A 121,896-nucleotide genomic window follows, 5' to 3' on the forward strand; every position below is an offset into this window, starting at 1 on the left:
TCCCGCAGGGAGGCAAAACCAAAGGCCACGTCCCAGTGCCACCGAAGCACCCGGGATCAATCCCTATCTCCATCCCATTCCCTCCGTTCTCCCTCAGCAATCCCATCTCACGTGCCACGGGTCCAATGGCACGCAGCAATCTCACATGGCACGCTTGGCTGTAGGAACGAGAACGGGAGCAGGGAACGGGGATGGGGACAGAGATGGGATGGGTTGTGCCTCTCCCTCGCTGCAGGCCAGCTGCAGCCCAGCCAGCGCTTTCTGGTTTTGTTTGTGCTGTTAGATAACTTCGAAAGCAGAAGCTGGAAGGGCTGACGGCTGAACAGTTTGTTCTTTCTGGTTTGTGCGCGCCGCTGCCTGCAAACCGCAACGCCTGAGCGCCGCGATGCTGCAACCACAGCCCTGTGGTGTGAGCCAGTGCACGGCCCGTGCCCCACAGCGATCCCTGCCCAAAGCATCCCGCTGCTGGGGGATCCACCAGGATGCAGGCACAGGATGCTGGGACCCCTCTCCCAGAGGATGAGATCCGACCAGGGATGGAATAACCCCGTGCTGGGACGTGTTTGCAGGGGGGATGTGGGAGATGAAGGGCAGGGGCTCACTGTCACCAGCACAGGGTGTCCTGGGAGCTGCAGGAGGCAGAGGCAGGAGAAAAGCTGCAGGCTCCGTGCTTTCACTCTGCCTGGGACGAGGGCATGCTCAGACTCCAGCTCTGCTTGTGCATCTTCTCACCCAGCAGTGCCCTCCATCCCTTCTGCTCCGGCTGCTCACAGCAGCGCCTTGGGAGCCCTAGGTAAGGAGACCAGAGGAACTGGGGAAAAAAAAACAAAACAAAACAAACCGCACATAGGATTTCAAAGCAGGGAGGTGTCTTCAGAAAGGTTTCCCAACCTCGAGTGCCCTTTGGCTCCCAGCTGTGGGGTCGCAGGGTTGTGGCCGTCCTTGCACAGGGATAAGGAGCGCAGCCCAAGGCGCTGATTCACCGCCAAGCATGGCTGTGCTCGCAGGGAGGAGCGAGGCAGTGGCATGCAGGGTGAGATAAGGCAGGGTGCTGCAGCACGGCTCACTGCAAGCCCTGTCCTCTGCTCCAGACCCGCGGGTGCATTTAAGGGCAGGCACAGGAGAGGCTGCATGGATGTGCTGCTCCCAGCCGCCTCCCGCACAGCAGGACGGAGGGCTCGGGTACCCAGGGGACTGCAGTTCTCACAGGCACGCTGTGAACAGGCGGCTGGGAACAGGGGGATGGCTCCCTGTGAGCAATGTTATTTTTAACTCCCAGTTCCTCTCTCGGTTTTGCTGGTTGCCAAGCCTATAGGTTTTTTGTCCCCGCTGTTTCGAGGCTGTGCCGGGCCTTTTCCCCATGGCTCAAAGGGATGCAGCACATGTGGCCAGAGGGAGAGGAGGGCTGCACAGGACGGGTGGTGCTGGGAAGGCTCCCCAAAGCAAACAGAGAGAAGCACGTGCTCTATAGCATCAGCTGCATGCCCACATCCCCCCCAAGCATGCCAGCAACACGAGATCCCACACGTGGTGTGACAGCACATCCTGCACCCCTTGCCATGGGGAAGTGCTCTGCCGGGGAAAGGAACGCCCTGAGACTGGGGTCCTGCAGCCCCAAAAATGTCCAGGCATTGCTCTGCAGAGATGCATGGAGCCCTGGGACACGCCTCTCTGCACAGATCCCAAAGCTCTGAAAGATCCAGAAGCTGCTGTGGGACAGACGCCCACCGGGACCTCGGCCAGCTCGAACCTTCCAGACTGTCACGCCGAGCCCTGTCCCACAGCACTGCAAGGACTTGGCTTGCACAAGCATCAACCTTTCCCCCTCCCGGGTCACGAGACACAAACAGCCCCAATTGGAAGCTGTTTTTTCCTCTTTTTTTTTTTTTGCTTTATCAGGATCTTGCTGAGATAGACGGTGTTCTTGGTGAGTGGGTCATGTTTGCACAGCGGTTTGTAAACGCAATTCCTTATGTAAGAGCACAGGGTTGCTCCAGGGACTTGCCTGGGCAGCACGCATGTGCACTGCCATCTGCAATACGAGCGCCGCGTGCATCCAGAGAGCGTCAGCTCCCATCTCTCAAGGTGCACTGAATGAGCGTGAGGATTCACAGCCTCTGCTCAGGGTGTGAAGGGCTGCACGCTCGCCGTCCCCGCTGCCAAGAGCCTGGGCTTGCTCCAATAACCCAGCTCCTGAAGGTCGCTGGCTCAAGGCTGGGCTTGCGTCCCGGCTGCCTGTTTTTATTATTGACTGTCCTTATCGTCGTGTGGTGAGAACAGCCCGTCCCAAGCACGCCTGCTGTCTCTTCCGCTGCCTTTTGCCCAAGCTCTGCTTCTCCCCAGCACCCTGCCTTGTGCCGGTGACCAGCCTGGCGTCATCGAATGTCACTGCACTGTCGCTGCACTGTCACCAGTGCTGGAGCCCTGGGGGAAACCTGTGCGTCAGGAATTGCTGATCTGGCTTTGGGGGATTGACAGGGAATGGGCAAAGGGACTGCAGGGTGGCAAAGGCTCTCTGCAAGGAAGGGGCAAGGCCAGGGAGGAGTGGAAGGGAGGAAGAAAGGGAGGTAAGAGAGAGAGAAACAGGTGGAGAAGAGAAAGAGAAACAGAAACAGAAAGAATAACTGAAAGAGATGGAGAGAGTGAAACCAAGAGGGAAAGTGGGAAAGGAAGGGAAGGGAAGGGAAGGGAAGGGAAGGGAAGGGAAGGGAAGGGAAGGGAAGGGAAGGGAAGGGAAGGGAAGGGAAGGGAAGGGAAGGGAAGGGAAGGGAAGGGAAGGGAAGGGAAGGGAAGGGAAGGGAAGGGAAGGGAAGGGAAGGGAAGGGAAGGAAAGGGAAGGGAAGTGTCCTTTAACTCCCTGCCCAACTTCTGCAACAAACCAAGTGCTGATGGAGCCCCTCAGCAAACCTGAGAGCTGGACATCAGGGCCTGAAATGATTCCTCAAAAGAATGGTTGGGATCTCTGCCCTTCAGGCTCCTTTAAACCAAGCAGGAATGTCCCAGTGGGCCCCATGCCACTCCATGTTTTGGGAGCACAAGGCACCATCTACATGAGCATCCCCATGCCAGGGGCTTTCCCATGCAGACCTGAGGAGGAAGGCTCTCAGAAAGGACCGTCTTGTGCACCATGTGGTGTGAATGCAAAGAGGAACACCGAAGAGATCCCCATGCCAAGGACAAAGCAAGTCCTGGGAACATGGAGTACACCCTGAGGACAAGGTCCTTATTCTTGGAAAGCAATAACATCTTTGGAAAGGGAAAGCTAAGGACACAACGTCTCCATGGGGATGGCTGGATTGCCTTGAGCTTAGTGGCAACCCATCCCAGCCCTACTGCTGTGCCACCCCCTGCCTTGACTAGTGCCAGGACAGGGTTGTACAGCAGGACTGATAGGGTCAGACAGAGGCAGCTGGGACACCAACAGACAAGTCTTCACCTCACTGGGTCAATACCCGGCCGGGCGAGACGTACTGTGCCGAGAGTGGAAAATTCCTGTTGCCTCGCCGGGCACTCCCTGCAGCCCAGCACACAGCTGCGTCCCACAGGACTTGGCATGCCCTGCAGTGTTTATCAACACCGTTGTGCAAGGGCCGTGGCACGCAGCTTGGCAGGGCCATGGGGCTGCTTGGGCAACCAGCTCTGCCGAAAGCCAGCACTCTTGGGAAAGTCCCCCAGCCTGCACGGGCCGCCAGGCACACCTGCGTGTCCAATGGCACGATGTCACCAACACGAAGGCCATTGGCACCTGGTGGCCACCGGGTTTTTTTTTTTGGCATCCCAAATTCAAGGCAGCGAGCCCTGAGGTTTGCTGCAGATCTCTTCTTCTCCCTTGCAAACACGCTGGGCTGGTCTCTCTTACAAGGCACACAAAGATCACCAGTTGAGCACTGGTCCCACTGGTTTGTTGCAGCCTCGCTGTGCTATTGAGATGCTCCATCTCACGTGACCCTCAAAAACATAAGACAGAGTCATTCCTTGAGGCACTGTTCAACTGTGGGATCCACAGCACAGACCCCAGCTCATGTGCCCGTGGATGCACCCATCTAAGACCTATCCTCATCACGCATTGGTGTCCTGAGGTCCCCACCAGCTTCACAACACCTTTCCATGGCTCTGGATTCATCCGCAGGGCTGTATGAGACCTCAGAGTGCAACCACATTGCCCAAGGCGTGCAGCTCCCTTCTCTGTGGGGAGCATGGACACGGCAGCAGCACATCGGGATGATGTGCCAGGAGGCTGCTGAGGAGGAACAATGCCAGGAATGCTGTTCCGCACTGCCAGAGACATGCTGGAGCCCAGGTACCAGCTGTTTTTGGAACCCCCAGATGCACCCCAAAGCCCTGCTAAAGTGGAAAGGGTTGGAAGGTTTGTGGGGTGGGTGCCAAAGCCTAGCCCCCCGTAGCCCCTCAGAGAGGCCAGCAGTAACCCTGGGGCATCAAGGGCTTGCAGCAGGTTGAGGGCATAGAGACCAAGGTAGGGGCTGCCCACCATGGGGACGCATCCAGCAGAAGAATCCTAAATTTAGGGTCCCCCTGACCCTTCCTCGGGCCCGCCGGCAGCTGGAGGCGCAGCGCAGAGCAGGCTTTGCGTGAGCCAGCCAAGATGTTCATCGGAGCAGAGGCATGCATAAACATTTTGCTTAATAAAGGACTCTGGGTGAACACAGTGTACTCTGGCTCCGTGCAGTGGGAACAGCTGTGGCCCTGCGGGGCCAGCGCAGGGATGTCGAGGCGCGGTGGCAGAGCGACCTCGTATGGCAACAGCACCGTCAGCGGGCACCCCAAACCACGGGACACCCCAAAGCATCCCAACCCTGCACCCATCCGGCACCTCAGCCCGATTTTGGGATGCACATCGGGATGCTCTGTCTGAGAGCTGCTAGCAGAGCTTGAGCCAAGGATGTGGCACATAAAGCAAATCTCGCTTTCCATCACTTGTGGCTTGCTGCAAATCTGATTTCCAAGAACGAAAGCAGCCCGGTGCACACTGCTTTTCTGAGAACGCAGCCCCTCCTTGGGGTGATGGGCTGAATCCAGCCTGTGCTCCCTCAGATGGGGTCTTCGGGGGAAAAAGTTCCACTCTGTAGCTCTGGATACGCGCTCAGCTCGGGTGCGGGGATCTGGAGCAATTCCAGGGGATTCCTCCCCGCACTCGATGTGCTGCACCGCGGTTATTCAACGGGCACGGAGCACAGCAGGCAGCCCGGCTCCTGGCGAGCAAACAAGGAGACATGACAGAAATGCAGGGCACAGCATCGCTCAGCGGCGGTAAGGCTCACAGCAGGCACGAAGGGACCCGCGAACTCGGTGGGTTTGTATTTATTTTAATGGGAAATAAAGTGTCCGAGGTGCCGTGTTTCAGCCCCTTCTCTCTTCCCCCACCTCTGCACTGTTCTATATAAAGTGTTTCTCCTCATTTTATGGATAAATATTAAGCGACTCACTTTGCAAAAGGAAGAATGACTCTGCTGGACTTCTTTCAATTTCCTGAAAGCTTTTTTCTTTTTCTGCACCAGGGAACAGACCAGCACAGCTCGGGGGAGGCAAACAGGACACGGTGCCATCCACCAGCACACGCCTCTCTGCTTCCCACCATCCACCCCACAGCTCCTTGGCCAATCGGCGTTACCACACCATACACACAACGAGCAGAACCACTCCACCTTTCCACACGTTCTTGCTAATCTCTCGTGTTGATTTAAGCCGTTGCTAATAACAAAACGTCTGGGGATAATGACAGGCAGAAGTACCAGGGAAGTCAGAACCTGAATCACGCTTTTCTTCCACCTCGCTGGGTGACACATAGGGATGTGTGAGCTCCACTGTATGTTCCCAAGTTCCTTGCTCTTTGCTGCTTGATTTTTAATCAGACTGCAATTAACCAGCTTCTCAGCGTGCGTATGGGGCATCAAGTGCCTGTTGGGTTAATTTTAGTCATTGAAATACAGTCTTCATTTTGATCTGAGACCTCCTGGTACGTTATTCCTAGAGCATCTTCTATCTCACTCCTCTGTTTTTCATGGAAACGGAGCTCTGCTGGAATGCCATGAATTATGGTAGCTGCTCTTTTGGCTTAGCTCCCAGAAAGCTCAGAAGCAGCTCGAGCTGCCACCCGGGGCAGCGCTGGCACACAGTGTGATTGGTGCCAAGTGCACTGGTGTGCATTGCACAGCTGCTCTGATGAAGACAAAGATGAAGGGAGACACATTCCACAGCGAAGGATGCTGCCTGGGGGAGGTCTCTGCTGTGGTGGCAAAGGGAGCAGAGATCTCAAGAAGAAGTAAGTTTGCTCATACCTCTCTCTGCCAACACTTGGGCAGGATTGGAGGGGGAAACAAGGGCAAACCTGCAATAAAAAAAATGCCAAGAGCAGCACTGGGCTGTGGATGCTCTGTCTGTGCCTCCTTCCACAGGACAGACCTCACTGTTCTGGCTTGGGCAGAAGCCTGGGGGCCATTTGCCTTACCCAGGTGCTCAGCTCTCGGGAGCTCTCCCCACTGCTAGCTTCTGCTGTGGCAACACGAAGGCTGCCAGGAGATTGCACAACCCAAGTTTTAACACGCCCTGGCTCACCGTTTCCTCCAAGCAGGTAACTCTGGTGCTGCACGTGATGCAGGTAGGAGAACACCTTCCTAACCCTGCCCTGTTGTAATCTGAGGGTGTGTGGGCGCGTCGATACTGCAGGGGAAAGTGCAAAGGCCACCTGAGGGCTGAGATAAGGCACCTACACAGCGATCCCAGCCACGGCAGGCAACAGCCAGCAGTCATCACCCTGCTTCGTGCTGCTGGAGCAGCGCTGGGAAAGGGAGAAAAAGGGTCAAAAAGAGAGAGTGGCTTAATGAAATCAGCAGGGGACAGGTATTCCCCTGCTCTGGGAGGGACTGCTTTGCTTTTTCGCAGGAAAAGCAATCTGTTTGATAACAGCTGGTCAAAAATATCTCTGTGTTATTATTATGGCTTTGTTTTCTCGTTCAGCTCTGATGGGACAGAGGTCACCCAGCATCCCCACTGGCAGTGCGTGCTGTGGGCTGGTGCTGTAAACACCGACATAACAGCCATAAAAGGTTTTCCTCTGAAGGGTTTATCACCAAGGGCGGGTGGGGAGAAGGAGCTGCAATATCACAGAGTGACAGAATAGCCCGGGTTGGAAGAGACCTCAAGGATCACGAAGCTCCAACCCCTCTGACGCACGCAGGGCCACCAACCTCCCCATCTTACAGCAGCCCAGGCTGCCCAGGGCCCCATCCAACCTGGCTTTGAACACCTCCAGGGATGGACGGGGATCCACAGCCTCTCTGGGCAGCTGTTCCAGCACCTCACCGCTCTCATAGCAAACAACTTCCCCTGACATCCAACCTCAATCTGCCCTCCCTCAACTTCAAACCATTTCCCTTGTCCTGCTGTTATCTACCCTTTCCAAGAGTTGATTCGCCTCCCTTTAGGTACTGAAAGGCTGCAATAAGGTCACCCACAGCCTTCTTTTCTCCATGCAGCAGGAGTGCTGCTTAAACACTCTGCTTTAGACACCACGGTTTGCGCTGTTTTGTTTTGTTTTGTTTGCTAACTCCCAGCACCCAGGAGCTGAAAAACCCCTGCTTTGCTCAGGGGCGGTGAGGCCTCGCCCCGCTGCCCTGAGCTGCGGGTGCCCCAGGCCACGGGTGGGCCCTGAGCCGTTGGGGGGCACCGGCTTAAGGCTGTGGATGGACATGAAGGCGATCCATTCCGCCATGTTACCACCAACATCGGTCACCAAGACGACGCCCCCCCCAACATGGCGTCGGCGCCGCGCCTCGTGACGTCACTTCCGCCGGCATCCAGGCTCCGCCCCCTGCCGCGCGGGGGGCGCGTCCGAGTAGCGATGGCGTTGTCGCGCGTAGAGCGGTTCGTGGTGCTGCTGCTGCGCCTCGTGTCCCGCGCCTGCCTGGCGCTGCTGGGATTGCTGCCCGCTCCCGCGCCGCCACGCGCCGCCAGTCCCGCGCCAGCGCGCGCCGTCCCGCCACCCCGCAGCGCGCTGCTCCTGCTGCCCGCCCGGGAGTTGGCGCGCCGCTTGCGGCTCCGGCAGGTGCGCTGGAGGGGGAGGTCCAGGTTATGCGTGGTGTTGGGGTCACGTCTGGTGGTCCGAGCCCCGCACGGCCTCCCGCCGACCGCCCCGCACCTCGTCGTTGCTTGCAGGTGAAGTGCATCGAGGTGGTGGAGGCGTACGTCGAGAGGATCAGGGAGGTGAATCCGCTGATCAATGCCGTCGTCAAGGACAGGTAGGGCACGGAGGGCTCTGAGCACTCGGTGCTGGGCTGTGCGGGCGAGCGGGCGTGCAGACGGCCCCGGGAACTCGTGGGGAAGCCTCTCCCCATGCTGCTCTCGCTGGTTCGTCGCAGGTTTGAGGAGGCCCTGCAGGAAGCACGCCAGGTGGACCAGCTCCTGGCAGAGGGCCGCACTGATGACGACCTGGAGAAGTACCCCTTCCTGGGGGTTCCCTTCACCGTTAAGGAGGCCTTCTCCTTGCATGGTGGGTTTGCTTCTGCTCCTTTTGCAGCCAGCTTGTGGCTGTTGCGAGGAGCCCGGCAGAGCAGTGATCCCATCCCCTTTGCAGGGATGCCCAACACATCCGGCCTGGTGAAACGCCGCTGTGTCATCTCTGCCACGGATGCCGTCGTGGTGGGGCGGATGAAGCAGGCGGGCGCCATCCCGCTGGGGGTGACCAACTGCAGCGAGCTGTGCATGTGGTTTGAATCCAGCAACAAGGTGTATGGGCGCACCAACAACCCCTACAACCTGCAGCACATCGCGGGCGGCAGCTCAGGTGTGAGCAAAATCCCTTTGCTCTGTTTCTCAGCCATTGCAAACGTGTGGGTGCGAGGGGAATGTCCGCCGTGGGGTGCTGTGCACTGGAAGCCACTGTTTTTGCTCTATTTTCTGCCCCACAGGTGGGGAGGGCAGCGTTCTTGCAGCCGCCTGCTCTGTGATAGGAGTGGGCTCCGACATTGGAGGCAGCATCCGGATGCCGGCGTTCTTCAATGGTGTCTTTGGCCACAAACCTACCACAGGTGACACATGGAGGAGGAGAGTTGCGAGAGAACAAGCAGCTTCTTGCACGGGGCAGACTTGCTGTATGAGCACAGTAATGGGAAACCGCCCGATGGCAGAGCCTCAAGTGCAGGGGAGGTGGGAGGTGCCCCAGCCTCAGCGTGGGATGTGTTCCCAGGGCAGGGCTGTGCTGCGTGGGTATTTTCCTGGCAGCAGGGATGCAATGCACATTCTGCTGGGGTTAGGGGTGCTCGGCTCTGCCAGCCAGCTGCTTGCCCTCCTTGCTGCATGTTGGTGTGGGTTGCAAATACCCTGGTGAGCGCCACTGCAAGCACCTGGAGTGGCACTCGACACCCAGGGTACCGTTGTTGTCCTGAGGGCACCATTGGAAACACTGCAGTGTCATTGCAAAAGGCTGGAGGAGCGTTGCAAGCACCCCCAGGAGCACCACTGCAAACGCTTGCAGTGGCATTGCAAAACCCCAGAACACCGTTGCAAACCCAGGGGCACCATTGTAAATCCCCAGAGTGGCATTGGGGACATCACCACAAACAATTGGAGCAGCATTGCAAACCCCGGGGCAGCTCTGCAGACCTGTTGCATGCAAGCCCTGAGCTGCAGCGGGGCGGCAGGAGACCACAATCCCGCACTTCTTGCCCTATCTTGCAGCAGTAGCACTGGGACGTGGCATGCAGTGACCGACCCCTCTCCCCCTGCTTGCAGGAGTGGTCCCCAATGATGGGCAGTTCCCCATTGCTCAGGGGGTGCGGAGAAGCTTCCTGTGCACCGGGCCCATGTGCCGCTACGCTGAGGACCTGGAGCCGATGCTGCGGGTCATGGCTGGCCCTGAGGTGCACAAGTAGGTTGCTGGCAGTGCTTCCAGCTGCACTTCCCGTTTGGAACCGGCTGTCCTTTTGTTTTCTGCTTGCTTTCTTCCTGTTGTTGCATAATGTTTTTCCATTCCGACCACCGTTTGGTCGCCACGCAGCCGAGCAATGCTCAGTGTGCATGCATGTGCCAGCAGGAGCAACGTGCAGGCAGGGCAGGTCCTGCTGCTTGCCGCAGTGCTGCTGCCTCAGCATTTCATCCCTCCTGTTGCAATACAGAGCTGCAGTGCTGTCCTTAGCCGTGGTGTCCCTGCAGGGTGCATTGCAAAGGATGAGGCATTGCAGCAGGGCTGTATTTGCAGAGCTATGGTGGGAAAAGTGGGGTGAGCGGGTGGATGGGGAATGGGCAGCACCATAACGTCCTCAGGGCATTTCCATGCCTGTGAGCAGCTCCAAAGCATGGAGTTGCAGGGTGTCCCGTTCCCTTTGCAGGCTGAAGCTGGATGAAAATGTGTCACTGGAGAAAATCAAGTTCTTCTGCATGGACCACGATGGTGGCTCCATGTTTGTGTACCCCGTAGAAAAAGAGATCCTGCAAGCCCAGAAGAAGGTAGGAAGGAAAATTTGCAAGGACAACTTTCTGCATTGCAGCAGGAGCACAACACCCTTGCAAGCAGCACTTCTAAGTGTGTCCAAAGCATCAGGTGCAGTTTCTGTTGCAACAGAGAGGAGGTGCAGAGTGCTTTCTGGCCCACTGACCTCCCCCCTGCCGATCTCCGTGGGTTTCAGCTGTGTGTTGTGTCCTGATAGATGCACACCCCTCCCTCTGTCCCCGCCAGGTGGTGGAGCACCTCGAGAGCGATCTGGGGGTGCAGGTGCAGCGGGTATCCATCCACAAGATGAAGTACTCCTTCCAGATCTGGTCAGCCATGATGTCCTCGCAGGACAGCGACGGGACGGTGGGTGAGACGTGGGGGCACAGGGGGACACTGCAGTGTTTTTTTACCTCCTTGCGAAGCCACGTGGGTGCCAACCCCCTGCTGTGCATCTCAGGGCACGCTGCAAAGTGAGATCCGTGTGCAATAGCATCCCAGCACTGCTGGGTGAGCGGCACTGGGTTAGCAGCATCGCATCACCTCCCCAAGCATCACCTGCTGCTTTGCAGCTGGAAGAAGTCGCGGTGCCTGCAAAGGGAAAGGCGTGCAGGGCTGCTGCTGCAGGAGGTGTGCATGTGGTTGCAGGAGGCACAGTGCTTCACGGAGCTGCTGGGGGACCACGGGAAGCCGGTGTGGCCGTTGTGGGAGCTGCTGAAGTGGCTGGTGGGGATGTCCTCACACACACTGCCGGCCATCGGTAAGCGTGGGGAGCCCTGCAATTAACGGGGAGCTCTCGTTAGCGGTGCAGTGCTGCTGGTTAATGAATGTTCTGCTCCGTCCTTCAAACTGTGGGTGGGCTGAAAGCCCTTCCCAGAGCGGTGCCTGTAAGTGCTGCAGGGCGCTGTGCCCTGGTGTAACCCTCAGCCCTGTTCTGCTCTCACCCTGCAGCCCTGGGGCTGACAGAGAAGGTGATGAAACTCAGCCCTAGCCTCAACGCCAAGCTGGTCAGCATGGGGAAGAGCCTGCAGGCCGAGATGGAGAAGCTGCTGGGCCCAGATGGTGTGCTGCTCTACCCACCCCACCCCACCGTGGCCCCTCGGCACCACTACCCCATCTGCATGCCCTTCAACTTTGCCTACACAGGTAAGTAGCTCTACATGGGGGTCTCTGTCCCCAGTGACAGGCTTAGCGGAGGGGTTCTCTGCTAAGGACGTGTGGAGGTGGGCATTTATTTCCATGTGCCCTTGTCCAGAGGGATGCAGTGTGTTCTGACAGCCGCTCCATGTCTTGGGGTGCAGCGTGGAGCTCCCTATGTGGTTCTGCTGCATCTGGAGCTCCTCCATACCAGCACTGTGCTGTAAAGCTGTCTGGCTTTGGGGTGATGTGGGGATGGTGCCTACAGCTGGGATTCCCCATCCCTAGAGGTGCTTGGGACCAGCTGGGATGGAGCCTGAGCTGCTGGCTGGGCTTTAAACTCCCTTCCAACCTTCCAACCCAAGCTCGGAAGCCAGCAGCCCGGCTCGGGGGCGGGGAGGGATCTCTGATGCCATCTCCTTTCTTCCAGCCATCTTCAACGTCCTGGGGCTGCCCGTCACGCAGTGCCCGCTGGGGCTGAGCAGTGAGGGTTTGCCGCTGGGCATCCAGCTGGTGGCAGCCTCCTACAACGACCGCCTGACGCTGGCAGTGGCCCGCTACCTGGAGAAGGCGTTCGGAGGATGGGTACCGCCCGGCAAAGCTTAGCACAGCCTCCGGGAGGCGGGGACGGAGGTGGCCGCGTTGCGGAAGTCGAGGGCAGGTGCCGACGTCCCGTAGCATCGTCGTGCTGCGTCCTGCCCACGTCCATCCCGACATCCAAGGAGGTGCCCAGCTCTGTGATTCCTGCTGCTTTGAAGACGTGAGGGGGAGGAGCAGGCTGGCCGGAGCCCTGGCTGCTGCTGAGCTGGATGTCTCCAGCTTCTCTCGTCTCTCCGTGCCTCTGGTTTGGGTTCCCCGGTGGTGCCCAGATCTGTTCAGGGGTGTTCCCAGCCTTGCAAACAAAGCGGGGGGTGCTGGAGGTGATGTCAGAAGTGGAAACGTGCAGAAGGGACGAGCGTTTGCTCCTGTGAGCCTTTGACAGCACTGAAGAGCTCTCGGAATGCTCTTTTCCCCGTGCTGGGATGGCTGAAACATCCCCTGCCCCATCCCTGTGGGGTCACCCGGTCCCATCGGCGTCCTGGGCACCGCCTGCCTCGCTGTCATCCCCCCATGAGTGACACACGTGGCCATTTGGGCTGATGGCCGTGTCCGTCCGGGGTTGGGGTGGCAATAAGCGTGAGCTGTTCTCAATGAGGATGCCATTAAAGTCCATCCGTCCAGTGGCCGTGTGTCCTCGTAGCAGTGCTGTGCCCGAGGGCTGCTCACCTTGCAAGGGGTCTGGAGGAGCATCAGCCTCGGTGCTGCTCTCACCGTGCTGCGTGCTGCGCACCCAACGCTGCTCAGAGGCGATGCGCTGGGGAGCAGAGGGCACTGCTGAGCTGGCAGCGAGGTGAGACGGGCAATGAGGAAGAAAAAGAGAAGAAACCTGACCCGGGAGTGGAATTAAAAAAAAAAAAAAAAAAAAAAGCCACCAAAGCACATCACCTCAGCACCGTCACAGGACTCATCCGGGCGCAGTGGGGCGGGCACGGAGCGCATTGGTGGAGGTGGGCCGTGCCTGCGGGCGGGCGGCCCGGGAGGTGGGGGAATGGTTGAGAGGGGAGCGACGTGGGGTGCGGGGGGCGGTGGGGCTGAAGGGGCTGAGGCTCGCAACCCTCCCCCCCTCCACGCTGTGATTGCGGGTAGAGTGGAGCGGCGGCACGGGGTGGCAAAGGGGGTTGGGGGACAACGGGGCAACGGAGCTGCCGTTGTACGCGGTGGGTAAGAGCGCGGTTTAAGGGAGAAGCCATCCCGTCGGATTCGGGTGTTGCGCGGCTCGATGGGCTGCGGGGCTTTGGGGTGGTTGGGGAACCCCGTTTCGCCGACGGGACGCTCGTCCCTTGGTATCCGGTCACAGCAGGGCGGCACTGAGGTGCGACCGCTTCCTGAGACGCGCCCGCGTCGGGTGGCACTGCCCAGCGGCACCGAGCACCGCGCGGGCACAGCCGGGCGGCCGCCGCACGGCTCCCGTGGCAGCCGCGTGTCCCTTTGTCGCGGCAGCCCCGTGGGGGTTTGTCCCCACCTCACCGCAGTGCACACTCCGAGCTCGCAGCCTCCGTGGGAAAGGCACAGCGCTGCAGCTTTGGGGACGAATAACGGCGTTGGGTTTTATTTCCCGCATCCAGGTTTTGGCTGCCCATGGTGGTCGCTGGTGGCCCAAGTGCTCGGGCACGCCGTGGGACCCAGCGCGGCCATGTAGAGCAGATGGGGACGGGATGAGCCCTGCGCTGCGCCTGCTGCTGTCCCTGGCCAGCTGCGCCCTGCTGCGAGGTGAGCCCCAAAACGTGCCGGGGAGGGCGGGTGGTTGGGCAGAGCTTTGGGATGGGCGCAGCGTGGCCAAGGAGGGAAGGGGCGTGCTGTTAATAGGGTGCTGCCGGGGGGAGCGCGCGGCCTGACGTCCTTCTGCTCCCCCCAGGAACACCGCTGCCTCCCCGGGGGGTGCGGCTGTGGGCTCAGAACTTCCACGTGTGGCTGCGGTGGGAGCCCGACCCGCACGCACCGAACGGGACCGCGTACCAGGTGGAGTGGAGGAAGAGGTAGGTGGAGCCCAAGGATTGCTTCCCTGCAACAAACATCCCATAATAACGCAGTGGCAGGATCGGCTCAGGGGGTGGCCTCCTGGGTTCTGACCTCCTTCAAGGATGGAGGCCCCACAACCCATGTGGGCACCCCTTTCTGTCTGCTGTTGGTCACCCCGTTCCCTCTATTGGTCCCCATTGGTAAAATCAAGAAAAAGGGGTTTAGGTTTCTTTTGGGTTTAGGCTTCTTTGGGGTTTAGGCTTGCTGGTTTTTTTTTCCCCTTATGCTTAAATGGAAATTCTTCAATTCATTCAATCCATCTTCATTTCAAATCATGCTTGCTGCCCTTCCACTGGGCATCACCAAGGAGATCATCGCTCCTCTCCATGTGGATTGGGTCCCTCTGCTCCAAGCCCTCAGCCCCATCCCACAGATGCCCCGACTATCAGAAGCTCTCCACTAGAAGCTCATCCCCTTGGACCTTCTCTGGGCTCTCCAGCACACAATAAGCCACTGCTGCTGCACAGGCGGTGCTTGGTGCCGCCCAGCCCCACACTTCACTCCCCAACCCACCTGGCCAGGCACAGCAGATGGGTGATGGATTTTCCTATCCTGTCGTTGTCTCCATGGGCAGAACCTCTCGCTGGACCAGGGCAGACACCTGTGGGGGGAACAGCACCAGCTCATCCTGGGCGTGTGAGCTGCATTGCGATGACATCCATGGTATCTACTGGGCGAGGGTGAAAGCAGTGCAGGATGGCGAGCCATCGCCGTGGGTCAGTTCCAACGAGCTGCTGCCATACAGAGACAGTAAGGAGCCTTCATCTGCATTCCTGCTGCTCTTAGGAGGGGTCCTACAAGAGGTGGGAAAAGCATCATTCCCAGAGAATGATCGCTCCTGAAGAAATAAGACACCTGTCTGCTGCTTTATGACACCCACCTCATGCCGTGAAGGGTTTAGTGCTTCCTCCTCTTTCTTTTTTCCCTCTCCCTACAGCAACTGTGGGCCCTCCCACCTTGTCCTGGCAGCTCCAGGGCCAGGACCTTAGCATCAACCTCAGTGCACCGCTCACCCCATACCAGAGCAGGCATGGATCCTACAAACCGCTCAGCAGAGTGCTGCGGAAGCTGCGGTACCACCTGCGCCTGTACCATGGGGATGTGCTCCAGCAGGAGGTGCGTGGTGGGGCAGGGGTCCAGGGGAGGGGGCACAGGGGTGCTCTGGAGCCCATATCCCGTTGTGTTGGGATGATAGCATGAGGGCTTGGAATTGGTGGTACCCATTATGTTGTCCCACATGCAAACGAGTGGGTAGGAGATAGGGATGGTCTGCATCCCAAAGATGGGTCTTCTGGTCTGGGGACCCCTTCCTTCTTCCAGATCGTGTGCATCATAAAAAATGAATGGTTATGGGATGAAAGCATCCCTTTGCCATTGTGTAACAGTCACTGGGACCTTGGCCTTCTGCTTGCAGGTGCCCTGCAGGTGGACCACCAGGAAAGCATCGTGTACCTTCAGGTTCCTGATGCCCAGCACACAGTACTGCATCCGCACGGTGGCAGTGGGCATAGCCCCACAGCAGAGCCTGGAGGCTGAGCAGTGCCTGGTGACACCGGCAGGTCCTGCAGGTGAAAATTCAGTGTCACTGAGGACACATGACAGGATGTGGGTCACACAGCCCACGTGGATCCCTCTGGTTGGGGCTGGACCCAGCTAGTGGGATGCTATTATAGGGGCTGAGGGGGACTTTTCCTGCAGGCTTCTCCTGGGTGCTTCTGGCTGCGCTGGTCGTTGCCCTGACACTGCTGAGTGTGCCTGCTGTCTGCCTGACCTGTGTGTACATCTTCCCGAAGTCCTCTGAAATGCACCTCCCAAAAATGCTGGTGAGTGACCACCATGCATGCAGGGCTCTTGGGGTCTGCAGCCCTCTGCATGCCATGCTGCTTTTGGCTTTGCTGCGAGAGGTGCAGCCCCACCGGGGTGCCGTGGTTCTGTGGGAGCAGAGAATGTGAGCTCTACCCTTGGAGCAGCACCAGTGCGAAGCTGACCTGAAGTGTTCCCAGCTGTGTATCCCTGTTCCCCTATGGCACTCAGCAGGGACAGCCCAGCTCCCCACATCCCACTGCCCCTTGCATTCCCACATCCCGATGCTGAGGGTGACCTGCCAGGCTAAGCAGCTCCCCATGCACCACAGGGGGAGACATCCAGCTGGTCAGCCTACCCTGCTGCTATCAGTGCCAAGGATTGGTTTCTGCCCTAGGTTTGCTTTTGTGTGTAAGGGGTGCTTGCCAGCACCAGCACCCAGCAGCGCTGTGCTTGTAGCACACCAGCACTGATCGCTTTGCTGTCTGCTTCCCTCCAGGCTCTGCTGCCCAGCAGCACTGCGGTGCCCACCCTGGAGCTGCAGGAGGATGCCCCAGCCCCACTGCTGCCAGCCCCCAGTGAGCACCCAGCACCCACAGCCCCACTGCTGCTGGGGGAGTGGTGTTTCCAGGAGAGGAGCGGTTACTGCCCCAATGGGTTTGGGATGGAGTGGCACGAGGGTAGGATTGCACCCAGCTCCCAGCCAAACTCCTGGGCACCAGCACTGGAGGAGGATGAGGAGGATGAAAGCGATGGAGATGCTGCGGCGGTGTCTCCAGCCAGCAGCGTGATGGATGGGGACTATGGGACATCAGAGACGTGGCTCTCCCCGCACCTCCAGCTTTATTCCACAGCTCTGGGAGCGGGCAGCAGCCTTCTTCCTGCCGTGCACACCATCAGCTTCAGCCCTGGTGAGCTGCAGGAGGACGCAGCTGGGTCCTGGGTACCACTCAGCTCTGTGAGGTTACCGGGGACCGAGCTGGGGCTGGATGACAGCAGTATGCAGCAGCGGGGCTGTCCCTGCACGCTGCCCATCTGGCACATGGGCACACCTCACGAGCAGGAGGCAGCAGCACCCCCAGAGCATCCCTTTGCCTTGCTGGGTGCTCCTGAAGCAGAGTGCGAGGAGTAAGAGCCACCACCCAACCCCCACATCTTTATTTATCCCCCTGTGGCTGTGTATGTGTGTGTGAATAGGGCTGATGCAGATCTGTACATATGCACACACAGACATCTCTTTGTTGGAGATTTTTTTTTTTTTTTTAATTTGTCAGGACTGTACAGTTATTATTACTTTTTCAATAACACTAATTTATTGCTGAAAGGTCTTTGCTGTGCCTGGAGCCTCTCTGTCACAGGGCACTGCTGCAACGAGAAGGTTCTCCATCCATCCCTTCGTGCTTTGTGGCCCCGCTGTGCCGCCCACCCTGAGGGGTGAAGCAGCAGAAGAGTGCGAAAAAGGAAAGATGAGAGTGGAAAAAGGCGAAGCTTTGTGACATTTTGGCAGCTCGGCTCGGCGAGGTTTTGGTTTTGCATTGGCTGGGAGGTGTGAGGCATCGCGGAGCGCAGCGATGTTTGGGTGGTGGTGGTTTGAGCTTCTGACGATGCTGCTTCAAAGCAACGAGGGGAATGCAGCTGGCAACGGCTCTGTGTGAGAAACAGCCCGGCGGGGGATAGCAAAAGGGTGTTTGTATTGCTCACTGTCAGAGAGCTGAGCTGCCAGATCATCCAGATAGTGGAGAGGGGGGCAGGGATCTGCGGGGAGGAGCGGTCCTTGAGAGCAGCCCTGCAGAGAGGGACCTTGGGGGTCCTGGTGGGTGAAAAACCGAACACGAGCCAGCAGTGTGTGATTACAGCTCGGAAAGCAAATGGGATCCTGGGCTCCATCAGCAGAGGGGTGGCCAGCAGGGACAGGGAGATGATCGTCCCCCTCTGCTCTGCTCTTGTGAGGCCCCATCTGCAGCACTGCGTCCAAGAGTGGAGCCCCCAGTACAAGAAGGACAGGGAGCTGTTGGAGAGGGTCCAGGGGAGCCACAAAGATGATCAGGGGGCTGCAGCACCTCCCTACAAAGACAGGCTGAGGGAACTGGGCTTGTTCAGCCTGGAGAAAAAAAGCTGCGGGGTGACCTCAGTGCTGCCTTCAGTACCTAAAGGGAGCCTAGACAGGAGGGGAGTCAGCTCTTGGAAAGGGGCGATAACTGCAGGACAAGGGGAAATGGTTTGAAGTTGAGGGAGGGCAGATTGAGGTTGGATGTCAGGGGAAGTTGTTCGCTATGAGAGCGGTGAGGTGCTGGAACAGCTGCCCAGAGAGGCTGTGGATCCCCGTCCATCCCTGGAGGTGTTCAAGGCCAGGTCGGATGGGGCCCTGGGCAGCCTGGGCTGGTGTTAAATGTGGAGGTTGGTGGCCCTGCGTGCGTCAGAGGGGTTGGAGCTTCGTGATCCGTGAGGTCCCTCCCAGCCCAGGCCATTCTGTGATTTCCCATCACACGTGCTGGGCTGGCAGTGCCTTCCCCTGGGGACGCGTGGCAAGTGCCGGCAGGCGGCAGGCGGCAGCAGGAGGGCTGAGCGTGCCTTTGGGATCCGCACCTGGAGTCTGATGGACGGAAACGGGATCGAGGTGGCTCTGGCAGGAGGACGGTGCTCCTCGACCCCATCCCATCCACGTCCCGCTGCAGACTGCAGTGTTGATGTCTCAAGGCGCCTTCAGGTCGCTCAGTTTGCATTACTTGAAGGCCTGGATGCGTGGTTCCACGAGCTTTGTCTAAACGTTGGTCCCAGTCCCGCCAGAAGTGGGGCTCATCTCTGCAGCACTGCTCCCACCTACCCCAAAAGCAATGGGACGAGCTCTGCCCGTGCAGCACGCAGCCCCATCATGGCACACTGCTGTTGTTTCTGGGAAACGAGCGGCCTCCCCTCTCCTCTCACTGCCTGGCTGACTCACGGGGACTTCCAGAGGTTTAGCAACTCCATCACATGTCTGACACAGGGAAAATACCCAAGCTGAGTGCTTGGGAATGCTTTGGAGCCAGCAGAGCTTGGTGGGAGCTTGCTGGGGCTGTGCACAGACTGGCGCTGGAGGAGCAATGGGTGAAAGAGATCTGGAAAGCACCGCGGCCAGCTGGATTCTGAGGCAGCCGGATCCCTCAAGCTGCACTTAACCCTTTGCAGCTGCACCAGCGTGGGCCGGCAGGACACAGAGCTGACTTTCACGGCAGGGAGAATCTCGGTATGGGAACTCTCCCCACCTGTCCTGAAGGCTGCAGATGCTGTTTGACTCCTCACCACTTTCCATAGCATCCTTATCAGGGTCAGTAAGTGAGCAGTGGGTGAGCTGGATCTCCAGGGTGGTGATGACAATGTCCAGCTGCAGGCTGGTCAGTGGAAGCACATCTTATGTGAGGACCGATGTCCAGCAGCTCTGTTGGTGACCTGGATGGTGGGACAGAGCGTGTCCTCAGGCAGCGTGGTGACAACAAGCTGGGACGAGTGGCCCCACGGGCTGGTGCTGACATCTAGGGGGACCTGTGTGGGCTGCAGATGAGGTCTGAAGGGTTCTGTAGTGCTCAGCAATGAGAAATGCAATGTGCTGCCCCTGGGGATGGACACCCCAGCAGGACACACTGAGGGCACCCCAGGAGGGTTCCCCTCCCCTTTGTGCAGCACTGGACCCAGACCCGAGGCCAACAGGTGACCTGGCTGGTGGGCAGCTGTTCTTGTGGCTGACAGCAGCCTCCAGCAGGACTCCAGCCATCCCAGAGCCTGGAGCAGGCTCTGATTGTGCCAAATGGAGAGAGCCGAGCTCATGGGGTGCCAGGGCTCGAGGGCAGCTGAGCATGAAGGTGGGGCTGGTGTGGGGCCAGTCATGGAGGGAGAGAGGTGCTGAGGATGCTCTTGAGAGCAGGAGAGACAGAGCAGGACCCTCAGCAACTAAACACGAGGAGTGTGCGCCCATCTCCCAGTGGGTTTTGGGACCCTTCCCACTGAGGGGCCACAGAAATCAAGGTTGGCTTTGGGGTGGATCACGGATTGAGCTGAAGGGATCAGAGATTGGGATGGAGGTTGGCCATACCTTGGGATGGAGAGGGACGGATGTCTTGGGCTGGAGGGTGACCATGGTGTGGGACAGAGGTTGCCCACTGTGTGGACAAAGGCATCCAGATCTCTAATTGTGCTGCCAGAAATGACTTGAAAGGCTGGGGGGATGGGTGGGCATCACCCTTCCTTTAAGTGTTTTGTCCACAGCCAAGCAGTGCTGCAACCCCCCACATCAGCAGCTTCACCTTTCTCTTCCTGCTTGCTTCTGGCAGTACTGCATCACAATATGCAGGCTGTGAGAGAAGCCCTGCATGCATGGGAGATTCCTCCTTCTCTCTGCCCAGCTGTGCCCAGATGCCACGTGCTGACAGTACGCAAGCAAGGCGTATTAAAATAGAGTTTATTGCTGTCTTCAGTTACAAAAAAAAAAGAAAAAAAAAAAAAGAAAGAAAAATCAAACAAAACCAAACAACCCAAAACACAACAATACCAAAACAACAGTCGCAAAACCCGGTGTTATCAGAAGCAGGCATGCAGTGAACCGCGTTTGTCTGCAACGAGGGTGCTGGCAGTGAGAGCTGGCGGGTGGCTCTGCCAGAGGGGGTCTGTGTGGGACCCTCACGCTCACTGTACAGTATTTGTTGCTGGCCTTGGGGGATGGAGGGGGTTGACTGTGTTGGTGGGAACCCTGGGAGGAGCTTGGAGGCATGTAAAGGGAGGGTGGGAGGTGCCGGGTTTGACTTCTATGGCACTGGAATGGGATGAACAATGCTAACCAGGGAGCACGGGTAGGACCAAAGCTGCCCGGGTATCTCCTATGGCCATTGCAGGTTCTGCCTGGGGCTGCATTGCAGAAGGATGCTCTGCCCTGTACCTCTCTCCAGGTCGGGTAGGGAGGGGCTGATGCAGAGCAGGGAGGTGAGGCTGCATCTCCCCTGGGCCCACCAAGGTCTCAGAGCCAGGTGGAACCTCGTAGCCAGGTGCTGGAATACCCTGGAGCTGCAGATCTCTTAGGAGAACCCACAAAGCCCTCCACCAGAAGATCCCTGGTGCTGTCCCCAGCATCTCCCTGCCCTGCTGTCCAATTGAGGAGATGGATGCACATTGTCAATTGTTGCCACAGATAAATCGTAGGGGAAGAGCTTGTTGGAGCCTGGATGCCTCAGGGGAAGAGACAGCCCAAGCACAGGTGGTGGTGGGACCTTGTAGGGACGTGCCATCTCTTCCATCTCTTCCAGCAGTGGTGGGACACGCTGGGAGATCTCAGCTCTTCCACAATGGGCTGGTGCTCGGCTTTTCCCATCATGTGCCATGTGATGAATTGTAGGGGTGGGGACACGGTTGCCCCCACAGCCACACGGTGACCAGTCCATAGGTACGGTCCACGCTGGTGGCACGTGGGGGCTGCAAAGCAAGGCTTTCTTTCCAAAAACTGGGGTGCAGGGATGCCATAACCCCCCTCCCCCAGCCCCTCTGTTGGCCAGGGTTTGGTGGGAGGTGAGGGACCGATGTCCTGCAGGGGGCTAGGTCATCTTCCTGGCCACGCTGGCATAGGTGTGCACGATCTCCTCGTCTGCAGGACACGTGTGGCTGAACTCATCGCAGGCGTAGGCGTTGTTGAGGTAGCGCCAGACACCCGTCATGTCAGCTGGGATCTCGAAGTCGCGGTACTTTTTGGCTGCAATCTGGAGGGAAGAAGGAAGCTGAGGCCTCACCAGCACCGCTCGGTGTGGAGAGGACACCAGACTTGGCTCTGGGTGCCCTTACCTTGATGATGTGCAGCTTGGGCAGCAGGTTGCAGTCAGCCAGCGTCAGGTGGTCCCCATCCAGGAATTTCCTCTTGGAGACGGTGATGTCCTCCATGCTGTCCTGGTCGATCTCCTCAGGCAGTGGGGTGGTGAGGTACTGATCCAGACGCTGAAACTCCCGCAGCAGAGCCTTCTCCAGGTCTGGGTGGGTAGGGAAAAGCGTGGCATCATGCAGGGGCCCGATCCGCATCGCCCCCCCTGAGCCTCTACCAGGCTGTGCTGAAGGGAGCAGAGCCCTGGCATTCCTTACTGCTATTTGCTTCCTTGCGTGAGTTCTTGATGTACGCCGAGAACTTGGCAAAGATGTCACTGCCCACGTCGAAGGACTCCTTATATTTGGGGCTCAGATGCGGGTACCTGGAAGGAGATGCTGGGGTCAGCTGAGGACATCTCATGGATGGTGGTACTCACAGGTGGCACAGGAGGGGGCTGAGCAGCTGCAGAGCCTTAAATAACTGCAGCTGCTTCATTAGCACGGCTGTTTGCCATAGGGAATAAACTGTGGGGCTTAGAGACGCTATCCCAGGGTGCTGCTCAAGGCTGACACGTGCAAGGAGGATGACGATGAACGCACTCAGCATTTCCTCTTTTGTGTAGGGCGTTTGCTTTGGCAATGAGCAGCAGAGGTGGAGGCACCTCCTGTCCCCATCCCAACAGCAATTGCAATCACCAGCTGCAAAACCACCATCTTATCCCCACCCCACCTCTGCTGCTCATCTTCCCGTTGTTCCCTGTCCCATGCTGTCCCCCACCCCTCAGTACGCTCTCCTGCCTCAGCCCTGCGCAACGCGGGTTTGCAATTACGTGGGTGGGCACAGGGTCTGCTCCAGGAACTCCTCAATCTTGATGAAGTCGGTTTTCAGCTCCCGGTTGAACAGCAGGAAGGGCGGGTTGGTGCCTGGTGCTAAATCTTTCAGCTCTTCGGGTTTCCTGGGGCAGAGAAAGGAAGGGGGAAAAGCTGGGGTGAGCGCACCGGGAGCGCCCTGCTCGCATGCTGGGCTGGGTTTGGGCTCTGGGAGATGCTCCCCCAACTTTTTGGTGTCTCAAACCCATGTATGAGTGATGCACATGGCTGGAGGGCAGGGACTGACCCCGCCACGGTGTTGGCACCTCACCTGGTCATGTCCACCGTGGTGACGTTGAACTTCACCCCTTTGAGCCACAGCACCATGAAGAGGCGCTGGCAGAAGGGGCAGTTCCCAATGTTCTCTCCATCCAGCCCAGCCTGCGGAGAGAGCAGAGAGGTCAAAGCCTGCCCTGAGATGAAGCCAGGAGGAGAGGAGGAGGAGGTGGAGGAGGATGGACAGCGCATGGGAGAGGAAGGGAGGGTCAGCTTGGCTGGGACGCCAGGCTCAGAGGGGAAATGTGCTCATGTTTGCCAGGAAAAGCACAGCTTGTTTTTGTCTGCTGCACTGCACAGCCTTAAAGCAGCCAAGCGAGAGGAGTGAGCATCACCCACCCCAGGGAGGAGAAGGGGTTGGGGAGCACAGCCACCACCACCACCTGGAGGAGAGTTTGGGATAACATTGGGCTGCAGGTGTCCTGAGAGGAGTTGGCAGGTTCGAAAACAGCCTCAAATCCACCCCACTCTTATGCCATCAAACATCTCTGCTCCCTTTCCCCTCTCCACAATCCCTAGCAAGCCAACACCAGTGTCATCCCTTGGAGCACCTCCAGCACTGGCAGCTCAGTGAGGCTGTCCTGAAAGGAAAATCAGGATGGCCTCTGCAGGAAGCAGAAAATAAACCTTAGCCAAACCCCTCTGAGGATGCTCGGAGCCAAATGTTATCAGGAGGAAGCTCCACTAGCACTCATGGCACCAAACAGCAGGGAGGGGAAGTCATTGCTCTTTGCTTCCCCCTCCAGTAAGAGCCTCTTCCTCTGCTCAGCAAGAGCTCCTGTGGCTCCCCAGTGACTGTGCCCACTGTTTTCCCCTCCAGATGATGCAGAAACCCCTGCAGATGATGACAGAAGCCATCTAGATGGTGGAGAAACCCTTGAGATTATAAAGAAATCCATCCAGATGATGAAGAAAACCCAGATGATGGAAAAATTCTTCTTGATGATGGAAGAACCCCTGCAGATGATGGAGAACCCATCCAGATGCTGGAGAATCCCTCTAGATGATGGAAGAGCCCCTGCAGATGATAGAGAACCCCTCCAGATGATGGAAGAACCCCTCCAGACAATGGCAAAGCCCTGAAGGTGATGGAGAACCCATGGAGATGATGGAGAATCCCTCCAGATGATGTAATAACCCTTCCTGATGATTAAGAACCCTTCCAGATGCTGGAGAAACCCTGCAGATGATGGAAAAGCCCCCAAGCCAATGGACGAAGGCAGCCTGGGAGGTGCAGGCTGTCAGCCCCCACCCGAGGCCCCACGCCTGCACAAGACATCAAAACCCCAAAGTTGCTCACAAGTTCCGGTGGTTTAACGCAGAATGAAGCAGCACGAGGAAGAGGGAGCACTCTGTGAGCTGCATCACCCCAACATCCCCCAGACCCACCCGAAATGTCTCCCTAAAAGAGCTGGGGGGCACCTTGGGGTGGGCTGCGCAGTGACGCCATGCACGGAGCACATGGAGGGTGATGCGTACATCAGTCTGCTAACGGATGTGCAAGAGGGGGTTTTTGGTGCTAAATTAAGATTTAGGGGAAGTCCTGAGCCGCCAATTTGTTTTCTGTTTCCCTTCCCTCCAAAACCCCCCTCAATGTGCTGCCGCCATCACAGCAGCCGTGCACACGTCTTCCTCTTCCCAAAGCCATCCTGGGGCAAAAAGAGGTGCAGAAGAGGGAATGTGAGACCTGAATCCTTATCCTCAAGCGGATGCATTGCTCTGGGCTCAGCCTGGGCTGAGTGTCTGGGGAGCACAGCTTTGGGGAGAGGGGATGGGGTGAAGCCCGTGGTAACACTTCCCAGTGCTGATATCCAAAGAGGGGAGCAGAGATGGCGCGTGTGGCTGCAGATGTTTGTTTGGAGCAGGAGTGTCGGAATGTTCCCGAGGAAACACTCGAAAAATTGCTCAACAGAAGGAAGGGAAGGAAAGAAAAGGAAAGAGAAGAAAAAAAAAAAAACAGCCCATTTTCTAGTGAATAATCCTCAAGGCTGACAGAAGGAGCTGCCCCATCCCGCCCACGCTGGGGCACCCGCTCCATTTCCCAGCCCCACTGCGTTGTGCTTCCACCCTCCTGTTGCTTTCCCAGCTGGGTTGCTTGTTGCACTTCTGGAGCTGCTCACCCCTCTGCTTCACTGCAATTGCAGTTTCCAAGGGATGCACGACCACCTCTGGAGCAGAGCATCCTCTGGGGCTCCCCACGCCACCCAGCTGGCTGCCAATCCACAGAGACACCCCAAATCCCCACCACCCACATGCAACAGACCCGGCCAAACCCACCTTGACAAAGAGCTCAATCTCGGGCTCCTTCACCGGCCGGCTCTCCATAGCAGGGATTGCAGCGGGGGGAGCTGCTCACTGCTGTGCTGAGTTTCGTCTGCGCTCTGCGGCGCGCGGCTGCTGCACCTCGGGGTGGGCTGGGACTGGGGCTCGCCCTTTCCTTCCCGTCCGAGGCGGGGAGGAGCGATGGGGTGCAAGGAGGGGGAAGCTGCGGGGCCTCCCAGCTGTGACTCAGCACGCATCTATCAGGGAGGCACTGACGGGTCCCCAGCCAGGCTATCGCGCCCTCCCAGGCGTCTCAATCACCTCTCCGATGGGAATAGGGTTATTTTTTGGTACAGGAAGTATTTCACCACCCTCCAGCCCTCTTTTTCCCCTCTCCCCTAGTTTCGTGCTGCCGTCCAGCCGGATCCCACAGATACAGGACACGAGCACGATGCCACGATGCCCACCCCGCTGCATGGGGATGTGGGGCTGAGGGTTTGGGGAAGCGTGGAGGGCAAACCTGGCCGCTTGCCACCACCTCCTCACAGACAGCCTGACACAGGAAGGCATTGCAAAACAGCCATTCCACAGCCCTGTTCCCGGAATTTGGGCTGTTTCATGGGAAAGATGCCCCCCTGCTTTCCTCCCCAGGATGCCTTTGGGTGGAGCTGGCTGCTGGGGTGAGCCCAGCAACGTGCCATGGTGCCGTGCAGCCAGCACCAGCTTTGCACAAAATGGGGTTTTTATTACACCCCGCTTGCCCCATTCACCCCAGCTTGGATAAGCTCAGAACTTTTCGCAAACAATCTGTGAATGAAGAGAGCTTCCTGCTGCTGCTAAGCACAAGGCAGCCCTTCCCTTCCTCCCCAGCACTCAATGACCGGACATGTGCTGGGACACAGCCTGCAGCACGCGTGTATCCTTGCCATAAGCAGAAAGCGGGGTGCAGGCTGGGGACCCCACTGCCCTCCTCCATCTGCTGCACAGCCCTCAAAAACACATCCTCTGCTCCCAGTGGCACTTGTCCCCATGCTGTCCCAGCTGCCCAAAGCGGCCCCAGTTGCTCTGCAGTGCACAGAAGGACCCATTGTCACTGCTGTGCCAGCCCCCGCCCCGGCGCCAGCTGCTGCAGGGACCGGGCAGAGAGCACTGGTGGCACCATGGTGGCCACGCTGGTGGTGGCCCTGCTGCTCCTCTGCTTGGCTGCAGGGACAGAGGCCAGCCCGGAGCTCAGTGGTAAGTGGGGCACAGGGGATTTGGGGACCATGAGGGGTGGGTTGTAAGCCAGGCTTGGCTGGGTGGCTTGTGGAGTTTGGGGGATCCCATGGGAGATGCGCTGGCTCTGGCCCAGCACCTAAAAAGCTGTCCTGGGGCAGGTGGGGAGGATGTGATTTCATCTGGGCAGAGCTGAGGGCACAACTCTGGGTCTGAGTCAACCACGAGGACAATTGCTCACAGCCTCCCTGCTGGTGCTTCACCCCAAAAACCAGCGTCTGAGCGAGAGTGTGTCAGTGCTGGGCGGAGGCACCGCGATGCCTCTGCCACTGGAGGAACCTCAGCTCTAAAGCACAAACCCCGTCCACATCTCTGCTGTCCCCTTGGATGCTGCTGGCCCCTGGGAGCAGCGCTGGCTGTGGCTGATGAGGGGTTGGTGGCCATAGGGGAATTGAAAGGGGCTCTTTGTGCAGTTGAGCCTGGCACTGGTTTGTGGATGGATGGACAGAAGGACATGCATGGGGCTGGGAGCCAGCACTCCCACCTGCTTGTGTTCATTTGGGGGCTCGGGGGCTGCTGGCTGTGCCTTGCCTTCCCAGCACCCTCCATCCTGCATCCCACAGCAACCTGCATCCTTCACTGTCCTTCATCCCTCAGCATCCTACATCCAGCACCCTGCATCCTCCAGAGCCCTGAATCCTGCCTGGCAGGAAGGCTCACTGCCCTCTCCCCAACCCCAAGCCTCCAAACAGAGGGAACGCACCAAGAAAAGTGCTTTGGGACACAAACTACACGGGATTAAAGGAGAGAAATATCCTATGCTGGGAATTCAGGATGAGAACCGGGACCTCTGCCCACCCAAAAGGATGTGGGCTGGGAATTTCTCATGCCTTGGGTTCTTCCCATTTCTGGCGATCATCTCCTGGCGATCTTTTCTTAGTGATTGACAACCTCTTGGTGACCATTCTGGCCATCATCTGCGGTCCCCCCCTGCTCATCACTGTGTCCCCCTGCAGGCTACCTACGCAAGGTGCTGCGGAACCACACGGTGCACACGTGTGATGGGGAGCAGCTCCTCATCCTGTGCCCTCGCAAGACCACCATCAGCATCCTGGGCGCCTTCTATGGACGCCGCGTGCCCAGCCCCAACCTGTGCCCCAGCCCCGGCAACGTGTCCCAGGAGAGCACCGAGTGCATGTCACCCACAGCCCACCTGGTAAGGGCAGCGTCCCGGGACGTCTGGGGTCGCGAGTCGTTTGTGGCTGCGCTCTTGGGGCGCTTCTAGGAGAGCAGCGTGCGTGGGATCCCCTGTGCTGAGTCCCAGCAAGAGCAGCCCGGGAGGTGGCACTGCTGCAGCCCAGCCAGCACTAAAAGCCAGCGTCCCCTCAATGTCCCCTCAACGGGGCCGGTATCAGAGCGAGGTGTGGCGTGAAGCCTCGTCCCCATCTTGTGGCCGTGGGTGTGCATTGCACGGGGCCGTCCTGCAGGGAGGCTGGGGCTGCGAGGCCGTTGCGCGGAGCTGCACGACTGCGCACGCATGCAGGGGTGTTGCACAGAGCCCCGTGAGCACGTCTCAAGTGCTGCACGGAGCCGTGGCACATTTGCACCCGCAAAGGTGTTGCACGGAGCTATGTCAGTGTGCATGAGTATTACATGAAGCTATCTGAATGCGCATGCCTGCACAGGCGTTGCATGGATCTTTGTGCATGCTTACCAGGGTGTTGCTCGGAGCCGTGTGAGTGTGCCTGCCTGCCTGCATGCGTGGATCTTGCAGGAAGCTGTGTGAGTGTGCACGCCTGCATGCTTGCAGCACGGACATTGCACGGAGCAGTGGCTGTGCACACATTCTGTGCTGCAGTGCAGGTACCATGCACAGTCTGCACGGGCGCAGGGCAGCACCCGATTTGGGATTTGGCCACCAAAGTTGCCCACAAGACCACGTGGCCACCGTGGGATGACAACAGCCGCAGGACAGAGGTGACAGCACAGAGGTGACAACGGCCCGGGGTCCTTCTGCCAGTCTCACGCCCACCCTGTTTTGCCCTGCAGAAGCTTCTAGCTGAGTGTCAGGACCAGCAGTGGTGCCAGTTCTCGGTGCACAGCCAGGTGTTCGGGCCGGATCCATGCCCCGGCACACACAAGTACCTCATTGCATCCTACAAGTGCCGGCCAGGTGGGCAGCACCCACGGGAACCCAGGGCTGGGGAAGAGGAGAAGGCTTGGGGTGTCACACTGGGTCACCTTAGGGTGTCTCACCCTCTCCGCACCTCCTCCCTCCCCAGATAACCATCGGGTGAAGACAGTGTGTGAGAACAACGAGCTGAGGCTGCACTGCAGGCCAAAATCCGTCCTGGCCATTTACTCTGCACACTACGGACGATTCCTGCGGGGCAAACCTGAGTGCGATGCCCCCAACGCCGGGGGACCCCATATTGGTACGAGGGGGACAGGGTTGCAGCCCGTATCGTGGCTGGGAGCTGTGCTTAGCGCTGCGCCGATGGCCAGAGGTCCCGTGTCCCTGCAGAGTGCCTGGCCCCGGATGCACTGCGGAGGGTTTCCAAGAAGTGCCACCGCAAAGGGAACTGCACAGTGACCGCCGACCAGGCCAACTTTGGGGACCCGTGCCTGCCCGGCACGAGGAAGCAGCTGCGGGTGTCCTACACCTGTGGTGAGAGTGGGACTGCGGGGCTGGGGAGGCTGCGTGTCCCCCACCCCTGGGGACAAGCGGGGTGGTGACGCTTGGGACGGCGTATCTCATTGCAGTGCCCAAGCAGCTGCTGGAGGAGGTGGGCCCAGACACCTCGGATCCCTTCCTGCTCTCAAACTACATGCACGGTAATTTGGGGAGCAGAGGGGAAACCGTGCCCCATAGGGATGAAGAACCTCATAGCAATCCACCCCTGAGCGAACAAGGGTGTTTTCTGCTGGGGAAAAGAGGGGGTCTGGCACATAGACGCCCCGAGGGGAGGCGGCCCTTCACGTCCCCTTGTTCACTGCAGGTGGCTGGTACAAAGGGCCCAGGTTCTCCAGCCTCCGGGAAGACCGGATGATTTTTACTAGCTCCCTGGCAGCTTTTGCCCACCTCTGGGGTACGTGGCCCCAAAGTATTGGGTTGGTGGGGGGTCTCCAGGCCCAGGCGCCCTGTGTGTTGCAGCAGGGCGCGCACCCCGATGCCTCTCTTTGCTCTTCTCCCCCACCAGACGTCCCTGAAAAAGTCGCTCTCTACTTTCTCTGCGGGGTGTCGGCGGGCCTCGCTCTGCTGCTGTGCGTCGTCAGCCCCAAGGCTGCCTTCCTGCGGGAGGCCAAGGAGGCTCTGCTGGGCCCAGGTGGCCGCTCGGAGGCAAGCAGGACCAAAGTGCGGGATGAGCAGGATGAAGACCTGCCTGACGACAGCTCCTCCGACTCCTCCTTCCGCCGCCTCACCCGCGCCTACCGTGCCACTGAGAGCATCTTCAGCCCCGAGCTGACAGCAGCCATGGAGGGAGCGGCCGAGCAGCAGGGCCGTGGTGGGGAGGAGATCTGGATGCCCAAGGAATCCAGTCCCTACACCATCCAGAAGATCAAATCGGCCACCAAGTGAGGAGGTGAAGGACGAGGCGCGGCGTTGGCTCTGTGCCTCCCTGGCTGGATGGTGAGCCCTGCTTTCTGGAGAACGGGATTGCTTTTTTTAGCAAATAAAAGCAGAAGCTCAGAGTTCAGGAAATGAAGCTGTCACACCCAAGCTCCTGCCAGCCCATCCCCAATGGGCTCCATGTCCTGGGGAGGGGGGATTCCCATGACCCTGAAAGGGCAGTGGGGGACGCACGGCCTGCAGCCACCAGACTCCATCACCACCAGCTCTTATCCCCCTTTGGTCTCTCCTCTGCCATTAACAGTGGAAAGGGGAGGAGGAACAAAGTGTTGAGCTCCAGTCCCGCTCATGTTGCTCAGCTCTGTGCTGCTGGCACTGGGCCGCAGGGAGCAACAAGTCAGGCCTGTTTGAGCCTGGGAAAGGGAAAGGATTTAGCTTGGGAAAGGAAGGAAAACCCATCTCTATTCATCCCATAGACGATAATTCTCGCTCCTCCTCTCAACCCTGAGGCTGTGCCAGGGCAGCCGTGCCAGAGCAAACACCTCACAGCAGATGCTTCTCATCCCCCCCATCACCTCCAAAGCACCCGAGAGCCTCCTGAGGGCGGTGCTGCAGGGACTAGAAATTCCTGCTTCCCCCCATCGAGCCGGGCAGACACCGACCCGGCCCGGGCAGCTCACTGCTGCACAGCTGCAGGTTGTTGGCTGGGGATGGAACCCCGCAGGTGGCTGCACCCGTTTCCCAGGTGTGGGTGTGGTGTGGGCCAGAGGATTTCTGTGGGGGGAGCACAGCCCTCAGGGGTTCTCCTCAGAGCAGAGCCGAGCTCGCCTTCGCTCGGGCCTCAGAGCTGTTGGAACTATCCAAATAATTTTCTAGGATGGTATCTCTGATAAAGCAGATTTGATTTGCAATTGCAATGTTGGGCCTCCTGCAAGCAGGAGAGCCCCCAGAAAACAGAGTTACCTCTTTTATTCCCTATCCCCCAAAGCTGATCTCTTTCTCCCTAGTTCCTCGTTGGCTGAGTACTTTAGGTTCGCAATCTTCTCAACGCTTCACCAGACATGGCAACACTGGACAAGCATAAATTTTTGCTGCAAAGCATAAATCTGTAGTTAATTAATTAGCTTATTCCACACCTGATCATTATTTTGCGGATATCTGCTTATCCCTCTTTCCACAACGATGAGCTCGGGAGAAAGACGGGAGGATGTTGGTGCCTGCCTGTCACATCCCAGCCTTCTCAGGGAGCGAGGCAGTCCAGCCTCGTGCAGAGGCCCTGGCTGCTTTGATGTTTGCTAAATCTGTTTTTCTTTTGCTGGGAGTTTCTTATCCTAACAGAACAACTCTACAATATGTTCGCTAATCCCTAACACTATACTCGCATTGTTTGGAACATTTAACAACTAGTACAGTTTTGCAAGAAAGAATTAATCACATAGTTCACTAATAATGTTTCTAAAACATGCCACTAACATATACAGTATTTTACTTCTCAGATCAACTATTTCTAAGGATAAGTTACAGAATACAAACGCATGATGTTCTACTCCTTCCAATTGCTCTTTTTAATATCAAATGCAGAACCAACATTCCATTCCCACAGAGCCTCGGGGCCAACGGTGGGGAAAGCTATTTGGTCAATAAAGGAACCTTGAAAACAAGATAGAGAGCGACTTTTCACATAACCTAAGAGCGATAGGACAAGGGGGAGGTTTTCAGTCGGGTTTTAGGGAAGCCGCAGTCTCAGGCAGCTCCCAGCAGTGGGTGGGAGAAGCAAAGAGATACGGGGAGGGGGGTGCGGTGGGACCTCCCCACCCCTCCTTCCTTCCACGAGGTCTCGGTGCCTATAGGGTAGGGGCGCAGCTCTGCACCCAGCGCGCCCTGTGTTCACCACAGACACAAAGCCTCGCTTGGCCCAAGCCCTGCAGCCCCCTGATGGGGACACAGCCCCCAGAGCTCCCAGGAACTCGGGCCGTGCGTCAGAAGAGATCTATGCAGGTCATGCAGGGCGCTGCGGACACCGCAACGCCGCCATGACACCGCCAGGCCGCCATGATACCGCCAGGCCGCCATGACACCGCCCCCAACCGCCCCGGCTCCGCCCCCAACCGCCATAACCCCGCCCCCCTCCCCTCCGCCGCTCCTCATTGGTCGGCGAGGCAGAATTTTAAACTCTTTTCCCCACCCCATAGCAACTTCAGCCATCCCGGCATTCCTATTGGCTCTCGTGCGGAGCGGCGCGCTCGCTGATTGGCCGCGCGGCTCGACCAGTGCCGGCAGCCGCCGCAACGCTGCTACTTTCAAAAGAGCCGGGGCCGGCGGCGGCGGCTGCGTGCAGGTGAGCGGAGGTGGGATGCTTTAGCCTGGATTTCCCGTTTGTGACCCCCTAGTTTTATTCCTACCTACGTGTGGGGCTCCCTCCCGTGTCACTGGGTGCTGAGCTGGGTCCCTACCCTATAGGCACCGAGACCTCGTGGAAGGAAGGAGGGGTGGGGAGGTCCTGCTGCACCCCCCTCCCCGTATCTCTTTGCTTCTCCCACCCCTGGTGCTCCCCTCTGTCTGGGGCTGTCTGCGGGGCCGGGAGGGCGCCTCCGAGCCTCTGAGCGGTGCTTCTGGTTGCGTTGGGCCCCGCAGCCCTTTCACTGCGGGTGTGCAGTGAGATTGGACCCCCTCCCCCACAGCTGTGCCCACCCCCCTCTTTGCTCGCAGAGGCCGAGGAGGAGGATGCCGGTGGCACGAAGCAGCAAGGCACAGAGCAGCAAGCAGCCCCAAGTCAGCAAGGCGCCCTCTGTTACCGAGAATGTCCCCCAAGAGAAGGTATGGCTGGGGGCTATGGGCAGCTTAGGCTCCCAATGGGCAGTTCGGGCTCCCTATGGGGTGCCCCCAGCCCCACGTCACTGGCTGTGTTGCAGGAGGAGGGCTGCCAGGCCAAGCGCTCCCCATCCTCGCCCCAGGGAGGGCCCAAGAAGAGGTCAGCGTTTGGGGACCTCACCAATGTGAGTGCGTTGCTGTGCTCCCAGCCCCCTCCCCCACCCCTCCTCCAGGAGCATTGATGAGCCTCACCTTACCTCTTTGCTATGTTTTCCTCTCTTATCTCCCCAAAACCAGGCTCACAAGAACCAGACATTGACAGGGAAGAAGGAGGGGGTCAAAGCTCCCACCCGCAAAGCAACCAGGGCCCCTCCTGCCCCGATAGTGGCCAAGAACAATGAGATCAACCTGAAAAAGTGAGTACCCAGGTGAGATGGGAACAGGGTGTGGGGCCCAGCACCCACTCACAGCCATCCCTGTGGTACTGGGGCTTCCCTGGGGTGCCGGAGTACGTGAGCAGGATGGGGGTGGGCAGTAGATGGACGGGGCTTTTTGGAGACACAGGAGATGTCTCCCTTCTGATGATTTGGTCCTATCTAGGTCATTGAGGAGACCCCCTCCAACAGATGTTCCTGTGGAGCCTGAGAAAGATTCTGTGTCTGAGGAGCCTGTGCAGGTATGAAGCTGTCCCAGGTGATGGACCACAGGGTGTAACCTGGCCCCCAGCCCTATTCTAGGGGTACTGGGGCATCTCTGGAAGCTGCTCAGTGTGGTGGGATGGGAGCTGGAGGTTAAACCTGCTCCTAGGAGCCTCTCCGATGGGAAAGAAAGGAGTGAAGGCTGTGGGTCAGCTTGGAGAGAGGGTGTGCTACCCCATAGAGCTCTGCAAGCTTTGTCCTCACTGCTGCCTTCTCCACACAGCAGGTCCTAGTGGTGGAGGACATAGACAAGGAGCAGCTGGGAGACCCCTATGCCAATGCTGAGTATGCCAAGGAGATCTTTGACTACATGCGAGAGAGGGAGGTGGGTGATGAGTGATGTCTGCCTGGGGAGCCCCGCGTGGGGTGGGAGGGCCTCGTTTTGGGAGGGAGTCCCTGACTTCTGCTGCCTTGACAGGAAAAGTTCCTGCTCCCTGATTACATGGAGAATCAACCAGATATCAGTAGGGACATGCGTGCCATCCTAGTGGACTGGATGGTGGAGGTGCAGGTAGGCAGGCATGGGGAGAGGGCTTGGACTTGTCCCATGCTTTATATAGGGTGGGAGTCACTCTGGACCTATGAACATCCCCAGTTCAGAGCTCCTCCTCATCCCCCTCCCCTTGCTGATGGTGAGACTGTGAATGCCCCCAGGAACTCAGGCTTTTGCCCAACACCTCATATCTTTGCAGGAAAACTTTGAGCTGAACCATGAGACACTGTACCTGGCAGTGAAGCTGGTGGACCACTACCTGGTGGAGGTGGTGAGCATGAGGGACAAGCTGCAGCTCATTGGCTCCACTGCTGTCCTCATCGCCTCCAAATTCGAGGTGACTCTTGGTGGGGTTTGGAGAACGCTGGGACTCCAAAGCTCTGGGATGGCACACTCATCCTTGTGCTGCCCCTTTCTATGCTGAGGGCTGAATCCTGCCTACTGGAGACCTGGCTCTTCTCCGCTGTTTGGGGACTGCCAGGATACCAGGGTGTCACGATATGATGCTCCTGGCAGGAGATGTACCCTGAGAAGGCCTGAAAAATCACGTAGGCTCCCCCAAATGTTGTCAGGATGAGTTCTGAGCAGTTCCTCCCTGCAGGAGCGCTGCCCTCCATGCGTGGATGACTTCCTGTACATCTGTGACGATGCCTACAAGAGGGAAGAGCTCATTGCCATGGAGATGAGCATCCTCCGCACCCTCAACTTCGACATCAACATCCCCATCCCCTACCGCTTCCTGCGGCGCTTTGCCAAGGTGGGGCTTTGCCACCTCCCATGGGCTGACATGAAGGGAGGGAGGGAGGGGTTAGGGGTGATGGCGTTGACCTGAGGGCTTGGAATCTGCATCCAGTGCCCCAGAAAGAAGGATGCTGGTGTGGTGCTGCTTAAATCTGAGCCTTCTGCCCACAGTGTGCCCGTGCCTCGATGGAGACGCTGACTCTGGCCCGTTTCCTGTGCGAGATGACCCTGCAGGAGTACGACTACGCACGGGAGCGTCCCTCCAAGCTGGCTGCCAGTAGCTTGCTGCTGGCGCTCACCATGAAGAACCTGGGTGGCTGGGTGAGCACGGGAACGTGGGAAGGGAGGGAGGGACGCTGTGACGTCGCAGGGATGACTGTGGCTCACCCCTCGTCGCTTTGCAGACCCCCACTCTGGAGTATTACAGCGGGTACTGTGCTCAGGATCTGCATCCCTTGGTGAAAAGGTTGAATTTTCTGCTCACCTATCAGCCCTGTGACAAGCTGAAGACTGTGCGCACCAAGTACTCCCACAGGTGAGTATCCCACCAGCCCCTGGGGGCTCTCCTGGGGGTGCCAGGGCTGCTGCTGAGCTCTGTAACCCCACGCAACTCCTTGCAGGATCTTCTTTGAGGTCGCCAAAACAACCCCCATGGACATGATGAAGCTGGAGGAGAAGTTGAAAAGCTAGCCCTGCCTCTATACATAGCCTGTAAATAGCGGGGTGGGAGCACTGTGTACATAAAAGGGGGGGAAAAAAAACAAAAACACTGTTTTTACTGAATGGGGGAAAAAAAGTGATGTAGAGCTGTCAATAAAACATTGTGTATATCTTAATGTGGTTGTGGTAGGGGCTGCTCACGGAGGGGATGCAGGAATAGAGGAGGGTCTGGAAGGGTCCCTGGGTCCCATCCTCTTTCTTGTCCCCAAGCAGTGATTTGACACCAGCAGCAGCAATAAATATCTTTTCTCCAAATATTTACACAGCTTAAATACCGACAGAGAAAGGGGGAGATCTTTTTTGCTTTGGCCCCACACTGCAGCCCAGCTCCCTGGCTCCTGTAGTGACCCTGCACCCGATGGCACCTTCAGCCCCCGAGGCTCAGGGAGAAGCAGCAGCTCCAGGGATGCTGGGGGACAAACAGACAAAGCAAGGCAAGCGGGAGAGGGTTCCACACACACGCACAGGGGGCAGCAGGGACCCAGGCCCCCCAGCTCCTGGCAGCCTAGGGGGGGTTGCTGAGCTCCTTGATGGCTTGCAGGATTCTCTTCATGTGGCCGACTTTGGTGATGCCCAGGTCCTGTGGTGGGGGAGAGAGGAGCTGCAAAGCCTTGCTCCCCTGGCTGGAGCACAGGCATGATGCTGGTGAACCAGGGGCTGGGGTCAGCTCCCTCCCCACCATTGTGTCCCCACTGATAAGAGGCAGTGAGGTTGAAGGAGGGAGGGGGACGCAGTGCTCTCTTGTGCTGAGATCTAGGAGGTGGGAACGAGGGCCGTGGTACCTTCAGGTCTCTCCTCTCCAGCAGGATCAGCTCTGAGCCCTGGATGTCGTGTCGGATAAAGATCTCTCTGTACTCCCCTAACCCAAGTGTTTCCAGCCAGGCAGCCACCTCCTCTGCACCCCACTTGTCCGCTAGAAGGGAGAAAAACCCCAGAAGTGGAGCAGGGCACCAGCACACAAGTGTGGCAGATGCTGTCCCTTGTTCCTCCACCTCTTTATGGGGCTTTTTCACTTCTCTGTGGAGTATCCAACCATCTCCCTTTGCCCAATCAGCCTCCCCTGGGGCTGAGCTCTACTGCAGCTCCTTCTCTCATCCCTTGTACTTGCAGCTCCTTTACCTGGGAGCGCACTGTTGCTCTTTTGCTTCTGTGCCTTGTCCTTCCTGGGCTTGGGGATGTTGAGGCGAAGCTTGAAGCTGCCCTTATTGGCACTGCTGGCACCCTCCTGGAAGAAACAGGGCTGAGCCCACCCTTACATCCAACGCAACCCCCCCCCACCGATATGCACCCACCTCCTCGCTGGGGTGGGCGATGGGTCCCAGCCAGTGGATGTCCAGCAGCCGCTGCAGCTCCTGGCCCAATGCGCTTAGGGGGCCTTGCAGTGCTTCCTCCTCCAGGGCTGAGTCCAGCTGTGGGGGACAGGGACCGTCCCCAGCCCCAGTGCCACCTGTTGGCGGGGGGGACACCTGGGCTGGAGGGCTCGGGGGGGTCCCCAGCCCCACACTCACCGCCTTCCCCTCCAGGAACGCTCTGGTCTCGGTATAGAGAGCTTTGATGCTCAGCACCACCTCCACGGCTGCGTTCCTGCTGAGAAACTGTGGGGACGCAAGGGGTGAGCACAAAGCCAAGGGTCTGCTAGGATGGGGATTTGACCCCCCCCCAACCCCGCTCACCTCGGGGGTGCCGGCAGCTTTGTTGCAAAGCGCATCGCTCAGCGCCGAGGTGCTGGTATTGACGGCGTGTGCCAGCTCCTGCTCCACGCCTTTGTGTGCCTTGGCGGCCTCGCGGATCCTGCAGCAGGGATGGGATGGAGCCAGAGTGTCCCCGTGCCCCCCCGTGTCCCCTCGCAGCCCCTCGCCCACATCCTGACCTGGCAATGAGGGTCTCAGCCACGCGTGACAGCTGCTGCAGCAGGCTGCTCTCCTCCTCGGTCAGGTACTCCATGGACTGCTGTGAGCTGAGCCGTGGCCGTGCGGCCGTACGGTAGCTCTCCCCCTTCTGCTTGTCCTCCCATGACTTCAAGGTGCTTTCAAATGCCTGCGGGGGCACAGAGGTCCCACCCTGCTCACCCCGCAGCCCCACAGCCCATCCCGCACGGCTCACCCGGTCCCTGGTCAGCATCTGCGCCCGGTTCTTGTGCTGGATCCGGATGACGCCGGGCGGTTGGATCCACGCTTCCCCATCCACCTGCACCGGGACGCCCTCATCCCCACGGATGGTGATCTTCACCACTCGGCACTGCGGGGCAGACAGGGCTGGCACCGGAGCTGGCAGAGAGCGGCACCCTGCGGGGCTCCCCCCGGCCCTACCTGGGCGATGCGGTGGTGCTGCAGGTTGATGACCCGTGACACGGCCATCTGGATGCTGCCAAACACAGCCACCACCTCCAGCTTCTTGTCGTCGAAGGACGGCGCTCCAAAGTTCTGCACGGGAACGGCCCCACCACGCTGGGCTCAGTGCCCCCTCCCCCAGTGCTAGAGAGGGGTTCTGCTCCCCCCCCAACCCCGCAGCTCGCACTCACGTTGTCCTCCTTGGTGCCACCCCAAAAATTGATGCCCCCTGCGTAGCTGGGGATGTTGAGCACGGCGATGCCCTGCAGGCTGGGCAGCGAGATGGGTACCCCGTCGCACTGCAAGAGAGGGCTGAGCCTGGGGGCCACCTCGCTGCCCCCACCCAGCCCTGATCCCAACCCTGACCCCATACCTCCAGCTGCACCCGCTGCTCCAGGTTCTTGTAGGTGCGCTGCAGCAGCTCCTTGGTGCCCAGCACCCCGTACCACATCATGTTCTTGGTGCGGCTGCTGCAGGGTGCAGGGGAGGTGAATGGCCACCGGCCCCACAGCATCCCAGTGATCCCACCCAATATCCCAGCAGTCTATCTCAGTACCCAGTGGTCCTTCCCATCATCCCGCTATCCTGGCATCCCAGTAATTTCTTCCAGCAACTCAGCGGTCCTTCCTAGCATCCTAATGGTCCCTTTCAGCAACCTTTTGGTCCATCCTGGCATCCCCATATTCCCTTCCAGCGTCGTGGTGGCCCTTCCCAGCATCCCAGTGGTCCTTCCCAGTGTCCCTACATCCTGGCATCCCAGTGGCCCTTCCCAGCATCCTGCTATCCCTGTGATCCTTCCTGGCATCTAGACAGTCCCTCACAGCAGTCTCTTCCCAGCATCCTGGCAACCCAGTAGTCCTTTCCAGCATCCCGGTGATCCATCCCAGCAATCCCTCCCAGCATGGGCACCATGGAGCTGGGCTGGGGGGTACCCACGCATCCCACATTTTTCCCGGGGGGGGTCTCAGCCAACCTGCACTTCTTAGGGTGCTCATCCCTCTTGTTGTTGAACTCCAGTGAGATCTTGGCATCCAGGCCAATGCCAAAGTAGTTGTTCATGACACATTTTTCCGAGAAGTGCCTGAAAGCAGCAGGGCTGGCACCAGGGTACGAAGCAAAAACCCAACAGAGCCCTGGGGTGACCCCAAACTCACAGCACACCGGGATCCTCAGGGAATTGTAAGCTGCCAAAAGTGTCTGGCCGCTCCAGGAGGATGGATGAGGTGGCCGAGGTCACCGTCTCCCGCCGAGAGCCTGCAGGGTGGGTTGGAGGTGGCTGCTGAGTGAGCCCACCCTGCTGCTCCCCTAAGCAGCCCTCCCTAAAAGATGCTGCGTGCCAAATGGGCGCCTTACAGAGCCGTTCCTCCTCCTTGTTGAGCTCCTCTGAGCTGTCCTTCTTGCTGGGAACCGCGGTGGCCTGATATGCTTGGGTCTGCTTGTTCTGCTCATCCACAGCTGGGGGGCAAACACAGCATGGCGGTGGGGCCAGAGCATCCCAACAGCTGCCCCCAGCCCCGGGGCACTGCACCAGCCTGCCCCAGCCTTTGGATCACCCTGGAGATGGGATGGTGCTCCTTTGGGATTGCACAGTGATGAACATTCAGAGGGGAAACTGAGGCACGGCCCCTCCCCGTGCCACCCCCTCACCTCTCTCAGCCTGCTCGATGATCTGCCGCAGGGCTTTCTTCAGGCTGTTGGCCCGCAGCATCAGCTGCTCCTTGGATTTGAAGATGCGGGGCACAGGGCTGGGGACGAAGCCGCCTTTCTCCAGCTCCTTGGCATCGGTCGGGGTGCCCTGCGGGGTCCCCTCGGGGACCACGATGGCCTGAGCCTCCTCGGTCAGCTCCCTCACCAGCGAGTCCAGCTTCTCATTCAGCATGGCGCACTGTGGGGTGGCCAGGAGCTCAGCCCTCTGCCTGGCACCCCAAGGCATGGGAACCCCAAGGGATGGGCACCCCAAATCCCATGCTGTTCTGGACACCCAATTGTTCGAGCATCCCATGCTTGCCCAAGTACCCCAAATGCCTGGATGCCACGTGCTTACCTAGGTAGCCCAAGTGCCTGGGCATCTCATAGCTACCTGGGTGCCCCAAGTGCCTGGAAATCCTGAATATTTGGGCACCCCATGCTTCCCCGAGTGCCCCAAGTGCTTGGGCACCCTTGAACACCCTGAGTGCCTGGGCACCATGTGCTTACCTGGAAATCCTGTGTATTTGGGTTGCAACCTAAGTGCCTGGGACCCTAAGAACTTGAGCACCCAGCTTCCTGGGTACTCTGGGCACCCAAAGTGCCTCACTATCTCATACTTTCCTGAGCACTCCAGGAGCTTGGGCACCCCTATGGCATGCACACACCCACTCCCCCCAGACCCACCTTTCTGGCCATCAGCTCTGCCTCCTGTTTGTTCTCAGTTGCCCTCTTGTAGGCACGGCCAACTTCAGCCACGAAGTCATTGACGGTGCCGCAGAGGAACCTGACAAGGGAAGCAGTCAGGGAGTCATGGGACCAGTGGTGCCCTGGGTGGACCCATCCCCAGCAGCCCATCCCCAGCAACCCCGTACTTTGCAGATGAAATCACCACCGAATGCTTGTCTGACTCCAGGATCTTGGCCAGGTGGAAGGCAACGGAGTCGGCGTAGTGGGAGATGTGGGCCTGGGGAGAGGACAGCTGGATGGGTGTCCCAAGCCAGGATTGGGACATGCCACTGTGTCCATCCCCTCAGTACAGGGACACACAGCAGTCTGAGCCCCGCCATGCTCATCCCATGCCATGCTGTCCCCTTCCCATAACATCCCCCATTCAGCATCAGTTTCAGGGTGGCAGGGACCCGTCCCCAGAAGTGCCCACCTGGATGTTGGAGTCTCCGTCCTCCTCCTCCTTCAGGGCGGGTGGGGACTGCTTGGGGGCTTCGTAGGTCAGCACGCTCCACCTGCCAAGCAGAGAGCAGGGATGCCACAATCCCCTGGCCCCATCTGTCATGCAGGGATGCCCAGGTCTCCCCAGAGCTCACCGGTCCAGCATCTTGGTGGTGGCCCTCTCCAGCTTCTCCAGGATTTGCAGCAGCTGCGTATCATCATCACAGAGGCTGCCCCAGCCCAGCACCCGTGCCAGGTCATTACCAGTGCCCAGGGGCAGGACGCCCAGCTGACACTGCAGAACAGGAACGGGATTCAACCCTGCCCCCACCCTGCGGGTACCCCACACCTCAGTGCTGCAGGGGACGTCACCATGGGCACATCCCTGTTGTCCCCATGGGGTGAGGATGGGGAGGTGGATGTCCCTCAGCCCAGTTGTCCCCACGAGACGAAGATGGGAGGTGGCAGCCCGTTGTCCCCATCATTCCCATTGTCCCCATTGTCCCCGTCGTCCCCCTGCCACCACTCACTTGCTTGTGCAGCCCCAGAGCATCGATCTCAGACAGCACCCACCCCACGCTGCCATCGCCACCGCACACCAGGATGCGGAAAGTGGAGAACTTCTGGAAGAGGCGCAGCCTGGAACAGGGGGCAGAGGGGGCTGTGGGGTCCTGCTGGGCTCCTGCAGGTGACACCCCCGTGCCAGCACTCACCCCAGGTGTGGGCCTCCGTTCATGAGGTCAAAGACCTGGGCAGGGTTGAGGAACTGCTTGAACTTGCGCAGGAACTTGACGCCCTGGTTGTCCCCACTCTTGGAGTTGACAAAAGCCAGGAGGGGGCTGGAGCAGGAGGAGGGACAGGTGGCCTTCCAGAACCCTGTGAGGACACACGGACATGAGCGCTGTCCCCAGCCCTGAAGGCATTGAAGGAGGCACCTCTGGAGGTCAGAAGATGCCCTGACTGCATCCAGCCCTACAGGCAGGAAGGAGAGTAAGCAGGGGGCTATGGGAATGGAGAGGGGTTGCAAAAGGAGTAGGAGACAGAGGTGGGATGAGATGGAGATGGGGATGGGACAGAGATAAGGATGGGGAAGGTGACAGGAACAGGGATGGGGATGGGAAAAGAAAAGGGGATGGAATGTTGATTGGATGGGATGGGATGGGATGGGATGGGATGGGATGGGATGGAAGGGGATGGGATGGGATGTGATTGGATGGGATGGGATGGGATGGTAAAAGGCAGAGAGATGGGGTTGGAGATGGAATGAAGATGGGGTGGGATAGGATGGAGATGGGGACTGAGGATAGAATGGAGATGGGAAAGGAGACGTGATGGGATTGGGAATGGAGAAGGAGAGGAGGATGAGATATAGATGGAATGGGATCAGATGGGGATGGGAAAAAGCATGGGCATGGAGATGGGGTTGGGGATGGAAGGGAGATGGTATGGGATAGAGACAGAGATGGGAGCGAGGATAGGAGTGGAGATGAGAGGAAGATGGGAATGAGGATGAAACGGAGATGGGGAAGGAGATGGGATGGGATGGGAAAAGGAATGGGGCCAGGGCAGGCGAGGCTGTGCCAGGGCAGCACACAGGCCAAGTTTGGTTCTTCCAGCACTGCCCCTGCAGGCACAGTGAGTCAGCGGGCTGGCTCCTGTCCCCAAGCTGCAACCACAGCAACGGGCACAGAGGGGTCCGTCCCTCACTGCAGGGACTGACCCAGCAGATCCAGGTGGGAATCCCCACCCAGATTTAGTGGCATTTGGTGGCCCTGGGGAACAGCCACTGCCAAAGGCTGCCGTGTCCCCCCCCAGCTCTGCAGATGACTCAGGGAGGCTGGCAGCCAGCAGCATGCTTTTAAAGAAATGAGATGGGGAATGCGATGTGCCCACAGCACAGGATGGAAGGGGCTGGCCCGCAGCCGGCTCAGGGACACCTCGGCCGCCCCATTCCCAGTCCCCGGGTTGGATGGAGCAGACACAGCTCTGAGGAGGGAGGAGAACCGCGTGACGGTTGCCCTGACAGCATCTCGATGAGTAACGAGCAGCAGATGAGCCACCGGCTGAGCGGAGCGGTGGAAATCATTAAAGAACACGAGAAGGAATATCCGGAGGAGAGGAACAGATTTTGCTCGGCTGAGGCCAGCTGGACCCCTCCGGATAGAGAAGCAGATAGGGCGAGGGAAGCGGTGTGGGAACATCCCTGGGCGGCATTCATTCTGGAACCTACTGATGGCACGGCCACGGTGCGTCCCCTCCCGACTCACCATCCGAGTCGATGCTGTTCAGGGCGGTGGGTGGGATGATGGACACTTTGTACTGCCCCAGGGGGCACCTCCTGCCGAACTGCTCCTTGCAGGCACTGTGCACCTGGGGGCATTTGTGTCAGCTGAGGGACAACCCGCAGCCTCGCCGTCCCCAGGGGATGCAGGGGGCACACGTCCTTACAATGGCTTTGCACCAGAGGCACCTCCAGTCCTGCAGCCTCCGCACGCTGCCACAGGTCCGGTCGCAGACGGCACAGCGTGCGCTCACAGGCAGGTTCCCCTCCAGCCACTGGTGGGGCATGGCCACCTGCGGGCAGGGACAACTGTCGGTCACCACGTCACGCCCTGTGACGATGGCCCCGCAGTGGGGATGCTCACCCCATCCTCATCCTCGATGATCTCGCTGCCGATGGACGCCAGCGTGGTCCACTTGCAGTTGTTGGTGGCTCTGACGGCGCAGCGCTTGTGCGCTTTGAACTTGCACACTTGTGGGGTTTGGAAGAGCAGGTGAGGGGCGAGGACGGCCCCTGGCCCCACCTTTCCACCACCCCCTTGGCCCAGGGAACCCCTGGGTGCCCACCTTCACAGGAGAGGCCGTGGGAGGTGACCCCTGAGAGCGCCTCGCGGCACACGTTGCAGAAGGTGGGTCTGGCATGGGAGCAGGCGTACCAGTTGTGCATGCCCGAGAAGTGCTCCATGTTGAACTGCGTGGCCTGTGGGGCACAGCCCAGCTGCAGCCACGGCCCTGTGACTCCCTGGGCCCCCCCACATCCCAGTGGCCCTTCCCAGCATCCTGCTATCCCAGCGGTCCTTCCCGACAACACAACATCCCTGCAGTCCTTCCCAGCATCCCGCTATTTCAGCGTCCCAGCATCTCACAGTCCCTTTGGTCCACCCAAGCATCCCGATATCCCAACAGACCCTCCCAGTACCCCATCATCCTGGCACTGCCAGCCCCGGGGACCCACTCCCTGACCCCACACAGCCATCCCACCTCGTGGATCTCCCACTTCTGCACTGACTTCAGGGCCCCGATCCAGTCCTCCATCTCTTTACGGTTCTCGGCACATAGGATGAGCTTGCGGAACGGCGTGATCACCTGCCACGAGCCACAGTGCCACAGCCCATTGCAAGGCCACCCCACAGAGAGCCAAACCCCAAGGCGACCCACCTCAACCCCACGGCAGCCCGCCCAAACCCCACGGCAGCCCACCCAAACCCCACAACAGCCAGCCCAAACCCCACAGAAAGCCTCCGCCTCACTGTGAAGCTGTTGTTAATGTTCTTGGTGCTGGTCTCAGCCACGCTGGCGTCAGACAGATCCACCTCATCAAAGATCAGGGACTGTGGGAACAAAGTAGGGCTCAATACTGCTGCAAACCCAAATCCAGCTCAGCGGGGGCTCAGAACCCCCCCCAGCCCACCTTAGCATCCTTGGCATAATAGAGAGTCCGGCCCCGCAGCTTGAAGTATCTTCGCTTCCACCTCTGGAAGGAGCTCGTCTGTTTCAGCAGAAGCCCCTCCTTCACACTCTTCTGTGGGGACATGGGGACATCAGCTCCCAGGAGCCCCCACCAAGTGATATAGGATGGCAATAATGATCATGGGGACAGGAGGATGATGATGAGGGAACATTGGAGAATCCTGATGGTGACGGATGTGGGGGTGCAGGGGGCTTGGGGTGGTGATGGAGGGACACGGGGGGTCACGGTGATGAGAGGAGAGGGGCATGGGGGGATCCTGGTGGTGAGCAGGGAGACATGGGGGGCTTTATGATGGGAAGGAACGTTGGGGCGTGGGAAGTTGTAATGGTGAGGAGTGGGGGATGCAGGGAGATGGTGGGGGGCTCCCGGTGGGGGGAGAAGTAAGGGGACACGGTGAGCTCCTAATAATGAGGAGCATGGTACACGGGGACCTCCTGGTGGTGATGCGCAGGAGGATGCAGGGGTGTCCAGGTGGGAAGGAGCAGGGGGGGAACGGGGGGATCCTGATGCTCAGGAGCAGGGGTTGCAGCATGGTGCAGGCACAGCGGGGTCGGAGCCAGCACTGCAGCCCAGCTCGGCGTGGCCGGGGGCCAGGCGGGCAGCACGATCCTGCAGGGCGGGTGCCAGCACCGCAGCGGGAGCAGCTCTGAGCGATGCGAGGCTCGGGCAGGATGTGACCCGGCTGCTCAACCCGAAAAGCAGAGCCCTTTTCGTCCCCACCCCCACGTCAGAACACCCCGAATCGGAGCAAAAAGCCCCAAAAGAAAGAGGAGGAGAGGGGGCTCGGCACGCATCACAGCACCAACCTGCATCTCACCAGCATCACCCCATGGGCACGCAGAGGGATCCGCTGGGTCTGACCCCGCACCACCAGAGCGCCAGTAGGGCTGGGGCTGCGGGAGGCTGCAAACCTTATCAGCTGTGCAACACGACGGGCCCTTCCGGGCTCAGCCCCAGCCCTGCAGCCCAACGACATGCCCTGCAACCCTGCAGCCCTGCAGCCCCCAAACCCCGGCGCTGTGGGAACCCCTGCAAGGTTTCAGTGCCGAGTTCATGAAAAGGGGCTGCAGAATTAATGGGGGATGGCGACGCAGTGTGTGCAGAACGGAAAATGCGTCGGGGTGAGGCACCCCGCAGACATCCGGCTGCTGGCACCGGGCTATCTTGGTGGCCCAGGCACAGCCACTCTGTCCTCTGCACGTCCCTACAGGCTGGGAGCAGTGTGGGGAGCTGGGGCACGGCTGGGCTCTGGTGCTGGTGGTATCCCGTGAACCTGAGATGATGTCCCTGTGAGCTGACCAACGGAGTTCCCAGTGGGGGATCAGGATGTCTCCATGGGGGGAACTCACAGCACGCAGGGGACCCCAAAGTGTACAGGAGGACTGCAAAGCATACAGGGGATGCCACGATCCCAAAGAACACTGGGGAACCCAAAGCATGTGGGGCAGCCCCAAAGAACACAAGGGACCTCATGGCATGCAGAAGGACCCCAAAGCACACAGTGGCACCCCAAAGCACATAGGAGGACCCCGAAGCACACAAGGGGGTCCCAAGGTATCTAGGTGACCTCAGAGCATGCAGGGGGTCTCCAAAGCATGCAGAAGACCCCAAGGCATGAAGGGGACTGCAAATCATATAGAGGGTCCCCAAAGCATGCAGCTGACTTAAGAGCATGCAGAGGACCCCAAAGGGCACAGGGAACCTAAGGGCCTGCAAGCGACCCCCTAAAGAACACAGGGGACCCCAAAGCACAAAGAAGGACCCCCAAAATGAGCAGGGGCACATAGGACTGCCTCAAGCACACAGGGAGACCCCAAAGCACATGGGCAGCTGCCAGCGGCTCTCAGAGACGATTTGCAGCCCAGCATCTCTGCGGTGACACTTCTCAGCCCAGCGCCACCAGTGTTGTCCCCCGGGTTACTCCAGCAGGTGACACCCCAGGACTGCCCTGCCAGGGGTGGGGGACGTTCCCATCCCCAGTTTCCCATTGATGCCCACAGCTCTCCAGGGAACCGGCAGCCCTCAGCCCCAGTGAGGAGGAGGAGGAGGGGGTGGCAGCAACCCCCCTCCTGCACTGGGGCCATTCAGCCCTGCAGGGGCACCTGCGCCTGGCAGCTGTCATTGTCACTGAGCACAATGGCCTCAACGCCTCCGCGCCAGGGCCGGCACAAAGCGCCCCACGGGGAGCCCCGCAATTACAGCCCACGAGTTGGGGTGTGGGGGACGGGGGGCTGGGATGGATGGGGGTGGGGTTGGGGCTTTGGCATTTGGGGTGCACGCTGATGGGGATGGACGCAGCACGGATGGGGATGGGATGTCTGCCCTGTCCTGTCCCCAGGAGAGACATCAGCACCATATGGGGGCACGACGAACCCCAAGAGGTGGGGTGGGGACCCTAAAACCTCAGTAGCCCCCTGTTACCAGCAGCAGGGATGGCTGAGGACGCCCAAAAATAGCTCTCCCCTCCTCGCTGCTAAACCAGGCATCTCTCGGGAACCACTGGTTTCTCCCTTATTAACTCTGTGCTAATTAGGACTGTGGGGTGCTGCCCCCCCATTTGGCTGCATGGGGGCCACGCTGGATGCCATACGTGCTCCCTTTCCAGCACTGCCTCCTGCATGGTGAAGTGCTGGATGCTGCCACCCAGCCTGGGGGATAAGGGGACCCCACAGCACAACCACGCACAGCACAGCACAGATCCAGCGATCCCAAACAGCACTGGGGGCTCTGCCACCCCCAGACCTACACCGGCCTCCTGTCCCCACAGCAGCACCCCATATTTCTATAGGACCTACCAAACCGTCACGCCGCACGCAAGCTGCCAACCCGTAACCACGGCGGGGAGGAAATAAAACGAAGATTTGGGGTCGGGGCCGACAGGAGGTGGGGGTCCCCTCACCTTGCTCCGCATCTGCCCCGAGGTGGACACCTTCCGGATGAGTTTGTGGGTGCTGCCCTCCTGCTCGCCCTCGCTGTCTGACGACTCCTCACCACCCGCCTCGGGGGACACAGGGGACAGCTTGTCCGAGTCCAGGGATGACACGGATTCCCGTGCCTGCCGCAGGAACAGGTCGCCGGCCACCAGCTTCTCGGCCATCTTCAGGGGGGAGGGGGGGGACAGCCCTGAGGTGGGGAGATGGAGCCCTGAAATGGGGCACAGAGCCCCCGCGAGGTGGGAATCCGTGGGGACGGTGCCATTGGGGTGCACAACTTCTCCTGTAACGTTTTTCCTTGTTTTGGTGCCCCACTGCTTGGTCCCCCCGCTGCCACCCGGTGCCGTTGGGGTGCTGCCCCCCCCCCCCTCCGCAGCCCCCACCCGTGGGTGCCTGTCCCTGGGGTGTGATGGGGGGGAAGGGGAGGCTCTCCTGCCTCAGGAAGGGATGAGGAGCTTCCAGGGTGGGATGGGGGCTCCCCATATGGAGTGTGTGTGTGGGGGGGGCACCCACCTGGCTGCATCACGGGGCACCCACTGCAGCCCCCCACCTCCCCTACAAGCTCTGCCTCCTCCCCTGCGAGCACCAAGCGTGGGCTGCCGATTTATGACGGGATGGGGGGACGGGGGAGGGGGGGGGCAAAGCAGCAGCACCGCAGTGCAGCCCCCCCACCGCTCTCCCCCCTCTCAATCCGACCGCAGATCCGCGCACCCGAACCACCCCCCCACCCCCCCACCTCCCCCCCATTTAAAAACCCACGGCACGCACCTTTGCAGCCCGCAGCCGCCGCCGATGCCGATGCCGGTGCAAGGACGCCGTGCACCCCCCGGCCCCCCCCAGCACGACGCCTCTGCACGGCAGCCCCGGCCCTGCCCCTGCGCCGCAAGCCCCAGCCTGCACCGGCTGCCGCTCCGCCGCTCTGCCGCTCTGCTGCGCTGCGCTGCGCCGCGCGCGGGCGGCCCACGCGCGGCCCCGAGCACGCGCGCACACGCAGCGCCGCGCACATGCGTGTGCACCGCCCACGTGGAGCGGGGCGCGTGGAGTTGGGGAGGCGGAGGGGGACGCGCGTGGGAACGCGGCCCGCGGGTGCGCGAGGGGAGCAGGTGGGAGCGCGGGGATCCGCATCCACCCACGCGTGCACGGGAGTGGGGAGCACGGAGAGGTGCCGGGCACGTGCGTGTGCATCCGTTCACCTGCGCGTGCATGCTCGTGCATGCGTTTTTCATGTGTGAGCGCGCACACGTATGTGCATCCGTTCACCTGGGTCTGTGCGCACGCGTGTGCATCCGTCCACTTTTCTCCTCGCGCGTGCCCCCACGCGATCGGCCGTATGTCCGTGCTGATGCTCACACGCGTGTCCGCGCAGCCAGCCGCGTGTGCTCACTCACACGTACGGCCGTGCATTGTGTTCGGCTGCGCTCTGAGCCCCCGCTCACCTCCGCTCCCCCACGCGAGCCCAGCCGCCCACCCCCCGTGTTTCCGCCCCACGCACCGCCCCACGCGTGACATCTCCCCGCGGGTGCCACCCAGCGGTCGGCGCTGCCCTCGCAACGTGGGGACGCCGCGACCCCCCGAGCCCACCCCGACTCCTCCTCCCCCCCCCCGGGGCCGCTGTCCCCAGCTCGGCCCGGCAGCGTTGGGGACATCTGGGGACGCGGTGACAAAACACGCAGGACACCGTGGGACAGTTGTGCAGCAGCTGCTGCTCCTTTAGTGTGTGACAGGCACCAGGGCACCGTGTCCCCTCTCTGGAGGGGCAGCACTCTTTGGTCCTAGCAGTGACCCTGTGCATGGCACCCCAAAATGTCCCTGCATCCCCCCTCCTGCAGAACCCCTGTGCAAAATGAGCGTGGAGGGGACAGACGGACAGTAGGGACGGATGGAGGCAGAGGGACTAAGTGCTGTTTGGGGACACTGCGGGACAGGCACATTTGGGGACGGGAGCCCCGGTTTGTCCTTGAGGGGATTTTTTCCCCATGTTCTTTCCCTTCCGGTGCGGGTGACATTGCTGCTCAGTGTCCCCATGGGCAACGGGGACACAGAACCGAGGGACCGGGGCCATTGTTCCCAACACAATGGGGAGGAAGAGGAGGCCGCATTCCTCTGCCTCCGGACAGACCAGACGGACTCACGGAACCGGACAGAACAGATGGACGGGAGGACAGAGGGTTTAACCCTTTGAGGCACAGAGTTGAAGGCACACGGCGGGATGGGGGACACGGTGACACCCATCCCATGTGTCAAATGGTCGGCCTGGAGAATAAATATGTGAAAAAATAAACGAGATGGATGGGTGGATGGATGGATGGGTGGATGGATGGATGGATGGATGGATGGATGGATGGATGGATGGATGGATGGAGGAGCGGATGGATGGACAGGGCTAGCAGCTGGTAGGCGCCTGGCCGAGGCTCTCCCGCAGGCAGCGCAGCTGCTCCTGCCCCAGCTTGATCTTCTCGTCCAGCTCGCGCTGCTCGGCCGTCAGCGCCGACTTCATCTTGACGAAGTGCCGGTAGTCCTGCAGCTGCTCGGGGGGCAGATAGCGGGCCACCATGGCACCCACCGCCTCCTCCCGCCGCCCCACGTGCTCCCGCAGCTCCTTGGCGTCCTCCAGCTGCGCCGCCAGCAGCCGCTGCTTCTCCCGCAGGGCCACCTGCAGACGACACCCGAAACGTGAATCCCACAGCCCCGCTGCAGCCCGACCCCATACGTCACCGCCGTTCCCATTGCACACCTTATCCTCGGAGGAAGCGTGCGGCCCCAGAGCGCTCAGCGCGTTCTCCACCCGCGCCAGGCGGCCCGAAAGGGACAGCAGCAGGTTGACCACCTTGTCCAGGTCCCCCACAAAGAGGCGGTACTTGTCGAACTCGCCCGGCGTGCAGAGCGCCTGCAGGCGGGCTGCCACCTCCTCGCCCAGCGCCCCGTTGGCGCTGATGTCCTCCTGCAGTCCCCGCTGCGCCTCCCGCAGCACCGCCAGCTTGCGGCTCAGGCTCTCCACCAGCTGCAGCTGTCAGGGGGACGGGGACAGATGGGTTTGGGGACCAACGTTGGGGAGCAGGGATGCCGGCACGTGGATGGAGTCGTGCAGTCAGCACTCTTGCACAGATCAGGGATGCAGCAAGCATTATTGCGTGGGTGGAAGCATGCAGCCAGCATCTTTGTACAGATGGAGACATGCAGCTGGCATCGCTGCATGGGTGAAGGCATGCAGCTCGCATCCTTGCATGGACGGAGGCATGCAGCCAGAATCCGTGCATAGATGAAGAGCAGCCTTGCAGGGTGAAGGGATGCAACCAACATCCTTGCACAGATCTTTGCAGCTGCAGCCAGATTCCTGCACGAATGGAGCGGTGCAGCCCGCATCCTCCACCAAGAAACCCCCATCCCCGTTACCTTTTTCTCCACCAGCTCCCGCTCCAACTCCTCCTCCTCCTCTGAGCTCCCCTCCGCCACCTCCGGCAGCTCCTTCACCTTGCCCAGCAGCTCAGCTTTGCCATAATATGCTGCGTAGGAGGGGGGGCTGCCGGCGGCCCCGGGGGGAGGCGAGATGGGCTCAAAGCCCTGCCTGCGGGCACAGGGACTCAGTGATGGGGACACCACCATCCCCATACACCCAGGAGACACGGGCTGCCATCCCTACCTGTCCTGTGGCTCCTGGTGCCAATCCTGTTGGATCCGCTCCCTCCACGCCTGGCGATCCCCTGCTGCCAGCAGCTCGCCCATAACGGTGGCAGTGGTGACCGGAGGCGACACCAAGATGCCGGCCAAGGAGCAGTCCCTGCCCGCCACGTCCCACAGCAACTCCTCCGAATTCATGCGGCGGGGTTGGGGCCGCCCTCCCCGGGCATTGGACCCCTCAGGGCTGCGGGAATGGGGTCCCCCCGGGGTGCCCATGGGGCTGGGGGTGGGCAGGGGGCACTCGCTGGACCAGCCCCGCTCCCGGCCCCGGCCGAGCCTTTGGGGGGGATCCTCCTGCTCCCAGGGGTCCTTCGATATTGAGCACTCCTCCCTGACCCTGTGGACACAGTGGTGGGAACATCACCGCATGGGGACATGCAAGGAGGGGACGAAGAGATCAGGGACCCCCTCCCCATCTGCAAACTCCCCCAAAGGAAACCCCTCGCGTCCCACCCAACCCAAGTGACGGAGATGCTGACACCATCCTCCAAAGGACAGTGTGGTCCCCAATCCCCAAAAGTGAGGAGGTGGCCCTGGGGTCCCCACAGCGCCCACCTGCAGAGCTCAGCTTCGGGTTCCGGCGTCCCACGGGGGCGGCCAGGGGGGGTCTCAGCAGCGAGGCTGCGCGTCCGCTGCCGCACGGCTTCGGCAATGCTACGGGATGGTGGGGGGGCCGTGCCGGATCCGGAGCCGTTTTTGGGATGCTGTGATGCTCGGCGCAACCTGTACTGCTCCCAATTGGGTGGAGGCGGGCGGGGGGGTGGGGGACCCTTTTTTTTGGGTAAACCCGGAGCCTCTGACTGCACCCGGAGGAAGTCCTTGCGGGCATGGGGGCTGGAGGGCTCCAGGTTGAGGTGGCTCTCAGAGAAGGCTCGGCCCCGCAGCGGGCGGTGTAGAGGCTCTGGGGGGGGCTCGGGGGAGCGGGGCGGCCGCTCGCCATCCCAGGACAGGTCGTGCGTGGACGTGGTGCGGTAGCAGGGCGGCCACTCGGGCTCAGAGCTCTCAAAGCAGGGCCGGAAGGGGCCGAGACGCTGGAAGCCCGGTTTGTAGTGGGTGAGCTCGCTGGGGAGAAAAGCACCAAGAAGTCAGCTCTCGATCGTGTCCACCCCTTTGCGTGCGTGGTGGTGTGTGCAGCCCCCCAAACCCCGCACCGGCTCACCCAATGGACTGGCTGGTTTTCCTGCTTATCGCTGGTGGTTCCCACTCCTCCAGGGGAAATTCCTGCGTGGGGATGGAGAGACCGCAGGAATCAAGTAGGGTTCAGCAAGCCAGGACCCGATGCTCAACCCCAAATCCCCAAAGCACGGCTCACTCACCGGCATAAAGGCCTTTCGGGGTGCCCAGGTGCTGCTCTCATCCCGTGGCATGCAGCAGCAGTCGGGGCAGCGTGCCCATGGGTGGCAGCGGTAGGCATGGCCGCGGGGCAGCAGCGCCGGGCACAGCTCCCCGGTGCAGTAGCGGCAAGGTTCGTGCATCCCAGGGGGAGCCCCATAGGGATAGGGGCAGCCCCGCAGATACTCCAGCTCTCCGTGCCTCGGCAGCACTTTGTAGTAGGGCTGCTGCTCCCGGCAGCACTCGCTGTAGGGTCCAGGTACGCGGCGAGCATCACGGTGCTCAGCGGTTGGGAAAGGGTCAGGCTCGGCCGCTTTTTGGGGTTTTCCATGCCAGGCGGGTGTGGGGCGGCTGCTCTCCTCGAAGAATCTGCGGCGGTCGGCAAAGGGCAGGAGGACGGCTTCCTCTGCACCCTGGTGCTCACGGGGACTGGGCGAGCGCTGCGGCTGCAGCTTGCGCTCCGGAGACCAACGCCAGCGGCCCCGGCTGGGTGCCACTCGTTCAACTTCGGAACCTGGCAGCGTGTCCCCCACGCAGCTCCTGCCGTCCTCGCTGGGTGCAGGGCTCGGTGAGCCCTCTGTGGGTTCCTCCGCCTCCTCCACCGGCTCTTCGCCCCGGGGTTGAGCTCCGGGTCCCCAGCTCTTTTGCAGCTGCGCTTTGCGCCGCTGGATCTCATTACGCAGGTTGGTGGCGAAGCGTTCGCTGCGGCGCCGAAAGTGAGCGGAGCGGTTTGGGGGACCCCCACCACGCCGACCCCCCGCCCGCTGCTCCTCGGCCAGGCCCTCGGTGCTGGGTGCGGGGCTGAGCCCGCCTGGCCCACGGGGCTCGGCGTGCAGCGGGGACGTGGTCCAGCGGTGGTTATCAGGTGCTGGGGACGCAGGCGATGCCCGCCCGCTGCCGGCGCTCACATGGAGGGCGCGGAGCTGGGAGGCCAGCAGCTGCTCGGGCGCGCTGTGACGATGGCCTTGCAGAGGGGACAGCAGCACGGTGTCCCCCGCTGTCTCCATCCCTGCATCCGGCACGCGGTGCGTGCTGCTCTCTGGGTAGGACCGATCCCCGCCGTCCCCAGCACAGCGGTCAGGGTGGGAGCTCAGCATGTAGTACTGATCGGCGGAGAGGTGCTCCCTGGGGGGACACGTTGCCGGCATCCTCCCGCTGCTCTCCTCGCCGTCCTTGTCCCGCTGGCACAGGAAAGTGTCCGAGATCCACCTCCCCTGGGCGTGCAGCGGGGCGGCGGGCACCGACACGCGGCGGCTGTCCGTGCTGCTGGCTGGGGACGCCCGCAGGCTGTCTCTGCGCACCGGGGGCTGCGGGGGCACGGGGTGCCGAGCGGTGTGCCGCGTTTCCGCTCCTTCAGCACCTGTCTGCAGGTAGCGTGGGTCTGGGGGCTTGCAGGGACCCTCAGGGCCAGCGGCGTCCTCAGGGCGCAGGGATAAGGCGCAGTCTGAGGTGTTGGAGCTGGCTGAGAAGGAGCTGTAGGCTGAGTCCCGCTTGCTGTGGTGCTCAACAGGTGACGGGGTGCCCTCGTAGTAAGCGTGGCCAGGCTGATCCAGGCTCTCCATGCTCCCAATGGAGCTGCTCCGGTCCGTGCTGCAGTGCCGGGACAGCGGGTTCCACTGCAGGGACAGCTCGCTGCCGGCAGCGTCACAGTGCCGTCAGTGTCCCCGAAAGGGAGCATACAACCCCCAGGTTCAGGTCAGCACAACAGCTGCCCAGGGGACATGGGGAATGCGTGGCACCGGGACTCGTCACCTCCTGGCTGCCTCCGGCACAGCCACCACCCCTTCCTGCCAGCAGTAAACAGGGCAGTGGCAAACCCGCGTTGTGGGGCAGCCTGGGGACCCCCTCCCCATTCTCCCACTAGTCGGGACCCCTCCGTGTTTTCTCACCTGACATCACAACCCGAGGGCCAGGAGAGGCTGAAGGCATCGGGGGGGCAGTGCATGGCTGGGGCGTCGGGGCGGATTTCGGCGAGCTTGGCCATGTGCCAGGAATGGGGCCGGAGGACGGGCACGCTCCTCCTTGCCAAGAGCAACAGCGGGAGAGGACAAGAATGGGGAGGAAGCCGGGCCGAGGAACCGGGGCTGAAGTCACTTCCTATGGGGTTTCCTGCCCACCCCCCCACTCCCAGGCCAGCGCCCATCTAAGGGGGACAGCAGTGATGGGGGGGACCACAGGGGTCCCAGGTATGGCACACAGGGTTCCGGCACAGGGCAGGGCTGAGCATTCTCCTCCTATGCCCAGAACAAGCTCAGCCCTCTTGGCTTCAGCTGCTGGACTCTGTTGAAGGGACAACGGGGACACCTCTGTGCCCCCCATCCCACTCCCTCCTAAGTGTTCCCATATGGATAGAAGGGGTGATGCCACTCCCTGCACTCCACAAATGCCATCTGCCAGCCCCAGCATCCATAGGGCTGTCCCACTCCCCAGGGCTCAGCATGAAGGGAATGGGGTCTGAGGGGAGGGCACAGGGGTCCCTTACCCCACCCCCTGGCACCCTTAAACTCACCATGGATGAGGCTGCGCCCCAGCGGCGGGACGGCCCAGGACCCTCTGTGCCCCCCAGCACTGCAGCCCGGCTGGGAGCAGCCGGCAGAGTGGCTGCAGGGGGGCTGGGGGGACCGGCACTGCCTCTCCTTCCTTCCCCAGGCAAGCAGGAAGGGAGAGCTCAGAGATACCGCCCAGAGAGGGGGCGGTGAGCAAGGGAGACCAGGCTGGAATCTGCCCACCTCACTGCAGGGACCAGGAGTGATGCTAGGGGTGACCCCACACCCAGACCCCCCTCCCCATCCCCGTGCCAACCTGCGGACGATCATCTTGAGGGTGCGGTAAGAGCCCTTGATGAGGATGAGGGCTTCCTGGCGGGAGCCGTACAGGGGGGTCCCGCTGATGTTCACCAGCTCATCGCCGGGCTGCAGCCTCCGGGACAGTGCTGCCTTCCCCCCGTCCTCCACCTGGGTGAGAGACAGGCATCAGGGCAGCACCATCCCAAAAGCTGCCCCCCACACCCCGATGGTGCCTTCAGCCCGAGCACCCTGCTGTGAATGCAAGGGATCCGCGGTGTCCGCCCCAGTCACATGAAATTCTGAGCTAAGAAAGGGCAGAGAGAAAGGAGGAGGGGGAAGAAAAATGTCCCGTCCCAGCAGATTCCCCTGCGGGCGCGGGCAGCACAAGGGCTCTTTGTGCCCATCACCCATAGGGGCTTCATTCCCAGCCCCGTAAGGATGCTGCTCTGCCGGGTTTAAGGGGGAAACAGCCAGCACCGGAGGGCTCCAAGGGACCCCAAAGCCACCTATGGGGTGACACGCCACCGCCAGCCGCCCACCCTGCCCGCGGGCTCCCCACCCTGCCCGGCAGAGGAACGGGCTCTGCGCACAGCGCCCTCAGCGCCCGCCTGGGTGGCTGCCAGCCCCACTGCCGGGGGCCCCCTGCCGCTCCCCGGCACCCCCAGGGGCAGAGCTGGGGGACCAACAGGCAGCGCAGCGCCCGCAGAGCTGGGCAGCCGAACCGCAGCGTTCACTCTGGTCCCTAATGGTGGCACCAAGTCGGCCGGTGGGAATACCTGCAGGAACCCATGCCGAGCCCACCGCAGGATAGGACCCACACAGCCGGACCCCCTCCATCCTTCCTCCAGCATGGGGGCCCGGGGCCCCGCATTCCGCCGGCACGCACGCCCCTCGGCCGGCTGCGGGCGCCCCGGGGGACCCTCACTGAATGCACAGAGCGCTGGAACAAGCCCCCTTTGTCTGCACTGCACACGCGGCGGTGGCGGGGGCCGGCACGGCGAGGACCCCCCCTCTCGATTCCCGCAGCAGCAGCAGGACGCGTCCCCGGGGTTCCCATCCCAGACTCGGGGCACAGTGGCTCTCAGCCCCGCGGTGACGCCCCTGGGGCACAGGGCAGGGACAGGAGCCACTTTTCCAGCTCCCCCGGCCAGACCACGCTGCAGCGGGGCGGGATGGCCCTGGGTACATTGGGAGGGACAAACTGGGGGGGCAGGAGTGAAGGGGACGGGGCTGACCCCCTGCCATGCATTTGGGGTGTCCCATGGGTGCTGCACGACTCCCGCGGGAGCAATGCCAACCGATCCCAAAAAAGTGGGGACAGCAACAGAGCGGGGGACAATTGCAGGGCGGGGGGGGTCAGGAGGGGAGCGCAGCTGCCACCGCCCCCGCGACAAACCCCGATCTCCAGCGCGGACCCTTGGCGGATGAGCCAGGAGCGGGGTCGGAGGGACCCCAACTTCCCCCAAAGTCCCATCTCGAGGATATGGAGGCAGCATAGCGGGGACACGGGTGCCCCCCCGTTCCGGCAGCGCCTTCCTTTGGGGTGGAGGGGTGCGGGGGCGGCCGCCCCCCCGCCAGCCCAACGGATGTGCCGGAGGAATTTCCTCCCGCTCCCTGCGCTCCGCCCTCCCTGCCCCCGGGGGGAGCCCTGGGAAGCGGGGAAAGGGAATCGTAGGGGGGGACGCGGGACCCCCGATCTTACCTTGGAGACGATGAGGGGCTCGCCGTGCTCCAGCCCCCCCCGCAGCGTGAAGCCCCAGGGCGCGCCGCCCTGAAGCTGCACATGCACCAACTGCACGGCCCCGGGCCGGCCCTCGGCCCGCTCCATGGCCGCTACCGCCCCATCCCGGCACGGCTCGGCACGGCTCGGCACGGCGGAGGAAATGACCCCCCTCGCCCCCCCCCACGGCCCGCCTGGCTGGGGCGGAGCGCAGCCAGCCCCGCCCGGCACGGCTCGGCACGGCTCGGAGCCGTTCTCTGCGCTGGGATAGGAGCCGTGCGACTCGGAGCGTCCCGGTACAACAAGAAGGGCTGGCACGGCACGGCTCGGCTCAGACGTGCACATGGCACATCGCGCTTGGCACACTTTGGTTTGGCACAACGTGGCACAGCTTAGCCCTCCGTGGCACGGTTCAGCCCCGCGTGGCACAGTTTGGCGCAGCTGAGCGCAGTTTGGCGCAGCGCACAAGCAAGCTTGGCGCGCTGGGGCTTGGCACAGCTCAGCACAGTTTGGCTTGGCACGGCTCAGCTCGCAGCCTGTGCTGGACACCGAAGGGCGCAACCCGCCGCGTCCCACCCAGTGTCACCCGTTACCACGCCTGGGAGGGGATGGGTGACGCAACGCCGTCTGGCCCCCGCCCTGTCCCCCGGGACGTCACCCCACGTCCCCCCGGCAGCTCTGACTCATTGCCTCTCTGCCAAAACGGCTGCTCCAGCGGCTTCGAGTTGTCCCCCACGCCACTGGGATTTGGGACACCCCACCCTCCCAGATGTCCCCACCTCCCCGTGCCACTGCTGGCGGTCCCCATCCTGTATCCCTCCTTGCTCTCTCCGTCCCACCACGTGGAGCCCACCTTGGGCAAGGAGATGTCCTGTCAGGGTGGCATGAGTGTCACCGGGCTTGGGGACAGTGTCCCCCATAAGGCTGTGCCTCAGGTGACCCTTCAGGTGACACATCCGAGCCTGGTGACAGCTCAGGTACCACCTGGCTGTGTTCTGTGCTGCTGGGTTCTGAGTCCCTACATCCACATGTGCCACCACCCCTGGGCTCAGGGAGCTGCCACTGAGAAGGGAGAACTTAGGTGTGGTTCTCAGGGGGCTCCTGCCCCTTTAAGCCCTAATTAGGAACATGCCTTTAAAAAGTCCCATGGGCCTCAGTCCTCTTACCCTGCTGGACCAGGCCGGTGAGGAGCAGGTGGGCTGAGCAAGCTGGTCCTCCCACCACCCCCTGCACCCTTCCCCACCCCGGCACTTTTAAGCTCCCCTCCCATTGCCAGGTTTTTGTCCAGCTGGCTTTGCCCCCTGCTTTGGGGGATTTGGGTTTTAGCCCTGATCTTGCACTCTTTTTGCAGAGCCCCCCCCTCTTCACCCCTTTTCTCTTTGTGCTGAGCTGAGTTCTCTGGCATGGGTGCTGTAGCGTGACAGCACCCCGGGACCTCTTTCTGCTTTACCTTTGGGGGGAACCCATGAAGCATGACCGCAGCGCTCCCCTAATCCTGCTGTCACCTCACCTCCTGTCACCCACCATGGCTTTGCTCCGGCCCTTTACCGCTCTCCTCCTCCTCACCGTGCTGCTCTCCTGGGCTGCGAGCCAGACCCCTCCCTTGCCCCTCTTGCAAGCTCTGCGGGCGCAAGCGCCAGGTAGCCAGGGCTGGAGGGGAGGGGCAGCCAGTGGGCAGCCCCTGCGCTACATGCTGGAGCTGTACCGGCGTGCTGCTGACCACGAGGGGCGGCCCCGGCGTGGCCGCAGTCTGAGCACCAACACCGTGCGCCTGGTGCAGGCGGCTTCCCATGAAGGACAGCCCTGGGCAGGTAAGGTGGTGGCAATGGGTGATGTGGCGTGTGGAGCTGGTGGGGTTCTTTTGAGTCCTGGAGTCTCTGCTTGGGTCTGTGCTGTGCCCTGGTGGAGCAGCACTTGGTTGTGAGATTCCCCCTTGGCTCGGGGACGGTGCTGCTTCTTGGGTGTGTGATGGCACTTGGCTGTGGGGTCCCTCTTGGCTTGGAGACACTGGTCTGTCATTCCTTGGGTCCTCCTGATGCCCTGTGAATAGTTTCCCCTTGGCTTGGTGATGCCATCTCTGCTTATGTCCTCACTGTGCCCTTTTGAAGCAGAGCTGGGATCCCCTCTTTGGCTTGGAGATGTTCTGTGAGGTCCTCTCTGTGCCTTGTGGAACACTTGGCAATGAGGTCCCCTTTGGTTTGGGGACACTATTTCTGCTCGGGTCCTTGCTGTGCCCTATGGAGCATGTGGTCATGGGATCTCTCCTTAATTGGAGACACTGTCTTGGGGACAACAAAGGCAAGAGCATCGCTTGATACTCATGCTGCAAGCACTGCTGGCTCTCCACTCCCATTGCAGTGCTGGCACAGGAGATGGAACCCCTCCCAGCTTTCTTTGCCAAGGGCCCCAACACCCATGCTGGGCACAGTGGGGTGGGACGAGGCAATGCCCCAAGCCTGGCAGCCCCAGGCAGGAGCTGACAGCTGCTTTCCTCCTGCAGGTCGCTGGTACATGCAGCCCCTCACCTACCGCCTGGCTGCCCAGCCTGAAGCCGAGCACCTTCTCCGTGTCACCGTGGCCTACCCTCAGAGCCTGCCACTGCCCCGTGGTCGCCTCCTGTGTGCCGTGGAGCTGCTGCCTGCTGCCAAAGCCCCGGCGGTCCTGCTCAGCCCCACCGCCCCATCCCGCCACGGCTGGACCGAAGCAGACATCACCCCCTATTTATCCCCAGCAAATAGCAGCTCAGGAGGAACGCTGACCCTGCGGCACATCTGCGTGCGAGCTGGCCGAGCCACCGCAGCCAACCCAGCGTCCCCTGCAGACCCTTTCCTCCTCCTCTTCCTCAATGACACCCGCAGCGGGACGCTACCGGAGCCTCGGCGCAGCCGGCGTGAGGCAGGGACGCTTCTCCACGACCTGCCCAGCTACCTGCGGGATGCTGGAGGGGACAAAAGTGATTGCTCCCTGCGCTCCTTCCCCGTCAGCTTTGCCCAGTTGGGTTGGGACCATTGGATCATCGCTCCCCATCGCTACAACCCGCGTTATTGTAAAGGAGTGTGCCCACGGCTCCTCCGCGATGGCTACCACGCGCCCAACCACGCCGTGGTGCAGAACTTGGTCCACCAGCTGGTGGATGCCAACGTCCCCCGACCCTCCTGCGTCCCCTACCGCTACAGCCCCATCAGCGTCCTGATGATCCAGCATGATGGCAGCATCCTCTACAAGGAGTATGAGAACATGATCGCAGAGTCCTGCACCTGCCGGTAACCTGTGCCCGGAGCTGGATTCTTTTTTTTGGATGTATTTTGATGCTTGGTGGGTGGTTGGTTGTGTTTTTGTGGGTTTTTTGTTGGTTTTTTTTTTTTTGGATGGGGAGGGGTTTGTCTCCACTCTGGTGCGATGCTCTGAGGGAAAGTTTTACAGTTTTATGGAAAACTTGTATAAAAAAAATTATGTAGGATTTTAAAGGTGGGAGCCTGCCCTTAGCATCCCTCTGTCCTGCATTGCTGTCTATTGTGGGGGCTGGAGCATGAAGCTGGTGGAGAGCGTGTCTCCATGCTGTCACCTGCACCCATAGGACTCAGTCCCACGCACCCCAAGCCATCTTGTCCCTGGGTATTTTGGGGGCTCCCCCCGTTGCAGCCCCAATCCTGGCTTTCCTTGGGATGGCTATGAAAACTGGTGGGACGTGGGGATGGTAGTGTCACCCCATTGCCTCTCTGTCTGCTGTTCCATGTGGGCTGGGCTCTGCTCTGAACCTGTCCTTGTTCCCAGAGGTGTCCCCCAGGCCCACAGCCTGGCTTTCCTCTATTTATTGCTGACTGTGTTAATAAATAAATTACTGAATTTTGCTAAAGCCCACCTCGGTGGCTCCTTTGTTCCACTGCTGGTCTGTGGCTGTGCACCAAGCTCCAATCACCTTCTTTTGTGTCTCCTACACTTCTCGTTCCGCTGTGACATAAGGAGCCCCGAGTTCCCCTCCCGTCCCCGTGCTTTGGTCACTGCAATCCCGATGGCAGCGTGAAGGAGAGTGCTTCCAGTCCGTGTGGAAGGTGGTGGAGCTGGGATACCGGGGTGGGTGGGCGTTCTGGGGGCTTTAGTGTTCCTTCAATGGAGATGTGCTTCCCCCGTCACACGGGCAGCCCGGGGATGGCAGCGTGTCGCTGCACGCTCGGTGTATCCGTCCGTCCCCCGGCGTCCGCAGACGGGAGCTGCCTTCCATCGCGCCCCATGTCCCCATATGGCCCCCTGTCCCCGCCCGCCCTTCGCGGCCTCCGCCCACCAGAGGGCGCTGCCCGCCGCCCCTCCCACCGACCGCGGGGACGCCAGGTCCTGACCGCCGCATAGTGAGCGTTGCGCGCCGCTCCGCCGCCACCACCTCCCAAAAGCTGCGGGGCCGAGCGAGCGAGTAATCCGCTCGAAACATCCCGCAGACATCGATTTCTAGAGGGGGTCGAGCTTCGAGGCGGCGCGAAACCTTTTGAAGAGGCGGTTGATCTTCCAGCACCCGGACGGGGCGGCTCCGTCAGCCGTCCCTCCGCCCTCATCCCGCCGCGCTCCCGCCCCGCGCTCCGCCGTTTCCCCCGCCGTCGCCATGCGCGGCCGCAGCAACTCGGGCGTGCGGCTGGACGGCTACGGCCGCCTGGTGCAGCAAACCATCCTCCGGCACCAGGTGAGACGCGCGGGGCCGGGCGCTGCGCTGCCGGGGTCGGAGCTCCGAGCCGCCTCCCTCCTCTCCGACCCCCGCTTCTCGCCGTCCGCAGGACGCCGTGACCGGGCTGCTGCCCGCCAGCGCCGATCACCGCGATGCCTGGGTCCGCGATAACGTCTACAGCATCCTGGCCGTCTGGGGGCTGGGCCTGGCGTACCGTAAGAACGCCGACCGCGATGAGGACAAGGCGAAGGCCTACGAGCTGGAGCAGGTGGGGGCCGGGGGGCTTCGGGGTGAGGAGGGCAGCTGGACGCCGGGGCGGTGCTGGCTGCCCGCTTGTCTGCTGCTCCGGCGGTGATTCGGGCCAGCTGGGAGCTCCTTCTCCTTTTCCTTCCCCTTCCCCCCAGCGCAGCACTTCGGCCCTGCTGACGGCCGTAAGCGCTTTCTTTGCGTTGCTTGCCTGCATAGCAAGGGCTGCGGTTAGCGGGGGCTCTGGTTACAGGCAGCACCGCTGATCTGCAAAGGTCAGCCACCAGCTGGTCCTGAGTCAGGGCTTCTCTTTGCTATCCAGAGATTAACGAGGCTGCTTTCCTTTCCTTGCAGAGCGTGGTGAAGCTGATGAGGGGGCTGCTCCAGTGCATGATGAGACAGGTAGGAGCCAGGGGAGAGCTGAGTGGTCACTTCAGAGCCCACCGGGATCACCAGCCTCAGCTTTCCTCAACGAGGGGGGGGGGTGACCTCCTTTCAGAAAGACTTAATAAGCCCTGACTGGATGTCAGTCCTCCAGAGATGGTTCCAGTGCCATGGGCTAGAGGCCAGTGAAGTCTTGTGCCAATTGCTCCCTGTCTTCTGGCCTGGCTGGCCGGTGACTGTTCTCCCTGAGCGCATTCGGGGTGATCCTTTTCTCTCCCTGTGCTGCAAACATGGCTGTGTACCCTTCAACCATTCACTATAGAGACACGAGAGCCTGGGCTTGTGTTCTCAGTGCGTGCAGGGGCTGTGAGATGTGTCCTGCTTCCAGCTGTGTCTCTGCGTGCTGGGTTGGTGGCACGGAGTTTCCCTGTGTTTGGGGTTTGTCAAGCCCCTGCATCCCTTTCCACTTCTCCAGGTGGACAAGGTGGAGGCCTTCAAGTACAGCCAGAGCACTCGGGACTGCCTGCATGCCAAGTACAACACCCACACCTGTGCCACTGTGGTGGGAGACCATGAGTGGGGGCACCTGCAGTTGGATGCCACCTCCCTCTACCTGCTCATGCTGGCGCAGATGACAGCCTCAGGTGGGATGCCATTTGGAAACCTGTATCTCGAGGGATTGAGGCACGTGACGTGGAGGGGGTTGAGGTGTTTTGGGGCTCTCTATACAGATCTGTGGCTCTGCTCCTGAGTGTTGCAGGGACACAACCTGCTAGGTGGGATGGGAGTGAGGATGTGGCCCCAAAGGGTGTGTGAGTAAGAGGGGGGCTGGCTTCTACTGCCCCTTCCTAGAGATGCCTGAGGACTAACATGAATTCTTCCCTGCTGCTTCAGGTCTCCACATAATTCACAGCCTGGATGAAGTCAACTTCATCCAGAACCTCGTCTTCTACATCGAAGCAGCCTATAAGACAGCGGTGGGTAGCTTGAGGCCTTTGCCAGGGAAGAGAATTGTGCCTGGAGGGTGGAGGTAGTGGGTAGAACCGCTCAGAAGCTTGCTGGGAGCACTGCCAGAGGGTGAGATTCTATGAGTATTCGGGCATGACACAAACTGCTACCTCTCCGCAGGACTTTGGGATATGGGAACGTGGGGACAAGACGAACCGGGGGATCACTGAGTTGAATGCCAGCTCTGTCGGCATGGCCAAGGTGAGCTGTGGAGAGGAGATGTGGTCATTCTTTGGCTGTGGGTGCTTTGCAGTCTTTGCAGGATGCAGGGGTGTGTTTGCATCTCTTCTTTGTTTAAAACTGGTCAATGGGGCTGGCATGGTGTGAGAGCTCTTACGATAAGTAGAGGACTACTGCTCTGAGTCTCACCCTGCTTGCAGGCTGCCCTGGAGGCCCTAGATGAGCTGGATCTCTTTGGAGCAAAGGGAGGCCCACAGTCTGTGATTCGGGTGCTGTCAGATGAGGTGCAGCACTGCCAGGTGAGGGCTGTGCATGCAGTCTGACGGCGTTGCAGTGTGAATAGTGGCATCTAAACCTCTTTCCTTCCATTTGCTCAGTCCATCCTCCACTCGATGCTGCCGAGGGCCTCCTCATCCAAGGAGGTGGATGCCAGCGTGCTCTCTGTCATCTCCTACCCAGCCTTTGCTGTGGAGGACAGTGAGCTGGTGGAAATTACCAAGCAAGAGATCATCACAAAGCTGCAGGTGAGCAGCTCTGCCCTCTTCACCCTTCCTGGGAGACAGTTCAAAGCCTGCAATCCTTTTCTCCCCCAAAATGTGCTTGGGGAGGGGGTGCTGGACCTGTTCTCTCCCAGTCTCTGTGACCTGTGCTGGGGGTGTGCAAAGAAGCGGTGCTGCGTGCTGTCACAGTAGGGCTGTGATTGTGGTGCCTGAGCACTGTGCGACTGTGTGAAGGGGGTTCTTGGGCAGAGAATTCACTTTTACAGCGAAGGTAGAAGGTATCTGACGCTGTTCCTCCTGCTCAGCTCCTCTTCCCTTCTCTCCCAGGGGCGCTACGGCTGCTGCCGCTTCCTCCGTGATGGATACAGGACCCCCAAAGAGGTGAGTGTTCCCAGTCTGCCACCTGCTGTGACTGTGGTGCTGAGGAGAGACTGTCCTGGGTTACGTTCTTAGCACCCTGGATGCAGTGCGAAGGCTGTTTTGGGGAGCGCTGCAATGATGAGAGCTCTTTGATCCAGACAGTATCATGGCAGGGCTGCCCAAAATTCCACAGCCCACTGCAGAGGTGTGGCACATCCCTCCCGTGCCCAGATAAGCAGAGTCTGGCTTTGCCTGCATCCTGGGGCTGGTGATGTGGCATATCTCTGAGGCTGGGGAAAATGGGACTGCCATCCCACACGGAACCCTGCAGAGGTCAACCTGTGGGTCTTGATGAGCCCTGTGGAAACACGAGGCTGTTTTTATCTCTCCTGGGCCAGCAAACAGCTCGCGTGCTGCGATGCTTGACTCTAGGAGTCAAGGAAGGAGGGAAAACAAGGACAATTATGTAAGTGACAGGCATAAAAGTAGAAAATGGCACTTGGAATGTTAAATATCCAGCTGGTGGGGCCCATGATCTGCTGGGCTCCTTTGGCTGTGCATCAGCTAGAGTGTTCCTGGGTGGTTCTCCTTTGCTGTGCTTCTCCAGCCCTGAGAATCCCTGGCAGCAGGTGTGGCTGGGGCTCTCCAGAGCTCTCCAGTCTGACATTCCCCAGTGCTCGTGAGCTTTGCCACTGTTTGGTTAACCTGCATCCACAGAGTGAGGGTGTTTGAGATGGGGGTCTTGGGGGTGGTCATGATTCTGAGGGAACCCTGCAACCACCCGCCTTGCTTTTGTGGCCCTTCTGCAGGATCCCAACCGCTCCTACTACGAACCTGCAGAGCTGAAGCTCTTTGAGAACATCGAGTGTGAGTGGCCTTTGTTCTGGACATACCTGATCATTGATGGGATTTTCAGTGGAAACGTGGAGCAGGTAAGGGAGGCAGGACCCAGCAGGCCGGGGGAAATGAGTCCTGGGCATTTGGGTGTGTGGAGAAGGGCACAGGGAGGCCTGCCCTGATGCTCTCTGCTCCCTCCCCAGGTGCAGGAGTACCGGGAGGCCCTTGAGGGGATTCTCATCAAGGGGAAGAATGGGGTGCGCCTGGTGCCAGAGCTGTACAGTGTCCCACCAGACAAGGTGAGCTACCTGAGCTGCTAACAGGGTCAGTGAGCAGAGAATGTCCCATTGCTATGTGATTTGGTTTTAACCACTATTATCCAGAATCAAATAGCAGTTTCTACGTGGAAACTTACTTAGAAAAGGTGTGATATGGATCTGTTAAAACAAAAAAAAAAGCACAACCTAAACACCCATAAAATAAATTACTTATTTTCCTCAAAGCTTATCTTGCCCCCATATGTAAGTGTTCTGTGCTGACAGTCTGCTGGTGCATTGGCAGATTTTTAAGTGCGGCGTTGATATTTCCTTCAGCATCCCATGTCTGTGGGTCCCTTGCTGACCTGGCTTCTCTTCCAGGTGGATGAGGAATACAACAACCCCCACACTGTGGACAGGATACCCATGGGCAAGCTGCCTCTCATGTGGGGCCAGTCCCTCTACATCCTGGGCTGCCTGATGGCTGAGGTACGGTCACCTCTGGTGCTAGGGGAGCTGGGTGGGCTGGACTTTGAGCTCAAAGGACAAATGCTGCCACTCTGCCACCTGCCGTGGGGAAGCTGTCACCTCCATTCCCTGGGATTTCTTAAAGATGGGCTGCTGGTGGGCTTTACCCTCTCTGCTCAGCCTGTGAGATCTTTATCTCCTCGTGCCTTTTCTTTTTCCCTCAGGGATTTCTAGCTCCTGGTGAAATCGATCCCCTCAACCGCCGCTTTGCGACTGTCCCCAAACCCGACGTGGTGGTGCAAGGTGAGGGAAAGGGACCGGTTCCAAATTTTTCCATGGGACAGTGCCCTCTCAGTGTTTGGCTGTGGGATGGTTCTGCTCGCCGGCACAGCCATGGCACAGCCACACCTCAGCCTTGGCAGCAAGATGTAAGATGCAGTGCTGGGCTTTCTGCTGGACCCTGCATTGCCCCAGGGAAATGTCACCTGCTGCAGTCTCCATTGCAGAAGATGAAAACTGGGCACATCCTCCCACTGCTCATCTGGGTGTAACAAGTGTTATGGGAGCAAGACGGAGCTCTGGTCCCCAGAGGGGCCTCCCAGACAGCTGCCCCTGCCTGTGCATCTTGCATGTGTCCAGAAAGACCACGGGCAGTGATGTCTCACCCATCTTCCTCTGAAAGTGTGCTCTGAGCCTGCTGTCTTCTCTCCTCAGTGTGCATCCTCGCAGAGACAGAGGGGATCAAGGCTATTCTGAGGAAGGAGGGCATCCATGTGGAGACTGTGGCCGATGTTTACCCCATCAGAGTGCAACCTGCTCGCATCCTCAGCCACATCTACGCTCGCCTGGGTGAGCTGCAAGTTCCTGTAGAAAAAAAGAGTGCAGAAGTTGCTGTCCCATCCTGTGTGTAGATGCTGATGTCCTGCCCTGCTCCTTTCTGCCTGGTTGTTCAGGGCTTTTCTGTTCCTGGGCCTGCAATGCTGCTTCTGTGCGAGAGGAGCAGGGGTGGCTTTGGCATTGCAGTTTCGCAGTCGCCTCACTCTGAGTGGTGCTATGTGGAGTGGATGTGCTATGAGCAAGATCACCCAAATCTCAGTGAGGGAGGCCAGCTAGGTCCCAGGGAAGGGTCTCCTGTCCGAGTCTTTAGGCCAGAAAGGATGGCTCTTCCTGGAGGGAAGGCAGGCTGTGAAGGGAGAGCGTGTTGAAATCTGCGTGCTCGTTCCCTGATACTGCATATCCTCAGGCACAGGGAGTGTTGTGCAGGAGCTGGAGATCCAGCCTTGGCCAAGGGAGAAACCTGACCTGCCCCAAGCTGTGGGTGCTGGCTAATTTAAGCCACTGAAAGGCCAAGTATGACATGGGCAAAAGGGGCAGGGGAGCCACCTAGCAACTGCTGGGACTTTTCCCGTGTGGTGATGCAGCTACTCTAGAAGTCATCTAGGAGCAATGGGGACACTGACAGAGCTGTTACCTTTGGGGTCTAGCCCTGCACAGTGGGGGCAACCCTGCACCAGCTTCTGACATTCTCAAGGACCTGGAGGTGCAGCATGTTGCTGAGGTCAGGGTTATTTGTGTGGCTCTGGTTCCAGCGAGAGTCCTTGGGCAGGGCCATGGGCCAGAATATTGCTGTCACTTTGAGCTGTGCCAGCTGGATGCAGAGCCATGGGGTGCTCGACACAAGCAAGCCTTTTCCTCCTGGCTGGTAGCACAGAAGCCTTCTGCCTTTTGACACCACTTTCCTTTTTGAGAGGACTTGAAGAAAATGTTACAAAACCTTATCTTCCCCAGGTCGCAACAAGCAGATGAGCTTGACGGGACGGCCCTACCGGCACATGGGTGTGATTGGGACCTCCAAGCTCTACAACATTAGGAAGAACATCTTTGCCTTCACCCCACAGGTGAGTGGCATCGTATGCGCTTGTTAGCAGCTGCCACACTGTGTAAATGGATGGGAAGTTTGTCCACTGGCTGAGCACTCAAATTGGTCTCAGGAGTGGCTGATGGGAAGACATGGGTGGCTCCAGAGCAACCTGGTGGCTGTGAAAGGGTGTTCATGTCTCCTGCTCTCCCTGCAGTTCATAGACCAGCAGCAGTTCTACCTGGCGCTTGACAGCAAGATGATTGTGGAGATGCTGAGGACAGACCTCTCATACCTCTGCAGCCGCTGGAGGATGACTGGGCGGCCCACCATCACCTTCCCTGTCTCTCACACCATGCTCGGTATGGATCCTCCAACCTCCTCTGTGGGAGAATAGGGGTGGTGGATGGGGGCAGCCTGGGTAATGGGGACGCAGCGGGGCTGGATCAGTCAACAGCATCCTGTAAAGAGCTCGCTGCTCAAAGGAGTCACGCTGAGTTGGCAGCCATCCGGTAGCCAGCAGGGCTACCTGCCAAGCACCAGTGCCTGAAGCTCAAGGCAGGTTTGTTGGCATGGAAGTATGTCGTCTCCAGGCAGCTAGGCCTGTTTGGGAAGCCTTCTGAGAGCAAGACAAGAAATAATTCCCGTGTAAAAATGTTCTTGGGGCTCTTCCTGCATCGTGACTCTTCACCAAGGCTAACCACCCCTCAAAGCCTTTCTTAAATGTCAAGGAGGGGAAAACAGAAAACCAAAAGGAGCAGAAAGCTGCACACTGGCTCCTCTGCAAACTGGCTTCTCTGGAGCAGCCTTCTCTTCCCCGTGAGCCAGCACTCCATGCTGCCTTCAGGCCTTTTTGATTTTCCTTGTGTACTTGAAGTTCCCTTGGGTGTTGATTGTGTTTGCTGTAGTGTCTTTTGCCCTGAACAGCAGCACCCCAACACTTCGACAGCACCCTGAAAGCCAGGGGGGGAGCAGGGGGCTGTTTGGATTGCTGCTGTCTGGTGCTACCGGCTTCAGGGTGAAATCCCAGGGGCCTGCAGTGCGTCCCAGCCTGATTTTGCTGGTTATCCAGCCTAGACAGTCATGAATTTCCCTTTTTGGGTGGTGCTGTTGGTGCCACCGCCTGGCTGCACACCCCAGAGCAAGGGTCTGGCTGCTGTCGTGGCGCTTTGCATGTCTGAATGCCCACCTGGTCCTGTGTTACTGGAAGCCTGTTTGTGTAGGAGAGCCTGACTGCCTGTGTCTCTGTTCCCGACAGATGATACGGGCAGCAGCATACACCCCACGGTGCTGGCAACTCTACGGAAGCTGCAGGACGGGTATTTTGGTGGTGCAAGGTGAGTGCATCTTCTTGGGGTGCAGGAGGGAACAGGACTGGTGTCCTACCTGAGTGTGGCTGTATGGGAACAAGCTCTGCCTGAGCACTGACTGTTAGGGCATAGGCTGTGGAGGATATGTTGGGATGTGCTGGGCTGTGAGTGCACCCTTGGGCTACAGTCCCAACTGAGGAGGTACAAGAGAGGACGCCTCTCCTTGTGCCATCGAATCCATGGCTGTAGGACCCCTCTGATAGCTTTTGGCAGCCTTTCCATATCCACACGCGCCTGGAGGAACTGCAAACAGCTAAAGCAGACATTGAGAGATGCGTGTGCTCCCAGACAAGCCTTTCTATCCCTGCTGAGGGACTGCCCTGCATCCAGGAGGCAAGCCAAGGGCGCTGCCTCCCCCTTCCTCTCTGTGTGACCTCCCCTCCTTTCGCCCAGGATCCAGACGGGTAAGTTGTCGGAGTTCCTGACAACGTCGTGCCGAACGCACCTCAGCTTCATGGACCCTGGGCCGGAGGGTAAGGTCTTTGCCAACGGCTACAAGCTCGGCCTTGACAGCTTTGAGGAGCTAGACCCTGAGGAGTGGCTGCATGGCTTGCAGTTTGCAGAGGATGGTAAGGGGGAACAGGCCAGTCGCTACTGTGGTGTGCAAAACACTGAACTCTCCCTTAAACCATTAGTGTCCCACCTCCCTGTGAGCAGCTGCCACCGTGTTTCTGCACCCATCTGACCCTCTGCCAATTAACCCCATCTGAGTGATGCTCACCGTGACGTTAGTGGGGTGGCGGGGCTGGGTGAACGGAGGTGGCTGTTGCAGCCCCTCAGCAGTGGGATTTCCCAGCCAAACAGGGCTGAGGATGGGGGATGTGGCTGTAGCACAGAGGATGTTCCTGAACAAGCCACCCCAACCTCCATAGGCTGTTGCGTGGGGAAGAGACGAAGGCTCGGCAACCTGCCTCTGTCCTGGAGATTTGGCTGAAGATGTTTGGTGTGGTCAGCACATGTGATGGTGCAGAAGGTGATTGTACAGTGCCCGAGGTATCCCTGGCTCCCCAGGCAGTCTCTGGGTGGTATTATCACAAAATCTTTGGGCCTTTCTGGACAGGGTGGCTCCAGTGCGTGCCAGATTGAGGCCTTGCTGCCTCGTGGGGGCTGTGGCCCATCACAACGTGACGGACCCCCCTGCTCCGAGACCACGGAAGGATGCAGGTTTTGCTGCTCCCCTTGCAAGCAGTCCTAGACATGTTCTCCTCCTGTGAGACCCAGTGATGGTCATTTTCCCAGCCTTCCCATCGATCTGCTCTGCTGCTGCTCCTGGAGCCAACATTTCCACTGCTGCAGCTCTGAATGTTTACTTCTCTTGCATGGCTGCATCATGCACACTTTGCAGTTGCACTGCTTCATGCTGCAGCTTTGCAGGCTGCAGCCAAGCTCCTCCGAAGTGTCTGCTTCCCCCTACCCCCAGCAAGAAGTGGGGTCTGCCTGGCCACCGTGTCCATTTTGGCCTTTCTAAAAGATGCTCAGTTTTTCTGCAGGTAGACAGGATGATGTTCTCAAGCCCAATGTCTATCCTGAGGTATTTGTTCATCTTAGCCCCCATGCAGTGAGTGCAGGGCATCCCTATCGGATTTAGGAAGGAGATGCTGTGCTTTCAGCCTTGGATGCTGTCTGTAGTTCTCCTCCTGTAGCAGAAATGCTGCTGGCCCACTGGCTGGAAACGCAGTAACAGATATCTGTTGCATAGCATCACCTCGTGTGGGGCTTCCCCCTCCCTGGGCGTCACTCTTGCTGCTGGGCATTGCTGTTATGTCCTGGCTGAGCAGAGACATAGTCTCTGAGCACTCTCTCTGTGCTGTAGTTAGTGAGTGGTGGCCCTGGTGCTCTCAGCATGGAGCTGGAAACTGGGCAAAGAGCCAGGCAGGAACTGGCAGTTCGTGAAGGAGAGCATGGTGCCCTCCTTTAACTCCTAATTAGAAATAACTCAATTACTAATCAGAAATAACTACTGCAAAACCTACCCTGTCTTGCTCCCATGCTGGAGCCTTGTTGGGGTGAGGCTCTTGCTGTGCTGGGGCAATCCAGATGCTCTCTGCTTGGACAGACAGCGCTGCTGCTGCCTCTGTCTGGTTGGCTCACGGTGCTAGCCCCACGCTGTTGCTCTTTGCAGCCAGCAAAGCTTTGTCCCTGCGGGGACACAGCTGGGGACCTCTGCCCTGGAGTGCCGCGGTGCCCAGTGGCTGAGGCTCTTTTCCTTCCTGTTCCAGCGGACACATACGATGAGGTTGCACAGTACCTGGACCACCTGCTGCAGCGCACGGTTCCCCAGTCGAACCTCCCTCCCACTGCACAGCAAGGAGGGCTGAAGCGCTTCCGTGCTGCCGTCCACACCACCCGTGACCTCATGTCCCTGGCATCCAAGGCCAAGGACCTTCAGGTCCAGAGTGAGTAACTCCAGCATCCTTCACACCTTCTCTTCGTGGTGAGGCTGAAGTGCTTTTCCCATTCATGTGGGATACAGAGTGACCCAGGGCAAAGTGCAGGACAACCCAGCCTTTGCCTGGGCACGTACATCTGCAGTTCATTGTGTTAGTCCTGGCTATGGAGTATCATGGAGCTGGTCCCTCTTGTAAACCCCCAAACATTCCTCTAACCACGTGGGTTTCTCCTGACGTCAGCTCCTCTGCAGTTGCTCCTTGGGGGAGCAGAGGGTGGGTCATGAGCTGGTTTGAGCGAAGTGATGGTGGCGAAGGCTGAGAAATACCTGCACCAACTGACCCTGTCTTTCTTTTAGATGTTGGGATGTACATCCCCAGCAAGATCTTCCAGGCATCCCAGCAGTCAGTAAAGTTGTTGAGCTCACCCCACCAGCATGACCAGGAGGTCAAGGTGAGCCCTTTTCCTCTCTGGCTGGGCTGGCTGAGCACTGCTAGCTTCTCATCTGAAGCCAGAGGATCCTTCTAGGGCTTCATGAGGAAAGCTTGGTCCTTTGTGGTGGGGGGGGGGTGCCCATGGGTGAGCATCTTTGACTCCATGCCTCCCTGCCCTCAGAGCAGGGTGCTGCAGTGCTGACCAGGAGCCTGGCTCTCTCTTCCCCCAGAGCCACACACTCCATGCAGAGATGAACCTGCCCCGCGACGAGGCTGGCAATGTGGACTGCAAGGCATTGGTGGACCAGCTGCGCATCTGCCCCACGCTGCAGGAGCAAGCAGACATCCTCTACATGCTCCACATCCTCAAGTATGGCAAGCTCTGAGACCTGCCTGCACTCTGGGTGCAGAGAGCTGACATGGCCACGCATGTGTCTCAACCTGCTGACCCTGAGCGGTGCTGTGGGATGATTTGATGGCAGTAACCTGGCATCTCCTTCATTGCAGGGGGCCTGAGTGGCACACGGGGCTTGAGAGTGAGCCTGGCCCCACTGTCAAGGAGCTCCTCACTGAGCTGTACGTGCGGGTGGGAGCCACACGCCAGTGGGCTCTGATCCGCTACATCTCTGGCATCCTCAAGAAAAAGGTGGAAGCTTTGGATGAGGTAAGAGCCCTGCTGCTACGCCCTGGTGGGCTGAGGGCATCATCGGCTCCGTCTCCCTCTGCCTTGTGCTGAAGCCCCGAAGCCAGAGCTGATGGTGATCCTTTCTGTCTGCAGGCCTGCACAGCCCTCTTGTCTCACCAGAAGCACTTGACGGTGGGGCTGCCCCCAGAGCCACGTGAGAAGACCATCTCAGCGTGAGTGCTGTACCTCTTTCTTCCCATGCATTCCAGGCTGGGACTGGATGCGAGACAGCCTGTATCTCCTCCGTGGACCAGGAGGGACGCAGGGCTATCTCTTACTTCTCCACCATTCCCTCCTCAGCCCCATCCCCTACGAGGAGCTCGTTCGCCTCATTGACGAAGCCAGTGAGAAGAACCTCAGCGTGTCCATCCTCACCCAGGTGAGAGAGTACACCACAGGTGGGTATGAGCTCTGGCAAGGAGCAGTGGGATGACTGCCCCTGTCTCTCCAGGAGATCATGGTGTACTTGGCTATGTACATCCGCACCCAGCCAGCACTCTTCACTGATATGTTTCGAATCCGCATTGGGCTCATCATCCAGGTGATGGCAACAGAGCTGGCACACTCCCTGCACTGCTCAGGTACGTGCAGTGAGGTTAGTGGGATGGGGGCTATGGTGCTTGGGATCCTGTCAGTCAGGGAGGAGAAATGCCATTAAAAATGGGCAGCTCTCAATGCCAGGATGAGACTGCATGGAAGTGGCAGGGTATATGGTTGGGATTGCTCTTGGGTACCGCCTGATAACAGACTGGGATGCAGGCTGGGAGGGTGAAAGGTGAACGACATTCCAACTCTTCTTCCCAGCTGGAGAAGCCACTGAGAACCTGATGAATCTCAGCCCATCCAATGTGAAGACCCTCCTCTTCCACATCCTCTCCGGCAAGGAATTTGGGGTGGAGAAGAGTGGTGAGTCTCTTGGCGGAGCTGAGAGCGTTTCTGGGCAGAGCTGGGTCCTGGTGCAAAGCGTGGCCAGTTCTGGGCATCCCTTGCTGTGCACAACATCCCCCCTCTCCTGCCTTTACAGCACAGCTTCTGCACTGCAGTTATCCATGATCTTCAGCAGGATGGTCTCTGGGTGTTGAGCCTATCTGGCTATCGGGTTTTCCTTAGCTTAGTTTTTAGTGTGGTCCAGTCTGAATTGAAGCGGCTCTGTGCTGTAATGCTAGCTGGGGATACAAGGCAAGGCTATGCATAAGTACCAGTGCCATGCAGCAATGAGGGACATCTGTGTCCTGAGAATTAGTACCCACTCCAGACCTCTCTTCTCCTCTCCTCCAGTGCGATCGGTGGACTCGTTGGTCACCACTGCTATCAACGTCTATGATGTGGAAGCTGCTGGGGCCACCAAGACTGAGCGTGCTGGCATCGTCAAGCTGAAAAGTGAGATCAAACAGGTGAGGGCAGGCAGTGCAGACTGCTTCCCCAAAGGTTTGTAGGGGCAAACAAATATAGGACAAGCAAGGTTGATGGGAGAGAGGAAAAGATTTTGTTCCTGGGCTATAGAAAGCTTACAGCTGCCTCCAGAAGCCCCTTTTGGCTCACTCCTGCCCCAGGGGGGATGTGGGGTAAACCCTTTAGTGCAGGAGTTGCTCTGGCAGTGTAGTTTGGGGGGAAGTACAGGCGTGCATGAGAATATGCGGGGGGGGGGGGAGGTGGGGGGAGGACCATGCAACATCCCTGGTGGGCCCCATCCAGCGACAGAAACTTCATTACCTTCTTCTCTTGCAGCTGGATAAACGTAGGCAATCTCTGACCGGGAGTAAGGTGAAGCCACCTTGGTCCTCCTACAGCCTCAGCTTTTATCTGTCATGCTGCATACCAGGGCAGCTTCTGAGCGTGCATGAGTTAATAAGCTTTCCTAAATGAACCCACTGAGTGAGCTGCTGCTGCAGCAACAAGCTGGCTTCCCTTTTCGTCAGGCTTAGGGTTGCTCTGTTTAGGACAGTGGGGAGGCCTCAGGTCTGGGAAGAGGTCAGCAAAGCTAAATGTGGCCCCGTGGCATTCGGGGAGCTTTCCTTTAAGTGGGATCTGCTATGTTGAGGCCATTGGAGAGGAAGGTGGTGCCCTGGCATTACAATCAGCTGGGAGCTGTGCTGCGTAGCTGCCACAGTCGAATAGATCCCATTATACTGACAACAAATGCTGAACAGGGTGGCACGTGTCTCCACTGCCACAACCCAGCGGTGGCCATACCAGGACACTGACTCGTGATACTGGATCCCATCATCTGTACTTCCTCTCAATCTCACACCAGACAAGTGCCTCCTCTGGGGCTTTGCTTTTGTTTAGCTGTGGGCCTGGCCTATGGGGACCAGGTTGATGCAGCAGCTGCAACGTGAGGCCTGGTGTCACAGAGGGACCGCACACATGGCAAGGACTGTCCCCCACCTGCTGCTGGCCCTCCTGAGACTAAATTTGTGCCCATGCCAGCAGAGCAATCGCAGCCCTGCTTCTCCTCCAGTGCAGTCCTTCCCCTGATGCTAACATGAGACTTTCTGCATTTTTGCCTCTGAAAACTTCTCAATGTCCAGCTAACCACAGCCCCTGGGATAACTGCTCTGCGGCCTGAGCTTGGTCCGTGCTGCTGCTGCTCTGCTCATCGTGATTGCTGCCTTGCGTCGGCACTATTTGATTTATATCTCTCCCTTTCTCTTGCAGTCTGTAGACGGTGACCTACTGGGCTCTCTGGTAACCTGCGTTTGTTGTCCGTGTGGGGGGGGTTTGTCATGCTTTGTGGCTGCAGAAAGGAGCAGTGCTCCAGCTGGGGGTGCTGCCCTCCAGGCTGCGGGGAGCTGGGGCTGCGGGGAGGGCTCTGTTGGTGGCAGCTCTGTTGGTGGCAGCTCTGCCCCAGGAACCAGGCTGGGTGGGCACAAGCTCTCAGGCAGCAGTGTGCTGTGCTCTCGTTGGGTATTTAACCCTGCAGCAGTTTCTTTTCTGCTCATTTGTCTGGCTAGTCCACTGGACAATCAGAGCTGGTGGACAAAGGCTCCTTTTCAAGCTTGCTGAAAGACCAGAGCAGTAAGGACAGCCGGCAGGGCCAGTGGAAGCGGAGACGGCGACTGGATGGGGCTCTGAACCGTGTCCCCTTGGGTTTCTACCAGAAAGTCTGGAAGGTGCTGCAGAAGGTGAGCTGGATGTCCACACATGAGCCTATGGTCCCCAGATACTTGCCTTCCTAAGGGAAACCGGGCACCGATCACTTATCCCTGAGGTTGTGTTGGTATGTGCTTTATGAAGAAGGCTTTCAGCTGGCCCTGGAAAGCTGGGGAAGAGCTGGAGTTGCCTTGTAGGCATGCAGCACCTACTTCACCCTGTCCTTACCCTTGCAGAAAGGGGCTTGGTCTGCTGAGGAGCCTTACGTGTTGGGCAGGGCTGTGAGCTCTGGGAACCTGGTGTTGAGATCACATCTGAGGCAGCTCTGGGCGCTGCTAAACCTCAGCATAGTAAACCAGGCAGCAGAGCCTTGTGCTATGTGTGGGAGTGCTCTGGGTGATGCCAAACTGGTGTTAAAGGAGTGATAGATTGGAGGCAGGAGGTGGAGATGGGGCCCGTGGGCAGCATGCAGTGACGTTCAGCTGGGAATGAGGGTGCAGTGCTGCTCCAGGCTGTAACTGTGGTCTCTACATCTTGTTCTGCAGTGCCATGGTCTTTCCGTGGAGGGCTTTGTTCTCCCCTCTTCAACAACCAGAGAGGTAGGTTTACCAGGTGGGGAACAGGATGGGTGCGAGGCCACTCTGGATGAATGCCCAGCCTGGCTCAGGATTTGTGCTGATGATAACAGCGCTCTATGTGCATTTCTTCCTGCCTCTGTGCAGATGACCCCAGGGGAAATGAAGTTTGCTGTGCACGTGGAGTCTGTTCTCAACCGTGTCCCCCAGCCAGAGTACCGGCAGCTGCTGGTAGAGACGATCTTGGTGCTCACCATGCTGGTGGATGTGGAGGTGCACACCATGGGAGGCATCATACCTGTGGAAAAGATCCTGCACGCAGCCAATGACCTCTTCTATGAGGAGCAGGTAGGGGCTGCATGTTGCGCCTAGACTACTTAGGGGTCAGTCAGCCACGCTGAGGTCCCGCCTGTTGTCCTCATGGGGCACAGCAACAATGCAGCATCCTCCTCCCTTTGCATCGAGTGTGGGGTGCAAGCTAGCAGGCGGCAGCCCTTCTTAATGCTTCTGTTCTTCTTTCCCATCCAAAATCCAGAAGGCCCTGGGTGCTGACGACCAGATGCTGGAGAAGGATCCCTCGACGGGCATTTGTGACCTGCTGTACGACAGCGCACCGAGCGGCCGCTTCGGCACCATGACCTACCTGTCCAAGTCAGTGGCCCTGCACCTGTACGACCTCCTGCCCGGAGATGGCTGTGCCATGCAGTAGATCTCTCTGCTCTTGTCCCCACGCTGTGGACTCCTCGAGAGGCATTGATGCACACTGCTTTCAGCCGCGGACCTTCGGGCTGTGTGCGTGGCGATGTTGCCTGGCCTCGTGCTGGGAGCTGTCAGGGAAGGGCTGAGCTCACAGCCCTGCCTTCTGCTCCGACCCGCCTTAGGGCTGGGGGTCAGGAGGGACCCCCGATGCTGTTCTCCTGCCAGATTGGAGGGTTTTAACCTGTTCTGTGCTGCTTTTCCCTCCAAATGTGCAGGGTTTAGTCTAGTGTCCTGCTAGGGATAGTGCTGCTGGACTGAGGGGAGCACACCATGCCATCCCCACACTTTTTATCCCCTTTTATTTATGGTGGGGGAAGCAGTTTCACGTGTGTTTTTTGACCTCTGGGTCTGTGTTGCCTTAATGCTGCAGGCCTCGGGCCTTTTTTAACAAAAGTCACATTTTTCAAACGAAACAAAACAACAAAAAGTTCATTCGTGCTGTGTGGGAGTCCGCAATAAAACGTCTCCAGCACCCGTGTGCGCAGTGCGTCTCTCATTGGGCCGGCCGAGGGCCGTGGGCCGCCATGTTAGCGGGCCTAGATGGGAGGACTACATCTCCCAGCGTGCCTCGCGCGGCAGCAGCGCTTCCCAGCACGCCCCGCGGGCGGACTACAGCTCCCGGCGTGCCCCGCAGCGGCGAGGCCGGGCGGCCCGGCCCGGTGTGGCGGCCCTGATGGCGGCGGGGCCGCCCGTGGCCTACGTGTACAGCCCGGAGTACGCGGCCCTGTGCGATTCCCTGTGCAAAGTGCCCAAACGGGTGGGCTGCCGGGGGGTTGGGCTGCCGGGGGGCGGGACTCGGAGAGAGGAGAGGAGAGGAGAGAGGAGGGGGTCCCGCTGAGGGATGGCGGCGTGAGGGGCTGTGTGTGAGGAGGGGCCCCGCTGTGTGAGGGGAGGCCTGGCGGTATGAAGGCTCCTCTCGGGCACCGCGGGCTGCAGGACTGCTCTCACGCTGATCCTCGTCTTTTATTTCTCCCCCCAGGCCAGCATGGTGCACTCGTTGATCGAGGCGTATTCCTTGCTCGACCACATGATGTAAGTGACTCCGTTTGCTGCCAGGAAAGCGTTTTCCTCTCTGCTGAGGTTTGGTGATGCTGAGCTGTCCTCTTGCTGCCCTCACTCACTGCGTAGGGCTGTAGGGCACCTCTAGGATCTAATGATGGTCTCCTTGTTAAGTGGACTGGACGGTAACGATGGCAGGTATAATTCATGGCTACCCTCCTGCCCTAACACAACGTGCACACTGCCTCTTGCTGCCTCCATGCAGGTCCTCTCATGGCTTCAAGCCGTGCTGGTGCTGCTCGAGCCCATGGGCAGCACTGAAGCTCAGGGAGATTATGGTGTTGTGCTGCACTGCTGCTTGGGAGCCTTCCTGTGAAGTGTAGGGGCTGTTCAGGAGAGGAGATGGAGCAGAAGGGTTAGAACCCATCTTTGGGCTCTTCAGATATGGGATATGAAGGGGGTGGAAAGACTTAAGAGGAAGTTTTTCACTTAGAGGATGGTGAGGCACTGGAACAGGTTGCCCAAGGAGGCTGTGGATGCCCCATCCCTGGAGGCATTCAAGGCCAGGCTGGATGTGGCTCTGGGCAGCCTGGTCTGCTGGTTGGTGACCCTGCACACAGCAGGGAGTTGGAACTGGATGAGCATTGTGGTCCTTTTCAACCCAGGCCATTCTGTGATTCTATGACTTCTTTTTCACAGCATGAGGACAGAGATGGTCTCCGGACACAGCAGAGTTAAGAGCACATAGGTGTCACTGCTCAGCTCCTGCTTCAGCAGAATGGTGTCCTAGAAGCATTGTACCTGCTAGGAATCAGACTGGGACAGTAAACAGGAAAGGGAGAAAAACCCTTGAAGTGAGTGTGAAAGGTTAATTTCAGGCAGCACCTGCAACTGTTCCTTGTTGGAGTGAGCACAGCAGCCAGTGCTAATCTTGTAAGGCCTGTTCCAGCTTTCTATTCAAAGTGGCAGTTGGGTATGAGACAGGGATGATTTTTTTTGTTGTTGTTTTCTAGCAGCAGTTGTCAAACTATCTGAGAAGGTCAAAGCTGGGCTTTGCAGTGGTGTCCTGACCTGCTCCCTCTTCTCTCTGCTAGGATAATCAAGCCTAAAGTGGCTTCCATGGAGGAGATGGCAAGCTTCCACACAGATGCTTACCTGCAGCACCTGCAGAAGGTCAGTGAGGAGGGGGATGATGACCACCCAGAGTCTGTGGAGTATGGATTGGGTAAGGACACAAACTTTTTGCAGTAGGGTAACCATTCAGTGCAGGATGCTGTTTGCTAGTGGGCTTCATAGATGCCTTGGTGTAGCTTTGAGGTGCTGCCAAACCCCTTCAAGCAGCAGTTACCAGTCAGGTTGATGCTTTTTGTGTTGCCAGCAGAGGGTACTGTCAGCCCTGTGCTGTTGTTCTGCCTTCATGGGAATGACAGCCTGAAACTGCCACCAGGAACCAAACCTGCACCATTTGCACAATGGTTTTGCTTATTATCTTGAGCAGTAGCTCTTGCCTGCTGAATTAGAAAAAGCTTGAATGATGTACTAACCCTTTCCATCTCTGAAACTGCTCTATCTGTATTTGGAGGAGCAGCTCTAGACGTGTACAGTGCTGGGAATCAGCTCTAGGGAGGCTGCTGTAGGAAATGGAGGAGATGAGGTCCTAGCCGTGGACCTGTGAGATGCCTAGATCTGTCTTCCTTGTGAATATCTCAGTTTTTAGTGGGAAAATGCATCTGCTGCTGCATCAGGGCTTTCCTGGTGGAACACCAAAGAACTGAGTGTGTGTTTAGCAAGCTTGCCATGGGGTAGTGGGTCAAGGTAGGTAAGCACAGAGATCAGAAATCAGCTCAAAACTCCTTCTGTGAATCTGAATGATCTGAACATGAGAAAACTTCTTTTTTCACCCTCATTGACCACTGCCTGTATCTGGACGATACTTGTCACAAGGGTTTTGCACGGTGGTCTGTTTGTAATTTCGGTGTGTACAGAATGAAAAGCCAGAGCTGTGCTTAAGGAGCAGTAGCCCAAAGTGTGCTTTTCCCTTCAGCAATGCCTGATGCTGGCTGTCACCCACAGGTTACGACTGTCCAGCTACTGAAGGGATCTTTGACTACGCAGCGGCCGTGGGAGGAGCCACCATCACTGCAGCCCAGTGCCTGCTGGATGGCAAGTGCAAGGTAGCAATTAACTGGCCTGGAGGGTGGCATCACGCAAAGAAGTAAGGAAACAATCTCTTCTCTTGTGTTTTGTCAGCTGGTGTCTGACCCAGCTTTCCTCAGGGGGAGGAGATCCAGCAGCGCGGTGCGAGGGGGTGAGGGAAGGACACAGGGCGTAGGGCAGGTGCTGCAGTGTGGCTCTGGGGTCTGTCCCCGCTTCCAGAGACAGCTTCTTATCCCTGGGGCTCAAGTGAGAATAGATTTTGCAAAGCACGTTGTGGTCCATAGAGAATGGAAAAAGATTGGTGCCCTTTCAAACCCCGATGAGTCTGGCAAAACGTTGCCCAAATTGTTCTGGTTTTCTTGGTTTTTGGGTAAGGAGAGTGAAGTCGTGCAAGGCTGACCTCTTTTTTTTTTGTGCTCTGAGATGTGGTGTCAGTAACCAGCCGCTGTCAGGAGAGGAAGTATCAGTGTTGTCCTTGAATCTTGTGATTATTCCCTGGAGGCATTCAAGGCTCTGGGCAGCCTGGTCTGGTGGTTGGCAACCCTGCACGTAGCAGGGGGTTGAAACTAGATGATCACTGTGATCCTTTTCAACCCAGGCTATTCTATGTTTCTATAATTATGGAGCACTAAAATAATTCCTCTGGCTTCCCTGTTTCCTACAGATGTGTGTGTTTTATTAACTTGTGTCCACCATCTTCCAAAACACCACACCAGCAGCTGCAGACAAGAGGCTCCCCAGAATTTTGCTTAAGTCGCATCTCTAACCCTAATTCAAAAAGAATCGTTCCTTTGGTGCCACAATAGGAATCTTCCTGTGCTGTGCATAAGGGGCAGCAGTTTCCATGCACATACCTTATTTGTGCAGCAGTGAGATATGCAGAGCTCCTACCTCACCTCTGCTGGGGCTGCTGCTGGCAAAAGCCCAGGGTGGAGAAGTGAGCAGTTGTGTTCTTGGTGATCTGGGCTCCTCCTGACCCATCTCTTCTCTTCTCAACCCCTGCGAGATGAAGGCTTGCAAGTGCAGGTGGCAAAGCTGAGAACAGTGGGGATTGCATTGGTGACATTGAATCTCGTGGCTGTTTTTCTCATAGAGATGAAGCTTCTGGCTTTTGTTACCTGAACGATGCTGTTCTGGGGATCCTGCGACTGCGCCAGAAATTTGACCGCATCCTTTATATTGATTTGGATTTGCATCATGGGGATGGTAAGGCCTGGCACAGCCTGCAAGCTGCACAGACTTGAGTAAGGCTTCACTTGGTGCAGCAGCAGTGGCTTTGCCCTTTCTCAGTGCGAATTCCCTCAGTCCAGTTCTGCCATGTCCTGCTTTGTGGGTGTTACTCTGCCCTCTCGTGAGGTTCTGGGCAGCAGTCTTGTACCTAAAGCAACTCAGTGCTATTCCTGCTGCAGTTAGCCTCTCTGGTGAGAATACTGGAACAGGTTGCCCAAGGAGGCTGTGGATGCCCCATCCCTGGAGGCATTCAAGACCAGGCTGGATGTGGCTCTGGGCAGCCTGGTTGGTGACCTGCACACTGCAGGGGGTTGGATCTGGATGATACATTCTCAGAACTTCCCCAGGCCCTTGTGCCCATCCTCAGTGACAGCATTTAATTCTTTATTGTCACCGTCGCAAAGGGGAAGCAGTCAGTAACAAATGTTGCTTTTAAAAGAAGGCATGATGCTATGAAACTGAGAGTAGAGAGGGCCTTGCTGAAAGTGCTCCTTGCTTCAGGGACATTATTTCAACACCACTTAATGTTTCTGTTCTCCTAACTTGTGGTGTGTTTCATTTTGCTCCATTTCCCCCCTACATTTGGTTTCTGTTAAGTTCCTCGTTGCTTCTTTTTTCCCTTCCCACCCTTGCTATTTTAATACATCTTTAAGGAAAAAGAAGAGGCATGTGGAATTGCAGCAGCATTGGGAAAAGCAGGAGAGCCCAGTAGTTCTGATTCTAATCAGGGCCAAGCTCCAGGCAGAGCGTCCGTGCTCGGCTCCCTCCCCAGCCTTGCAGACGAGCACTGACTCGAGGTATTGGGACCCCTTCAGTTCTGATTAGCATGAGACCTGTCAGATCCATTTCAGTTGTGACCACTGCTGCCTTTGAATTCGGATCTCCCTTGGTGGAGGATGGCTTTAGTGAGCCACTCTTGTTTTTCTGTTTCATTCATTACATTCCTGCTCTGCTCACAGTATTTATTGGTCATCTTTTTAGATTCTGTCATTTACAAGAGTGGTGCATGGAAGCTTTTTACTTTTCCATCTTCTGATAGGTGTTGAAGATGCCTTTAGCTTCACCTCGAAGGTCATGACTGTTTCTCTGCACAAGTTTTCGCCAGGATTTTTCCCAGGCAAGTTGAACTTGCAAGGTTTGTGCAAATTTGATTCACACGTCAGCGGTGAGGTCACAGCACAAGCACATCTCATCCTCATCAGTGTAGGTGTCTTGCTGCCCCTGTGGCTAAATCTTCCCTCTTTTTTGACCCAGTAGAAGGAAAAAGGGGGAAACTGTTTATCTGATGTATCTCCTCCTTTCTTCTTGAAAGCTTAATTACAAGGTGGGGCAGAGGGCTAGAACCAGCTCCATCAAAACCTTCCAGTGGTAGTGTTAAGTGGGCCTAGAGTGGGCCTGCTATGTCTTTATAAACATACCAGGCACTGCCACTCCGCTCTCGCTTGAGACGTGCCACACGTTTCTCTTAGTGCTGAGCCTCTTTTCCTCTTCTTTAACCACTGGCTGTTTCCATTTTCCAGGCACAGGAGATGTGACAGATGTTGGCCTGGGGAAAGGTCGCTATTACAGTGTGAATGTGCCTATTCAAGATGGCATTCAAGATGAGAAATATTACCAGATCTGTGAAACGTAAGCCCTCTTGCTCTGATACGAGACTACATGGATTTTACTTGTTTTTAATCCCTTCTGGGATGGGGCAAGGGGCTGATGAAGGACCTGGGGTGAGATCTGGGTAGTGCAGGCTCTTTGGTTTGACACCACAGTGGTTTATAATTGCATGTCAAATAAGAATTGGAGTTGCTTAGATTCTCAACCAAGGCAGAAGCATTTATTCCAGGAACCACATCTCTTCCTTACTTTAGAGAAATAAAGACACTGTTGTGAAAGAAACGTATTTTTCTTCATCATCAGCTGTATGTTTTGGGCTTTAGAGTGCAGTGCTGGGAACAGAATTGTTCTCTTTGTGGCCAAGAATCTACTTGAGCAAAGTCCCAGTTGCCTTCTGCAAGAGAATACTTGTAGTAAAGAATGAAAAGGACACTGCCCTCTATGTACTGTTTGCCTCAGAGCCAGGGGAGATGTGGTTTTGCTTCAGGAGGACAGGAGAGGGCAGAGTGATAATGTGGAGCCACCTCTGTTCCTCGGGTCCTGTGTTTGTGAGAGGCAGCAGGAGCAGACCTTGCTGTACTCTGTGGCTGTCACAGGAGAGGAATGGCTTCCAGCCCTTCTGCTCAGGGCAGCCCATGTACACGTGTAGCTTGATGCTCCCACTGAGCTAAGCTTGTGGCAACCCACTGCTTCTCTCTGCAGCGTGCTGAAGGAGGTGTATGCTGCCTTCAACCCTGAGGCAGTGGTGCTACAACTGGGGGCTGACACCATTGCTGGAGACCCCATGTGCTCTTTCAACATGACACCCGAGGGAGTGGGCAAGTGCCTGAAGTACGTCCTGCAGTGGCAGCTGGCAACTCTCATCCTGGGAGGAGGTGAGTGTGTGCACATTGTGATGGTCAGAGGAAGCAGCTTTGTCCTCCAGGAGAGCAAGTCTTTGGCCTCAACAACTGGGTGGCCTCAGGCATTAAATATGTGGTACCAGCAGATGCCAGGCTGTGTTGCAATCCTGTCTCAGACATCTGGCAGTGAGTGGTCTCATGTGGGTTCGAACAGAGGCCATGTCTGTGGGTAGGCTGGGAAAGGCAAGAAGAGCCCCCAAAGCTTGCCTCATAAAAATGAGGAAAAACTTTATCATGATGGTGAAAATACCAAAGGAATGTCCCACCACCACAGCTTGGAGAGGCATTCAGGGTGGAAATCTGGGAGGGGGAACTATTACTTGGCAAAAAACAAGGTAAAGTGAACAATGGAATATGTGATCTCCCTTCTTTTCCAAGCATTTTTTCCTCATTCTTTTAGTCTACTGGAGAAAAACACTTTCCAAGTCTGTCATAGGGTTTCTTTCAGCCAAGGTCCCCTCTGTGAGGTCGTGCACAGCCATGATGGACACGAGCACTTCCATGCTGCCCATGAGAACTCCTGTACTTGTGAAGTAGTCACCAGCTGACGTATCTGAAGCTGATGATCTCTCAAACATGACAGTGCTCACTAACAAGTGGCTGGGCACGTGTATTTTGCTTTATGGAACCAAGGCTGGCATTAAAAAGCAGCAATTCCTTGTCTCTACTGCTGCCCTTGCACTTCTATCCCTATTACTGATGAAAACCTGTCCTTGCTGGCAATTCTGGGTCTACAGAGGTGTGTGGAGGAGCTTCTGCAGCTTGTTCCCTCCAGTAAAATCTCTCTCTTCTCTTTTCCCCAATCTTTCTCTTCCAAAATCACGATTCTTGCTGGAGACAGGAGGCTACAACCTTGCCAACACAGCCCGCTGCTGGACGTACTTGACTGGGGTCATCCTTGGCAGAACTCTGTCCTCTGAGATCCCTGATCATGAGGTAAAGTTTTCCCTACTCCCTTCTCCTTATGCAAGAACAGAGTCATCCCACCTCATCCAAGAGGCACACTCTCAGCTCGGTGCTGTTTTGTTGAGAGACTCTCCTATTTCAATAATGCACAGTGGCTGCTTGTTCCCAAAAAGTGAGGCTGTCTGCATCTTTTTTGAAAGGTTCTAAGAAACCAATAAGCTCCACCCTCAGATAATTACAGAGGATGAGGAGGTGGAGTCACCTGCTCGCTCAGAGAGCTCCTTAAGATGTGCCAGGGAGAAGGAACATCTGAAAATCTGAGTCAGAACAGAGCATATCTGTGGTGCTTGTGTATGGCCATGCTCCATCTTGCTGGGGATGCTGGATGAGACAACTGAGGGATTGTAGAGTCCCATTAGCCTGGTTTGGTTGCTTACTCCTCTCCTCTTGCTGTAGTTTTTCACAGAGTATGGTCCTGACTACGTGCTGGAGATCACACCCAGTTGCAGACCGGACCGCAATGAGCCACAGAGAATTCAAGAAATTCTCAACTTGATCAAAGGTGAGCAGTCAGGTAAACCTGGCACTCCTGCTTTGGGCTTATTTTGGCCTTTTAGTGAAGACTTCTGGCTCACTGGAGTCTTTCTTGATAGCTGGAAAGATGAACCCCATTTCTTGGTTTGCTCATCATACACGTCTCCCACTTCTCTTGCGATTCTCAGTGTCAGGAGCACATTTAGTTTGGAGCTGTGGTCTCTGTTAGCAAAGGGTGCTGTTGCCTTTCCTCTAGCTGGGCAGAGGAGGGATCTGTTAAACAGCTCTGAGTGCTCTGGGATGTCCCATGCTGGGCCATGCCATCAGGCTGAGGTTGGGCTCAACCCTTCTTCCTCTTCTATTGCAGGCAATCTGAAGCACGTGGTGTAGCGGAGAAGGGAAGGCTCGGGTTCCTGTAACAGCATTACTCTGTTGGAGAGACGTTTCCAGAGCAGCTGATGACATTTTTGGCTGCAGGAGGAATATGAAGAGGTTACTGTTGGTTCGTTGGTGAATCTGTTTCTCTTTAAAAAAGCAAAGCCTGCTGTGTGCCATGGATCTCCATGGGTGGGAGAATGAGCCCTCCAGCCACAGGTTTCCCATGCCAGCAGAGCCTCTCTTGCTCATTTCTCTTCCCCTTTTTAACATGGTTAAAGTTTATTCTCACAACTGGTTTTAAATGTTTTTTAAGAGAGAGGCTGCAACTGCAAGCTGTGTTTTAAACTGGTGGGCATTTTTTTTTCCACATAAAATATTTGAAATACTCCAGCCTTTTTCCTTTCACCCTTTATCTGCTCTGCCTTGCCTGCACTCAGCGTTGGTAACCATCCCTTCAGGGGAAGAACCCCCCCAGGTGCCAAATTGGGGGGCTCAGTGGGGTTTAGGTAAGGAGCAGGAGTGTGGTTGCCAGCCAGCTGGGTTGTCCCTCCCTGGGTGTCCCCATACGTGGGCTCCCCCTCCAGCCACCTTACCAACGTCACCCACTGCAGCACTGGCACCAGCTTGACCCCTTTTGGCCCCTAGCCGATGCAGGGAGGAGATGGGAGATGTACCCAGCATGGTTAGTGGGGGGAACGTGGGCTGGCTCCATTTTGGATAGGGTGCTTGTGGGGAGATCTTGGGGCACAGGGAGGAGATGGGGACGTCCAGCTTTAATGAAGGGATCCCAGCCTGGATGAGGGGTGGGGAAGGAAACAGTGAAAGGGTCCCGGTCTGGATGGATGGGTCATGGGGGAGTCCCAGCCTGGTTAGGGGGTGACTTGGGATGGTCCTAGCCTGGAAGGGGAGCACATGGAGGACATGGGGCTGCGAGGGAAGGGAGGGCCGAGGCTGGCCGGGACCCCCTGTAGGCGGCACTGAGCGCGGCCCGTCGCGGGAGGTGGGGGGTGGCGTCGCTCACAGCGCCCTCGGGACCTCCGCGCCGCCAGGGGGCGCACTGCAGAGAGGTGGTGCCGCCGCGGCCCGTCCCGTCCATATCAACCTCGCACCGGAAGCGGCCTCCCTTTCCCGCAGGAGCGCAGCCATGGTGAGTGCGCGGCGCCGCCGCTCCCCTCCGCCATCCACCGCCATCCGCCGCCCCCCGTGGGCCGACACCGCCCCCGCCGCGGCCCCGGGCACGAGGGAACCCACCGAGGGGCTGTGGGAGGGACGGGAAGCCGGAGGCGGCCGTGGAGCCGGCGATGGGGGCGGCGGGCCTAGCGGCGGCCCCGCACCCTAACGCGTCCCGTCCCGCAGGCCCGCGGCCCGAAGAAGCACCTGAAGCGCGTGGCGGCGCCGAAGCACTGGATGCTGGACAAGCTGACGGGCGTCTTCGTGAGTGCGGGCCGGGGGCGGTCGGGGTTGTGCGGGATTGGGAGCTCGGCTTCGTTCCTCGGGGGTGGGTTTGTAAACTCTCGGCGCTTCTTAAGGCGGATCTGCCGTCCTGCGGGCGCGGCAGCGCCTTCTGCAGCTCGTAAGTGCCAGCTAAGGGCTAGGGCACCACGCGGCTATCTCCAGGTGCTGCTGCGGGCCCCGCGTTGCTTTGTGTGCCCATCCCGAGGCTCCTCTCCTCCTGCAGGCGCCCCGTCCCTCCACGGGCCCTCACAAGCTGAGGGAATGCCTCCCGCTGATCATCTTCCTGCGGAACAGGCTGAAGTACGCCCTGACCGGAGATGAGGTGAAGAAGATTTGTATGCAGAGGTTCATCAAGATTGATGGCAAAGTTCGCACCGACATCACCTACCCTGCGGGCTTCATGGGTGAGGTCCGGGGGGGGTGAGGACGGGTATGTTGTGCTGCTGGGGGGGCAGCGTTGTGAGGCTGCGGGGGGGGAAGATGCCCTGGTGATGATGAGGGAGAGAGCGTCGTTCAGCAGCCTTTATGTCCCATTTAAAGATGAGCTCTGTGCTGAGTTAGCATTGGATAGCGTAGACACTAACTGCTGCTGTTTTATTTCTCTCTGTGAAATCAGATGTCATCAGCATCGAGAAGACAGGCGAACACTTCCGCTTGGTGTACGACACCAAGGGCCGCTTTGCTGTTCACCGCATCACAGCTGAAGAGGCCAAGGTGAGGAGCTGCAGTGTGGTGCTATGTGGACCTGGCTGGGTGCTCTCAAGGCAGTGTTTGTTCCTTGGCGTGTCCTGAACTGGTGGTTCTGAATGCAGAATCCATGCCACCCTTGAGAGGACCGGTTGGGGCATGGAGCCTTTGTGGGGGAAAACATGTTGGTGATGTGAGGGCGGCTCCCAGATGTACCTGCAGGTGCATGGTCAGCTGCTGGCTGCTCTTACTCTTGGTGTGGTTGGTCACCTTTACAGGGAGCTTTGCTTGTTGTGGTTGAACGGTCAGGAGATTGCAGACTCAGGGCCACCACAAGCAGGGCTGCTGCTCAGATCCCAGTCATGCCCAGCCAGAGTGCAGTGTGCAGCACTAAGAAGCTGTGGGCAGCACATTTGGGCCCTTCCCAGAAGGGGGTTGCTCACAAAATGGAGTGTCAAGGAGGGACTCCTGTGCACCCTGCCTTAACCCAGGCACCGTGGCACCTCTGCTGTGTGGTGATGCTGAGGGGAGAGCTGCTTGCTGGCTGTGCATTCAGTGCCTTTCCATCCCCAGCAGTGTGCTCACTTCTGGCTGCTGCTTTGTGTTGAGCTGTGAATCCAAAGCTGGCTGGAAGTTGGAGTGTGCTGAGGAGGGCCTACAGGGCTCTGGTGGGCCTGGGGGATGGAAGCCTCTGCTGCATGGCCATGGGGTTCAGGGCAGAGTGAGACAAACGCTGCAGTGTGGGTACTTCAGTAGGAAAATGTAGGTGGTGTTTGTGCAGAGGCTGGGGAGCTTTGTCTGAGCAGGGCCGTGCTTTGCTTGCAGTACAAGCTGTGCAAGGTGAGGAAGATCTTTGTGGGCACCAAAGGAATCCCTCACTTGGTCACCCACGATGCCCGCACCATCCGCTATCCGGATCCCCTCATCAAGGTGAACGATACGATCCAGATTGACCTGGAGACCGGCAAGATCACAGACTTCATCAAGTTTGACACAGGTAGGTCAAGCATTTCCTGCAAGACGCTGCTTGCTTGGGAGACCGGTGAGCAGTGCAGAAGCTGAGGACAACTGTCAGGCACCTTTGATGTAAATAGAAAAGCAGCACCCTCATGCAGGGAGTTTCCCTCTGCATCTGGAGCACCAGTTCCTCCTGTGTCTGGGCAGTGGGAGGCGTTTGTGTGGGGACTCTGAACAGCTCCCAGAGCAAGCAGGCACTGGGCAGAAGCTGCTGGAGAGGTTGCTTGAGGCCAGATGGAGCTGTGAGAGAAAAGCCCTGGGCAGCGAGAGGAAGATTCCCCACTCTGCTTTAGGAGCAGGCTGTGGGAGAAGCTTTCAGTTGCCACTGAGCGGTATAGCAAGAAGGTGATAGGGAATGTGTTGTATGGAAGCTGGGACCAGACAGCTGTGTTGTGTGGTTCCTGTCTGGATGTTCCACTGCTCTGCCCCTCCCCAGGCTCTTGAGGAGCACCACAAGCTCTTGTCACAGCCCTCTCTCCTTCATCCTAGGGAACCTGTGCATGGTGACTGGCGGTGCCAACTTGGGCCGGATTGGGGTGATCACCAACCGAGAGAGACACCCTGGCTCCTTTGATGTGGTTCATGTGAAGGATGCCAATGGCAACAGCTTTGCCACCAGGCTCTCCAATATCTTCGTTATTGGCAAGGTAAGCCTGCGTGGGCTGAAGGAGAGTGCGTCCTCCCCTGTTGTTGAAGCCAGGAGTTGTGGGTGTCTTCTGTGGGCAGCTTCTGCTCACCTTTATGCCTACAGAGTGAAGCTGACTGCTCTGAATTCATAGCCACCTTCCCAGAAGGGTTGGGGATTGTTTGGAAGAGGAAACCCCGTTATGTTTTTTTCTTAAATTGTTGAATCATAGAACGGCCTGGGTTGAAAAGAACCACAATGATCATCCAGTTTCAATCCTTCTGCTATGTGCAGGGTTGCCAGTTACCAGGGATGGGGCATCCACAACCTCCTGGGGCAATTTGGAGCTGAGCAGTTTAGGTCACAAAAAGATCTGGGCAAGTGCTCCATAGGAACATCTTCTCCCGGAAGCCTCAAATACTGCCATCTCTGGATTCTTAAGTCCAGGTTGGAAAAGGTTCTGATGGCTTTGGCTGAATGCCTCCCCCAAGGACCTGAGCAATAGGAGGCCTGTGCACCACAGCTTCCTCAGGGCCTGCTGTTGAGTGAAGGACACCAAACTGCTTATTGCCAGGCAAGGGCTGCCCTTGCTGCTTTTCCTCATGGAAAGGGAGGACTTTATTTCCCTCTGAGTTCCTCAGTGTGATGTGGTTTCTCCTTCCTCACTTCAGGGCAACAAGCCATGGATCTCCCTGCCCCGTGGAAAGGGCATCCGCCTGACCATTGCTGAAGAGAGAGATAAGAGACTGGCAGCCAAACAGAGCAGCGGGTAAACTGCAGCTTGGGCCAGCTGTGGTCCTGAAAGTATGTCCAATTAAATTTTATTACCAAATTGGTGGCTGACAGTGTGGTCCAGACATCAGGTATGTGCACAGAGCACACTGTGCCAGGATGGGGGTGGCAGTGCTGGAGGCTGGGCTGGCTTGTTGGCACCCCTGGGGCTGGGGGACAGAACCTGAGCCCCATTATGTCATCTCAGGGCTCTGTCATGTCCATGAACATTCTGTCCAGCTGAACAAGACCCTGGGCTGGAAAGGTCCTGCACAGGGCTTCAGGGGCTGGGGTTGTTTCTTTGTCAGGCATAACTGAGCTCATGGCTTATTGGCAGCCTAACTCCCCACTCCTGCAGAACGGTATAAGCTCTTTCTATTTTAAGGCTAAGGGTTGGCATGCCTCCCTCAGCTCTGGTTCTTGTTCTGCTCCTTTTCCCATGCAGCCAGCCTCTCCTCCCCACTTTACCTGCATCCCTGCAGTGGGTTGGGGCAGGGGGAAGTCACTGCCATGGGGCTGCTGTGTTTGTTTTCATTTCCTGCAAGTTGTTCTGGGGGAAAATACAAAAGGAGGGGGAACGTAGCATCCAAGAAATAACTTACATATAGATAGAATCTTGGGTAATTTTTGCTGGACATGGAGCTCCTGTGCCAAACAGTGGCTTCAGCTCAGCCAGTTAGAGCAGAAAATCTCCGATAGATCAGAGCCCCAGCAACTTCTGCACCCAAAGCACCACCCTAAGGCAAACTACACCGTTCCTATAAAAATACCAAAGTGGCAGAAAGTTAATTACACACACCAACTAAAGACACTAAAAGAAAGTCAAGTCTGAAAAATCGTGCCCTCTTCCACACTAGTCCCTTTTCTCTCAAAGGAACACACTGACATGCAAATAAAGATGTAGAAATACACAATATAAACACATGTAGCTTCCCCTCCTCTTCCTCGCCTCAAAGGGCTGAGAATGCAGACAGGTGGAGCACCCCAACAGCAGTGTCAGAACAGCACGTGAAAACACAACTCTGGCCTTCCTGAAGATCCTCACGTGCCAGCAGGGCGGAGAACGCTGCTTCCTCAGCACCACCCTCCTCGAGGCTGCATTCAGCCCTCACCCTGCCACTGCAGGTGCACGGAGCTGCACTTGAGCTCCCACCAGTCCTGAGCGAGGCGGTCCCAGGGCCTGCTCAAGTCCACGAGGTCCTGCAGCCCTTACGTGGCAGTGGGCGCTGCTCCAGCAGAGGAGGGAGCAGCTGCCTCAGCCTGTGTCGACGGCTCCTTGCTTTTCCCAAATTCAATCACCATTGGCTTCCCCTGCAGTCTGTACCCATTCACCAAGAGCATCGCATCCTGGGCCGACTGAATATCTGCAAGGAAAGAGCGGAATGGTTCTCAACCCACACTGGGACCCAGCGCAGCACTGGAGACCCCCAGCCCAACAAACCCAGCATGCAGCAGCCCGTTTTGATGGCTCCTCCCCCAGCCCACAGAAAAGAACCCGACCCGAGATGAAGGAGAGGGAGCAAAATCTGCTCCTGCAGCACGGAGGGGGCTCTGCAGCACCCTGGGGAGACGGGAAGGAAGGGACAGGCAGGAGGCAGAGCTCACCAGGGAAGGTGATGAAGGCCTGACCCCGCATGCGGCCGCTCAGCAGGCGGAACTGGATGGGCCTGCTGTCCTCCTGCTGGAACCGAGCAAACAGTGACACCAGGTCCTTCATGGTCACACGAGGACCCAAGTTCTTCACATACAGCACCTGTTGCGGAGGCATTAGGGTCAGCGGGCTTGTACTGTGCTAACAGGTGTACTTAACCCACTCCAGCCTGTACACCTCAAATGTAGGAGCCAGCTTAGCCCAGGTGCCAGCAGAGTCCCCCTCCCCACGCATGCAGGAACAAGCACCTCCAAGCAGCAGCCAGGCAGGAGCAAAGAGCCTTTGCCTGCACTCCTGGCTAGGAAGATGGATAAAGCCTGGTTCATCTCCACATACCTTATTGGGCTCCCCAGGGTGGTAGGAAGAAAACCGAGGTATATTGCGGAGTTCCTCCTCAGAGAGCCGGTTCTTGCAGATCTCCTCCTCTGGGATGAACTCTACAGGCTCCTTTATAGTCACAGGCCCTGGAGGGGACTGGTGGGGCTTTGCTGGAGGAGGGCTGGGGCTTCCTTTCTGGCCTGGCTGCTCTTCCTGGTTGGGAGGTGATGACTCCTCAGTGTCAGGGCCCTGCAGGGCAGCGGCAGGCAGCGAGCACGCAGCACTTGTGGATGGTTGGACCTCTCCAGGCGGCTGCTTGCCCAGCAGCTCTTGGTAAACACTGTCCAGGTGAATCATGGGGTCCTTCTCATCTGTTATCCTTTGAGCGTCATCTAATCCACAACAGAGGGGCACGGTGTGACGGTGCACTTCTCCCCCACCAGCACTTAATCCCTTTCCTGGACGTAAACCACTGACTAAGCCTAGGGCCAGGAGCAGATCCAGCCTCACCTGGGCTCCCTACCTCTGCACGAGGGAGCAGAAGGACCGCGCTGCACCTCGCGGCTCACCTCCATCCCACGGAATTCCCAGTGATACCAGCTCTGCTCTACTGAACAGCCACAAGAACAGAAGGGACGGGGGCACACCTTGGTGGTACAGCGCCCGCAGGAAGGAGTGCCGGTCCGTTCCCTGGAAGAGAGCATTCTCGATCTCCATCTCCCTCCGGCTCAGCTGCTTGCTGCCAGCAAACCTCTGGGGCAGCTCCAGGATGCGCTGCCGCTCGTCCATCTTCTCCTGGATGGCGTTGAGGCGCTCCTGCACGGCTTCGGGGGCCGCTCCGAGCCCGGAGTGCTGCAAGAAAGGAACCGGTATCAAATCAGCACCGCCGGCTGCCTCCTGCGGGGATGCTGGGGTTGGAGCTCCGCTGCACGGGGCAGCCGGGAGCTGGAGGTGTTCGGCCCGGAGAGGAGGCGGCTCTGCAGGCTGCCGGTGCTTACGGGGCCGTTACAAACGATCGCCGCTCACAAACCTTCCCCGCAGCGCGGTTCTTCCATAGCGCGATCTCGGGCTCCGACAGCCCCAACTCCCGCAGCGCTGCGGTCTCTCTGTCGCTTTCCTGCAGCTCTCGGAACTGGGATAAACTCAGCGCCCCCGCCGCCGCCTCGCCGAAGGGTCTGTAGAACGCCGCCGGAGCAAAGCACCTCCGCTTCGATTTACACCTGGAACCGAGAGCGGCACAACCGCCGGGGGCTGAGCGGGGCCGTGTAAGGGGGGGTCGCGTAAAGGGGGGCTGCCGGCCCCCCGGGACTCACCGCTCGATGGAGGCGGAAGTGTCGAGCTGCTGCTGCAGGAGGCTCTTCAGCTGCCTTTCCCCCTCGGTCTCCAGCTCCTCCAGCAGCACCTCATCGCTGCACACGCTGCTGCTCACCCTGCTCCGGACAAAACACCGCTCAGCACACGGCCGTGCAGCCCTCGCTACCTCCCCCCCCCCGGCCCCGGAGCCCCGCTCACCTCCGCATGGCCGCGCCGCTCCCCGCCGCCTCCGTCCGCCCGGGACTCCAACTCCCAGCAGCACCCGCGGGAAGGGCGGCGGCGACCGAGCGCCCCCTGGCGGAGGGGAGGACGAAGCGCAGCGGTGACCGCGCTCGGCTGAGCGCAGTACGCACGCAGCGCTGTAAGCGCGTTGTTAGTGGAAGCGGTACGACAACGCCGTGTCTCGCACCTTCGCAGCACGCTTGCTCCACTTCTCTTCTACCCTCGCAGAGCAACACGCCCAGAATCACAGCAGGACCCTTTTTCCACTTGCACAGCTGCTGTTTTTAATCAGACACAAATCCCGCATACAGGTGCCTTGGGAACACTCGAAGGTCCAAACACAAAAGCAGTTTATGCCAAAAGGAAATGAGATCCACTTTCAGAAGCAGAGGCATACCTAATTAACCCCTCATTACAGTCCACGTTGTAATAATGGTGGGAAGCCAAGGCTATCAGACTCCTCACCACAGCTGTCCCTCTACCCCTTTCTATAAGGACCCAAATAACAGCTGTGTATGGAGCTGGGACTGCAAGTGTTCAGCTTACACTGCAGTGCTGAGCTGGGGACTCAGCTGTGAAGGCAGCAGTTGTGTTCCTGCAGCAGGAGAACCCTCAGACACAGCAAGGAGTAACTTCAGAATTTAAAACAGAAGAAATTTATTGCAATCAAAGAAAGAAAACCAAAAAAGCAGATGCTGAGCAGGTCCCCACCAACCTCTTCTCTGTGGGGATCTGAGGTTAACCCTGTGAACTTGGAGTCCTTCAATCAAAGGTGATGCGGAAGCTGCGCTCCTGCTCCTTGCGGCGGCTCTCACAAACCTTCGTCACCTCCTCCACCTTCCTCTGCAGCAAGGCTGTGGGATGGAGAACAGCGGCTCACTCTCACCCTCACCCTAACGCAGCCCTGCCCCCATCGGCCCGTGAACCGACACCTGCCGTATTCAGACAGAGCAGGAGTCTCAGGGCAGAGGGATGGGCAGGCAGCACAGCAGAGCTCTGCGGGCACTCAGTGCAGCTCCTGGGCACGGCGGCAGAGAGCAGAGCGAAGCCACCCTGCGCTGCAGCCCGACTGAAAGCAGCCGCCTCCTGGAGGCGTTTCCCTGCCCGCCTCCATGACAGCTGGGAGCGAGGCAGCTTACAGGTTAGCCCGGCTGCTGGAAGCATTTTCCTGCAGGATAACAGCCACAGCAAGCTTTTAACTGCAAGTGCAGTAAAAAGTGCAATGACACGGAGGAGATACAGATCGCTTTCAGTCACATTATAGATTACTTGTTATGCGTTTCCAAATCAGTGATCTGCAAAAAAGCCACGGATTGACTCTCAGCTTTAAATGCAGGAGGCACAGCAATATACTCTTGGCACCAAGCAGAGCAATGTTTAATTTAATTTCATGAAAGCTTATCAGAAGTAACTCAACAAGGCTACAGCATTATGTCACTCTGTGGTTTGGAAATATTCCAGTTGAAGTTTTAATTTTGCAGCGTGCCAAACCCAGAACCTTCCAGTAACATATTAAGCAACACATTTCAGTTTGTCAGTTTGCAAAAACCCACCGTGCAAAAGTGGCATAAAATGACAGTCTGCTTTCTCTGCCTCCTACAGCTCAGCTCAGAACTCTGCTGTAACAAAGAAAGCCATTCCTGCTTCTCTCAGGAGGAGAAAGCAGCTCAGAACAAGGCGTTATCCCAGCTCTCCTGCCAGGGAGGCCAAAGTGGGGATGAAACATCAGTGTGTGTTCAGCAAGCCCGTTCGTGTCAGCGTAAGCAAAGCTGAACAAGCAACGTTAATTTGACTGAAGATCCCCAGTTCCACGGAATGCTTGAACAAGTCAGACGAGTTAAGCCCCACTTTGCACACCTATTCCTAGAGCAGATCCTTATCACCGCTGCTGCAGGACACCCCTGAGGGCGCTTTATGGGAAATGAAGCTGATAAAGAAACTGTTTGATATTCTCTAATGTTCTTACAGTCAGCGTTCTACGAGCTACACCAGGCTTCACAATGAAGGCACGTCTGGAATGCAAGCATTTGCATTTATCTTCTAGAAGAAAGGCTAATTTAGTTCTGACCTAAGCAAGCCAACACCACTATTTATTTTATTTCTCAGTCAGAAGCAGGGTGGCTGCTTCCAGCCCAGAACTGTGCCTGGTGAGAGCAGTGGCACAGCCTGCAGTGAGACCACCTGGTGCTGGTGAGAGCTGAGCTCCTCATTCTGCAGTGCCCCCTGCAGCTGCTAACATCTGTCAGTACCAAAACCACACACAACTCCTAAATCCCTCTCATGGAGGCAATAATCCCTATCAGGAAAGTTCCTTTCTTTTTTGTCCTCAGTGTTGAGCCCCAGATGCAAGATGGTGAATTGGCTGAATGAATCCAAACTAATTAACAGTAACTACAGTACCAAATGTTCACCATCAATTAAATCTTCTGCTCTGCATTACTTCAAGTGACTGTTATGCCATGCTTCCATGCATTGTGGCACTTCAGCAGAGGCTTTTAGTGCACATCAGGAAAATCCAAAGAGAAGATTCCTCAGTGACCTTCAGGAACTCATTTCTAACCAGGTACGTGCTTTACATTTCTGTTTCCTAAGAGCTGCAAGATGACTCTCACCTGAGTTCTGGTCAATCCATTGCAATGAGTCCATGTGTGCATTCAAAATCTTACAGATCTGCTGAAGCTGAACAGAAGGAGAGGGTGTGTTACTGTTACGGCACATTAAAACTACGAGCAGTACAGGACAGTGCTGGACTCTGCCTTTGGGATGCAAAGCAATCAGACTTCTCACTTGCACAGCTCTACCAACACGGTATTTCTGCTATGCAGCAGCTGTGCTGCTTTGCTTCTCTTTGCCATCAAGGAAACAAATTGATTCAGAGTGTGCCTGTGGCTCAGTTTTAGTCAGACTCAGACCCAAAATGCACCACAACGTGAATCTGAGCCTTGAGGTGAGGAAAGAAAAAAGGAACAAAGTAAAAACTTCAGTCTGAAACACCAAAGTGCCATTTTTACACTTAGCCTCTCACTAAAGAGTGAAGAGCTACAAGGAGCATTGAGATCAATGTAATGTGGATCAAAAAAACTCGTGATTTAGATCTTGTTTTCACAAGGATACAAAAGTAGTATAGAAAAAGTATTGATAGCTGTGCTTTTTGCACAAAATGCTCAACCAGAAAGCAGGATCAAAGTTAAGAAACAGCTCTGAATCGAGTTATCTGTTCCAGAATTACACCAGGAGCAAAGAGGGTTCATCTCAGAGTAACTACACAGCCAGGTTGGCTTGCACTGCATTACCAGAGAATCAACAAACGATAAAATGCTTTTCCTAGGTTGAGGCTAAAAGCAGAGCATCCACCAGCAGACAAATGAAGTGCCAGCACTGTTTTATAGCCTGGGTCTCTATTCCAGCACACAAAAGCAGTTTGGATTTACCGGGTCGCTGGTGTCTGCTGGGCGTCCCGATGTGTTCAGGTGCTCAATGATGTCCTTGAGATCTTGTGCCATTCGCTTCAGCTGAGCATCGATGTTCTCAGCCAACTTATAGCTGTAAGAAGCAAGGGAGAATGTGGGCCAGAGTATTCAGAGCAAGCTGGAGACAGCCTGCTCCCAGTCACACTCACTGCAGACAATCAGAATTAGCATCCATGCCTTTCAACCAGGGCATGGCAGACACAGAGGAGGCAACTCCTCAGCTTCCACTCTGCCAGACACTTGGGAGACAGATAAATAACATTGCTGAAGTTTTTTCTGGAAGGTTTTATTAGAAGTGAAGAGAGCAGCTGGTCCAGATTCTTCAAGATTTGCACCTCTTGAACCAAATAATTCCTTAATTACCCCACTAAAATTCAACACTTGCAAGGATGCTCGAGCTGCACGTAATGCACTCCACTCTCTTCACTTCTACCACTAATAATGTTTTTTGAGAGATGATGCCTAAATAACAACACCTTCCTAGACAGCTGGTGAGACCAATATCCACCAAAGCAAGCTGATTTATGAGCTTCCAATTGCAATTCCCATATTTCTAACACATAAAACATAACATAAAACAGGATTACATATTAGAAGAAAGTCTCTGACAGCTAAGTATTATCCTGTATCCCCACTTCTGACTGACCATCACACGTTCAAAACAGATCTCTTACGTCCTCTCCCGTTCTTCATCCGCGTGCTGCAAGTAAATGGTCCCACTCTGCTCCTTCACAGACTCCTCCAGAGGGGTCAGCAAGTCTTCAAGCTCCTTTTGCTGGGACAAAATGAAGTCCAGCTCCTGATCCAGTCTGAAAAGAACAACGTGAACGACTCAACACAATTTAGATCAGGCTGATGTTCAAGAATTTCCATACAACGCGAGACAATGGAGAATAAGAACAAACAATAAAAAAGGTCATCTCAAGTGTTCACAGTTTCTCACCTCTTCTGATCAAGCTTCACCTTCTCTACTTCTCTGTGTAGTGAAGTAATCTGGAAATACAAGACAATTACACCAGGAAAGTTCTGAAGAAATAAGCTATATCTGGATTATATCTGCACGCCACATCTCTAACAAACTTAGCAAGCAGAACCAGGCTGGCTGCCACCTGACCTTCTCTCCATTCTCTATCAGTGTCCGATCCCAGGCGTTCACTTGTGTCGCCTGATGGAGGAAATGCTTCTCCTGATCTTCCAGCTCCAGGCTCCACTTGTTTATCAGACTCTCCAGCTGAGCATATGTCATCACAGGAGGTGCACTGAGAGGAAACGTGGGACAGTACAGAACACCGGGTCAACAATCAAAGCACAACCCTCACAACCCTGCGTCCCCTTCCCTCCACCAGTCACCAGCACTAAAGCTGCCTCCTGCCCCAGGCAGCTGTAACAAAACACTCACCTGGTTGTTGTTGTGGTGGTTACAGCAGCTGTAGAAGTCACAGCTCCGATAGTACCAGTTGTAGTTAATGGTTTAAGGTTCAAAGCAAAGCTAGAAGCAGAAGTGCCTGAAAGAAGAAATTCAGATCCGACACCAGAAGAGGACACCTGCTGTGTAACATCAAGGACACGATCAATACACAGCTCAGCCACATCCCTTTAACAAAGAGCAAATCCCACGTGTGCTGGGAAGGGCATGCAGCACTCCTTGGCACAACTAACACAAGTGGACTGGAAATACTTGATTAGTAGCTCTACTAAAACAAGGAACTGGCAGCCTGCACTTCACATGGCCCTCATCCCTCTCCAACTCCTTGTGCTTTGCTATTAGAGCTGACACTTCTAATAGCACATCCAGCTGCTGCACCACATTGCTGCTACAGGGTATTTTGTAGAGGAGATTCCCACATCCCCACAAAGTAAAGGAGCACCTATCAGACAATGCCCTCACTCAGACCTACAGCACTTTTATCACTGATCTAAACCCTTCAGTCCCTCCACAAACAAGCTTTAGGAATACCCTGAGGGCTTGGCAGCAGCCACACTGTTACACTGAACACTGACAACTCACTGCATCCAGAAAAGGATGCTGCATCCTAAATGTGAACGCTGCAGCAGCAAATTCCACCACGGATTTTCACACAAGGGTTGCCACTTCAGTACAGCACTGAGCACCCGGACTGGGAAAAGTCTGTGAAACTCAACACTTGGAAACTTATAATATGGAAGAAACAGCTTAATGGGGTGGAATCAAATGTAAATTCTTCCTCACCAACCACCCCATAATCCCTGGTCTTTCCCTTTCCTCCTATCCCCACATAAGTCTCTCCCTAGGCTCTCCAGCAATCCTGTATCTACACAAACAGGCCACAAACAGAGCAGGTCATCTCTTTACTTTGCTCACTCCAGGCCAGAACTTCAAAGCCCTGCAGGCTTTCACCCAAAGGCTCTTTGCTGTGGACAAACTCAGAACTCATAAGTAACTGTGAATGTAGGGAGATGAAAAAGGAGAAAAAGGACATAGAAATACTGTGCTATTTTCAGTTATATCAGCACTGCTGTGCTGCTACACTAGTGTGGCCCTTTACACAATCACTAGCAGGAAGACAGGCTTCCTTATCTTCATCAGCATCTGGCTCTTACTGGTGGCAGTGCTGGTTGTTGCAGCTGTTGTTCCAGGAGGCTTTAATCCAAATCCAGACGTTCCAAGACCAGTTGTACCAGTAGAAGGGGCCCCAACTGCAATCAGAACACAACATTACAGTTTGTATATCCCATTAAACACAGCTCCCCGCTGAAAAACAGAACTTCTGAAGCTCCTCGTGAGCAGCGACAGAAGTCTTCAGGAAGGTGGCAAACAGAGAGCAGCTGCCCTTCCAATCATCCCTATAACCACAGCATCTGCTGCTGGCAGACAGCACCAACCGTGCTGCTTGTTTATTCTCTCCTGTACAGATCCGTGTGCTGTGACTCACGTGAGAGGCCTGTGCTGCTGGATGAGGCTGGTGCTGAAGAACTCGCTATAGATGCAAACAGCACAGGGCCTGTGGTACCAAGAAGGGGAGCTGTGCTGGCAGCTGTCGTTGTAGATGCTGTAGTTGTTACTGCAAACAGAAGAAGCGTAGATGACGTGCATGCAGAGCACATCAGGCTTTCACACACTTCAAGTTCTGGTTTAAAAAACTACAGGGAGGACAAAAGACTCAGCAAGCCCTGTGTAATTATTTCCTACCATTTTTTTCCCCCTACCTCCCAGTTTGCTTCCAAAGGACAGAGTGGGTCCCTGGCTGGTGCTCGCAGTCAGTGTTGCTGTGGGTGCACCAGTGGCTGCTGTTGAAACCAATGATCCGAAGTTCAGACCTGAGATAAGAGCAGCAGAAGTAAAAAGATGAACCTTTTACTACAGAAAAACTGATGGCAATACTCAAGTTAGTAGAAGAGCGTAAGCAAAACATTAATATTTAATGTAACAAGGGCTCTGCATTATCCAGGAACGGAACTAGGAATAGCAAGCTCAATACTTAAAAGGCTTTAACAAACGATTCAACACCGATGAACACCATTCTCCCCCGTGAGCCAGCGACCTTCCTCATGTGTATAAGAAATGCTCATCACAGCCATAGCTTTATTTCACGTGAGCAGAAGATTTCAGGCTGTGCACACCACCCCCAGCAGCACTCCTGGTGACAGCTCCCACTCCCAGCTCAGGCACTCACCAGAGGGCTGTCCCCCGAGGCTGAAGGGAGCTGCTGCAGGCTGGGCTGTGCTCCCTAAGCTGGCAGTGGTGGTGGCAGCAGCAGCAGCTGGTGCTGCTCCAAAGGTCAATCCCGTGGGCGCTGCCTGCGGAGCTGCAGTGCTTGTGGTACCAATGTTGAAGCCGGTTGTTCCTGCCTGAGTTGTGGTGCCACTGGAAAATGTGAACCCTCCAGTTGTGCCAGGCTGAGCTGCAGTGGTGGTGGTGGTGGTGGCAGTGGCAGATCCAAACATGAAGCCAGAAGGAGCTGCTGCTTGGCTTGAGGGCACGCTGGTGGGTGCAGAGGTACCAAACCCAAAACCTCCTGTGATTCCAGTAGCTTGAGTTGTGCTCGTGCCTCCAAAGTTGAGTTTTGGTGCATTTCCCCTATAAAAGGGAAAAAAAGGAAGAGCAGTGAGCCAGGCTGTTTAAGTCACGCATCCAGTGAAACAACGACTTGGCATTCTTACTGACCACGTGCTGACAAAACAGCAGACAACCTTTCAGAACGATGGACACTTAGCCAGAATTGTATTTCCATTTTGACAAAGACTTCATTACAAGTCCTGCCATCTGTAACTCTTTCTCCTTACATTGAAGCTCCCTTAATTACTTCCATGCACCAATGCATTATAAGACATCTGCAGTAGTATCAACGAAGCCATTAACTCTCAGTCCCTAGGCACCCTTTTCATTTCCTCCACCTGAGGCTATTCTTTCAGTCACCTTTTACCACTCACCACCACCTTCAGTTCCCTCCCCACTACTCTCACACAGACCAGAGACTGCTGTCACTGAGGCTGCTGTATTGTGACTTTGTACACAATTTTCCCCCTAATGTATGGAGTCTGCTTGAGGTTCAAGTTGACTCAGCACAATGAAGGATGGGCCAACAGATGCTGTGATAGTGTGATGGAATTGTATGCTTGGGTAATAAGTTGTTATAGACCTCAGGAAAAGGTTCTTCACCAGCGGGCTGTAGGCACTGCTGCTGGTCCTCAAGGAGTAGACAGTGCAGGACAAGGGGAAGTGGTTTGAAGTTGAAAGAGGGAAGATTGAGGTTGGATGTCAGTGGGAAGTTCTTTACTATGAGAGCGGTGAGGTGCTGGAACAGCTGCCCAGAGAGGCTGTGGATCCCCGCCCATCCCTGGAGGTGTTCAAGGCCAGGTCGGATGGGGCCCTGGGCAGCCTGGGCTGGTGTTAAATGTGGAGGTTGGTGGCCCCGCGTGTGGCAGGAGGGTTGGAGATTCATAATCCTTTGGGTTTCCAACCCAAACCATTCTGTGACTCTATGAGTGCTGGTACAACACTCTCAGACACGAGGTGTGACTTCAGAACGGTGCTGTGTGGAGCCAGGAGTCGGGCTCCCCCATCCTCGCGGGTCCCTTCCAACTCAAAACGCACGATTGTATGAACCCCACTCTAAGAACCAGCACAGCCCCAAGGCCTCGTTAAAGGCACACGAGCACACACAGAACCCGGGGCACCGGCACCAGAAGTCCGGCGAGCTCCCCGCAGCGGCCCGCCCCGCTCCCCACAGCCCGACCGGCGGCCCTCACCCTAACGGGAACACGCTGGCAGCCGGGGCGGCGGTGGCGGCTGTCGCGGGCGTCCCGAAGCTGAAGGCGGGGGGCAGCGCGCTGCTGGCCGGCGTGCTGAAGGAGAAGGGCGTGACGGGCTGGCTGCTGGCGGGCGTCGGCGCAGCGCTGCCGAACGTGAATCCCGAGGAGGGGGCGGGCGTGAAGGAGAAGCCGGTGGCCGCGGTGGTGCTGGCGGTCGTTTTCGGCGTGCTGAAGGAGAAGCCGCCGCCCGCCGGGGTCGAGCCGAAGTTGAACTGGCTCATGGTGCAGAGACGGGCGAGGAGAGAAACGGAAGCGGACCGATCCCCGCCCGGAACGGCGCACGCGGCCCTGCAGACCCCGGAGCCCCGAGCGGATCCACGCTCCAACCCTCCGCGGCCACCAACAGCCGCGCACACCGATGACGTTACAGACGGCGCACACAGATGCCGCTACGATGACTCACGCCGATGACGTAATTAACGCATGCGCCCAACGCCCGCGCCCGCACTCGCTCTCCCCAGCTGTCCAACCGCCGGCCGCGCGTTCCCGCCCTCGTCAACGATTGGTTGGTCTTGCCGCCACTCGTTGCTCGGCTCTGTTGGATTGGCTGCGAGGGCTAAAGGAGGCGGGAAAAGGAGAGGGGGGCCGTTACCTCAGCAACGACGGACGCGGGAGGCGGCGGTGCCGGGCCTTATGGTCCTGTGCTGCTCTGTGTGACGTGAGGCGGTGTCTTCCGAGACCCAGACTACAAGGGAAAGGCAAGGTACATAGGCTTTGATCTAATTTGGTACTTATCACACAGTGCTCGGAGAAGGGCAGCGCAGTACAAAGGCTTTGTGGTTCCTGTGGTGCTGGTTTTCCCCTGTAGGTGAGGATGGAGGTGGATGTGCCTGCAGTCGGCTCTTTGCAGTCCCTTGCCAAGCTGCTCAGTGATGCACGTGGGGATGAGGACGACGATGACTTTGGTGTGAGTCTTTTGTGTGACTTCTTCACAGTGCCCAACGTAATTAACTAAGGAGATGCAAACCTCGCTTTTCCCAGCGCAAATAAAGAGGGAAATAAAACCTTGGAAGGTTTTGGAGCGGCTGAGACAACTAGGAGATATTTTTGGGTGCCACAAGAATATATCATATCGTAACATAGAATGGCCTGGGTTGAAAAGGACCACAATGCTCATCCAATTCCAACCCCCTGCTGTGTGCAGGGTCGCCAACCAGCAGCCCAGGCTGCCCAGAGCCACATCCAGCCTGGCCTTGAATGCCTGCAGGGATGGGGCATCCACAGCCTCCTTGGGCAACCTGTTCCAGTGCCTCACCACCCTCTGGGTGAAAAACTTCCTCCTAATATCCAACCTAAACCTCTCCTGTCTCAGTTTAAAACCATTCCCCCTTGTCCTATCCACCCTCGTAAACAGAATGGGAGGGATGTTTATTTTTTTAGCCTAAAGGGAACGAGATGTGGCTGAGAGAGCCCTGAGTGCTTAGATTTCCTCCTGCTTTTCTCTGAAGTCTTTTAGAGGTGGGGGCAATTACAGCAGTATGCAGCTTCTGAGTAAAGACTGAAACGTCCAGCAGAAGTGGAATGTGTTAATTCTGTACCAGGCATTAAAGAAGCACAATTGATCACAGAAGTACAATAGGTATACTGGGGACTATAGAATGCGGGAGGGTAAGTAATCATTCTAAAATGAACGATCTGAATGGTTATTGAGAGAAATATCTCTACGTTCTTTTATATCAATTCGTCTCAGGACTTGCAGCAAATCACAGAAGAACTTCTGTTGCTCCTGCAACATGGAGCTGTGCAGTTACGTAGGCACACATGGGTGCTAGGAGAAACAATCTGCCCTTCCCTGCTCAGGAAGGGCCACAGATGCCACCAGATATGTTGGCCAGGGCCACAGAGGTTGCTCAAAATGTTGGCAAGTCTCTTAGAATTTTGAACAAGTTGCATTATGACGCAGATAACAAAAACAGTGAGCATCTGAGCTCCTCATCAGCTCTCAGAGCAGAGCCAGCTGGCTGGCCTGGCAGCTGTGTGCAAACAGTGGCCATTGTGGCATCTGGGGAAAAGATATCTCCTAGAAGTTCCTTTCTGTAGCTGGTAAATGTGGTGCTTCACGCTCCAGCTGCCCTTCAGCTCTTAAATGCTGGCTTTCTGAAGCTGGAGTTATTGCTTCAGAAGTTTATTGCAGTAAACATCCCGATTTTAAAAAGAATTTGTTTACATCTTAATAATAAAATGAATGACACTTCAGAGGCAGAAAGGGAAAATTGCTACAAGTTCTGTCAATTAAGCCTGAGTCAAGCTGGGCAATTTGAAATCTTTGTTTGGATTTAATTTAATGTTCTCTGCAGATGAGGCACTTCTATCAAACCGAGGGATCTTCACACATAGATAGAAATGCCTCACATTGGCCTATTAGCACTAAATTGATTCATGATTAGAGGAAAATGCTGTTGCCTCATATGATCTCTACTGTTAAAAGGAGTTTGCACGTAGCACCCTTGGCTTCTTCTTGCAATATTTTCAGGGCAGGCAAAGCACAACAATTTTCTCAAAATGCCATGGAAACGAATCTTTGAGAAGCACTGCAGGCTGCAGCACTGCTTCTGGCAGTCCTGCCTGCACCCTGTGCATTGGGGTGCTGTGCTTAGTGAGAGGGAGAGAGATTCTGTGCTTCAGTCATGAAATGGAGGAATTTTTGGCTCTAGCAGTGACTTTTGATAATGTGTTGTAATTACTGATGTGATTGTTAATCAGCTGTGGTCTATGATAATTAATTGGAGTCCCATTTGGGTTTTTGCAGCTGTGCTGTTCTGTCAGTGCCATGACTCCTGGTAGCATTGGACCAGTAAAGAAAGAGACTACTGGTAAGGAGTGTTTGTATATCTTAGCACTCAGCTGTGTGTTAACAGACTGCAACAGCTGTTGCAAGTTATCACAGATGGTTTACTTCAATAAGTGAGTGGACCTTTGAGGTGGAAGCCCATTACATTGTTATAGTTACACTAAAATTCTTGTTTTGCTGGAAACTTAACTGCAGAATATATAAAGAGCAGCAGAAAAGGTAACTCTGGAGGGCAGCACCTCCAGTGGTGATGATAAGCAGAGCACAGAATGTAGGCTGGCAGGAGTCATAAGTGGGCAGCAAAAAGCTCCATAGAGATACTCTCAGGGAATTGTTACTGCCTAGAGCAAGCAGGAGGCTTCTAAGGGGGCATCTGGAGGGATCTTCAGGGGTGAGCTGCACAAAACCGAGTCTGGATGAAGGATGAGGGGCTGGGAGGTGTGCTGTGAAGCGCAGGTGTGTGCCTTTGTCCCCAGAACACGTGGCATGAGAAATGAGCTTAGCTCAGGACTGCCCTCAACAGACTGAGAACATTTGTTCTGTTTTCTTCTTACTGCGCCTTGCTCTTTGTCTGCAAACCCTGGTCAGTGTGACCATTTCATTGTAGGTTTGGGACAGTCCGTGTTCTTTTGCTATGGACTTTCCTGAGTCGTCAGTACCTCATCTGGGCTGTGCTCAGTCACTGATGGCTTTGTATGTGAGGGAGAGATCCTTTTATAAGTGACTCTGCTCACTTAAAATCTCGTGTCAGAGACATGGGGGAAGATTAATATTTCATCATTCTCCACTTTAATCATTTTGAAGCGCTGGATATCTTATGCCTGAAAGGACAATTTCCTTGGCATAGAGGTTGGGTAAAGGAGATTTAAGGGAAAGGAATAGAAAATGTCCTCCCTCTTCAAATTCTGATCCTTTATGATATTGAAGGGAATGAGATCACTCGCTACAATTTATTTTGATGAAAAGGTTTTTTTTCTTAGAGTCTAGAAATCTGAAAGTTTTCAGCAAACCAAGGGAAAGAAACAGGGATTTTTCTTATTGCTTACAGATACCTTACAAGTGCAGTCTGAACACAACAAAACCATTTGGAGCACAGAAGAGGTCCCGGAAGGATCCGAATTTGACGACACCTGGGATCCTAGAGAACAGCCAGAGTAAGTGATCTGAGATGGTGTGCTTGGGTTTGACGTGGTTATAATGCAAAGATGGGTCGCACAGCTTCCATGTGAGTGAAACACAGTGGTCTGGAGAGCACGTCAAGAAAAGCTGATGGAAGGACAGCAGCAGTGCAAGTGAAGCAACAAGCAAGGAGGGATTGTAACTTCTCCCTTGGAAACCTTCTGATCTCATAACAGAAAGGTAGAGTTGATTTTTCTTGTCACAAGACACTTTGCAGTGTCAGATGCTTGTACAAAATGAGATGAGGAGGGGAAGCAGACCAGCAAAATGATGTAGAGGCTCTGAAACATGCCACGTTGGTGTGAAGTACCTGGTTCTTCCTGCTGCAGCTGAAGTGCATTCACTTTTCATGTTCAGATTCATAAAGCACTCCAACTTATGTTTATTTCAAAGAATTAAACTCTTCAGAGACAACTACCACCATAGGAAGGAAGGCTTTATGCTGGCAGTTCTAAATCTTTTTATTCAATCTTAGCTTCCCAAGGGACAGCCTTAAAAGGGACAGCCTTAAACAGTCTTTTCCCTTCCTTCTAGAAGTACAACACTTTAGAAATAGGCAAGCATGTTAGTTATGTTGTAGTTTGTAGAGGTCAGAAAGCCTTCAGGGTCGAGTAATTTGCAAAGCAGGGTTCGAATTGATCATCACTGTGATGTGATGCACTGCCCTGGAGCACTGCGTGCTGGAACAGATGGGCTGAAGGCCGTGAAGCTGCACCCACACTGTGGTGTAGTTGTTCCTGAATCTATCACTGGTGAGGTATGGAATGCTCCTCCTTTGCACTGTGGGCACAACAGGAGCTTTATTTCACTCTATTTTTGACCCTTCCCTCCCTGCTGAAAGGGCTGTGATGCAGCCCTTCTCCAGCCTCCAGCAATTACGTCCTGTGTTGCACAGATGAGACAAGAGTATAAATCTTTGTAATAGTTCATCAAATTAAATCGTAGGAAAAGGCCCAAAAGGAAAACAGATGGTTAGAGGTGCATCCAGAGCTGCTAGACAGATTTCTCATTGACTTAGGAATTATTACATATGCACACAGCACTGGAGATGTGAAAAATACTTTCTGTACACTTTTTTCCAACAGCTTTGAGAAGAGGCTCCATTTATTTTGCTCAATTTAGCAGGAGTAATATGTTCTAAATGCAATCTTTCAGTTTGTATTCCCTCATTCATTAAATATCGAGAGCAAAGGAACGTGTGATTCTAGATTTTGTAGGGTTCTAAATTAAACAAATTGATTTGGAGGGGAATAACATTAATGTTGGCCAAATGCAAAACAATTAAAACTAGGCAAGATAACAGAGGCACTTCCAAGCTGCAAGAATAGCTGGGTGACAGAACATGTAGTTGACAGCACCCTTTTCCAGGCCTTTTCCCAAAAGTTTGTGCTTTGGCTACTTGCTGAGGTCCACGTTCACTCAGAATGCCTCTTCTGCTCTACGATCCTGCAGTGCTGGATAGTGAAGTAGAGGCAGCACAGTGATTGCCTGGGGAGGTGAATGCTCGTGTTGTAGCAAACTGTCATGGCTCTGGACAGAAATCCAGTGCAGTTGGCTTGAAGACTTGAAGGAAGACTGGGAAATGGGAGAGAATGTGATAAGGACATGAGTATTCATACAAAGATTGATGACCCTTTGAGAAATATGATTTCCCTCAGCCTCCTGGCCTATCTCTGCTGTTAGCCAACTGCTCTTCTTTTTCAGGTATGAGATTTCATTCAAACAGCAGGTGGGAACAGAGGATGTCTTCTTTGGGATGAGCAGGAAAGACCCTTCCACGGCCTGCTGTGAAGATATGGTGGTGAGCTGAGCCTGTTTCCCATCCCTTCTCTGTGCCCTTTTTCTGCCCAATCTTACCCTCTTGTTGAGACAGAACATAAGCACCAAGCTGCATGGCTGCCTTCAGCCTCCTGTGGGATTTTAGTTTGGAATTATCCAAGTGTTTGTAGCTTAATCTGCTTTTACTAACCTGAGGAACTCATGTACATCTCCTCAAGGAGAAGAAGCTGAAGAGAAGCTGTGCAATATGTGTCACAGAGGGAGATGAAAACAGTCCTAAAACAAGGTTTCACCTTGGACACAGTTTTGGGATGGGGAGAGTCTGGGAAGGAGATGATTTTCATCTGCCTGCATTTGTTACAAAGTTATGAGTTAGCAGGATGCCACAGTATTGCCAGCCTAACAGATCCAGTCCTGTATGATCTGATCAATGACCTCCCTGCTCTCTTGGTACGATTGCTGTGTGATTTTTTTGGAGCTGTATTTACAGATCTACATATCTAATCACAGCTTTAACTCTGCCCATCGTTTCAGATTAAAATCAAGCTGCCAGAGACAAAGTTCTCAGACATCACATTAGATATCCAGGACAAGGTTCTTGACCTCCGAACTCCCCAGAAGTAAGTCAGACAGCACAGTGCTTCCACAGGAAAGCTTAACCCTCTCCTCAGACAGACTTCCTGCACTGAGTGTGGTGTGGGAGGACTTCACACGTGAATAGCCTTCTGTTAGCATCAGTCAGTTCAAGATGCACACTGTGGATTAAGACCAAAATCAGTTCTGTCCCTAGGGGACTAACTGCAGAAAAGTCACCTTTCTCACAGACAAAAGGAGTGTGAATTAGTTACCCCCTGCAGAAATTTAACCTAAAGATGCAACAGTGCTGAAAGAATGCTTGGGAGTGCTCTGAAACAGGAAAGCCAAGAAGAGTAACAGTCCAGATTGTGACTTGTGTAACGTGAAGTTAGTAGAAGAGGTAGCTTAATGCAATGCTGCAGGTGTAGTAAATCCTTCACTTCTGTTTTCTTCTGCAGTTTTGTCTTTTTGGTGACTCACATCTGCCATTATCTTAGTATCCAGCTGTCTCAAGTCACAAGCCTTGCAAATAAAACGTTTGCTGTAAATCTGATGGTTGCTTGGGTACAGCCTGAGCCAGTGCTGTTTTGCAGATGTAAGTGCAAATCTGCTCAGTATGAAAGAAACAAATAAGATCTCAAGTTCTACATACGAAGAAACACTCTGTTCTCACAGATGTATGGGAGGGCTCAAAGGAATTGTTTTCCACTGCACAGTCCTGGGGCTGACTGTAAGCCCAACTGATCTTGTGGACTTTTCCATGTGCTATCAGCTGCTTAACTTCTGTAGGTGAGGTGTAAGTGTGTTTTGACTGTACCTTGGCTGTGGCTCCTACAACACAGTTGAAAAGGTCTGGAACCCCAGTTTGGAGTAACCCCCGTATCCACACTACCATGTTGTCTTTTAGGGTAGGTAGGTGTGTCTTCTTTGAAACCAGTCCGTCCAGAACCTCTAATCCAGCTGTGCCGGTTGTTTCTTGCTATAGAATACAAGCTCCCCCAGACTCTGTAGGCATTTTTCAGGTTTTTACCACCAGGAGAGCATTATCAGTGCAGCTTCTCCTTCCTCTGCATTGTGTGGAAGCAACAACAGTGGAGAGAACTCACAATCCATCGCTGGAAGCTGTTGTAGCCACAGCCAAAAGAAAGGAGATGTTGGAAATCCTCCAGGGCCTATATGGTTGTGTAGCAGTATTGCAGAACTGTGTAGCTTGTCATGGGAAGGCTATACAGAATGGACTTTCCTTGATATACTGATTCTTGAATCACAAGAATGGCTTTCAGTGCTATCTCAATGGCTCACGTGGCTTGGGCCATTAAAACTCATTGTGTCCTCCTTGACAGGAAGCTGCTGCTGCATCTCCCTTGCCCTGTGGACAGCAAGAAGGGGAAAGCTCGTTTCCTCTCTGAAGAGGAGCTCTTGGAAGTCACCCTAAGGATGAGAAGGGAGTTTGATTTCATCAATTTTGCCTGATAGAGAAGTGGAGGAACTTTACAGAAAGGAATCTCTGTAAATCTGAAGTCTTTTCAAAATCTAAGTAGTCGTGAGATTGGTCCCCTTTATCAGTCCAGGGGGACCATAATGGAATAAATTCAGTAAGTCAGGAGGAAAAGGAGGTCAATTCGTCACACCCACAGATCCTGTAAGCTGGGGCTGTCTGCCTCTTGAACTGCTCTGGTTAACATTCTGCTTCCTGCAGTCCGACACGAGCTCTGAATTGGAAAATAGGAGATCACGAAGTCTGCAAGGTGGGGAAAGTCTTTCTGTGGTTAGTGTCTGTAAGTAGCACGAGGAGGCTCTGACCAGCAGCCCTGGTTCGTGGTTACTGTTGGAAGACTTGCAAGTGAGGTGTATTTGGCCCCCAATGCTGGCACTGAGGCCAGTTCAGATCCCCTCCAAAACTCTTTGGGGATCCATAGCCACATCTCTGAGGCTTCTTTACCCTGGCAGAACAAGGCAGGTAGCTACTGCTGGATTGCTGAACAACTCAGCTCTTTTGAATGGTTTTTGACAATATATGGTTCAATGTCATCCATTCACCTGCTGTCCCTCCAGCTATTCTTCTGATCTTTATTAATAAAAGAATATGCTCTAATGAACCATTCTGGTTACTTTTCACTCTTCCTCCTCTGCGTTATACCCCCCAGAGACTTCCTAAAAGTGGAAGGAGGGGAATTTTGCATTACAAAGTACCATTTTCTTAAAGGGCTGAAGTGCAGCAGGAGCTTTTGTTTTGGCCTTCAGGTCTAATCTGGAGCGACAGAGATGGGTAACCAAGAGATTTCTCTCACCACCTTCTGGGCAAATACATTCACTTAGTGCTGTTAAACGTGCAGGAAGCAAAGAGATCCACTCAGCAATCAAAGAGGAGAGGACAAGCAGGGCTGGTACTTTGATGGGTCTTAATCAAATCTTTTAATCACTGCAAAAATAAAATGGCTTTGGGTCCTGCATTTGTCTGGCTATAAAAATAAAACAAAATTGGCCAGCTAGGCTATGGATGGCATCCATGCTGCTGAACTTGAGGTAGGAAAGGTGAATTCTCTGTTGAAGACATTGATGGTGATTTTTCAGATGTATTTTTGTCAATTGGAGTTTTCAGAGTTTGTTGTTTGTAATATACTTCTTTATAACTCTCAGATAAACCTGATGGTGTTTGTGTGCTTCAACCACTTACCTTAAAGTGGCTCCATTCCTTGGATCGGAGTAATACTGCCCAATCTCTGCCTTGGTGTTAGTGCACTGAGAAACAGCTATGACTCATCCTAAGCCACTGGGCACGCTGACAACATTCAGGGGCAACTCCAATTTGCATTTGAAGTTTCCATACGTTGCATTTGAAAATCTCTTATTCCAACAGAGCCACGGGGAGGGGAGCAATGCAGATGTATGGAAGGCTGAGATCATTCCTCCTGACTCAGTCAGTACTGCGTGTGATTGCCAACAAGTGACACTGAGGCTGTTCTTGGAAAAGGCTTGCCTTGTGGTCCATGGGCAACGTGCTGCTGTGCTCTTCTGCTTGTGATGTCGCTTGCAAGAAGTGGGGGCTTGGCCCTGTTGTTCTACACGTGTGCACAAAACATTTTCCCAAGGGCATCCCATTAGCCCACAGCAAAGAAGAGAGTGAAGCTCTGCTCTTCCAAGCCCTGTCCCAGTCCTCAGTCCACAAGGAAGCATTGCCCTTATATTTGACTGCAGTAATTTCTTTAGCCTTAAATCAAGATCTGTTTAACGTGACATTAATGTTTGATGCTGACGACGAAGGTGAGTTTGGCTCATTTTGTCTCTCTCCAGTGCATCAGTCTGATTTCAAATGGAAATGAGCGTGTGCCACACTGGTATCCATGTCCTATTTTCTCCCCATACATTTTTAAACCTGTGTACATTTCATTTGCATTCAAGAGGCAAAAATCTCAGAGGTAAGTAAGTTTTGTAAGAGTGTTGGCTGCTGAATAGGAAATAGAAATACAAATCAGTCCCAGGATGTGCACGTTGCTGTTCTGATCGGGCCTCTTGCCATCACCCTATGGAGATCCTCTTGTGTTATTTTTCTCCTCTCAAGGAGACCGAGGCTGCCCTAGAACAGCTCTTGATTTTGGTGGGCTTTTGGTGGCTCGTTTGTTTGCTGTGGGTTTTTGTGGTGGTGTTTTTCTGTGGGTTGTCCCAAGAAGCAGCTGGTCCAAGGGACCGGAATTCGGCGAGGTGCTGCCAGCTCCAGCACAGTTAACTTGTTTTGCAAATGCTTGGAGGCAGTTCTGCTTTGCTGAACCAGCGCTGGCAGAACATCTTTTGAAGGGGATGCAAAAACCCCTCTCTCTGCCTCTGAACATCAAAGCTATTGCCTAAGTACCACTCCAACACCTGCAGGCATCTTAATTAATCAAAATTATGAGCCCAGTTAAACAACCCTGCCATTAAGCCCCAGCCATTAAGCATCATCAAGCTTTATTTGGTTCCCTAAGAAACATCTTGATTAAATGTATTGCAGTCAAGTAGAGGGTAGTGTAGCTGTGGAAGTGAGATGGAGGCTGTTAACAGAAGTATCCTGGTAAGCACTGTGTGGTATTGCCTTGCGGGCACCTTGTTTCCCTCAGTGGTGCAGGCAGAGCCATTGCTCCTGTAGGGATTTGCTCCTGCACCCCAGCCACGGTGTTGCACTGAAGTGTGCATCCCAGCTTGCTCTGTGTTTCACTTCCCATAGTCTTCTTGGTCATCTTTGAGATCCCAGCCCTGGAACAGTGGCACGGACAGCACAGGGGCACCTTTGGTTTTGCAGTTTTTCTCTCCAACTGATGAACTGTTTGACCGCTTTAGCCTTTCTCAGTTCAAAGTCACCTCTTCATGCTCTCATTTGTGGAGAGAAGATCTGAGGTTTACAGGTATGCTGATGCTGTCCACCCACGCTCCTTGGGGACCAACTCTCCTTTATCACTGGTCTCTATTGTGGCTCTAGCAGCTGCTGTCCTGCTGCTGACCAGCACTCCAATCCGTGCTGCTTGAGCTTGGTGGTTCCAGCAGCCAGCAGAGGCTGCCTAAGCAGCCAGGCTGCATTTGGCCACCTATCTCCTGCAGCTGCAACAGGGCGTGGAGAAAGAAATGCCTTCTGGAACATTCTTTTCTTGGAAAGCTGCATAAAAGGGCAGGGATAGAAATGAATAGAGCTGAATTTGTTGAATTTTAAGGCGATGATGAAGGCAAACCAGATGTTTCCTGGACATCTAGGATCTCTAACAGATGTAAGCGGCCGTGGCTGAGGTCAGCAGTGCTCTGAGTGTTGGGTGGGCTCCACGTGTGCCTGGTAATGAGGATCTGCTGTCCAGCGTTTGTCGCAGGCCCCGGGTGATGATCTTGGTGAGGAGGCTGGGAGAGGTGTGATTTGTGCTAGGGTCTGTACTGTGCCCGGGGGGCTGGAGGAGTAGCGGGGTGACGGCCGAACGTGGGAGGCTCTGACAAGGTGAGAAACGCTTCGGGTGCTCAGCCTCATTCCTTAAATCAAGGGGACTGTTTGTGTCCTTGGAGGCTGGGATAATAACCCACAAGCTGTGAGGGGAGTGTATGGGTGAGCTAACGGGGCCAAGCAGTGCAGCAGGAGGATGGCCCTGGGCAGTGCTTACACAGCTCCACTTCTCTGCTGGGGCTGTTCCTCCTCAAAGCGTTGCTGAGCAGCTCGAACCCCATTACATCTGAGTTTGTTAAATAACAGCCCTACCCTGATGGTCCTCTGTGACATTTTGTCCCGTGCTATTCATTGGAGGGGGTGGAAGTTGGCTGGGGATGGTCCATGTGCAGAGATGCAGGCGCTGAAGCTGGCTATGGGAGGTGTGGAGGGAAGCATCAGTGCTGTGCATGGGAGGAGGCTGCCACGCTGACTGGGAGCTCCCCATGAAAAGTAAGGGCTGTAGAGCCACCTGCTGCAACCTCAGAGCCTCTTCTGTTCCCGTTACCACGTTCAGGCTTCTGGAGGCAGTGGGATCACAACAGCTTGACTTCCTTCTGTGGGCAAACAAGAAAGAGCTCTTCCTGCCGTGACCTCATGTTCCAATCCTGCCCTCGGTAAGCTGTACCTTACGTATCTGTTGCGAATGCAATCTTCCCCTGCCCTGCTCCTCATTGAAAATAACTGAGGTGTTGGCACTGGGACCCTGGGGGTGTCCCAGGGGGAAACTGGTGGAGCTGGCAGGTGGGAGATGGCATCTCCAGCTGGAAGGCGGCACCCAGCAGGCTGTTGGCACCTGCTGTGCCTTCACACACTGCGCGAGGGCACCCACATCCAACCAAAGGACCCGGCGCTCCCAGAGCAGCTGCTAATTCCACACCGTGGCTCTCTGATGGATGCTGATGGGTGACAGCTCTGCGCTCCCATCATGACGATGTGGCAGAGGGGTAGTATTATGGGATGGGGCCAGTGGGGTGGTGCTGGAGCAGCACTGTGTGGCCGAGCACAGGAACTCTGTGCTGCCGGTGGCTGCGTGCTCCATCCAGGCCCCTCTTCTACCTCCGATGAATGCCGAGAGAGGAGGATGAGCTCTCTGGAGGATGGTGGGGGCTGAGTATCCTGCAGAATAACTGCAGAATGGCAAAAATAGCTCCTTAAAAGCCTCTGAAGCGGAGCCATCCTAATGGCTGCTCCTGACGTCTCGGGCTCCACGTCTCCCCCGTGTCGCTGCTGAGCACTCGGGATGCATTCAGCCCATTACGTCGCAGCAGTTATTTGAATTTCCCAGGCTGATTTTTGTGTTCACTTCTTCCATATTCTCCACCGTCACTCTTATGGGCTCTCTCAATCATCTCCCCCTCCGTGCCCATGTGTACACACACGAGTGCCTCTCTGCATCCCCAACCTGCAGCCTCGTCCCTGTTTGAAAGATGTTCCTCTATCAGCACAATCTTCAGAGCACTGAATTGAACAGGGAATTGGATTTCTGTGGCTGCAGTATCTCAGCATCTCTCCCTCTGCACCCGCTCCGTTTCCCTGCATGCTCTCCAGGATGTCTCCACCGTTCTGGCAGCGCTTCCATATTTCATTTCAGGCAGATCAGGTCTGCAGAGCTCAACCCTCTGAAGACACTTTGTTGCCAGCAGGCGCACAAGGCACTGACTGGGGCTTTGTGGGGCTGTGCTGCAGTTTGCTGGCTGTGCCTGTGGCAGGATGGAGCAGGCAGGGGCTCACAGAGACCAAGGAGTCCCCAGCTGTCCTCCACCGGTGCCAGCAGCGGGGCAGGTTTGTCATCAGTCCAACCCCATTTGCATCACGGGCGTTTGGAGCCAAACCTGAAGGGCAAGGGATGCTTCATGTTGATCTTTAGACTCCAGCTCTGTGCTTAATAGCTCACCATCTCGGTGCTGTGCTGCTGAGCCAGGAGTCCCACAGAGGTCAGCTGGGGGCTCTGCCTTTGACATCTGCACTGTTATGGTGGGGATGCAGCGCTCACACTCAGTGGAAATGGGACCATTCCTTCCCTCTGCCTGGAAACACAGCTTCACCAAAGCACCCAGGCTGCTCTCAGCTCCTGTCAGCACATCTCAGAGGGACACTGCTTCTGGAATCCTGGACTGGGGTTTTCTGTCAGTGGAAATGCAGGCTAAGACGAAAGCATCAAGGAACCTGTGAGCCCTGCAGACACCAGTTTAAACAGTTGCCAGCTTGGAAATACCGGCTCTTCCTTTTTATCAAATCACACCCAGCATCGCTGGTGCTAAAGGAACAGGATCAAATTGTCTCCTTAGTTTTCCCAGTGCGTTGACTCGCTGCACTTGGCAGCATTTGCAGTCAGATCCATCTTCCCTGGCCAGGCACTCACTGCTGGCAGAGCACGCAGGGGAGGGGAAAGGAGAAATAAAAGCATGCTGCACGATGGCCCCAGCCTGTGCCTGCACCTGGGGTGGGCTGAGCACCTGTGGCTGTGCCCCGGCTGTGCATTTCCCACTTGTTCAAGCTGCTTCTGCATTCCAGGAGTTGGAATCCCGCTCCACTTCTGAGTTTTTGAAGGGACTGAGCTGCCTATGGAGGTGTCTGCCTGCTGTCTGTGCTGCTGCCTTCAACCTCATTAAGCACCTGGGGTCAGAGGGGCTGGGGTGACACATGTGCCTCTGCTCTCCTCTCTGAGCTGCACAGCTCCCGGCCCACGGCTGTGCTGGGGGATCCCCTCTGGAGGATGCTGACATTGCACTGAGCACGTTACTCTCGTTGCAGCTCTGCCACTGCCAGCACAGCCCGGTGTGTGCCCTGTGTGCATGTGCTCAGGTGTTGCTATGCTTCTTCCTTTCCAGATCTCCTCCTCCTCACACCTCTCCTCCCTGCTGTGCACCCAGCACTGGCTCTTTTCTTTGTCGCTGCGGGGGATTCCTTTCTCAGTGAGAATCCTCCTGCTGCCTCTTAAATCTTTCCACTTTCCGTTGAAGTGCTGCAGGCCTGGTGAGGCTGAATGGGATGGAGATGTCCTCAAGGAGGGCTCCAGCTCCTGGGGAGGCACTGGGGTTGCTCTCAGTGCCAAAGCTCCTGCTCCCACCCCCATGCTTCTCCCCTTGTGCCTTCAGCATTTGCACAGCGCTGATGGGAAGAAGCTGACCTCTCCAATTAGTGCTTACAGTGTGATTGCAGCCAAGCCAGGTGCTCCAGCCACAGCGGGGGAGTGTCATCTCCATTCATTGCTTTATTATTGCTGTAACCATGCAGGCCTGCAGTTACCTTTAATTACAGGCTCTGTTAGGGCCAGTCGTGCTCTTTCATGAGCAGTTTGGAGGTCCGTGCTGCCATGCAATGGGAGCACTTACTGTCATGTCACCATTCAGTCTGGGCTGATGCCTGGCTGCTAGTAAGTGGGGATGCTGCTGAGTAAGGGGAAGGGAGAGGGGAGGGCTGTGCTGCCCTCAGCTGTGCCACTGGGCTCTGTGCTCTGGAGCTGTGCTTGGGGAACTTGAGGATGCGCAGAGTGCAGCACAGAACCCTATGGGCTGCAGGTAGCTTTGTGCCATGCTGGAAATTGGAAGAGGTCTGCATCTTTGTTTCTTCTTTTAAATTAAAAGTGCCCCAAGGGCTGCCAGCATCCTCAGCTAAACAGAATACAATGCAAAATGCAAAAGGACAGCGAGAAACCATCAGATTTGCAGTCCCAGGAGAGAGCAGCCGCACCGATTAGCAGCAGGGCTGGGCAACTGCCTGACTAGAAGGGGAATTTGCTCCCCACTCAGCACATGGGGCTGGGGAGCACTGCTCTGGGTTTGCACTGTGCTGAACAGGAGGAGAGGAGGTGACCTGGTGGGGGTACATGTGGAGCTGAGTCCCATCCCTGGCCCAACCCCACACACGTGGCAGGGACAAGGCTGGGCTTCCACCACAGCACCCTCCCACCCAACAGGCGGCTTCAGCACGTGAGCAGGATGATGAGGGATGGTGGCAGAGCAGAAGGGGCCTCTCTCAGCTATGGGTCACAAACTGATGGCTCTAGCACTTCGTATTCCACTTCTAAACAGGATTACTGAGTAAATCCAAGACAGAAGATAAGATCCTGCTCATCTACAATCCACACAAAGAGCTTTCCCCCGTCTGGCCTTATTAGGAGCATCTTGGGGACGAGAAGGAGGAGAAAGGAGTGATTCAAAGGGAACATCAAAATGCATTTCCATGCATTCCACACAGGCAGGGCGCTGCTCCCGGCCTCGCAGCACAGCAGCTCCTGTTCAGGGCTTCTTGAGAGGGACCCAGAGCTGTGGGTTCCCATAGGGTCTGTTTGCAATGCTATTTTGATGGCACACATCTGAAGTGTTGGATCAGGAATTCAACACCATCTTCTGTTCTCACTCCTTTCAGCCCATCTCCATAAAAGAGGGAAACACAAATGCTTTGCATCTAAAAATAAATGGAGTCCTCTGTTTTCCCCGTGCTGTTGCAGGCGGTGTTTGGGGCCCCAGCAGTGCCCTCACCCTACTGATGGTGGCTGACGTGTTCCCTCCATGTGGTCAGTGGGCACAGTGGGGCTGTGGTTGGACTGTATCACCTTTTCCAACCTTATTGCTCCTGTGATTCTGTGAAAGTTTGGCTCTTGCCTTGGACAACCCCGGGAGGTCTCTCCCAGCTCCATCCAAGTCCCTCTCCCAGGTTGAGACTTCAGGAATTGGGCTTCTAAATATCAGAAGATTGATCTGAACACCACAACTCATTTATTTTTAAATACCAGTTCTTTGATGCTTATCCTCTGCTGCTAGGTGTGCATCCCCGAGCCTCTCCGGGTATTTATGAGGCCTTGAAATTTAATCCTTAAAGAACGTGTTAAAAATTCAGTCCTTCATGCATGGCTCTGTGATTTTGGAGGCTGAGGTTTGGAGGAAAAAGCAAACATGGGGAGCACGTGGTGGGACAGCAAAACAGTGAGGTGTGGCACGGCATGGCATGGCACGGCATGGCACAGCATGGCACAGCATGGCATGGCACGGCACAGCATGGGACAGAATGGCATGGCACAGCATGGCACAGCATGGCATGGCACGGCACAGCATGGGACAGAATGGCACGGCACAGCATGGCACAGCATGGCACGGCATGGCACAGCATGGCACAGCATGGCATGGCACGGCACAGCATGGCACAGCATGGCATGGCACAGCACAGCATGGGACAGCATGGCACGACACAACATGGCATGGCACAGCATGGCATGGCACAGAATGGCACGGCACAGCATGGCATGGCACAGCATGGCATGGCACAGAACGGCACGGCACAGCATGGCATGGCACAGCATGGCATGGCACAGAACGGCACGGCACAGCATGGCATGGCACAGCATGGCATGGCACAGAACGGCACGGCACAGCATGGCATGGCACAGCATGGCACAACACAACATGGCATGCAGGTGGGGTCACCCAGCTGGCAAAGGGACCACTTGGTGCTCACAAAACTGGGGATCAGCTGCTTGTTTTCCTCTTTTTATCTCTGTTAAGCAAAGGCAAAACACTCTGCTTCCTTTGGGGCAAAGCACTCTGTGCGCCCAGGGATTCCTGCTTGAGGGAAGGAACCAGAGAACACATTGAAAGCCTGTACATGCGTGGGGTGCATTTCTGGAGGGATTTGTGCCTCCTGAGGAACGTTCAAAGGCATCCACAAGCCTCTGGCGTGCTGCTGTGGCTACCGAGGGATGGGGCAGCCCTGAGCTCAGTAGCACCAGCACCAAACTCCTGGGGCTCCGGAGGCGCAGCCAGAGGTCCCATCTCCCTCCCTGCCCCCGCAGTGCTGATTTCCATCACTTGCCCCAAAGGATCCGCCGTCCCACAGTGCCATCGCTTCTGGGCTGGACTGCTTTAGGACACACAGCCTTCACGCTGCCCCAGCTGGAGTCCCCACCTCCAGCCTGTATGTCAGCTGCGGCCGCCTGCAGAGCTGCTCTCATGCCGGGGTAACACCTGCCAGCTCCCAGGCACAAAGGTGGAAAGGCAGAGGACAGCTAGAAACAACTCAGGAAAGCATCTGCTTAGAATAGAAAGAGGTGTGTAACCATGGCTTCAGCTCTGTGCTGCGTGCCTGAAATGCAGATGTCTGCCACTGGCTCTGCTGGGCCGGAGCTATCAGCTGTGTAAAGGGACCAGAAAGCACTGGGGCCCAGGCTGGGGGTGGTGCTCAGTTTGGTGTGATGGCCACAAATGATCCCCAGCTCCGGACCCAGAATCCCCATCTGCAGTGAAAGAGCTTTCCTGGGCACTTCTGTCCCCACCATGGGACGTGGAAGCCCCAGCTGTGTGCCATCCAGCCCTCCCACCCCTCCAGCATCCCCTCCAGGGAGGGATTTACCCCAGGCAGGAACCGGCGCATGCTGAGAATGAGAATTCAATATCTGAATGCCTTCAGTTCCTTCCTCCAAATAAATCACTGTGTGACTCTAATTATTGTGCTTGTCCTGCATACACACCAGCTTCGTACAGAAAATGAGTGTGGAAGGATTTATGACTGCTGATCCTTGATCTTCCGTTTTTGATATTAAAACATGTTTAATTCATTGCAACATGGATGAAAATAAGGGAGGCCACGGATGGACTCCAGGAGTGGTTGGGAGTTCGGTTGCTGCGCTGCCTGCCTTGCAGCAGGACTGCCCGTCCTCCCCTCTGAGCCCACCTGAGCTTGGAATCTGCCTGAATCCTATTTCATGTAACCACCCCACTTCATCCAGCTGTGGATCTGTGGCTGTTTGGACAGCAGTATGGAGAGAACTGTCACCAAGACGTTATTTCTGAGGAGGGACAGTTTGCAGCCTCATTAAATGCAACAAGAGTCGGAAATTGCTGAGGTTTGAGGCTTCCCTAAGCAATCGGCCATCTCTGCTGCTATGAATCATCTCCTGCTTTCCAAAAAGCTCTCCTCTGTGCTACAAAAGCCCTTGGCCTTCGGGGCACAGTTTGCATTGAATCTCCAACTATCGTGCAAGCATTTCCAGTATAGTCTGGTAGCATCCTCCGTATCCTAGATATTCTCCCAGCCTTCCCCAGCCCCTGCTGTTATTTGGGGTCGATTGGTGCTGCGGCTAAAAGCCCTTTAAACACTCTTATTAGCACTGAAGGTGAGGTCTGCAGTGTGCCCAGAACTGCAGGGCAAGGGCAGTAAATCAGCTTTCACTTCATTACAACGACTGGAAAATCCTGATGGAGAGCAGCAGAGGTGTCCTCGAAGGGGCCATTGCCCAGCAGCGAGCTGCCAGCCCTGTGCTTTGCTCCTGATTTATTTTCCTGCTGAGCTGCAGGATGGCTTTGAGCTCCTTGTGCTGCCAGGGGGGCTGCAGGTAATGCTGGGGCCTGGCTGGCAATGAGGGCTGGTGTGATGGGCACACATCTCGGAGCAGGGGGTGCTGGAGATGGTCCCAGATATTAAGTCCTCTCCCTTGCGTGGCATTGAGGAGCAGCACCGTATTCTCACAGTCCTTAATTCATCCCTATGACAGGCCTTAGATCAGACCCCCACCTCCTAATAGAGATATGTAGAGAAAAAGGCTGCTTATCCTCTTCCATTTCCCCCCACCCCCTCGGGTGGGGAGCTGCTCTGTGCTCAGGTGTGTGGAAGCAGCACCAAGAGGAGCCCACGTACTGCCCTCTCTCTGCTGCACTCCTGATTTATCCCCAGGAAGGAGGAATTGTGGTCGTTCCTCACCTGTAAAGGGGGCGGCAGCCCTTGGGGGTCTGCAGGCTGCGATGCAAAGGGGGAGAAGGAAGCAGAGAGATGCCCTTCTGCCCCACGGGGTGCTCGCTGCGCTGGGACCCGCGGCTCTATCTGCGTTCCTCTCGTAGCACACGTGTGCCATTAAGAGAAAAGAAAAAGATCAGTGCTCCCAGAAGCTAAAAATAACAGCAGGCAACGAACGGGGTTTGGCCAGGAGACAGTACGGGAACGCGGGGGAGTGGAGCAGGAGGTGTAATTTCACTGCTGCTCCTCCAGCAACAGGGCGAGGGAGAAGGGGATGAACCGAGGCAGCCATCGGCGAGGTAAACAGTGCGTGGCCCCACGGGGGGGGAGGTGGGCAGAGCTGGGGGGTGGTGGGGCAGAGCTGGGGGGTGGTGGGGCAGAGCTGGGGGGTGATGGGGCAGAGCTGGGAAGTGGGAGATTGCTGCGGGCTGCGAGTAGTGGGAGCCGGG

General features: G+C 56.7%; 14 protein-coding genes across 40 annotated transcripts; 9 read left to right on the forward strand and 5 right to left on the reverse strand.

Moving 5' to 3' along the window:
- Positions 1 to 7,783: 7,783 nt before the first annotated feature.
- Positions 7,784 to 12,804, forward strand: FAAH2 (fatty acid amide hydrolase 2). Of its 2 annotated transcripts, XM_010715146.2 has the most exons (11): positions 7,794 to 8,062; positions 8,173 to 8,255; positions 8,376 to 8,506; positions 8,591 to 8,800; positions 8,925 to 9,044; positions 9,748 to 9,883; positions 10,344 to 10,461; positions 10,691 to 10,810; positions 11,093 to 11,204; positions 11,396 to 11,590; positions 12,012 to 12,804. In XM_010715146.2, exons 1-11 carry the CDS (start codon positions 7,859 to 7,861, stop codon positions 12,185 to 12,187), a joined length of 1,605 nt encoding a protein of 534 aa, XP_010713448.2. In that variant the 5' UTR covers positions 7,794 to 7,858; the 3' UTR covers positions 12,188 to 12,804. The 2 variants fall into 2 exon arrangements, with proteins under 2 accessions (XP_085086743.1, XP_010713448.2); XM_085230617.1 differs by lacking the exon at positions 12,012 to 12,804 and having other exon boundaries at positions 7,784 to 8,062; positions 10,344 to 10,555; positions 11,396 to 11,578.
- A 142-nt stretch (positions 12,805 to 12,946) lies between these two features.
- On the forward strand, positions 12,947 to 17,331 carry LOC104912142 (interferon upsilon receptor 1-like). Of its 4 annotated transcripts, none has more exons than XM_085230620.1 (8): positions 12,947 to 13,161; positions 13,747 to 13,891; positions 14,037 to 14,157; positions 14,775 to 14,950; positions 15,138 to 15,316; positions 15,615 to 15,768; positions 15,899 to 16,023; positions 16,503 to 17,331. In XM_085230620.1, exons 2-8 carry the CDS (start codon positions 13,837 to 13,839, stop codon positions 17,133 to 17,135), a joined length of 1,443 nt encoding a protein of 480 aa, XP_085086746.1. In that variant the 5' UTR covers positions 12,947 to 13,161; positions 13,747 to 13,836; the 3' UTR covers positions 17,136 to 17,331. The 4 variants fall into 4 exon arrangements, with proteins under 4 accessions (XP_085086746.1, XP_085086745.1, XP_085086747.1 ...); XM_085230619.1 differs by having other exon boundaries at positions 12,947 to 13,128; XM_085230621.1 differs by lacking the exon at positions 12,947 to 13,161 and adding an exon at positions 13,167 to 13,263.
- A 3,433-nt stretch (positions 17,332 to 20,764) lies between these two features.
- On the reverse strand, positions 20,765 to 25,441 carry LOC100540332 (chloride intracellular channel protein 2). The gene is made up of 6 exons (XM_003208286.5): positions 25,244 to 25,441; positions 22,962 to 23,071; positions 22,651 to 22,776; positions 22,097 to 22,203; positions 21,806 to 21,987; positions 20,765 to 21,723 (listed from the first exon to the last, which is right to left on the reverse strand). The coding sequence occupies exons 1-6, from the start codon at positions 25,289 to 25,291 to the stop codon at positions 21,562 to 21,564; spliced, it is 735 nt and encodes a 244-aa protein (XP_003208334.1). The 5' UTR covers positions 25,292 to 25,441; the 3' UTR covers positions 20,765 to 21,561.
- Positions 25,442 to 25,816: 375 nt separating this feature from the next.
- LOC104912114 (protein eva-1 homolog C-like) lies at positions 25,817 to 31,675 on the forward strand. Of its 4 annotated transcripts, XR_014884942.1 has the most exons (9): positions 25,817 to 26,464; positions 27,460 to 27,659; positions 28,493 to 28,616; positions 28,726 to 28,878; positions 28,968 to 29,111; positions 29,207 to 29,278; positions 29,443 to 29,532; positions 29,644 to 30,074; positions 31,022 to 31,675. XR_014884942.1 is itself a non-coding variant. In XM_031554629.2 (8 exons), the coding sequence occupies exons 1-8, from the start codon at positions 26,389 to 26,391 to the stop codon at positions 30,021 to 30,023; spliced, it is 1,239 nt and encodes a 412-aa protein (XP_031410489.1). In that variant the 5' UTR covers positions 26,295 to 26,388; the 3' UTR covers positions 30,024 to 30,150. The 4 variants fall into 4 exon arrangements, 3 of the variants coding, with proteins under 3 accessions (XP_031410492.2, XP_031410489.1, XP_085086571.1); XM_031554629.2 differs by lacking the exon at positions 31,022 to 31,675 and having other exon boundaries at positions 26,295 to 26,464; positions 29,644 to 30,150; XM_031554632.2 differs by lacking the exons at positions 29,443 to 29,532; positions 31,022 to 31,675 and having other exon boundaries at positions 29,644 to 30,150.
- Positions 31,676 to 32,231: 556 nt separating this feature from the next.
- CCNB3 (cyclin B3) lies at positions 32,232 to 35,593 on the forward strand. 3 transcript variants are annotated; one of them, XM_085230457.1, is made up of 12 exons: positions 32,232 to 32,352; positions 32,724 to 32,831; positions 32,927 to 33,010; positions 33,123 to 33,241; positions 33,426 to 33,501; positions 33,747 to 33,848; positions 33,942 to 34,034; positions 34,216 to 34,353; positions 34,618 to 34,773; positions 34,929 to 35,078; positions 35,162 to 35,292; positions 35,378 to 35,593. In XM_085230457.1, exons 2-12 carry the CDS (start codon positions 32,739 to 32,741, stop codon positions 35,445 to 35,447), a joined length of 1,212 nt encoding a protein of 403 aa, XP_085086583.1. In that variant the 5' UTR covers positions 32,232 to 32,352; positions 32,724 to 32,738; the 3' UTR covers positions 35,448 to 35,593. The 3 variants fall into 3 exon arrangements, with proteins under 3 accessions (XP_085086583.1, XP_019473636.1, XP_010713344.1); XM_019618091.3 differs by having other exon boundaries at positions 33,750 to 33,848; XM_010715042.4 differs by having other exon boundaries at positions 32,341 to 32,362.
- A 112-nt stretch (positions 35,594 to 35,705) lies between these two features.
- DGKK (diacylglycerol kinase kappa) lies at positions 35,706 to 48,810 on the reverse strand. 6 transcript variants are annotated; one of them, XM_085230448.1, is made up of 30 exons: positions 48,116 to 48,810; positions 47,314 to 47,511; positions 44,355 to 44,465; positions 44,194 to 44,274; positions 43,925 to 44,029; positions 43,511 to 43,643; positions 43,309 to 43,415; positions 43,112 to 43,237; positions 42,931 to 43,033; positions 41,377 to 41,539; positions 41,194 to 41,302; positions 40,819 to 40,958; positions 40,656 to 40,737; positions 40,369 to 40,460; positions 40,181 to 40,280; positions 39,455 to 39,692; positions 39,161 to 39,262; positions 38,962 to 39,061; positions 38,781 to 38,888; positions 38,181 to 38,277; positions 37,999 to 38,106; positions 37,787 to 37,900; positions 37,581 to 37,715; positions 37,348 to 37,514; positions 37,151 to 37,268; positions 36,986 to 37,072; positions 36,770 to 36,886; positions 36,597 to 36,702; positions 36,260 to 36,390; positions 35,706 to 36,057 (listed from the first exon to the last, which is right to left on the reverse strand). In XM_085230448.1, exons 1-30 carry the CDS (start codon positions 48,560 to 48,562, stop codon positions 35,983 to 35,985), a joined length of 3,900 nt encoding a protein of 1,299 aa, XP_085086574.1. In that variant the 5' UTR covers positions 48,563 to 48,810; the 3' UTR covers positions 35,706 to 35,982. The 6 variants fall into 6 exon arrangements, with proteins under 6 accessions (XP_085086574.1, XP_085086576.1, XP_085086573.1 ...); XM_085230450.1 differs by having other exon boundaries at positions 36,770 to 37,072; positions 47,314 to 47,537; positions 48,608 to 48,810; XM_085230447.1 differs by having other exon boundaries at positions 36,770 to 37,072.
- Positions 48,811 to 49,730: 920 nt separating this feature from the next.
- SHROOM4 (shroom family member 4) lies at positions 49,731 to 56,979 on the reverse strand. 6 transcript variants are annotated; one of them, XM_085230452.1, is made up of 10 exons: positions 56,846 to 56,979; positions 55,160 to 55,311; positions 54,247 to 54,378; positions 52,342 to 53,947; positions 52,185 to 52,246; positions 51,581 to 52,087; positions 50,988 to 51,362; positions 50,741 to 50,912; positions 50,082 to 50,354; positions 49,731 to 50,000 (listed from the first exon to the last, which is right to left on the reverse strand). In XM_085230452.1, exons 1-10 carry the CDS (start codon positions 56,969 to 56,971, stop codon positions 49,731 to 49,733), a joined length of 3,675 nt encoding a protein of 1,224 aa, XP_085086578.1. In that variant the 5' UTR covers positions 56,972 to 56,979. The 6 variants fall into 6 exon arrangements, with proteins under 6 accessions (XP_085086578.1, XP_085086577.1, XP_085086581.1 ...); XM_085230451.1 differs by having other exon boundaries at positions 52,342 to 53,989; XM_085230455.1 differs by lacking the exon at positions 56,846 to 56,979 and adding an exon at positions 56,559 to 56,713 and having other exon boundaries at positions 52,342 to 53,989.
- Positions 56,980 to 57,169: 190 nt separating this feature from the next.
- BMP15 (bone morphogenetic protein 15) lies at positions 57,170 to 60,724 on the forward strand. Its single transcript, XM_003205666.4, has 2 exons — positions 57,170 to 58,674; positions 59,364 to 60,724. Exons 1-2 carry the CDS (start codon positions 58,329 to 58,331, stop codon positions 60,128 to 60,130), a joined length of 1,113 nt encoding a protein of 370 aa, XP_003205714.2. The 5' UTR covers positions 57,170 to 58,328; the 3' UTR covers positions 60,131 to 60,724.
- Positions 60,725 to 61,375: 651 nt separating this feature from the next.
- On the forward strand, positions 61,376 to 77,391 carry PHKA1 (phosphorylase kinase regulatory subunit alpha 1). 4 transcript variants are annotated; one of them, XM_085230288.1, is made up of 33 exons: positions 61,377 to 61,535; positions 61,627 to 61,785; positions 62,118 to 62,165; positions 62,623 to 62,791; positions 63,042 to 63,124; positions 63,276 to 63,356; positions 63,536 to 63,634; positions 63,713 to 63,859; positions 64,163 to 64,216; positions 65,005 to 65,127; positions 65,236 to 65,331; positions 65,671 to 65,778; positions 65,982 to 66,060; positions 66,472 to 66,606; positions 67,546 to 67,655; positions 67,833 to 67,977; positions 68,874 to 68,952; positions 69,379 to 69,458; positions 71,205 to 71,381; positions 71,732 to 71,826; positions 72,038 to 72,177; positions 72,315 to 72,471; positions 72,586 to 72,665; positions 72,793 to 72,871; positions 72,944 to 73,073; positions 73,297 to 73,398; positions 73,771 to 73,886; positions 74,221 to 74,256; positions 75,151 to 75,180; positions 75,447 to 75,617; positions 76,131 to 76,184; positions 76,308 to 76,508; positions 76,696 to 77,391. In XM_085230288.1, the coding sequence occupies exons 1-33, from the start codon at positions 61,458 to 61,460 to the stop codon at positions 76,867 to 76,869; spliced, it is 3,615 nt and encodes a 1,204-aa protein (XP_085086414.1). In that variant the 5' UTR covers positions 61,377 to 61,457; the 3' UTR covers positions 76,870 to 77,391. The 4 variants fall into 4 exon arrangements, with proteins under 4 accessions (XP_085086413.1, XP_085086414.1, XP_085086412.1 ...); XM_085230289.1 differs by having other exon boundaries at positions 61,379 to 61,535; positions 69,379 to 69,554; XM_085230286.1 differs by lacking the exon at positions 74,221 to 74,256 and having other exon boundaries at positions 69,379 to 69,554.
- Positions 77,392 to 77,508: 117 nt separating this feature from the next.
- HDAC8 (histone deacetylase 8) lies at positions 77,509 to 86,023 on the forward strand. 4 transcript variants are annotated; one of them, XM_085230296.1, is made up of 11 exons: positions 77,509 to 77,676; positions 77,899 to 77,951; positions 79,013 to 79,091; positions 79,992 to 80,092; positions 81,169 to 81,281; positions 82,345 to 82,422; positions 82,826 to 82,934; positions 83,616 to 83,788; positions 84,657 to 84,751; positions 85,178 to 85,283; positions 85,623 to 86,023. In XM_085230296.1, exons 1-11 carry the CDS (start codon positions 77,593 to 77,595, stop codon positions 85,643 to 85,645), a joined length of 1,014 nt encoding a protein of 337 aa, XP_085086422.1. In that variant the 5' UTR covers positions 77,509 to 77,592; the 3' UTR covers positions 85,646 to 86,023. The 4 variants fall into 4 exon arrangements, with proteins under 4 accessions (XP_085086422.1, XP_085086420.1, XP_085086421.1 ...); XM_085230294.1 differs by having other exon boundaries at positions 77,519 to 77,676; positions 79,013 to 79,143; positions 79,992 to 80,133; XM_085230295.1 differs by lacking the exons at positions 77,509 to 77,676; positions 77,899 to 77,951 and adding an exon at positions 78,061 to 78,116 and having other exon boundaries at positions 79,013 to 79,143; positions 79,992 to 80,133.
- A 481-nt stretch (positions 86,024 to 86,504) lies between these two features.
- Positions 86,505 to 90,249, forward strand: LOC100542629 (small ribosomal subunit protein eS4). Its single transcript, XM_085230298.1, has 7 exons — positions 86,505 to 86,780; positions 86,990 to 87,067; positions 87,312 to 87,492; positions 87,705 to 87,802; positions 88,601 to 88,772; positions 89,282 to 89,439; positions 90,089 to 90,249. The coding sequence occupies exons 1-7, from the start codon at positions 86,520 to 86,522 to the stop codon at positions 90,188 to 90,190; spliced, it is 1,050 nt and encodes a 349-aa protein (XP_085086424.1). The 5' UTR covers positions 86,505 to 86,519; the 3' UTR covers positions 90,191 to 90,249.
- A 524-nt stretch (positions 90,250 to 90,773) lies between these two features.
- Positions 90,774 to 94,181, reverse strand: RBM41 (RNA binding motif protein 41). Of its 2 annotated transcripts, none has more exons than XM_085230293.1 (7): positions 93,670 to 94,181; positions 93,471 to 93,587; positions 93,188 to 93,377; positions 92,805 to 93,009; positions 92,176 to 92,549; positions 91,794 to 91,941; positions 90,774 to 91,552 (listed from the first exon to the last, which is right to left on the reverse strand). In XM_085230293.1, the coding sequence occupies exons 1-7, from the start codon at positions 93,675 to 93,677 to the stop codon at positions 91,398 to 91,400; spliced, it is 1,197 nt and encodes a 398-aa protein (XP_085086419.1). In that variant the 5' UTR covers positions 93,678 to 94,181; the 3' UTR covers positions 90,774 to 91,397. The 2 variants fall into 2 exon arrangements, with proteins under 2 accessions (XP_085086419.1, XP_085086418.1); XM_085230292.1 differs by having other exon boundaries at positions 92,176 to 92,615; positions 92,727 to 93,009.
- A 152-nt stretch (positions 94,182 to 94,333) lies between these two features.
- On the reverse strand, positions 94,334 to 102,834 carry LOC100542318 (nuclear pore glycoprotein p62). Its single transcript, XM_085230291.1, has 12 exons — positions 102,393 to 102,834; positions 100,817 to 101,220; positions 100,350 to 100,460; positions 100,076 to 100,204; positions 99,744 to 99,839; positions 98,563 to 98,668; positions 98,278 to 98,422; positions 98,107 to 98,156; positions 97,838 to 97,972; positions 97,125 to 97,236; positions 96,306 to 96,372; positions 94,334 to 94,547 (listed from the first exon to the last, which is right to left on the reverse strand). Exons 1-12 carry the CDS (start codon positions 102,674 to 102,676, stop codon positions 94,456 to 94,458), a joined length of 1,731 nt encoding a protein of 576 aa, XP_085086417.1. The 5' UTR covers positions 102,677 to 102,834; the 3' UTR covers positions 94,334 to 94,455.
- A 166-nt stretch (positions 102,835 to 103,000) lies between these two features.
- Positions 103,001 to 110,879, forward strand: DNAAF6 (dynein axonemal assembly factor 6). Its single transcript, XM_010715039.4, has 7 exons — positions 103,001 to 103,158; positions 103,264 to 103,362; positions 105,205 to 105,268; positions 106,295 to 106,400; positions 108,130 to 108,226; positions 108,739 to 108,824; positions 110,124 to 110,879. The coding sequence occupies exons 2-7, from the start codon at positions 103,270 to 103,272 to the stop codon at positions 110,251 to 110,253; spliced, it is 576 nt and encodes a 191-aa protein (XP_010713341.3). The 5' UTR covers positions 103,001 to 103,158; positions 103,264 to 103,269; the 3' UTR covers positions 110,254 to 110,879.
- Positions 110,880 to 121,896: the final 11,017 nt, after the last annotated feature.

The sequence above is a fragment of the Meleagris gallopavo genome, chromosome 9 (assembly GCF_905368555.1).
Source record: "Meleagris gallopavo chromosome 9, MGAL_WU_HG_1.1, whole genome shotgun sequence".
Taxonomy (NCBI): Eukaryota; Metazoa; Chordata; class Aves; order Galliformes; family Phasianidae; genus Meleagris; species Meleagris gallopavo.

Bases quoted from the DNA above. Each gene is read 5' to 3' on its own strand.
- FAAH2 (XM_010715146.2), top strand. From the start codon at position 7,859: ATGGCGTTGTCGCGCGTAGAGCGGTTCGTGGTGCTGCTGCTGCGCCTC. The intron at 8,507-8,590 runs GTGGGTTTGCTT...TCCCCTTTGCAG, and splicing joins GGAGGCCTTCTCCTTGCATG to GGATGCCCAACACATCCGGC. The intron at 9,045-9,747 runs GTGACACATGGA...CCCTGCTTGCAG, and splicing joins TGGCCACAAACCTACCACAG to GAGTGGTCCCCAATGATGGG.
- LOC104912142 (XM_085230620.1), top strand. From the start codon at position 13,837: ATGAGCCCTGCGCTGCGCCTGCTGCTGTCCCTGGCCAGCTGCGCCCTG. The intron at 15,317-15,614 runs GTGCGTGGTGGG...TTCTGCTTGCAG, and splicing joins GGGATGTGCTCCAGCAGGAG to GTGCCCTGCAGGTGGACCAC. The intron at 15,769-15,898 runs GTGAAAATTCAG...CTTTTCCTGCAG, and splicing joins GACACCGGCAGGTCCTGCAG to GCTTCTCCTGGGTGCTTCTG.
- LOC100540332 (XM_003208286.5), bottom strand. From the start codon at position 25,291: ATGGAGAGCCGGCCGGTGAAGGAGCCCGAGATTGAGCTCTTTGTCAAG. The intron at 22,777-22,961 runs GTGAGGTGCCAA...TCTCTGCCCCAG, and splicing joins ACCACGGTGGACATGACCAG to GAAACCCGAAGAGCTGAAAG. The intron at 22,204-22,650 runs GTAATTGCAAAC...ATCTCCTTCCAG, and splicing joins CAGACCCTGTGCCCACCCAC to GTACCCGCATCTGAGCCCCA.
- LOC104912114 (XM_031554632.2), top strand. From the start codon at position 25,963: ATGGGGTTTTTATTACACCCCGCTTGCCCCATTCACCCCAGCTTGGAT. The intron at 27,660-28,492 runs GTAAGGGCAGCG...TTTGCCCTGCAG, and splicing joins TGTCACCCACAGCCCACCTG to AAGCTTCTAGCTGAGTGTCA. The intron at 28,617-28,725 runs GTGGGCAGCACC...CTCCCTCCCCAG, and splicing joins ATCCTACAAGTGCCGGCCAG to ATAACCATCGGGTGAAGACA.
- CCNB3 (XM_085230457.1), top strand. From the start codon at position 32,739: ATGCCGGTGGCACGAAGCAGCAAGGCACAGAGCAGCAAGCAGCCCCAA. The intron at 33,242-33,425 runs GTGAGTACCCAG...GGTCCTATCTAG, and splicing joins AATGAGATCAACCTGAAAAA to GTCATTGAGGAGACCCCCTC. The intron at 35,079-35,161 runs GTGAGCACGGGA...GTCGCTTTGCAG, and splicing joins TGAAGAACCTGGGTGGCTGG to ACCCCCACTCTGGAGTATTA.
- DGKK (XM_085230447.1), bottom strand. From the start codon at position 48,562: ATGCACGAGCATGCACGCGCAGGTGAACGGATGCACACGCACGTGCCC. The intron at 40,461-40,655 runs GTGGGCACTTCT...TCCTCTCCCCAG, and splicing joins ACGGAGACTCCAACATCCAG to GCCCACATCTCCCACTACGC. The intron at 39,263-39,454 runs GTGAGGGGGTGG...TTTGCCCCCCAG, and splicing joins CATCGAGCAGGCTGAGAGAG to CTGTGGATGAGCAGAACAAG.
- SHROOM4 (XM_085230451.1), bottom strand. From the start codon at position 56,971: ATGGAGCGGGCCGAGGGCCGGCCCGGGGCCGTGCAGTTGGTGCATGTG. The intron at 52,247-52,341 runs GTGAGTGAGCCG...ATCCCCACGCAG, and splicing joins CCCGAAAGGCCTTTATGCCG to GAATTTCCCCTGGAGGAGTG. The intron at 50,001-50,081 runs GTGTGCAATGGG...TGTCGTCTGCAG, and splicing joins ACGCTTCCTCCGAGGATAAG to GTGGCCCTGCGGGAGAAGCA.
- BMP15 (XM_003205666.4), top strand. From the start codon at position 58,329: ATGAAGCATGACCGCAGCGCTCCCCTAATCCTGCTGTCACCTCACCTC. The intron at 58,675-59,363 runs GTAAGGTGGTGG...TTCCTCCTGCAG, and splicing joins TGAAGGACAGCCCTGGGCAG to GTCGCTGGTACATGCAGCCC.
- PHKA1 (XM_085230289.1), top strand. From the start codon at position 61,458: ATGCGCGGCCGCAGCAACTCGGGCGTGCGGCTGGACGGCTACGGCCGC. The intron at 64,217-65,004 runs GTGAGTGTTCCC...GCCCTTCTGCAG, and splicing joins GATACAGGACCCCCAAAGAG to GATCCCAACCGCTCCTACTA. The intron at 72,178-72,314 runs GTATGGCAAGCT...CCTTCATTGCAG, and splicing joins TACATGCTCCACATCCTCAA to GGGGCCTGAGTGGCACACGG.
- HDAC8 (XM_085230294.1), top strand. From the start codon at position 77,593: ATGGCGGCGGGGCCGCCCGTGGCCTACGTGTACAGCCCGGAGTACGCG. The intron at 80,134-81,168 runs GTAAGGAAACAA...TTTTTCTCATAG, and splicing joins GGGTGGCATCACGCAAAGAA to AGATGAAGCTTCTGGCTTTT. The intron at 83,789-84,656 runs GTGAGTGTGTGC...TGCTGGAGACAG, and splicing joins AACTCTCATCCTGGGAGGAG to GAGGCTACAACCTTGCCAAC.
- LOC100542629 (XM_085230298.1), top strand. From the start codon at position 86,520: ATGGTCCTAGCCTGGAAGGGGAGCACATGGAGGACATGGGGCTGCGAG. The intron at 87,493-87,704 runs GTGAGGTCCGGG...CTGTGAAATCAG, and splicing joins CTACCCTGCGGGCTTCATGG to ATGTCATCAGCATCGAGAAG. The intron at 89,440-90,088 runs GTAAGCCTGCGT...TCCTCACTTCAG, and splicing joins ATATCTTCGTTATTGGCAAG to GGCAACAAGCCATGGATCTC.
- RBM41 (XM_085230292.1), bottom strand. The intron at 93,010-93,187 runs GTTTGTGAGCGG...CCTTTCTTGCAG, and splicing joins AGAACCGCGCTGCGGGGAAG to CACTCCGGGCTCGGAGCGGC. The intron at 91,942-92,175 runs GTATGTGGAGAT...CCTCCGCAACAG, and splicing joins ACCCTGGGGAGCCCAATAAG to GTGCTGTATGTGAAGAACTT.
- LOC100542318 (XM_085230291.1), bottom strand. From the start codon at position 102,676: ATGAGCCAGTTCAACTTCGGCTCGACCCCGGCGGGCGGCGGCTTCTCC. The intron at 99,840-100,075 runs GTGAGTCACAGC...TTCTGATTGCAG, and splicing joins CAGCAGCACAGGCCTCTCAC to TTGGGGCCCCTTCTACTGGT. The intron at 98,157-98,277 runs GTCAGGTGGCAG...TTGTATTTCCAG, and splicing joins TGATAGAGAATGGAGAGAAG to ATTACTTCACTACACAGAGA.
- DNAAF6 (XM_010715039.4), top strand. From the start codon at position 103,270: ATGGAGGTGGATGTGCCTGCAGTCGGCTCTTTGCAGTCCCTTGCCAAG. The intron at 106,401-108,129 runs GTAAGTGATCTG...CTTCTTTTTCAG, and splicing joins GATCCTAGAGAACAGCCAGA to GTATGAGATTTCATTCAAAC. The intron at 108,227-108,738 runs GTGAGCTGAGCC...CCATCGTTTCAG, and splicing joins CCTGCTGTGAAGATATGGTG to ATTAAAATCAAGCTGCCAGA.